Genomic DNA, 143,623 nt, shown 5'->3' with positions numbered 1-143,623 from the left:
ATCATGAGTTATCTGTTTTCAATGGAGAGATTTGCTGGCTGTAATGACTAGCATGTATATCAACATTTGCACAGATAATGAAGCTCTGCATTTACAGGCCATTTCCCTCTACCCCCCGCCCACACCTCTATTTGCCAGACCCATTACCACTTCAGCCTTTGCCCACAATTTCAACTTTAAATAGTCATTTTGCTTGAAGGCAAATCAAAGTAATTTTCCCATCAAAAAAGCCTCTCCTCTGCGAGAGCTTTGGTGAAGGTAATCCAGAACGTAATTGTGAAAATAAGAACCTCCTTCAGGTTCATTTTTAAAGCTTTTTCATGGTAATGATTTCCAGAGCAGACCCAGAAGGACAATACTCAAAAACTGGACATGCTTATGGTATGGCCATTTTTATACTTCATTATTGTAATGTGAGCAAAAGGACAGCCGATGATACACTCGCACAGACCTTACTCGTTTGAAAAAATAATGTGTGTGTGTGTGCCCAAAGCACGATTATCTACATATAAAGGAATGGAAAGAATGAGTGGGAGAGTGTGACTTAGGGTAAGGATGTGAGTGAACATGAGTTAAGAATGTGTCACAGTTTGATTGTGTGTGTGTGTGTGAGAGTGTGTGTGGTAAGGAGTGAGTATGACAGGGAGGGAGTACGTGCAAGTGAGAGTCACAGTCTCACAGTGTGAGTGTGCAAGAAAGAGTGATTGTGTGTATTTGTGAGGGAGGGAGAGACAATGAGGTTCAGTGAGAATGTTACTACACGGGTGTGAGCGTGAGGATGTGTGTGTGTGCCCACCTCAGAGAACAAAAAGGTAATCCAATTGTCCAACCCACCTGTCTCCCCCTTCAGGACCTTCTCCAGGGCCACCCCCTTCTCCTCTAGAGCTCGCTGTTTCTCCTCTGCCTCCTCCAACTGCCTCTGGATTGTCTGATCACACACACACACACACACACACACACACACACACACACACACACATAAACAATAACTTGGAGGCCACTGCAACACAGAATACTCATTGTCTGAATAGGCTGTCTCCCAAGGGCATGTACCTGTGCTCTGTGGAGTCTTTTGAGTTGCTCTCGTCTGGCCTGCTCTTGGACGATCCTCTTCTCCTTTCTCCTTTGCCTCTCAGTCAAGTTCCTCTTGCGCTGAACAAGGGGGAAAAAAAAAAGAAAATCATCCTTCCGACAACCACAGCAAAAGAGGAGCCTTCAAGCTCCACAGGTCCACATAATTAATCTGCCTGCCATGAATGTGTCTATTGGTTCTAGTCGCACCACAATACCTGAAAATGTCTTACTAGACCCTAAAAACTAAACACTTTGCATTGTGAAGAATTTTTCATGGCTTCACAGGGCATCAGCTTCCATGGTGTGTTTAATGGACAGATTCATCCTTCCTTTCCAAGGGAGAACAACTAAACAGTCTCAATTGCCAATTTGGAGTATTTCAAGTATCACTATACTTTATTTAATTTTCCTCTGGCTCAAAATAGTCTCTGCACTGTAACTATTATTAGGGGAGTAAATCTAATGTGAAATAAGTCTGTGTGTACAGGCATGCCTCTCGGATCTATGAAAGGGACATTGGGTAGCATTGAGATTTCCACTCTGCATGTAAACTGATAGGAGAAGGTCATTAGAAACGTATCCAACTGTTTATGTGAGCTCTGAGAATCCGAGGGAGGATTATCAGCTCCCGTCCATAGATGTCTGACCACTGTCTGTCCATCCACATCCACAGGGTGGTCATCAGTGGACAGAACAAGCGGGACCTTACCCTTGGTTTGTCAAGCAGCTGATCCTCTCCTTCATCAGAGGAGCTGGCTTCCTCCGCCTTCTCCTCCTCGTCCTCCTCCTCCTCCGGATGGCTAGAAGCTGAACAGCGATCATGCAGTGACAAATCATTTCGGGGTCAGCTCATTTGTTTTCATTCTAAATAGTTACAATCAACTTCCCTGATAAATACACTGTGATGCAGTGAGCACTTGTTTGTGCGACTCTTGTTTTTAACTGTCTCAATCTCAATAGAATATGTTTTAACCAAATACACAATAACAAACAGGTCCCATACAATTTAAGGGTATGCAACCTCTGTTTTTAAATTGTGATCCTCATGATAAAGGCTCTATGTAGCTATTTACATTTTGTGACAATTGCAACAGCATGAAATAAATCAGTTCAACTGAATATATGTTGTCACCTTTGGTCCTGAAGTTGGAGAGGATGGTCCAGATGTCCTTATCCTGGTTATCCTCTCGTCCTCCTCGTCCTCGTTCCTTCTCCACCTCCTCTCTTTTCCTGACCCTGAGTGAGGAGAAAAAGTTGAGCTTGCGACGTGGCAGGAAGGCCATGTCGTCTTTGGAGCCGGTGGCGGTGGGCTTGGAGCTCAGGGCCACCTGCTGCAGGAGCTTCGTCAGCTCGCTCCCCCTCCTGTGATCAGCGTGCCCGTTCTGCGCAGCTGTGGAGGCCGAGGTCAAGAAGTTCTCCTGCTCTCCCTCTCCAGGAGGGGCCTGCTGGTTCTGGGACGTGGGCCCGAACACAGCGCCAAAGCGTAAGGACCCCTCAGACAGGGGCCTGGCTTTGGGCATGCGGTTTCTTCTGACCACGTTAGCGCTGGAAGCCTCCTTGTTGCTGGAGGCTCCTGCAATGCTCCTCCTGAGGGAGCTGGCCCACATTTGGAAGGCGGACTGAGGCTGAGGCGTGCTGCTTTGGGGCTGCGCAGGTGTTGATTCTGGCCCCCCCACCGCTGGCGCTGTCTCAGGCGCAGACTCAGGCTTTCCATCAGTCGGCTGTGGCGGGGGTACACGCGAACCCTTCCTGAGGTCCGAAGGCGTTGAGGTGTCTTCTGAAGGGTCCACGTCCCAGTTGAGCAGCTTCTTCTTCTCGGTCAACGAGAGGACGAGCTTCTTCTTGGGACTGAGCGAAGAAGAGTTGGGCTGCTGCTGCTGCTCCTGCTGCCCATCTTCATGGCTCCCTTGGCTGACAGCCTGCAGCTGGGAAGTGGATGCTGAGGAGGAGGAGGAGGCGGAGGAGGAGGTGAGGCTGGGGTCAGGTCTCTCTGGAAGGCCCTGGCTGTTGTTGGTGAGAGTGGGCTCTTCAGTCTGCGCCAGGCACGTTTCCGGCGCAGACAGAGAGCCAGCAGGTTTTTCAGATGTAGATGAGGATGCCTGCGCCAAACAAACACAACTCTCATCAATCACCACATCAAACAACATGACCAGCATAAGCAACACCTGCTCCTTTTAAATCATTGGCTACTAGTTCTTAAAAGCTAAGATCTACACAAATAAGATTAACAAACACCATTTCCACAAAGACGATATTTCATAGTACAATATATATATATATAAAATACATAGGCTACTTATGTTTTAAACAGTATCTTCAGATACTAAACGTGTAAATACACCACCAATATACATCACACACTGATAATCTAATGCGGGACATTTATAAAGAAACCAAAGACGGTGCTAAAGGTGCTTCGCAAAATAACAAACCTGCTTATCAGGCTCTTGAATCTCTTCAAAGTCAGACCCCCCATCTTCTGAAGGTCCCTCTTGCTTGTCAGCAGCTCTCCCACGGGCAAACGTCCTCACCAGGATCAGAGGCAGTGCTGAGAGAGCGAGAGAGAGAGAGAGAGAACGAGAACGAGAGCGAGAGCGAGAGCGAGAGAGAGAGAGAGAGAGAGAGAGAGAGAGAGAGAGACGAATGACCCGCTTGCATTGAGCACGTAGGAAACCTAGGAAGCTCTGGCATTGTAACAATGCGTGCACAGCACAATTGATGCATGCAAACAGTATTGCGGTGCGGTGCAGTCCGGTAACCATCAGTGTGTGAGAACAGGAGTGCAATGTTTGGAGAAGTTATTACTTCATGCTGCGCATTCATAATGCATGAGAATGCTATGAGTGCAATTGTTGTGGATTTTTTTAATTCATCTCGAGACAACAAATAGCTCACTATTCCCATAAGGTTCCTGAGAGCCTGCAAATAATGCTGCAGCACCTTCAGTCCCACTGCAGAGGTGACTAGCGCCCTCTAGTGTAGACAGATGCTGTTATGTTTTTAATACATAATCATTCATGAGTCAATGGGAGAATGACTATTGTTCAGTGGAAACTCTATGTAAATTAGCACATCCTTCAAGAGCCCACATTTCTTCTGTAACTTCATACTAAAACCTTTGTGGTAAGCTTTTCTCTTGCAACTATATACAACAAGCTTTGTTCCCATGCCCACCCACCAGGCCAGTCACTATTGATGGAAGACGTGGCATGCACCAGTGGCCCCAGTACTTTAGACACAAGTGTCCTAGAGTATGGGATTAATCTTATTAATAGCTCTGTGAAAGTGGACATGTGAGTGAATTGTACTAATCCAGAGGGTGTGCTCCAGAGCACGGTCACTGCCCTCACAGGGTGCACAGTGACAGTACCGTACACTAGGGGGCGTATTGGAGCCACTGCACTGCTGTTACTCACTGGCCCTAATTTTTCTTCTCCAGTAGTTGCTCTTGTTGGCTCCTTTAGAAGCAGGACGTTGCCCTAGAGGAGAGAGGGGGAGAGAGAGAGATGGTTGGTTGGATATGTTTGAAATCAGAACTCGGGCTTGGAAACATTTCATAAAAAAGGCTGCAATGTGATCTAGTTGTGGGATGACATGAGTTCAACAACAACTAAAAAGTACTGCAGGTTTAGAAAAGGTCTGATGGCAAGAGAGAGCAAGCACTGATGCAAACAAAGCTTTCTCAGCTATGATGGTCATAAAGCAGTCATGCACCACTACACTGAACAGAGTCACTATGAAAACAGTTCACACTATTAAATTAACACAACTAACTATCATTGTGTGACACTCGTGACATTAATCAGGGTGAATAACATTATCCACACACACACACACACGCACACACACACGCACACGCACACACAAGGATGCAGCCGGCAGCTGCTGAGTATTTCTCCTAGTTCTGAACAGAATGTTCAGCTCAGCTCAGAGCAGAAGAGAACAGGAGTGGCTCCAGTGGCCAAGACAAATACACAGCTAATGTGAAGGAATGGCTGTGGCAGCCACTCCCTTTTCTAAGGGCTAATAAGCAGACAGTGGGAGGAGACGGTTAGGGTTAGGGTAACCCTGGGCTCTTCTGCACTAAACACACTAGCTGAAGGGCTGGATGGAGATTGGGCAGCAGAGGCAGCGTAACCTCATCTAGGTCTGAGAAAAATCTATGGCTGTTACTGTTGAGAGTCAGGTATGACTATGACTAAGTCAACAGCCGACCAAGTGTTTCTGTGATTGTGGAGGTTTTTTTCAGGGACTGTAAAGACTTACCTTTACCCTCCTCTGATGGCGCGCTATAGCTCATAGATCCAGAATCAGATGTCAGAGGTGAAAAGGGCTCGGACGTCTGAAGCCTAACAAAGCAGAGGCAGACACGCACATATATAGAATGAGCACATTTCAAATGCCTACAAGGGAGCCATTACATCACTTGAAGACAGAGACACAGGGAAAGGAGAGCACAGAGGAATTGGAGAAGAATTCAGTAAAAATGCTTCTCCTTTCATGAGTCTCACAACATTTCCAGCCCAAGGACATTAAAAGCTATAATAGCAAAACAGTGTAGACCTTGAGTTTTTTTTCTCTAAATGCAAGCACAGTACTGTGGCAAAGCTCTGTTTATGGGCTCGGCCATTTGAAAAGTTAAACCAAAGCTTTAGATACAAGTTTAAATAAGAATGTGTAGACATACAGTAGAGTCTCTGTCTCAGGTTAGGCCCAAGATCCTTTCTGTGTGTAACTGTGGTAGTAAGTTCTAAGGAGACAACCATCCTGCTGCTAACTTACTCCATGCTGGAGTCAGGCTGGTCCACTTCTAGCAGAGGGTCCTCTGGTAACTCAACCACCATGGTCGGGTCCAGCCAGCCCCTCTGTGGCCCTCTGCTCTGGCCTTCGGGAACTGTATACTCATGTGGGACTCCTGGGAAGTTATGGGACACACACAAATGTCACCAAACATTCAAGCTGTGGCGTCATCTGAAGCAGCTACCAAAGAAACACCAGCTTGGCACAACCACAACACCTTTGGTACAACCACAAAAAAAGGGACTCAGATCTACAAACAACATGGTCACAATATTCTAAAGTTAAAAAGGACATGGGAGATAAATGATCACATAGGAGCAATGTCCAGAGAACAAATGAACCTAGCACTCTACTGCAGACCTTTTCTATATTTTAACTGACTAACAGCACACATAATTACAATTTGTGGATAAGACCTGTTTGATGATGATAAGAGAAAACAGAACAGAAAACACAAAAATGGAGAGAAATATTTAGCACAGTCCCGTTAGATACATATTAATATGAATAAAAAAAATACATTAGAAAATGAACAGCTAAAGAAATCAATGAATCAATTCAAGTATATAAATAATATAGATATATTAAATACTATACAATAGTTAAGTCTAGTTAAACAAATATATATAACTTTCAATCATTTGTAAACTGTCAAATGTAAAGAGCAAAGATCGAGGTCAACTTAACACTTTAGCAGTACTTCGAAGGACAAATGCAGACCCTCCAGTTTTTCTATATTTGCAAATGCAAAATCAGCAATTTATCTAATCTCTTGACAAAACTGTATTTTCTTATTTACCACTTAGACAAACATTGCCCATATATAGCAGAAAATAAGCTTTGCACTTTGAATTTATATTTCCGCTTCTTCTTTGCTCCTGATGGAGGATATGTCCGTCTCCACCACTGCCACTGGTTACTTTAGGCTCCCACTCATTTGGTCTCAAAAACATTTTATATACATCATCTTCATTTATTTTCATTTGCCATGAGTATGGATGTAAAGGTTCTAAGAAATGTGTGATGACACACCTAAAATTACAAACAAAGACATAAAACATGCACAAACTAAAAATTATTATAAAACTCACAGATAATTTGTCTGTGGTTTTTATCTCAGTACCCTATTTTATTTTATATGTCAAAATCTGTCATTTCGATGTAAAAAAAAAAAAAGGCAAAATGCTGAAGTTGTTGCGTGGTTTCAGAGTCATGGAGATAAAGACAGTCTTGGCTATGCACAGCTTACAGCTTATTTTCAGACCCTGCAGAATGTCATGTCTAGCCTGCAGTGACGTGAAGGGTGACTACGCTGAAGATGCATTCGTGGAGTGATACACATGGCATAGCAGTGCTACAATGCTTTAGTATATTTTCAATACACTGCCTTGGAGCTTGAAGGCCTTGATAGCATCACCTTGGGATCCATCGCATGATTTTGAAACCCTTGTTGCCCGACCTGTGACACCAAATACATGAATACCCTTGTGTGTGTTATACACAACAGAGGTCTTTTCTTTGTGAGTGTCAGCATATATGGACATTGGTGGTTCACTGTAGATGGAGAGATACAGCAGATTCATTTTATGTGAACTTGTGACCTGCTTATGTACAATGCTCTGAGTAAAACTTTAGCATTTACGGAAGACACGGCCTTCATACAAGCTGAGGAATTGGTCATCTAGGAAAACGTTCTACCTTACACAGAATCTGAGGTATTCAACCAGCTGGACTGGAGATGTTAAAGGTGTCCACTGAAAACCTTTCTTAGCACAGATGTTGGTTCTTGTGAAGTCAGTCAAACGCAATCAAGTGAACACTGCACACCATTTGAGCATGCTGAACTGATCAACGCGTGAGTGATTGGGACAAAGAAAACAAAAAAGGTGACAGATGGAAAAGACCCCAGAAACAGCCCAATGTGAGAGTGAGAAAAGGAGGCTGAGGCTAGTTGTAACTGTAGGAACCGAGCCACGGTCGCACTGGGTCTGATGTATGGGGGATAAAAATCACAGCACCCAATTTTGGGCATCTAAGGACATTAAATCTCCGCAAAACAAGGAGTTGACTGAGGTTACATAGGAGCGCCTGATCTTAACTATGCTACACTCAATTTTAAAAAGGCTACTGCATAGGTTTGATCACATCAATTAAGCAGCTATTTTTTAAGCAGCTAAGCCATTTATACCAGTAATGCCATAGCAAATGGATGAGTCATGTGCTTACACAGGCATGAACATGAGACTCTTTAAAAAGTGTGGGCCTGATGAAATGCAGACAGCTCGAATTTGAATAAAGAGGAGGAAACAAGAGTTATGTAATAAAAGGATTTATTCTTTTTTTTTTTTTTTTTTTTTAACTTACAGGCTTTAAATATGATAAATTAAGCATTTGCCTACGAAATGTACAGGGTGGCAGCTGAAGTCTTATAAATATAGCAAAAAGAGAACATTTTTTAGATCAAAATCCAAGGATTTTGTCGTTTTAATTTACAAAAAAAAGTGCAAAAACTAGAATCCTCATACAGGTACCAAGCTCAGTTGGTCTCTAAGAGGACGAGCAAGAGAACTCTCCGCTGTGGGACTGTGTGGAGAGATAAGCGTCTTCTAGAGTGGAACATTCAACAGGGGACAAACAAAAACAGAAAAACATGAAATATGTTATTTCAATGAAAAAGAAATGGGACTAAAGAATTTTGCTACGAAAAAAAAAAACAGGCTCCACTTGCAAAGCGCATGCTGAGATTAATGTTGGCATAGCGTTTCAGTTAGTAGCATTACCGTGGATGCAGTGAGGGCACACTAAAATTGGCCTACATTTTGTGAGATCGACATCAAGACTTCCATACACAAGACCCATGCTGCGTTCTCGACAAACTGATTAGAAAGAGTGGAGTAGTAAGGGCTGCGAGGAAAGCCACTGGTGAAGCCACACAAAGGATCATGTGACCCCCATTCACCTTCCTGCTGCCTCAATTCAGCCAATCAGAGATTAAAGTATTGGAAACTTGCAACAGACTATACATGAGATAGGACAGAGTGGAAGGATGGGGGAAAAAAAGGATGGAGAAAATAACAACGAACATAGAAACGGGACGTTGCAGAAAATAAGGACAAAATATTGCAAGGACATTGCAAGACCCTACGAGCCTTATTGTAGCCACAATCCAGCAGTGTTTTATGGTGCACTCCAAATGGAACCCTGGCACAAATACAACATGCTGGGACAAGAGACAGGAGCTCCCCACACAGCAGATGGACACGCATACAGAACTAAAGTGAACACAGGCACTCAGGGCAGTGCCTGAAATACTGCATTGTCTGGTTTGGTCACAGTCATGTCTGGATTTGACACAATAGAAAAAAAAGGTTCCTTGGTTACCAAAAAAACTACACAAAAAAAAACCGCTAATACTGTTTGGCATTTCCACATCATTGTAAGAAAATGACGATCATTGTACCATTATATGCAGTCAGTACCTTTCTAAACCAAAACAAGTTTCCATACTAAAACACTCAAAGGCAAGTAGTACAGGTCTGCGCTGTGCTTCCAGGTAAAGTGCTTTCAGTGCTTCCTTTGGTTTCCCAAGTTCTGTTTTTTCTTAAAAACAAAAAACACTGATTGGTAGGCTGGAACCACAGGACAGGCAGGTTACGAAAAACCATTTAACACTGTTGGCCGTTACATGGAAACATCTTTTTTTTATCATCGGGTTTCCTTATTTGGTTAGATTTTAAAAACAAGCAAACAACCAAACACCACCACTGTGTTAGAGCTCTATGTGCACTGGAGCCCAGAGCTGGGCTGCCGGGGGCTGCTGGGGGTGTGTGCCTACTCCAGCCTTAGGGCCGGGGGGGTTAGAGGCGGCTCCTCCATGCGGAACATCTGGGCCAGCACGTCATGCAGGCTGGCCAGTAGGGGCATTCCCAGGCTCAGCAGCATGTACATGAAGCCATAGTCATCCTGCCGCTCCAGCACGTGCTGGCGGGTCACCCGCACCGCCCCAGAGGCCCAGCGGCCCAGGCAGCATGGCGAGCCCAGGAGCAGCCCCACCAGCCACTGCGGCCAGGACACGGCTGCCCTAAACAAGGAACTCAGGGTACCTGAAGGTTGGCCCTGTAGGCTGACCGCTGCCGAGTACAGTGCACCACCGTCCACTGAAGACATCTGGTTCTCCTCTGCCTGCAAACATTATAATGATCATTTTTCTTAAACAGAAAATGGCTATGACTTTATATGGATAAATTGTAATTGGTAATGAGGTAAATGCTCACTAAAGATGAGCCATATAAAACTGCATACAACAACAAAAACGCAAATGCTTCTGGTACACTTTGAAATTGTGGTGAAGCTGATACCAGATGTTATTTATGTGTGCAACAAGGAGTAAATGAAGAGTTCATTACCACTCGTTCACGGTTCTTGGTGTCGGCTAAATACTGAGAGTAGTGCAACTTGCAGTAGAACTTGCCTGCAATACAAAAATCATAAAGAGGATTACAATGAAACAGCATGCAGCATTTCATTTCCCCAATTTGAAAACTGGGGTTCAGAAACTGTCCCTTGGTCTCAAGAAGCATGTTTTCACTGCCTCATGGTAGCAGATAAATGGGGGGGGGGAGAGAGACTGCGTTTAGCTGTGGACGTACCGTGGCCGGCATTGAAGGCATGACCTCCCAGGCGGAGCGTGCACAGGCAGGATTCGCAGCGGAAGCACTCGCGGTGGAAGAAGAAGCCCTCGGCACTGAGGCGCTCCATCACGTAGACGCGCTTCTTGCAGGAGTGGCACACATCGCTCCCGCCCACGCCCATCGGGAACTCCTTCCGGGCGGTACCCTGTCGGGGGTGACAAGACACGCAGATGCTTAAGACACAGATAACAAGGATGCTCTGGCCAAGGTTGCGTCCAAGTTAGTTAAACTTTCCCCGCACAGACTGTGCTGTGTGAATGGGAGCTGTAGAGTAGCGAGCTCTACATTATTAGTACCATCAAGCTACTGTATGCATTGTTAAAAAAGCCAGTTTTATTGAAAAAAACATAGCATAGAGCTGAGTGATTAGATCCCCCACATAAGGGGGGAAAAGCACTGTAGCTGACGCTTCTACCACAGAGCTGCCAGCATCAGTATTTTGTCAAAGCATGGGTACTAAATGTTCAAGCTACATTTTCCCCAAAGGGTCAATGTAGTTGATTAGCGCTGCACCCTTGCCCTACTTAAGTGAACCAGAAGCGCGTTCGGCTGGGTTTACCCCTGTTGACTGTGGGCACCTCCCTTGGAGCATCACCTGTAGACAGTATCGCATGACCACAATGAGCACTCATTGTTCGGTCTCTGCTGACTCCTCAGAGAAGACATGCAAAACAGCACGATGAGAGTCTCATGAACAGTACTCACTTCCCCCAGAGCCACACTTTCACATAGTCACAAAACAAAACAGATCACAACAGAACAGAACAGCACAGCAGAGCCCAGTCCGCCTGATCACACTGTGACTGGGCTCAGCCACATGATGAAGCACGTAACCTGGAGGCCATTTCGGATACAGTTCCCTTTTCACTTCCACCATCACAGGTTATTTAAAAAAAGAAAACACTCCAAACTATGGACAAAGCGGGTCAAAGCGTTTATGCAAATGTGACTTCAGTTGTGCCAGGACAAGACAGACATTGCCTGCCTCGAGTACAGCTCAAAGCAAGACCATTGGTACATTACAGTGGAAGAAATCACAACTTCACTATCCAAAGAAACGTCCACCACGTCTTGTTATACCATTTTCAGTGTGACTTGTCATGCGTTCATGTCCGTCGCCTTACCGGTGAGAGTGCCGAGTCAGCAGCTTTGGGCCTATGGTCAGTCTCATAGAGGATGGCCAGGGTCTCAGCTTTAGCCCCTATCACAGAGGACACCTTCCCCACTGTCCTCTAACACCAGACAAAACCACAGGGAGAAGGGGGAGAAGAAGAGAAAAGGAAGACACACACACATACACATCAGGAGAGAAGACCCAGAGGGAAGAACAAACAAACATGGACACGATGGGACTAGCAGTAAAAAGAACAGAAAGAGGTGATGGATAGACAACACAGGCAGGAGGACAGGGAAGGAAAATGGAAAATCCATGCATTCCACACGTGGACATGCTTCAGTGCTGTGAGTCTGCAGTGAATTTCAACAAATATAAAACCATTCATCTTAGATTGGCTCAAGATACCAGGTTAGTTTGGATCTTAAAGTAAACAGGTACCACTCTGACCACACACCTTCCTTATAAGGTATACTCTGATTCTTCTTTAGCATCTAGTTCCTCTTCAGCAAAACACCCCAAATTGGTGTGAAATGTGTCTACAAATTAGCACAGGGGTACTGGTGTATACACGGCCATGCAGTTATCAATTATTTACGACATCTAGCGCCTGCACCATATATCTTATACATTTGGGATCATCAAACGTGCCGTCCGTGCAGTGGTTCTACCTGTTTGTGGGAACTTGAGGTTTCTGCGTCACCGTTTTCAGATAAATGTATCTGACTAAGACCAAGCTCACATGATAAGGCAGTCCCATTGCACTATAACCAATGAAAAAGCATAATCAACACTTTAGTTTAAAATCTATGAAACTAGCTCTGTATTAATGTCCTTGCATGGAAAAAACAGAAGTGTTGACCTTCACCCTTAGCATAAAAGAGCAGAGAAGCGAGGACTCATGCTTATAGCATTCATACCCTCATACTGTTCCAGTTAAGTACAGGAGTGTGTCTACCTCTCTACAGCAATAATTCAGACGTGGAAAAAAGGTGAAAGTAATTACATCAGTGCTGATTCATTAGAGAGCTACTGAACAAAAGGCCTCATCATAGAACCTTCAGTCATCCTAAACAATCTCTCTACCCGCAGTACAACACTAAAGTGGCTCAGAGCTTCAGTTAAAAGTGAACTAATCGAAATTAAAAGTAATAACTAAGTAAGAGATAAAGGCTCCCGAGGCATCCCATTATATGAATTGTATTGGATGAGGATAAGATGCAAAGAACTCCACAGAGAGTTCCTGTATTTCCAATAGTCCTTTATTTCCAAACGGAACACCTTGAGGATTGTTATCCAGCTTATTCCCTGACAAACGTTTTTGGGCATGAATTTATTACCCACAAAAAAAAAAATCTGTTTAAAAAGAAGCCAAACTGTTTAGTTTGTAGTAGGCCTCTACTTTCTTTATATTACAGACAAAGATAACGTTGGGTCGTTTACTTGTTTACAAATGACTTCATTGTTGCTAAGCCCAAATCCTTTAGCTTGCTTCCCAGAAAGAAGGCATATAATCAGTTCATATAATGAATGTTGGATACACTGGTGGTATGCCACTTCTGGTCATCATCGATCATCCATGTTATTTTCCTTAATATCCACAACCTGGAATTTCTATAGCATATCCTTGACATAATCCATTTAAAATATCAGCCACTAAACAGAAGTTCATAGCCTACTAGAAGGCCCCTCAGGTCTTTAATTCAAGTCATTTTTCACCTTATGTTACGCACTGGTAACATCTATACTGGTAACATCTATAAAAAAGATAAGGGTTGGTGAAAATGACAAGTATAAATGAGTAACTCCTGTTTTGCAAAGGGAGTGGCAAATCTCCGTAACTCACTAGTGGACCACCAGAAAACCGTAAAGCAAAAAGCCAACGGACTGATAGTGGTCCAGTGGGCTTCTTCTGTCAGGGTAGCGGTTTCTGAATGTATGCTTGCTACCATTCCAGATAACATGTTATTTAAGCATGGAATTCATTGCGTGTACACCACTTGGCATAATGAGACAATACATTTATTTTGGCCATTCATTATCTAGTCTGACTACTCACTTACTGTAGTAGCCTCTATCTATGATGAACAACATTTCAATTAAGCAATATAGCACGAGTGGGAGTGGGGTAGGTAAGGGATAATCCCAGGGGGGTTCGGCCGTAGCCACCGAGGCCAGAGGACAAGTGGCGTAGGCAACAACACAAGTAGATTTATCCCTTACCTACCCCTCTCCCACGAGTGCTATATTGCTTTTATAAAACAATTCTATAGGTCAACCAATTAACATTAACACGAAGTTATTGATTAAAAAAATGTGAATTTCGCCATTGTTTCTCCACAACAAAAAATATTTCCATTGTCAACGTCTTGGATTTTGAAATAACGGTTATCATCAATGCGCTATAGAATGTTTCATTGCGGAGTGATTTATAATTAGCTGTAAAAAGTCCCCGTTGGGTTGTTCTGGGATAATCCATGGGATGGAACGTCTCTCGTCCACTCAGAAACAGCTAAATAACGCAATAGAACCCAATTGTTTTATAATCAACAATAATTTACTAAATTTGTTATATAGTTACCATTCAATGTTTGCAGAGCATAGATATAGAATGGTGAACTTTTTTTACCCAATATGTTTCATATGCATCCCCAACAGAAATAACGAGACACCTGCCAGCCAATCAGAAAAGAGTATTTCTCTTCACCAGTGGATGAAGTTCAGATAGCTGACGTGTCAGTGTTTTTTACCTGCTTTAGAGGCTCAGGTGGTGCTGGAGCAAGAGGAAGACAGGACAGGGCAGAAGAGACATGGACAAAGTTCGTGGATGGGGCCTTAGGATGAGGAGGAGGAGGGTTTGAAGCAGGGGCAGGTGAAGGGGAAGGCTTAAATACCTGATTGTATTTTCAGAAGAGAGGAAAAAAGGTAAAGAGGTAAAAAAGTAGACCGGCTATGAAAGCAGGTTGTACAGTACGTGCCAAACTCACGGGGGTGGTGGGAGGTCATGAATATGAGTTAACACCACAACAACAGAGCCATTGATCAGCACACACAGTTCCCCTTACCGCCCCCGCCTTGGGAGGGACAATCACCGATTCAGATCTTTATGTTATGGCATGAGAGCACCGAGTATGGAGAGAGAGAGAGAATAAAAAGACAGAGAGGGAGGGAGGGAGGGGCAGAGAGAGAAAGAGAGGGACAGAGGGAAGAAGAAAGAGCAAAAGAAATACAAAAAAAAGTGAGAGAGGGTGGTGAGCAAAGAACACAAGGACAGAGGAAGTGAGGAAACTATTCAGTGGAATCAAGCTGTGACATGGCCAGTTAATGGAGTCCTAATTAGTTCCGTCTGAAAGGAGCAGAGTCCAAACAAACAAACAGTTCGGCCTCTGCTTCATTCAAGGACTTCTAATTGGATAAGTAGAGAGCACCGCCACTCAATGCAGCAGCACAGTGAAAAACAGTTGGAAACATAAAGATAAAGCCTGACTGGAAAAAGCGAGCAAGCAGTGTGACCGAGAGTGAGAGTGAGTGAGAGGTGCTCATGCAACACTTCAATTTCATGTATGAATTGGGCATAGATGCATGCCGACACAGGAACATTTACTGCCAGCACAAACACAAGGTGCATCATTAGGTGCATCACCAACAAAACCAAACTGATTGGCTGAATCAGTATTAAGTAAGAGTTTCCAGCAGGTCACATGCCAAGACCAGGACCTAAAAGGTGAGTGTCAGGCAGGCCAAGGCCCTCAGTCACAGGTGGTTGGGGATGCTAGGAGAGGAAACCACAGGCAGGCAGGCAGGTGATCCATGCACCATCACCTTATGGCGAGGGACTCCGCCCGGGAACATGGAGCACAGGTGCAGAGCTCTGTCCTTTATGCTCTTACTATTGAACTCCCTAGTGCTTAGGGTCTTTGCTTTTCTCTGCAGAGCAGCCAGGAGGGGAAAAGAAGGGAGGAACAGGAAAGAGGGAAGCACACGTGAGGAGAGGAACAGAAAGATTAAAAACAAACCACTGCTTTCAGCTGAGCCAGAACAGGAGATTACAACAGGCAGAGCCGATAAGTTTAAACACTGTTGCCATTAAGCAATGCTTTAGAAAGGTTTTTTAGAATTAATTTCCCCTCTCAATCACCTCAGATTAAAAAACAATGCTCATTTGTTTGTCGATTTGTTGTCGTTTTTTCTACTCAGAGTTGCCTTTGCTCTCTACATCAGTGGATCAGTGCTGGGAGATTGTGTTGTTGCCAAAATGCGCAGGGGGAAAAGACACAGTTTACATAACCTGCTTCTCTCAGGCAACCTTTACTCTTCCACATTTGCTGATGGAAGAGAATGCTCGTCATACAGAAGACGGGCTCTAGTCACAGTGGTGCCCACACACCCTATGCTCATCACCTGTTCAATTTGGTGCTCCAGATGCTGCTGTCGCTGCAGCATGTCACACAGAGCTGCAGTGGAGACGGAGGAGGAAGGCTGGTCTGGGGAATCCGCCTCGCCCGACTCCTCCTCTGGGGTGGCCAGGGGGATTACCCGTGGAGCCTTGAGAGGAATGTATGGAGGCTGAGGACTGGGGCTCCGGCCAGGACTGGGGATGGAGCTGGAGATGGGACTGAGGGGAGATGTGGGGCTCGGACTGTCTTTGGGAGTCTGGGGCGAGGAGCCTGCTGACAGGAGCCTTAGGTAGATAGACGGCTGCGGGTAGGGGACACAACATGGACCAACGAGTGACCAAATGGCTTCACAAAGCTACCAGCAGAGGGCATCATTCAGTGTACATCACACCAAGGCAGTTGGTATTAGTAGACCTAGGCATAGAGGGGGTTGGGGCACCTGATAAGGGGTTTTTGATCTGATAGTGTTAGTTCACCTCAGTTAGCCCTTGATAAAGCTGCAGTAATCCAACTGGGAGCTTACTGGGATGGGTCTGTTGCTGTCTGCACCTCAGACAGGCTGTGTGGGGTGGAGGAGTTACCTGCCACTTGGGCTTGGGAGGAGGCGGGGGAGGGGGTTGGTCCTTGGGCTTGGCGTAGCGCGGGTTGTCGGTCAGGTCCAATGAGGAAGGCCGGGGAGGGCAGGACTCGAAGGAAGAGTCAGAATCGGACTCCGACTCGGACTGACACACACAGAACATTGGACAGAGCAGGAAATGAGGAAATAAAACGAGGACAGGACAGATACACAGAGCAGAACGGAAATGCGGGAGAAGACGACACAAATATCATTGGATACTTTAGAGTTGATCTCTAAATGTGGTTCAGTATGGCGACATTCTCTGAATACCCCCTGTGAACCCGTAGATCGTAGTAACCTTTTGACCACAACCTCAACTTTAAAAACGCCGTCTCCATTCAGCTTAAGGGTCATGTGTGCATCGGAGTACTCATGCATGACCTATATCCTGTGTAATCCTGTAATTAGAGGTTAGACACCTCCTGCTGTCACAGTGTGTGTCCTGCGTGTGCTGGAACAAACAGGGCGTAAAACACTCTTATTAGTGTGCTGTAATGGACTTACACAACAACAACAACACAGCCGAAAGCAATAGCTCAAGAAGCAAAACAATCAAATGAATAGTGAAGGGAACTAAATGGTCACAGAAAAAACAAAACTGAACCCTTTTACTTGAACCCAACAAACTTTCCCCCCCAATGTGTGCACAGTTAAGCACTCTCCTTCAACTCAACCACCCAACTTCTTTCTACCTCCTTAACATAACATCATAACCATCTCATCCAAGTTCCTCTGTTAGTTCAGTTCTCAAACTCCATATACAGTAGTTCAACAGACAATGGCTGAATGGCACTTTAGAACAGTAAACTGAATGACCAGCCAGACCACAGCTGAATTGGTTTTACTTTGTGTTAACCAAACTAAACATCCCACATCCTGGCTGAGAGTGAATATGAGGTGCGAAAGTGCACCGCGGTTGGAAAAGGGTGCGTTGGATTTACACAACAAGACAAAACAAGAGCATCATTGCAAACTGAAAGTAGCTCAAAGATCGTCTACTTTCAAATATGAAGTTCACGATCATTGGAATGCCAAAATCATAACTGAAAATAAAATTCAATTAATAGCCCAGCCCCAAGCACAGGGCAAAGCCTCCCACCCTGTACCCGCTTCCTAATGTACTCCAGGGGGCCACAGTCCATAGGCTGCAAGCCAGGAGGGGAGTACCAGGGGAGCGGGCGCGACATATCCTTACCACACAAAGGGAGGCATTCACAGGGATTATGCTCACAGGGAAGTTTCAGAATTGGATTGGGGAGAATTTGTCCAAGCCTTCACTCAAATCCCCCTACCCTCTAGTACAAGGAATCTAAGCTTCCAGCCACACTGCATCACACTGCACAACCATAGGCAATGTTTTCCCACTGCTGTGACATAAGCAGAAAATACAAAATCACAGACATTGCAATGCATTGAGAAGCAAATGAATGAAGCTGAGAGGTTGGGAAAGTCAGCTTACCAGTTTGCGTGGAACCCCACTGGAAGTGTTCTCCTCAAACTTTGCCAGTAGATGCGCCATGGAGCGAATCGCACCCTCACCAGAGGGGTCAGCCTGACCAACTGATGGCTTTTCAAAGAAAGAAAGACACACATACATACACACACACACACACACACACACACACACACACACACACACACACACACAGAAATGTCAGTTGACATGGATGATGGGTATCTGTGTGTTCTATGCATTTGCGTTATAGCAATAATAAATAATATGAGAGCGCACACACACCTCATCCAAATAGCTGCATGGCCGTCTCCGTTTTACATTCTGGGAGTCGTTGTCTTCCAGCTTCTTATCCTTTACAGAAAAAAAAACATGAACTTTTTCTCTTCGTTTTTGAAGCTGGCCACCATGCAAAAGCTTCAGACTTGCTTATCCTAGGCTGGTCTTACCTTTGGAATCCTCTTTCGTGCCTGAGTGAGGTTAATTAGGTTGTTGTGCTTTGATGAATATTCCTCATTCTTTTCATCCTTTTCTCTGGCAGCACCTGTAAAGAAGTACGTCAGTGTCTTGCCATCCGACTTTTTGATATGTGATGGTCTAATTATCAATGAAAGAAGACCTCAAGCTTGGGTCTCCCCAAATCTGAAGACTCAAACAAATATTAATACTGAGAAAAAAACATTCAATTAATAACTTCAACTTTAAATCATAAAAATATCAAAAGCATTCCCCTGGAATTTATACTTCAACAAAACAAACTTAAACTTCAGCTTTAATCTTTGAAGCATGCTATCTTGGCATGAAAAACATACAATTTAACTGACACACACACACACACACTTTATATCTGGGCAGTTCACAAAAGTACTTACTGTACCAACACATTATTCTTGCAGGCAAATGGCAAAGGCACTCTATACAAGCCTAGTCATCTTGCTGTGTAAGGTGACCCACGCTGGGGCCAGCTTGCATACTTCAGATACCAGACTTTCATAACGCATACCACTAGACTTGCGCAACAAGCAATTCTATCTTGTCTACTGGGTTAAAAAGGCATATGCATGGCGCCAAAACTAATTTTACATACCATGCCGTAATGTTCCATCTATAATGGCATTATGCATGGATGCTTACTAAAACACTGACGGTGTGATGACACTGCAAATGCTTCTCCTCGTATTAACACCTATGTACACCCTAGCAGTAACAAAACAGAGGGCAACATGGTCAATGCACTCAGGAAATATAGGGGGTAGTCTATACTAAGGGGCTCAAAAGGTGGTAGACTAAGAGGAAAGAGAAAAAAGGATAAAAAGAGAATAGAGAGAGAAGAGAGTGAAAAAGAGAAAGAGAAGCAGAGGAAGGAAGAGAGAGAGAGACCGAGTTGAGATGGTGGAGCAAGGAGCCATACCAAAGGCCAGAATGGAGGCACTGTAGAACTTCTCGTAGAACTTTGAGAGGTAGAGCACCATGGTGAGCTTGTCGGGCTCCTGCTCCGCGGCCATCTCCTTGCCCGTGGTAACAGGCTGGATGCCCAGCTCCCGCTCGGCCACGTCGAACGCAAGCTGGTTGTTGGTCTCCGAATCAGCCTCGTTCAGGGAGTCGAAGTCACTGAGGGCACGAGGACAAGCCGAGTCAAATTAGGACTTTTGTAATGCCGCCTTGTTGTATTTTCAGGGTGAGGTTTGTGAGGGCAAACAAAATGGCTTTTGAATGGAAGAGTAGTGTGAATGTCATGGTACCCATGGTTACTAATGGTGTTATTTATCCCAACTGTCATGCGACCATAACTCATTGAAATTATTTCTGTTTGATCACATCTAGCTGTGACGAGGCTGGGTGCCTGTGTATGAGAGAGAGAGAGCCTGAAGGAGCGCAAGAGCAGGAGACAGAAAGAGTGAGTGATCACAAAGAGATCTGATTGGACAAAATGACATAACCATACTCAGAGGCCTGGCATGAGGTCATCACAAGCATAGTCTCAGCACACACTGATATTCATTTCCACACAAAGGTGAGATAAGGGGGCAGGGCTCAGCAGCAAGCCAGTCAGTCACACACAGACTTCAAACCTCTACATTGACCTCAGTCAGGTGTGACACAAAGCAAGTTCATAAGCTAGAATTCTGAATCCTATAGTCCAAATGTCATGAACCTGTGTCATGTTGTGAACATGTCTAATGTGTAGAGTGCGACTCGAATATTCTATTATACACACTGCTTTCCTTCCAAAAAAAAAAAAAAAAGAAAAAAAAACCGTTTTCTTTCTGACCCACTTCCCTATTTGAATATCCCTACATTGACAAGATTTACCTCCCTGGGAAAAAGTCTGACACTGTTCACTTAGAATACAGTCTGTCGGCCTGTGCTGTTTTTGTTTAGTGGGTGTGTGTGTGCATGCGTGCGTGTGTGTCTGTGTGTGTGTGTGTGTGTGTAAGGGGTGGGTGGGATTTCAGTATTATAATTGTCTACATTAAAAGTCACGCTACCGCATGAATTTTGCAATACTGTCAATACCAGATCATTTTTAAAATAAAGCATACAAATTTCTGGTATCCGGTAGTCTGCTTAAATCTCTTGCCTACAATTACCAATTGTGTTTCCATGTACTAGGACATCCCTCAAGCTGGGAAATGTCAACAGGCTGGTGTTCCTGGCAAAGAACTTTGAGGGCTAATAGCTAATTGATGACTTTTCATTAAAGTTTTAGTTTCCGGGTTTTTTGTTTTTTTAGTCATACCAAGTAAATTGTGCTAGATGTAAGAGGCCTTTTCATAATTATGGTTTTATGATAAACTGTTCATTAAGAGAAAGTTCCAAGCGATGTTTCATGTTTATAATGGTCATAAAAAAACTTTCTTGATCTTCCTCTTTGAAATGCTTTGTTTTCTTTTAATAAACACTTTTGAAATGATCATTTTGGTGCTTTTGCTCCTGGAAAGATAAAATAGGATTAAGTGTACGAACATAAGATGATGAATACCATGGTATAATACCGGTACTATCCATTCAGTTGAAAATCCTGTGATAATAATTTGAGTCCATATGGCCATATGGTGTGTATTTGATTTCTTACATGAGCTCCGGTCTGAAGTGGTGAATGAGGGCACATAGGGCCAGGCCACTCTTCCAGGAGGAGCTGAGGTCGGTGACCTCCACAGCCCGGTAGCCTTGGGTCTGTTTTTGGCACCACGACAGCAGCCGACTGGGCCTGATCTCCGATTCTGTGAAGGACCACAATGAAAATACGCCCAGAATATAACAACATACATAAGCCAAGCAAACCTCCCCATTTACTTCTGGTTTTCACAACAGAGCTGCAAACCAATGCTCAATCCAGTTTAATAATTTAGTCTATCCGAATCAGCTTTTCTTTTCTTCAGTTTATCTGTAGCCCTGAGCTATATTTTCTTTGTTTTTCTTAAATGTTAAAGTATTTTCAAATGTTTCAAAAATGTTTTCAATTTGTATGCTTTAATGTTTTTCGGTTTTTGGAAAGCCTGTATTTTATTTTCATTTGAATATTTCATTCTTGTAATGTAATTGGTTGTGTGAGAAGTTGACCCTTGAACTGAGGCTGTGGTAACGGAAGCTGGGGGGGACACGAGGAGAACGAGAGAGAGCAGCAAAGATAGCAGCCAGCTAGTTTTGAGCTCTAGATTTGGAAGATTGACACTGTACAATAACGTACACTTTACACACTGGTAACGTCTACACCTAGGCTATAGGGTGGGACGAATGGTGAATAAGTTCCTCGGCCAGACGACACACCGGGTTTCCACACCGGGTTTTCCACACTGAGAGTTCCACACCGGACTTTCCATCGTCCTTCAACCACGTTTTCCCAACGCCTTGAGGGAAAGGTTAAATCATCTGCTAGCACCTTTTTGTTTGCTCCTAAGCGAAGCGGCCGTTCGTTTGTGGTCCCACCGCTCACAAGCTACAGTCAGATCTGCAACGTTTGGAGGGTAATGAAAAGGTTATGCCGGCATAGCATAGGACTGTATATATAGGATTGTGTGCTGTTTTTGTTTGATGTGATTAGAAGTGACTGTTGCTACTAAAGTATATATGTGTGACGTGCGTTTACAATATTTTATCGTGCCATTGGTACTAGTGTATATAGTTGTGTATACAACGTTGGGCTAACGGTAGCCGCATTGTAACCTTAGCTTTTATAGTTCAAAGCTACCTAGCTTTGGAATAGCGTGACCTACGGTTAAGCGGAGTACGTTAAATAAGTAAACATTTCTGATTTTACTTACAAAGAGGATATTGTGTGTTTCATTATTGATTGCTATACCGAAGGATTAGTGTATTTAGGATTTGGAAATAATATGTATATTAATAGGGAAATTACGATTGCTTAATGGTGGTGAAAAGAGTTTATGCAAGGAACATTATAAGATTAAAACAAACACTGTAAGGGTTTATCACTCATATAGTGTACGTAATTGTTTTAGAGAACTTGGGGAGCGCCCACTGTAAAAGGTTAGTTTAATTACAAGGTCATGCCATAGTCAAGGGCATGAGGGGCGCTACATATCAAAATCAGCTGAGCTGAAGGGAAATCCCACCTTAACATTGCACATTCAAAAAACGAGAGAGCCTTGCGCACGTCTTCACACACAGGCGCAACTCAAAGCTTCTATTACGACAGGTCTCCCTGATTAAAGAGTTCCAGGTCTAAAACCGAGATCACGTTGCAGAGGTCAGCGGCACACTTTCTGATCGGGCTAGCCTGACCTGGCTTCACGTTACATTATAGCGGCCATCATTGTGCTGAGTGGGTGTGCCAGACTGGAACAGTGATAAGGCGTTGTTCTCTCAGAAGGGCTGTCCAGGTGAGACCAGCTGTCCCATAACCCCAGATCAGGTGGCCATTATGACATACCACTGTACGCAAACAAAGGAAAGCTATTCCCTTAACGACGGAGCCAACGACATGGAAACCGAGAGCACATTTAGCACTAGAGGAGCCATCTTCTGATGTTGTGTGTTTCTAATGAGCTACAGGGCAGAGACGAATAGTGCCGCCTGACCCCTCTGGCTCCTCAGGGAAATCTAAAACACACCCAAGGATGACGGAAGCATACCACAGCCTCCCCAGTCTGGGTCCCTGGAATGAACAGACAAAACAAAGTTGGTTCCCCGTGGGCTTCAGTCGTCACTCACCTCTACGTTTCACAGATCTGCGGACAGGTGCACCACGTTCCAGCAAGCTTGAGTCCTGCTCACCATTTATGTACAGATGCTTAACCTAAAGAAAGAAAGAAAGGAGGGAGCATTATGTTAACATTTCTATCTAACAAAACTCAATAAACAATTGTTCACTCTCAATGAGGCTCAATGAGCCCATTCAAGCCACACTCACCTGATGCGGACGCACACAACTGGAGTTGAGGTTAGGGTAGCGTGTTGAAGGGTCTAATGTGTACTGTTCAAAATTCTTTGAAATGTTCTCTGGTGTTGTTTGTGGGAGCAGTCTGTAGAGGCTTTCCCTATAACAAAGAGAATTAGCTTCAGGTCAGCAAAGTACTAGTGCTGCATGGTCACAACAAGCCATCCAGGTTTGTGGTCCACAACTAACACATGTGTGCTTTGACCGGTGAGGTCTTCATGCTGGTTGTGTCCCCTCACCTCTCTGCCAGGATCTCCAGAGGGGTTTTCCCTTGTGCCCAGCCACGCACCATCCAGGCCATGTCAAAGGCAGCCAGGAACCCTCGAGCACAGCCAGTTCCCATGGGCCAGAAGGGCTGCACAGAACAGACACATATCAGTGGGGTGTTTAAGCCTGACCGTCCATGAGCATTTACTCATGCATTGTACAAGAGGCTTCAGTGTGGTTGAATGTGTGGTTCTGCTTAGGTCTATGTGGTGACTATGCGTATCCTCATCACAGAGGAACATTTCTCTCTCCTGTTAAAAAGCAGCAGCTAGTATTGGTATTATGTGCCATTTTAACAGATGCGCAATGTTGGTTCTTACGAACAACAAAGGAGGGCATTGCGTAGAGCTATTTTGATTACTTGGGCACATTTATTGGGTAATTTCATAACATGCGCACAGACCTTAGCGCCCATGAGGTCACACCTGTCGTTGCCCAATCGTAGAAGTTACCCTATCGTAGTCCCACACATCGCGCATGCTCCAAACACAAACAGTTTACGGCAGAAGGCTCATTATCAACATATGGGGCTGGTTTTAACGCATAATACGGGTACATTTAATGTTATATTTAAATGTGTTGTAAACGGCATAAGGCTCAACGTCAACATATGGGGCTATTTTGTATTACTGTTACTAGTAATGAATGCACTGCTTAACTAATAATTCAATAAACATGAAGCATCATAAACCTTGGGGGATTACCTGGCTCGTTGTAAAAGTGTCACAAAATGAAGCAAGCGCGACTACGATCCAGTAACTACTACGCATGCGTGACTACGATCCGGTAACTACTACGATTGGGTATCGACAACACCGACACCTCATTTAGGCCTGTCTGATGAAAAAGGTACCCTGCGCTTCCTGGAAATTGGTTTGAGGAAGTCGTTCTGCCACTTCCGTCTATGAAACATAACCTGCAAATCTGACATCTTCGCAAATGTCTACATTTACATTTTGTCATTTTGCAGACGCTTTTATCCAAAGCCAGGTAGGCTATGAAACTACTCTCTACGCCGCACAGACTAGGTGTCATGACAGGGAAGGCAAAGCAGGCAATTGTCTGAGGACAGCAACGACAATTTCATGAGAACTGCCTACAGCCCTCATTCAATTAACTTGCTAATCTCTTTGTAATTAGGCTACAGAACAGCCACACCATGAAACACAACTACCTGTCATTAACATACTAGTGGAAACTGAATCGCAGGCGATGAAAAGATTAAGTAAAAAAAGTGGTTAGTGTGAAGCCTACGTTGACTGTATACTTTTAGACCAACCTTCTGTCAACAATGACTCAAAAAAGAGCTTAATTCTGCCTATATGTATGGTGACCTATTCGATTGAACTACAGACCTAGGCCTGGCCTTATTGCTTTGGTTGGGGATAGACAACCACACTAAGTTTTTAAAAGAAAGTTTTAAAATTCCCCCTTACCTCTAGCAGACTGTCCCCTACAAGGGCAACAAGAAGTTGATGTCCGGCCTTCTCACGGATGAGCGCCGCATTCTCTGATGCGTACATACAGGTGAAATCAAACATGGCCACGTCAGGCTTGCCATAGCTGTTGATGGCGTAGTCCAGAGAGGGGAGCTGGTAGTTGGTGCCAAAGTCTGCAGCCTCGCGGGCGTAGGAGAGTAGAGCCTCCTGGTTGACGTTGTCATTGCTCAGGAGCTTCTCCGTTTCAATGTAGTCCTGCAGTCCAGAGAAATATATACAATTAAACCTAGATGCTTCAAATTGCTGTTGGGTGAGAGGCTACTGTAAACAGTGGTGGTCAAATTAACAGCTTCAGGATCAATTTTACAAAAATTGCAAACACCACATTATTAATGAATCAGTTAAAGTGGTGTTAACACTCTGTATGAAGGATCATGATTGTTATCAAAAACTGCATGTTTAAATGTACACATGTTGAAGACATGAAAATAAAGATTTAACTGACATTGAGAATGATGGATAAACAAACAAGAACATTTATATCAATGCTTCTATTGTGTGTTGCTCTAATTACAGGGACCATTGAACTCAGAACTGCAGCTGTGCTTTAATCTTTGGATCCAAGGCTGGTGTTGCCAGCGTAGCCTTAAAGAAAGTTTAGCTAGCTGGGGTAGCCTTAAAGCAAGCTTAGGTGCAACAATATACACAGCCTTACCATGCATCAAATAGCAGACGCATCACACACACACACACACACACACACACACACACACACACACACACTCTTCAAATGAAGTGAGAATGAGTCTCTTGGGCCCACATAAAGCCCAGCTTAAGCAGTGGTACTCAGGGGGGCCTGATGATGACGGGAGATTGCGTGGAGAATGGAATAACTGGTCGGGTTTCACCTAATGATCATCTAAACTCACTCATCAGCCCATAATCCCCTCACAGCCCATAGCATCACAAACGCCTCATCCTTCACATGAGTCGTCAGGCACACTTAGGCCAGTGCCTGCTGTAGACACACACACACACACACACACAGGTTGCGTATTGGCAATAAGATACACATCACGATATAGGGGTTATGATTCAATATATTGCGATATATTGTGATACTGTAAGCAAGGCGATATACAAACCATCATAGTAAAGAGAACATACCACCATTTGCATAAAATCTGACTTTTTAAATAAGCATACTTTTTCATGCAATGAGAACAATGGGATCTGCATTTGTATTTATCACAGTCCCTGTAACATCCAACATCATAGCACTACTTTTGGTACAGTCTGAGCAAAGGAATTAATATTTCCTATAAACATTAATTAAACATCAATAGTGTTTTTGATACAGTATCACAGAACATAATATTGCAATAGTGTGCGTAAAAACTGTATCAACTTATTTTATTACACCCCCAAACACACATACACACCACCTGATTTAACGAGTGATGCCACCTCAGGGGCAATGCAATGCAGCCATTATATTGAGCACCATGAGACATCACCACAGGAACACACACATACACACACACACACACTCTGCCATGCTGGATATGCGGGATAGTCGACAGATTTAACTTCACACAGCCACAGTTTGGTGCCGCACCACTCCTGCTACATCTAGTCTGACAGGCCCCTTTGTCCACAACACCACCACCAGCCTCGCTTAGTATGCCAAGTCTAGGTAGACACACTCTCACACACACCAGAGAGTTAGGAGATAGCTATGGTAAAACCACTAGGGGAACATGGCTGGGAAAGGGTATATTTCAATACAGTTACAGTAGCATGGGGGCCGTGATAGAATAACTACTTACGTGCATTATGACTCCTTTGTCCAGGAGGCTCTGTTTCTTTGCAGTCATCACAAAGTAATGAGTGTCGTCCTTGTAGTAGACAATGTTCTCTAGATCAATACCTGAGGAAACAAGACACACACACGCACACACACCCACACACACATAAACACTGAGTCTACTCATGGGATGATGTCCATGTTAAGAAATCCCCGTGCTGTTGAGCTGTTTTAATGAACAGTTTACTGGCATAAACAGAGACGTTAAAAAGGTGAAGACAGATCACTGACAGGAAATTGAATGGGGGAAAAAGGAGGCACTACGCAACACTAAACATGGTGAATTTGTCACTGGAAGTCATCCCCTGTAAATAAAGAACCAATCACATTGTTGGAAATGGCATAACAGATGTTTTGCCTTCCCAGCATGTTCTGTTTATTTCTACTGTTACCATAGAAATAGCTATTCCACAAAATAAGGGTCATGCGCAGCAAGCAAGTCAACATGAAGAATAAGCCTTTTTTAGTCAAGCGATGTACTTCTAATGTCTGTTTGACCATCCAATGTGGATTTATAGACAGATCTCTACCTGTTGATTTAAATAGGAGCCTGATGTTGTTTGTATAAAATAGCTTCCCGGGGGCCCCGTCCAAGATGGCTGCTGAGGGGCAAGACTTGCCTGCAAAATCAGACTTATAAAAAGCGAGAGCACCCACCCGATGTCTAGCCTGTGAGGAAATCACCATACATGACTTTAGACAGGCTAGAACAACACTTCAGACACATCTCTAATCAAAAGCCCCTCAGACAACCTGTACCACCACTACTCATCTACTACAGAAAGAGATCAATGGTACAGTCTGTTCTTCACACCACCTTGGCATTCATTCTGTTTCTTTCCTGGTAGCAGTACAGCATGACAGATTCGAAGGCTTAGAAGATTACCGGTGTCTTCCCTGAGGTCCAGGAAAAACTTCTGATTAAAGATGAAGGCCACGCCACTGATCTCCTCCACCGAAGCCTCGGCCGTGGTTTTACGGTTGACGAAGTTGGCCGTGATGGCAATGGCCAGCTTCCCACGGAACTCTTTCCTCCGAAAGCCTGGCGAGGGAGAGAGCCAGGAGGTCAGCACACGTCTGGACAGTGATCAGACTTCAGGAAAAACTGTGGGACCCCTGCCAGCCCCGGTGAAAAAAATCTGAGGTTCCCCTTCCTGGATTAGGATGCCTTCAATGCAGTCATTTACAAACCTAAAATTACAAATTTAGAAAGCACTGAAGATTGCCAGGTCTCATGCAGCAACTCTCACACTCAATTGTATGTGATTCACCCAAGAATCCAAATGGAATACCACTGAGAGACCGAACAAGATCATAATGTCGACATAGGGTAGTGTCTATTACATTCAAGTGTTTTTTACTGCCACTCAAATACCATGCTGAATCCACAGTTTCTGAAAGTCATTCAACTAATGTCCAATCTATTATACCAGCAGACAGAGGATGAATTTGCTTCTCACTTCTCAAGGAACATAATCTCTGGCCTAGGAATTGTTCTGCTGTTGTGAAAGACAGCTTCAGTCTTTCCTTTCAAGGCAACAACTGCACACCACATGTGACCACAAAAACCTCTCCAGCAAAGCCACGATTCATGACTAGACAAGCTTTTAAAGTCTATAAGTTGCAATGCAATTCATTCTAGTATAGTTCAAAGGTAGTTTAAAAGTTAACATAGGTAATCTTGTGGAGGAAGGGCAACGGAAAACAATAATCTGTCTGAGACGTATGGGGATTTTATCTCAAATCAATCTGGTCTGAAACTGTACCCCACCTATCCATGCAAGCCTTTAAAAGGGCACTTTTCAGACATCTTAGAATGTGGGACAGGGGCATAGACTTAAACCGCAAACTACTGTAGCTGCCACCTCCCCATCAACCTGGGTCAAAACAGCACCCCAATAAGACCTGTAGGGTAAAAATGGTCAATTTACAACTAAATTTGTGGTCTTATTTAAAGCCTGTGAGGGAGCAACCCTAATGTCCATCTCCAAATAGCTGCATGAAGCCTTGTCATTTAGGCTGATTCAGTATTCCCAATACAACCCCATGATTCCTTTTGGTAAAACACTTCACAGCTTGACCAAAGCTCTTTATAGAGAGGGGGTCATTTTGCCAGTTATCAATAAAATGGCTGAAAATGGCTAACCAGCATGGCACCTTTTATTTCTATACATCATAAAAAGAATATTCAGGTCAGGCCTGTGGCCCACTACATCTGTACATTCAGCTTCCTATTTTGATCTGTGTAGACATTTCACGTGCGTGAGCATTCACATGGCATGACTGCATATGAAACACCTGCCCACATGCCAATACCAACGCCCAGCCACCCACTCACCATCAAGCGTGTTCCTGCGGCCATCTGCCCCCACCACTACATCAAAGTCATAGCTGGCCAATGGGTGATCAGCTGGTCGAATCTCTGCCCTCCAGCCAGGCCCTAGGTTGAAGAGAAGAGTGAGGTCTTAAAGCAAGGAGTAACAGCGTTGCCCTCCACAGTAATCTACCTAAGATTTCTCATTGCCAGGACTGCACTCCTGAGATGGTTTTATGGAAGGGTGAAAACACAAGTGTATGCTTAAAACCATTATGTGATACTTCCACATATAACACCCATTCACACGGATGCATGTACTAGTTAAAGTAACATTGTCAACTTACACACAATGAAAGCAAATCCTTGTGAAAACAGTTAAAAAACACTGATGGACATGCATAACAGAGGAGGTGTGGGTGCCCTCTGTGACACTGGCCCTATATATAGAGCAGGTCTGGAGGGTTTATCCTTCCTACAATGCCAGGGGCTGAGTGGCAATGACGTGCAAGAGAAACGGAAGCCCTCTCGATATCAGATTTACGCATGTGCAAATGCTGGGTTGGTAGCAGTACATGGAAAAGTGCATTTTTTCCCCCCCTAAGATAAACCATTTGCAGCATGTCATCGTGGTGGGAAGCTTGGGGACAAAATCGTCACATTGCTCAATTTAGACATGCCTCCTATTTTTAACAAGCCCCTGCCAACTCTGCAGCAATGGGCTACTTGTCACAGGGTCACCAGACTGAGCTGGAGAGTCAAATCTCGCTGGGCAGGCTTCCTTGGAGCTCAGCAAAGAACTGATTACAGAGTTTAATGGATATATAATGTGTCAGGCGAGTGATGTTGACAGACATCAGCTTAGCAGCATTCACAGCACTGAGATCCTATACTCCTATGAGTCCAAAATGGTTTAAAATTTAGATCTGACACCCATCACTGGTATGTGACTGGTATGTGAGGACATTCTTAGGCTACCATTTGAATAGTATTTCACAGAAAAGGCATTGAGCAACCTGGACATAGTTTGTGAGCCATGGAACTGGTTAGTTGCAGCGATGAAGTGAGAGTCTTGAAAAGGAGATGTCTTCAGTGCCTAGTTCAGTTGAAACTCTTTTATGCCGTTTGCCTTTCTGTGATAATGTGACCTAAGGGAAAGCAGCACCACCTTGACCCAGACTTGTTGAGTTACCTTATCTGGGGGCAGCACTGAGCTCAATGCAACCGTATGTCAAACAGCCTGATAAAAGGCGATAATATTGCTAATGATAAAGTCATAATTCAAACATATAATTACCATCATTGCCCTGATCGTCTGGGGGTTCCAGGAGCTTGACAAACTCAATGTTGACATGCACCTCCACACCCACGATGAGGGCAATCTTCAGTAGCATGAGCTGTAGCTGGCGAATACCTGGGAAACAAACAAAACAAGAACAAAATGGCAGCGGTGACCACAGGGCTGTACACACAGGCAAAAAAAAATGGAACGAGTAGTCAACCACTTTGAGTTTTTCCCTTGACTGATGCAAGAGAACTTGATATTTCTGACTAGATTAAAACCACTAGGGGAATATGTGGATTTAGAGGAAAGAAATAGAAAAAAAGAACACACAGGCAGTAACACCATGCATCTGCAGGGCAGGCATGGCTCATCCAACTTCAGTGTTTTACATGTGTTGCCAGGTGCATCTCTGGCACCATAAAGGAGAGTCTATCAGCTTTGCTCAGACATCCCTTACAGGCAGATTTGCTGGCAAAGCGATAGTGCCTACAGATAGCAGGATCTATTTTAACAGTCAAATTTAAGGGTACTGGCTGAGAGAATAACAAAGACAACACGGAGGGACACAGCCTGAAGTGAATCTGGAAAGAACTTTAAAGAGGCATGACAAAAACTCTTCAGTAGGCACAATATGGACATTTGGCACTCACTGATGTGGTCTATGGCTCCGGCACAGAACTTGCCGTAGAACTTCTTAGCACCGAGGTCCTTGAGGTCATATATGGTGTAGGGCCAGAGGTGCAGTACATTGTTCCTGGAGAAAGTGTCTCTCTTCTCGATCAGAACCACTTTGGCTCCCAGGAGGGCCAACTCAATGGCTGTGCGAAGGCCACAGGGGCCACCGCCAATGATCAGACACTAAGGAGGAAGGAAAAGACTACTTCACTTTGAGGTCTAGGGAATGACACAGAAATACAGTTCAAATTGTACACCTTACATTTACAGTTGAAACTTTTAGCTAGTACGCCGTAAATGAGACAAGACCACATTATACTTGTGACCACAGCACATCAGGAGCCGTAAATCTTGAATGATGGGATTACTAAAGGCTATTCTGAACAGGAGAGTTGGAATGACTACACAATGCACACCAAGGAATACACTAACGCCATAGAACAGCCTGAAATAAAATGGTCATGACTACCTTAATTCATCAGTTGTGCCTTATTACCCATTAACATGTGATTTTCCTTAGTTTGGCAAACTGATTGTAGAATTCAACCTCAAAGTTAAGGTCATTTAAGCAAAAAAAGAATGGACACCTGGGCGGAAGAAAAGTTCTGTGGACGTGGCTTGGTGTAAAACGCATGGGTGTCTCAAAAGTATACTCCATTTTCTGCTAATGTTGACATATTGCACAAGCTGAATCAGTGTTTGAAATAATATCTCTGCTGTAGATTAACACAACTTAAAGACTGTTATATTGGATGGGTCTATAGATTTCTCTGCTCCTTCATAACTATGTACTCCTATCTAAATAGCTATAGCTACCTAAAATTCCGTTGCTGGTAATCAACTATGATTCGCTGAAGCATGAAATAAACAAACGGCAAAATGTATCAGAGGTTCTAGTAGTTATATTAGGGAGTAAACCAACTAATGAAAATGTGCATTTGTCTGTGTATCTGTGTCTGCTAAATTGATAGATAGCGTATTTGAATTTATTTCTCTTGACTCTGAGCTCTGAGCTACACCACATCTTGGCAGCATTTGGAGATCTGAGTCATAGCTGGATGTACAAATTCACCATGGCAATGGAGGTTATTACAAAGGCATTTCAATGGGTTGTTGGTGGTGAAAGGCTGCAGGACAGGACCCGGCAAAGTGTGGGATTGGAGATTGCCGGCTAATGTCGGTAGACAACTTCAAGTTCCACAGTGGATTGTTGTGACAGCTAAATCAACCACAACACCTTTGTTGGATTTTAGTTTTTGAGGACAGGAACTCAAAGGAGCTTTAAAAGAGTTGTCTGAGGCTGCTAAAAATGTGAGCCAGTGGTTATGGCTGAGGCACTTGCAGACTACTTGGGGTCATGAGTTCACCTGAACTAAAACAGAGATGTGTAATCTTGTTGAGGTGTCTCTTGAGGTGTATCTGTTGTTGTCTCTGGTAGTGGCATGTGTTCTAACCCATCATGAGTGTGGAGGGGGGTGGGTCTAGGATGCTAGACAGCACTGTTGAGGGTCTAATTCAATGAAACACTGATGAAGGAAGGTGTCTGACTGAAAAGCCCAGTGAAATGCTGACAAAGGCAGCTTCGTTGATATTTTTGTATCCTGCTGTTCAGGGTTCATGGTTGGGTAGTCATATTGTTTGGTTAAGCACTTGTGGGCTACAGACAGCGCGTGTTGGACTGTGAAGGAGGGCCTTTACGGATCTCAGGTATAGCATGCGGCACGTGTTACTGCCGTCTCCGGCCAGATGTGCATTGTTGTTGTAGCCTGTTGCACAGGATCTATGGTTGGGCAGTTGTTATATTGGTTAGGTTGCTGCCTATGAGTACTTGCATGTGACAGTGAGAGGATTGGCTGCTGTGGGAAGTCCCCAATGAAAAGCAAAAGTTTTATTTGGTCAACTATAAAAACAACCCAGACCTTGTCATAAAAGGCTCCTCACAAGTCACAACACAGTCATGAAACGGAGATACTCCAGTCACTTTTACAACCATCTCATCTGATAAGGGCATGGCAACTATAAAAGGAGTCTTCAGGAAATCAAGAGCAATCTCACTGGACTCTGATCAAATAACACTGCGTATCTCGGACATTTTTTTCCATCTTAAAATTACCTCCATGTAGCTATAGCCACAGGCTCTAAAATATGTAAGCAATGGAAAAACAGAATGGAACTGAAACAGAACTCACAACAACCTTAACACCAACAGTGCACAAATAGTGTGGAGCTACCAGCAGTCTTAGCTCACGTAGCTCCCCCTCATTTTAAATGTCTATGCATTGCAGTAATGGGAGAGGGTTTCCTGTGAGCCTGGGCTTCCTGCCCTGTGGTTAGGCACATACCATCCAAAGGAAACCCTCCCATATCCAACATCAAAGTGCATTTTTATCCATTAAAGTGTGCATTCTGCAACACCCATTGGTGTACAGCACAATCCACTCCACCTTTTACCAATCACAGGGCTGTGGCATCAGGAAGGGGAACAGGGAAAGCAGAGAGGAGTGAAAATGCAAAATGTTCTGTAGAGATGATATTTGTGTAGACGTCATTTTTAGATGAGATGACTACTCTGATTAAAAAAAAGAATGCAAATCTGCTCGCTTGAAGCAGATTTATGGTAATTGCCATTTTATCAGATGTGTGGCCTACAGGAAGCCGCCTTCTCCAGCTGAAGGTTCGGCCATCATTTGTAAAGTACACAAATGCAAACGTTTGCAACGCGTGCAACGTTTTTTTCTTTTAGTTATACACAGGAAAAGAAAAGTAATTCCTTGTGCTATTGTTTGGGGACTTCCCACAGTGGCCAATCCTCTCACTGTCCCATGCAAATACTTTGCCAAAGCAAACGACCCATACAGCCAACAACCTAACCTAACCAACATAACAACTGCTTAACCCCTCCTTTACAGTAAAACATGCACGGTCTGTACCCCACAACTGCTAAACACAACATGACTGCATTCACCTTCCTTCATCAGTGTTTTGTTGAATGAGGCTCACACAGGCACATAACACTATGCAAACATTATGCAAAAATCTCCCAAAAAACGGAGCATGAAAAAAAAAAATCAACTTTCACCAAGACAGACAACTTCAAATGTAAAGGCAACATTGCTTGATTATGGTTCTCAACACACTTCAGTATTGACTTCACTTTGCTATGCCAGGACCTGCCTTCCTTCCTTCCCTTTAGCCCACATATCAGTTCCTTATCAGGGACTTGGATAACTATGAAGTCATTCAAGCACTCTGCACAACATGCCGAAGCATTTCTACTTAAATGGTCACGTCTCTGGTGGCCGTGCCCTGACTGGCCTGCAGAAACGGCTAATCTAGGTTGCAGGCATGTCGTCACTGCTCTGAGGAAGCCAACCTGTAGAGTACCTGTGGGATACCTGACACTTATTATTCAATGCGTCCAGTGTTCATGGCCAGGGAATTCCTGTGTGTTTGGGGCAATGACAAGAGACCTACAGGTCTCATATAGATGGAAAAAAACACCGCATTCATTGACTTAATTGGTTAACAGAATACAAGGCACTGGAATCAAAACAGAAATCTGGAAAGTCATATAATTCATGCTTCATTACAGCCACTATACTGTGGTCACAGTACACTTCAGACACGTCGCTGAAAGTTGCAGAAGTGATTTAACTACCAAATCAAATGAGTGCCATTTGAATAACTGTCAGGCTCTGCCAGCATTTAGACCATTTCTGAAGACACTTTCCTTTCTCTGCAAATGCAGATATATGTGCTGATATGTTTATGTGTTGATAAACTGATCTACAGAATATCACACTGTGACAAAGACAGGGACAAAAACTCATTCAAACTCATTTCAACAAGAGTGTCAGCCACAGCAACCTCCTCAAATCCTGCCTCCAGGCTCATTTAGGAGGAAATAAAACAGACAGGAAATAAATGAATCGCAACCTCAGGTATGCTAAAAAAATAGGTATTAGCTAGAGATGCACCGATTGCAAAATTCTTGGCCGATACCGATTTCCGGTTTTTAAGGAGGTCTGACCTGCCAAAACCGGTTTTTCCGATACCGATTTTCTAAGAAATAATTATAATCATATAATAGACACCATATTTGTTTGGCGTGAGTACCCTTCTCCCAGACAACATTTTGCTTATATAACTGCAATTAAAACCACAACTAGTGGTAGGCTATATGCTATCATAACTCCCCTTTTCAAGAACACTGACATTCAGTCCAGTTTACAGGTCAATAACTAGGATAAAACTAAAATAAATACAAACAAAAGATAGAGTGCACTATTATGTACTGAAAATAAACTGGTTCTCAAAGTAAATTGCACATTTCAGGCCTTTGACCTCTCTAAATAAAAAAGTGCATCATAATATGGGATAAAAAAAAAAACATCAATACAAACAGGTAGCTTTAGGTTGTGATGAAAGTACTCCATCCCACTCCCAATGCAATCACTTAACCATCAATGGCAGGTTCTTCTTCACAAACAGAAGCATCTCTGCCTTCTCACCAGAAAGCCTGTTTCTTTTCTCATCTATGACATTACTAGCCAAGCTAAAAAAGCGCTCGCTGTCGACGCTTGTACATGGAGCAGAGAGGTAGGCTTGGGCAAGTGCAGGGTAGTGTGTTTTGTTTTCATGCCAGCGTTTTTTACATCCTAACGTTAACGTTACTCGACTACTCTCAGTAGAGTGACAGACGACAGACGAATGACAGACGTTAATTTGTGAAAATAGCGATCTTTTTCTAACAAACATATTCTACTCAACTGTAAGGAATATTATTCTGCATAATGATCGGCTAAATATCCCGATGTGTTTCACATTTTTTAATAGTTATTTGCGAAGATATCCATATATTTGTAAACGTCTTTTTCTGCACTGGCAGCCACATGTGTAGCATTCCATAATGGGACTAGTGGCAACGGGATTTCTGTTAGGGGAGCTGCCATGGTAATGGGTTGACTTGTTGTGGTTATTCTGAGCACGAGTGAAATACGCTTTTATTAAACGGAGAGCTACTTATCCAAAGAGATATTTTCTCAGTGTGAGTTCTTGAGAGAGCCCTAACACGGACGCTACACATGTCTTATTTTTGACTTGCAAGCATTACAAACAGCGTGTTTTGGGTCGTCCTGGCACACAGTCAAATAAGTCCAAATCAGCTACATGTTTTCTTCCCGAGTCTTGCTAGTTTTTAGCTGTTTTGCTCTGGGCGCCTTGAGCTGCTACGTACCGCGCATGCGGGTCAGTTTGATCGGCCGAAAACCGGAAATTACGACAGTGACCGGCCGGTCACCGATTGTGGCCGGTTGGATATAAAACCGGCTTTTTTAATCGGCGGCCGATTGATCGGTGCATCTCTAGTATTAGCGGACATTCCTGTTGAGGTAAAGTGTTTATCTGATCTTACCCTGGTGTCTGTGCAGGCAGTGCCTTTCTTGTACTCTTTGTGGCTGGCTCTTTTGTCCAGCTTGTTCCACAGGGGTATGGCCTTCCATGAGGTGACGGCACTCTTGAGGTTGCGGTAGAAGGCACTGTAGTCAGATGGGTCTAGATTCAACTGCCGACATAATATAGTGAAGGCCTGGAGGGTGCCTTTGCACGTGGATGCCTGGATGAAGGACTCAAAGAGCTGTCCGGCCTGATCGTCAAGTTCACCCATCTTCCGTTATATTACCAACCACTCAAGTCTTCAAATCCAGGACGAGTGCTACACACATTCCCACTCAGAGCTGAAATCAAGAGCAACAATACACAATTCAATGATCAAGACATATTCACATTAAAAGGACTTTGAACAGCTGATAAGCTTTTAGGCCAGTCAGGAGTCACCAGTAATCGGCAACAGTTTCAGCTCACTTAGGATCATCTTAGACCTGGTTAAAACTCACCTGGAGCAACTATTCACCTTCACGCTAAGTCCTAAAACGGCTGACACAACCCATTTTTGAGGCATATTTGTAGTGATTTACAGGCATGAACTACTTGATGGGATTATGAAAGTGCTCGCCAGGTCAGACAGAACAAAGGTGTTTTTAACACAGGAATTAGGGTGGAATGTGCCTCTGGTGGCCAAGTCCCTTCAAAGTGTTTGCAAAAAAAGACGTCCAACACATAACTTCAATAACGTTTTTCACTTTGCTAAACCTACCCCCTACATGTAGAACAACTCCAGTAACGAATTAGTCATCTTGTTTTGTTTCCTATGCCATTTGTTTCATTTTCGGCACAGAGTTACATTAGGTTCTTTCTTCACAACACCAAGACCAATAATTGAATAAGTAATTCAATACGTTATTTCAAACTTCAACATTAAAGAATGTCAAAATAATACAAATAAGTAAGTGCTACTAGAGCATGCAAGGAATGTTTGGTTTCCTTGATATTTGAATCATACGAGTAGCCCCGTGTGCAGGCCAGCGCAACCCAGGCGAGGGAGCGGTCTGTCCCAGGGGCTGGCCGCCTACAGCAGCGTACCACCCCATCCCACTCCTTTAGTGGGCCTGAGGGAGGTTTCTGATCTCGGAGGCCTAATCGAGTTTGACAGCTAGCTACAACTTCCCCTCTGCCACTGTGGAGGCAATATCCAAAGACAGCTGCTCTGCTCAGCCTCTCCCGCTCAAAACATTCCCATCCCTCCCGTTCCATGCTTTAGATGCAGAGCCCCATGAGAATTCACTCCGGAGATCATGATTATGAAGCTTGACCCCCGACATGTCCAATCCTGGCCCTCATCCACTGAAATCTCCCAGGCCCCTTAGACACATAGACACCCATAAGCACAGCAAAAAGCAGTGTGGTCCAGGAAGTTCACTGGAAGGGTGCTGTCTATATTTGACTTTGTGCAGTTCAACTCACCATGGGAGTTTTGAAGGAAATACCAGACACCGTATCGCACTTGAAATCTCCCTCGATTTGGAGGTAATTGGGGCAAGTTGATTTAGAATAATAAGAACTGTAGCTGAGCGTAGACTAGAACTATAAGGCATTTTTCATTCCCAAAGCGAGCTTTACTTTAGCTGTAAGAAATGGAAATTCAGAGCACATTGTGTGCCAGAGTGCTATAAAGCTGAACAATCAGTAACTACAGGCTAAAGTTCCAGCAGAGGCTGTCGCTGTTCAGCAGGAGAGTAATTCACATGAGCAGTGGTGTGACAAAGCCAACATTCCAGACGTCCTAAGGTTAAATGCATGACCTCCGCTTGTCTAAGTATTTGAGAAAATGGATAGACCATCTTCAGTTTTACTACGCTCACTTTGCTATGGCTGGCTAACATGGCTTGCTGTACACAATATGCTGGGGAGGGGAGGGAGGGTTGCAAACCAATATAGGTAAGGAGAGAGCATTGTGCTCACTCAGGCTGGGATTGTGTTTGTGCCCAGCAAAGGACTTACATTACATCAACCCAGATTTTTAGCCAAATGACCTAAAAGTTACAGTAATGATACCCAGTTAAAAAACCCTGAAATAGTGAGAAAGAAACAATAAAAAGGATCCAGGATTGCCATTGATGAACAACTCTTTTGCTCTCATTATTCTCCTGGGGTTTACCGATTTTGTGGTTTTAGCCATAATCAGCTGTGTGCACAGAGGTGAGTTGGGTAAAAAATTAATAAATAAGTAAGTGCTTTTTCCATGCTTACACCAGGTGTTTCAGAGGGCAAGTGTCGTAGCCTTGTTCCAGACAGGTAATAGCCACACCATAAAGGGCAACAATAACCATTACCACACTGCTTTGCCTTGGGACAAGAAACTCGTCAGGCCTTCCCCATCCACTCACGCAATGCAATGTCTACCACGACTGGAATGGTGTAAAAAAAAAAAAAAAAAGCATGCAAATTTCAAAAATCAAGTGTATTGTAGTATTTGCGGAATTAACTAACGAGCTAAGCGACTGTTGGGAGTTAAGTAAAGGGTAATATAGTCATGCTGCCACCACACAGGCTGTAATGACCTCTCCAGATTACCATCATTTGGTGTGTAGATTTGGTCTGCTGACATCAAAAAACAGGAAACACGTAAGTAATACGTTAAATGAAACCAAAAAAAGATGGATCTTTCTTCTGCTCCAAGTGCTTATTTGCCATTCCCTTGGGGCATGGAGGAGACAGAAGTAAACACAATAACGGTAGAATTGATGTGAGGAGAAGCCCGCACCAACTGCCACGGAGGAAGAGGAAGTTTGACTTAAGAGGATAATAATTAAGAGGAAGATAAGATCGGGTTAGATCATTCATTAAGAAGAAGACAATTAATTAAGAAGAGCAGCCCACAATGGCGATGGCTACTACACAAAAACCACACAGGCACTTTCAGAGAGGTTTCCCCTTCCCCTACCACCAATGAGCCCTATCACTTTAGTGTACCCAGGAAGATCTTTTGCAGTAGCCTTGCGAATGTGTGTGTGGTGTGTGTGTGTGGTGCAGCTTTCACAAGGCATCTGCTCAGAATAGACAGGTTTCAAGTTTCGAGCTGAAGCCCAGTGGGCAACACACTTCTAATTCAAATCCCTCAACCTATAGAACCAAGTGTCAACTCTGACATAGACCTCATAACCTCCCATCTAGGAAATTATACTGTGCCTTTTCAGAAGCGAAGCACTATATGAAATTGAGCATAGCATTTACATCATTCAGGGATCTTGGTCAATTGTCTAACATGACATGACCACTGCTTCTGCAGCAAAATGATAAAAAGGTCTTATCATTGGTTCATGATCCTTAAGTCACCGTAAATAAGAAACTTGTTTTGGGTGGTTAAATTAAATAATCCTTGTGCAAATGATTCCCACTTGCTAAGCTGCCTTAGCCTGCTCATCCAGTTTGTGTTGACAGACGATATCCCACTGACTTAGGTCCTCAAGAGGGGGAAAACTTGTATGGTGGACTGACTAGTCATACATGCCCAAAGGCTATTCTGCCTCTGTGACAAACAGGACTGAGAGAGGTTGGATAGAAGAAATCACAAAGGAAGTGGAACTTTACAGATCAAGTCACAGTCCACTGATAACTGATGACAAGCGCATGAAAACAGAGCTTCCGTGAAGTGCCCACTGGGCTGTTGCTAGAGACACTGTTCATGGGAAAACTCTTCAGACACTTCTTTTTTTAAACAAGGTCATTAACTATCATAGCACACAAGGTCATGCCATCTCGAAGTTCATGAGACTTGTGGCCATTCAATTGGAAACTCTACCATAAAAAGGTAGGCAAGTCGAGTTAATAAGACTACAGAGTGTCCCAATACATCTTGTATCATAAAATAACTTTTAACTTTAACAAACACCATCCAAATTTCACTTTTCTTTGTTAAAATGGCAACTATTGCAGCATACACTCCAACAATAGCCACAAAACTTCTCACAAAAAAAGACATTTGTTTCTCAACAAACACAGAAGGGAAAAAAAACTCAATATGAATGCCTGGCCCAGTCAAGCAGCCTACTTATTGCCCTAATCCAAAACAAAAGGCTGATATCTAATGTAATCCCATGGAACAGAAGAAACCAGGGGAGGGTAGGCTATCCACCGACTCCTGCTATTGCAGATGTAAGACTGCAGTGGTTAGCCTCAGTGCTAAAAAGATCCATCCCAAAAACATCACTTCATGTTCTACCAAAAGAATACTCATATCATTTGAAAACAGTGAATGCAGTAACCTTTTCTTCACCATTTACTTGGGTAATCTCTGTTCGTGCTGTCTTCCCGATTCAGAAGAAACATACTTTCATACTGTAAACATTCAGATAAACAAACAAGCAGGTTACAAAAGTTGTACTACATTTCAGTGATGATCATGTAAATGTCAGGGTTTGGAAAAGCTCGATGAAATCTATGTGTGGTGGTCCAGCCTTTGTGTCTGATTAACAAACACAAATTGATATCTGCCAACTGCCATCAAAGAAAAGGGAATGTTTCCTACCCATTCTCACACTGACTTACTCCTCTCCATGCCTCCCTACTGCAGTGAGTTTGGCTGCACTCCTGACAGCTAGCCATATGGCACAGCAATGACAGTGACACCACCACTAGCACTTGGTGTATTTTTGTCGTTCCCTCTGTTGATAGGCTGAACAGCCCTTATAAGTCTGTACCAAGAACCAGGAAATGGACAGTTGTGTAACAGCTTGTTAGTGCTGCTCTGAGAGTGACATCTGATTATAAAAATCCATGAAAAAAGTAAAAAGGTTCCTTTATAGGCCATTTTTAAATATATGCTCGTCATACACCATGTGTGAGATTAGTTGAGGAGACGAGGGAACAAGATAATGTCAATCAATCTGAACTATATAACTACTTCAGAGATAAGCATTATTGATTATATTTAAATGAGAACAAGATAAACACTCCTTTAACAGCACAGTTATAGGCAGTATAAAAGCAGAGTAACCTTTGCTCTTGACAATAGAGCTAATGAACAGTCCTCTATGGCAATGTCGTAGAACTCCTGAGTCCGATAATCCTTCTCATGTACCCCATCACATTGACTACATTTTTTGTAAATTATTGTTAATATTTCACCAGAGTGAGTTGTATTCCGTCAGGAATAGAGAGAGTAGGCTACAATCCAAACAATGACCATCATCAGGCAATATTCAACACAATGAATGTTTGAGTGAACACTTTTGACCCCTCTGACATAAGTCAACTCTGGCCATCTCAGGATATTGCAGTTCCCACCAATCAACACCAACTGTCGAACTTGATGTTGGAAAATATATGTTCTGGCAACTGAATTCTAGAGACCAACGTGCACACTCTTCCCTCAACCTAACACCGGCATACTTCTGATTACACTAATTATAACTCATTATTTGGCAGGAACATGTTGCACAAGTGAGCGGTTAGGAAACTGTTTAGAACAAAAAGCTCACACTTCATTAGGATTTGCATTATCCATTTCTGATTAAAAAATGTTTGACGCACGTTGGCCTATTTATTGGTAATCTCCTTACTACACTGATCAGAACGGATGTGTCTGAACCCTAACCTAACCTCACACTGTAAGTGTATGCACTTGCAAGTCTACCAGTGTATCAAGTCATGTGGTTATGTGTCGCAAACTATTCAATAGTAGACTTGGCTTAGTCAATGTAGTTACTTTCCCGGTAGAACATTTGAAAATTAGACAATAAAATCCTTGTATGACCCACGATAAAATATTTACGAATTGAAACTTTAGTCAGAAAGTGTAACTGCATACCAGAAACACAACCCCAGGCCAGCACGCCCTTAATTGTGAATTAAAATTTAATAGACTTTTGTTTCATTGAAACTGATCGTAAGACTTTGTTGAAATGGATACCTACGTGTTCTCAAGAGAAAGCGGTCAAGATTATGTGGCACATAAAGGATACAGCAACTTCATAGCATTTCAAGATTGTCAATCAGGCGTGATTGACTGCACGCTTAAGTGAAGTGCAGTTTAGCAAGTGAACTTAGGCTACTTACCTCAGATGCCAGTTCAAACTTCAGTGACAGCGGTTTTGAGCAATTCCATGTCCGTCCGTACGGTCCGTGTTTCAATCTTTAACTCCTATTGCATTTACTAAACCTGCAAAGCTCGAAATGTGTTTTTTATTTCCCTCTAAACTTCCAAATGAAGCCTTATAGTTAGCGCGCGGAAGGTCTGGTGTCTCTCGTACTTGTTCACATCATCTTCAAGGCGGCGCTTTGGCGATATGACGTCCAATGGGAAGTTTGTCGATAAACTTGGAACGCAGACCTCTTGGCCAATCCCCGGATTAATTGTAAGCAACCTTTCCTTACGGGCTCAGGCTTCCCAACAAACAAACAATAACAGCAACATGGCATAGGAAACAGCCTAAGATCCGGCCCAGTTATTTTTTATTTCAGAATCAATCATTTATTCCAGTTAACCACGTATTTAAAATATGTAAAGGAAATAATAATACAAATAAGACAAGTCAATTGTCAAAGCGTCGTTTGTTTAATTTCAAGCATTATGTACGATCTATACGAGTGTTTGGTCTTCTCCCAAACTTCATCTAGTCACAAAGTTCCTTATTGGTATCTGGATATAGTCCAAGAGAGTGGCACCCAAGACAGGCACCCATTATGGGCTAGGGCTAGGCTAATACAGGAAGAATACTCATATATTCTCAAAACGGTATATGCAGTAGCTTTGTCTCCACCATTTATTTAGGTAATCTCTTTCATCTCCAATACTGTTTCTCAATCTTGTAAAAAATATAAAATAAATAAACAAAACGTTCCCCGTATTCTCAAATATCAAGCATCTCTATGATGCAACAGCACCATCTACTGGTGGTAGGATTCTAAAACTCAAACGTTGGGTCGTTCGAGGAAAGGACAGGCTATTCATCATCATCATCATCATCATCGTCGTCGTCATCGTCATCATTATCACCTCAACCATGATGATTGTCTTCTTCCACAGTAGTCTTTTCCAGTTCAGCAAAAGGCTGGTTACTGACAATTAATTTACTGTATTCCCTCATTCCCTCAAAGATTCAGTGAACTGAGTTCCAAAAAAAAACATCATTTGATGAAGATCATTAATGTAATCATTATGACAAAAAAATAAACTAGGCCTATATTAAGTTATTGGATATGTTTTGGAATAAATACATTAATAAGCCAATACAAATGTAATGTCATTGACTGAAGTTATAACAACTTGATTTTTTATTCATTTGTATGGAAAATACTTGAAAAGGCAGTTTTAATCAATTGCAAAGAGTTCTGAATGACAATGGGATCCTGCGATGCATAACACTGAGCCAGCTTATTATAAGGGCTGTTCAGTTTTGGTTATTATACTGTAGATCGGACTGCCACTTTCGACACAGTGGACCATGCAGTATTGCTTGAGCAGTTTGAGCATTGTATTGGGGTAAAAGGGAAAAGCCCTTCAGTGGTTTGCCTCTTATCTAATAGGATTTATGGTCAATACGGATGGCACAAGGTTCAATACCTAGGCCCCCTCTGTTGTCACTGCATTTCTTGCCTCTCAAATATATTTCCCTCTTAATTCTGGTCAAGACAATTTACAACCTCTTTTTGACTCTCAAAGATATTTAACTCTGGATGTTTAACAGCTTCCTGAAGCTTAATGAAAATGAGTTCTTAATACAATTATGTTCCAATACTATAATACAATTTTTGTTTCCCCTGACATGAGCAATGTACTTGATCCACTCACACCATATTAAAAGTCTGTAGTAAAGAATCCTGGGGTGTTTTTTTTTTTGTGGCTAGATTTAAAATATTAAAGGCAGATAAAAAGAAGCCTGAGTTTTAACTTTGTGCTTAGTCAGTCAAAGTTACTGTATGGTAGTGATGTTGTTAGTTGTTAGATCCAATCACTCTATAGCCTCAAATACTTTAAGCCTAGCCACATGTATTTTTGCCCTAAAAATGGTGATGTTTGTAACAAAACAACAGACAGACTGCGTTACATATTGGAACTCACTGTCAGAAGGAGGGGGGAGTAATAAAGTGCACTCTGGGGGTACACACAAGGTTGGAAGATGTTGACACCCAAATATAAAGCTCAGGCAAAAAAAAAAAAATCTAGCTAGCAATCTAGAAAAGTCATAGCCTGGATACCAGCCTGAACTCCGCCCACAACATTTTTGGTCTGGGAGATTCAGTCTGGACTTGAACTAGTTGGGAGAGGTTAAACGGTCCAGAAAAGTGATCTGACCAATCAAATTGTAAGGGCGGGCTTTATACGTTGATGGACAGATTTAGATAGAATATACATCGAACAAAGATGGCGCCGTCTCAGAAGCTTAGTGGGACATATTTTATATGATTTAAGCTATCTACACGACTTTTTTTATATCTACATTGACTCGGTTAGTTGTGTATACGCAAAACGAGTGTTGCCGAGGATTGTAGGTCTTAACTGAAGCACTCTAGACCATTATTGATAGGTTATGCTAACGCGTAGACAAAAAAAACATTGAAACAAATGGTAGCTTCTAGCCTTGAGTGCTAATTAAGTAACGTGAGCAGGCATATCTCAACAGATATTGACAGCGCATTCATTTTGAAAGAGGAACAGAGAAACGCGATCAAGGCATTTGTCGATTGAAAAGATGTTTTTGCCGTCCTTCCTACGGGATCAGGTAAAGGTTTAATCTATCAGATGGTAATGGTCCTTCAACCTCTCTCATGGTAATACTACGTTGCTCTGATTGGTTCTAGGTATCCAATTCAGCGAAGAGGAATTTTCTTTCCTGGTTCGTTGAAACACGCCCCATAATCACAGCCCAAGGGTTCGGTCTCAGACTCATATTCTGACTAGAATTATGAGTATGACATCGTCAGGCTAGAAAAGTCAAGGTAACTCATTGTAAATCAGCGTGGGTATGAACATTTGGTACTGCCTGGGTACATTTATTCACGTGACTATATAGCAACCGAAGCTTACACAGACCTTTCTCATTTTAATTAATGTAAAATGGATTTGCTTTATTGATACAACCATAACAAACAGTTTTGCCGAATCAAACTTTTTTATTTGTCTCAGCCATTTTCGTTTTACTTACATAAAGAATAGAAGTGGGATTTAGCACCACCCTGTGGAAGAGAAGAAGATGACAACGCCAGGAGACATCAAGGACCTAGTCACCCAGCTGCAGCAGGGGTGTGGCCAAAAGACAATATTGAAGAAGCAGCCAAAGGAGTCACCGCACCCCACCCTGGACGATGCGAGAGAAACTGGACGCCACTTCTGCTCTGGGGTCCAGGCATGCCATTGAGCCCGCAGTGGAAGAAGGACAGCTACAATAATGGTTTCTGGCTCAAAGATGGTAGTGCCCAGGAGTTGTAGAAGCCATTAAAATGCCGAAGTATGACAGCAAGTCAGACTGGTAGGCTTCCTGTGATGAATTTAAACTGCTAGGCCGGCGTACCCTTGGTTTAATGACTAGAAAGCCCTTCAACATGCTCTTTGTATGATGGGCGGTGCACTGTTTTGTTGCTCTTAGATCTTAATGAGAGGGCTGATTACAGCGCCTTAACCAGGGCACTAGGGCGGCACTTTGGACAATGTTTTCGATAAGAGCTGCTGTGGTCTGATCTCTATGGTTGAGCTGCTCTGGACCCTGGCCAATGGCATTGATAGTCTGACGAGACGGGCATATGCGCACATGTCCTCCACTGAAGATGTAACCGTCATCAAGGACATTACAGTGAGAGCAAACGAAAAACCCTGGTTCACCAGGAAGGTACGTGAGCTCCTGAGGGCACGCAACGTTGCTTTCAAGTCTGGGGACAAGGAGGCCCTCAAGTCTACCAGGGCCAGCTTGCACCGGGGCGTGAGAGCAGCCAAGCGTGCATATGGACAAAAAATAAACTCACACTTCACTGACACAAAGGACCCAAGACGCCTGTGGCAAGGCATCCAGTCAGTCACAGACTACAAACCATCCCCCCCACCGTGTGAGGACAACACAGACTTCCTCAACTCACTCAACACCTTCTTCAGCCGGTTTGAAGAAAATAACACCACAACACCCACAAAAAAACCTGTAAACCCTGACAGCACAACACTTCAACTGGACCCAGCGGACGTGAGGATGACCCTACTCAAGGTGAACCCCAGGAAAGCTGCAGGTCCAGACAACATACCCGGGCGTGTGCTCAGAGACTGTGCAGACTCACTCACCGACGTCCTCACAGACATCTACAACACCTCTCTGAACCAAGCCATCATACCAGCAAGCTTCAAAGCTACCACCATCGTACCACTACCCAAGAAGTCACCGGCATCATCACTGAACGACTACAGACCCATAGCACTCACTCCCATCATGATGAAGTGCTTTGAGAGACTGGTAAAGGCCCACCTAACATCCACCCTCCCCACTACTCTGGATCCATACCAATTTGCCTACCGCCCCAAGCGCTCCACTGATGACGCCATAGCAACAGCACTCCACCTCTGCCTGGCTCATCTGGAGAACAAAAACAGTCACGCGCGGATGCTGTTCATTGACTTCAGCTCTGCGTTCAACACCGTCATCCCCCAACATCTGGTGGACAAGCTGAGTAAAATAGGCATCAGCACTTCACTGTGCAACTGGCTGCTGGACTTTCTTACTAACAGACCGCAGACAGTCAGAGTCGGAAACAACTCCTCAGCGACCACCATCATAAACACGGGGGTGCCGCAAGGATGTGTGCTATCTCCCCTGCTGTTCACGCTGATGACCCACGACTGCTGTGCCAAATTTGAAACGAATCACTTCATCAAATTTGCAGATGACACAACAGTGGTGGGCCTCATCAAAGACAACAATGACTCAGCATACAGAGAGGAGGTACAGCTACTCATCAACTGGTGTGAGAAGAACAATCTGCTTCTCAACGTCAACAAAACTAAAGAAATCACTGTGGACTTCAGAAAGAAACAACCAACACACATCCCACTCATCATCAACGGCAGTGCAGTAGAGTCTGTGAAAAGCACAAAGTTCCTGGGAGTGCACATCACGAATGACCTCTCATGGACTACCAACACCACCGCACTGGTCAAGAAGGCGCAGACACGACTCCACTTCCTGAGAAGGATGAGAAGAGCTGATCTTCCCACTTCTGCCCTCACCATCTTCTTCAGAGGTGCTATTGAGAGCATCCTGACCAGCAACGTCTCTGTCTGGCACGGCAGCTGTCTAGCTGCAGACAAGAAGGCACTGCAGAGGGTGGTGAGGACAGCAGAAAAGATCATCAGGTCATCCCTACCACCCATTCAGGAACTGTACACTTCACACTGTTCCAAGCGGGCAATGAACATCATCAAAGACACAACTCATCCAGCACACAGTCTGTTCTCCCTTCTACCATCAGGGAAGCGGTACCGCAACCTGCGGGCCCGCACAAGCAGACTGAGTAACAGCTTCTTTCCACAAGCCATCAGACTCATCAACACACTGAAGAAAACCACATGAACATTCCATAGTCACTTCACCATGCCATTGGCACTTTACTTTACTGTTGCACCTTATGACCACTGATTGTACTTCTGCTGCTATGTGTGTGTGTGTGTGTATGTGTGTGTGAGTGAGAGTCTGTGTGAGAGAGAGATTATTGTCAATGTCTTATTTAAATGTTTGTGTGTGTGTGTGTGTGTGTGTGTGTGTGTGTGTGTGTGTGTGTGTGTGTGTGTGAGAGAGAGAGATTTTGTCAATGTCTTATTTAAATGTTTTAAACTGCACATTGGAGACTGGTCAAACGCAATTTCAAACTTCTGTGCTAACCCTGTTACATAGATTTTTGACAATAAAGTACACTTGACTTGACTTGACTTGACTTGTTTACTGTCCACTGTCTGCACCCAAAGAAATGTCATCTGTTCCAGAGACTGACAGTGTCCCTATGCCATGTGGTTGGCACGGCAGGGGTGTCTACAGATCCAGCCAAAGTGGTAGCAGTGAGAGACTGGTCATTCCTCATAACGTCAGAGAACTGTTGAGCTTCCTGGTGCTGGCATTATATCCCCCAGTGCTTTATCAGAGACTTTGCCACCATAGCCAGCCCGCAACTGTTCCAGTGGGGCGAAGATTGCACTGCTGCCTTCAATGCACTCCAAGCAGCATTCACAGAGGCTCCTGTGCTGGCATTCCCAGATCTGACTCGATTCATCCTTGACACCTATGCCAGTAACGTGGGGTTCGGTGCAGTGCAGAGGGGGAACATGGTGAACGGGTGATCCCCTACTTCAGCTGCTTACCCAGCCGAACAGAGGGAAACTACTGTGTTGTTACTCGTCGAGAACTGATGGATGTTATCCTGGGAGTTCGCTACTTCAGAGCCTACTTATTTGGAAGATGCACACTGATGTTGCTTCTCTCACTTAACTGCTCAACTTCAAAGAGCTGGAGGGGCAGCTGGCTCGGTGGGTTGAGACTCTACAAGACTTCGCCAACGATCTGTCTGCCTTCATGGCAATGCAGACACTCTTTTTTTTGTTTTAAGTCCTGCAGCTTCTGGTGCCTCTCCACCTGTGCTCCCGGGTTCTTCTGCTGATGGTTCAGTGGGGGCGTGCCACTTTTGGAATCTTCAAGCAGAACAACGAGTCCGTCCGTCTACGTCTATGCACGGCCAAAAAGGGACTAACTCAGCGCCCCACTGCAGCAGTATCAGGTGCTTGCACTGCTGCCTCACAGCAAGAAGGTCATGGGTTTGATTCCCACATGGGGCGCTGCTGGCTCTGGGGGGCACGTCCTCCCCAGAACTTCAGTGCTCAGGTGGGGTTTTCCACTGGTTTTGTCCGCGGGACCACCATTCTGACTAGAAAGTAACCCAGTAGCCCACTGATGTGCCTGAGCGCACGTGCGTGCGGGTTTGTAACCGCCGCCGCCACGCCACGCCACGCCCCCTCCTCCCACACAGATATTCTGCCTATAAAACTTAAACATGTGAAATTATCAGGGTAGATCACTAACCGCCGTCGCCATGCCCCCTCCCCCCGTGCACATATTCCGCCTGTAGCACTTGTTAGTGAAATTTCTTCGCTGAATATGGGTCAGTATTTTTACAGGCAATGTGACTTGGATATTCAGACTATTTAGATTGACATTTTTTCTTATTTTAGAAATATGTTGAAATATCAAAGCTAATTTATTAAAAAAAAATTAAAAAATCAATGGTGAACTGATCAACATAGGCTCATGTGGCCCCCGGTTGAAAACCCCTGCCATAGAGCATTACATAATTGTCGCAAGAGGTGTTGCGCCCTGTCCAAGTCAGATTGGTAGAGCGTACCATGGCATGCTGTGGCAGGGGCACAGGCGCTATTCTCTGTGTTACAAGTCAGTGTACCACCAAAATTATTTGAAGCTATTATTTGAAAGTTAAATTATAACATAATGTTGCTTTAATGTATAGGTTTATTGTCCTAAGTGCAAGAAGGTGAATCTCCTAAGTTTCCCGAAAAATTGAAAATAGTCTGGCTCACTCACAAGGGGACAGAGAGACTGAGAGTGTGCCGCCTACCCCCCTTCCTTCACCACGAACAACAGAGGGGCTCCACCATAGACATACGTAGAATACGTATTATATGTCTAGGCTCCACATCCAGACCAGTACAGCATTATTCCCTGAATGTTAATTGGCGACGTAACAATATCCGGCAAAGACGCCAAAACAAAGTCTGCTTCTTGATCGTAATTTTTTCCTCGTCAATCTGTCTTTTTTATCTAGGTTTTGATTAGATAATATGTTATTTGGTCTTCCACTTCCATTAATTGCTTTTGTATGCCCTACAGCCTATATTTTAGATACATTAAACGTTCTATGTTTTTAGTTTTTAATATGGTCTTTTTAATCTCTTATTCTATCATTTTAATCCGGTTTATTTTTTTTGTAAATGGATCCACCTCGAATCCACCTGGAAAGGACTTTGGTAGAACCCCTGTTGTTTAAAAATATGCTATACATGGGACTTGACTTAACTAGTAGAGAGACTGAAGAAAAGTCCAATTGTGTGGATGGTCATCGAATATAAAAAAGTATAGCCAACTTTCAGGCATCACACCGCTTTATTAATTCTTCTTCCGGATTTTTTTTTTCCATAGCCGGTTCGCATAGTTTCTAAATAGACGGTGAAGGAGGACCTCCGACGTAAACTTCCTCGTAGTCTAGATTTGTCGCTGCGATGCTCAAGTTTGTAACACTTTATGTATGGCTACATTTTTTCAATGGCATTGCAAGTCGTACGGCTCCTTACACTAAAAACGACATGAAGACCCTTGATGGGAATCTGGCTCGGGGACACATTACCTTGAACGACATGTTCAGAGAGGTGGAAAAACTGATGGAGGACACGCAGCATAAACTGGATGAAGCCGTGCAGCAGGTAACCGAGAGAGAACCGCTTCGGATGGCGAATTCGAAACACTTTCAAAGTGTTTCAATTAAGTCTAATCAAATGTATTATATTGGAAGGAGTAACATGAGCCTTGCATTTACTTTTTGGTGAAAGTAAATAATAATTAAGTAGCTAAAGTGTTTTTTAATCATGTCTTTATCTTTCGACATTTTAACTTCTTCATAAACTAGGCTCAAATGTATGAAACTGTTTCTTGCAGATGAAAAATGAAAGTGCTAAATCTCTATCTTATGCAAGTTCAGAGGACGTGCTGGAAGGTCAAGCCGTTCACATAATTGAACAGACCATTAAGGTATCCCAACGCTTTTCCACAGCTTTATTGTCTTGCTTTATAATATTGTTTAGTTTCATGTTTTCACTGACTGTTAATTTATCATCTTGGAAGGAAATACTGTTCATGCATTGAACCTCTCTATAGATTATTGGATACCCTGTTTGATGACCGTAAATTAAGTTTCAGTGAGGCTTTGACTATTTCTTTAAATGGTTCACAAAACAATCAGTTGGAACACTGACAAAACCTTTTGTTGTCCCTTTTAACAACAAATAGATATACTTTTTACACTATGAGCTTGTGTGATTTGTCAGTTAGATGTGAAGTACTTCACTTTATATGCTGTTGGTGTGTTTGATTCTAAAGCATCTGTGCTTCTGTCATCAGGAAACGGACAATACGACAGGAGAGATTCATCTGATCCAAAGCAGTGACAGGTGGAATGAAGTTGACCATGTGAGTGACTGTGGACTGGTGAAATTAATTTGACTAGTTAGGTTCAACTTTGGTATCTAAGTGAACTTGACCATCAATGTCCTATGAAGAGTGATTTCTTTAGTAAGAAAAGTGGGTCCCTAACCAGGGAGTTCATTGCATTGAGTTTGTGGTGCAGACAGGATGCACCTTGATGAGTCATATGGTCAGAAGTGGGTAATTATTCTTTGAGTTTTTTGGAACAGGACTCATCTTGTTTTACAATCTGAGATAAACAGGATGTAGGGAATACGTGCCAGTCACATATTTGGACTAAAGGAGATATCTCCTCTGGACCTATGTCTTTGGACCACTCATTTAGGAAATGTCCTATAATATACATACATTTGGGCTGAACATTTTCATTATGTGTATTCACAATTGCTCTGAGAATGTTTTACTTGGTTACGTAGATTGTTTCTACATTGGAAGCATTTAATTTGCTCAATCATTTTTGACAAACAGAAAAATGCGAAAAAAAACGTCCTTACCGCTTTTAAAGAATGTGCCTCGTCTTCTTAAGCCTTGCAACTCATTGCGTTTGTGTGCAGTGCACGTCTATTCTAACTGTAATTACCTACTCCATGTAAGGCATCTAACCCAAAGCTTTATTATGCTGTCAATACACACAAGGGCCCCAGTATTTTCCACAGACTGAACTGCCATTAGTTATTTTATAGCTGACTTGGGCGCTTTTCCCTCAGGAAACTCCACACGCTGTGCTTGTAACATTAGAAAGCCTGGAAAGAATGCATGGAAAGTGGTGTCTTGTGAATGTTACCGTAAATGGCTCGTAGAATCATTATTTGGTAGTTGTGTTAGTTGCATAGTTCACGTTGCTACTGTGCTGGAGGATTAACTAAAACTCCCAGTTGTTGTGTAGCAAAAAGTATGGTCTCATTTCAAAAACCAGCACTGTGTTCGGTGCCCAAGTTGCCCACATATGTTGAGCGTATGTTGCAAGTTTATGGTTTCAGCTCATTTAAAAAAAAATCTTTTTTATGGCAGCTGGGTTTCCCAAGACGCTGCAACTTCATTTTGATGTGAATTTGCCTTACAGACACAAAGACCTCTCCAGAGAACAACTGCTCGACCAGAATAACTTTCAGACAGAGGGAGGGGTTTCTGAAACGACAACATGTTTTGTTTAGAGGACAGGAAGCTGGCTGGCTTTGAGATGTGAGCGGGAAGAAGGGAAAACTTTTGCCCCAATGGAGTTGATCTGGGTGAGTCATTAAAGATGACTCAGCCACGTCAGTCTGGGCTGGGCTAGGCTGTGTGCAGGCAAGAGGGGCTCAAGCAGCTCTCTGATCTGGTCTCTACATAAAACATTGCTGCTTAAGTACTAATTCATTTAAAATAGGTGCACACACACACACACCTGCATACATACACACACATGTGATTAAGCTCTGTAATCAGGCCATGGTCTGAGGCACACTTAAGAACTAATGATATTAGCTATTGTAGATTGTCCTTGTCCCCCACATCACCATGGGCCAAAATAAGGGCTTTGGTTTTCACCCTTCCTTTCATCTGGTGTACTTTTTTGTCTGATCAAGAAGATAAGCACTGCACAAACTTTAAATTACATGTGATTACTAGCTTTAGGTAGTGCCAAAATAATTTTTAGTTTTTTTGTTTGACTATTGCTGGATTATTGTTTGTTTACTATCAATAAGGTGTTGAACTAATTGGATTATTTTGGACATATTTTCACTGATTCTTATGCTTTTGCTCAGTTTTTCTATTTTTCATCTGATATGTAGGTTACAAACAACCACTGGTAGAATAACACGCCTAGCTGATGGAATCTAGGGGAAAGCTTGTGTTCAGCAATGTTCTGACACACTTCTTTACCAGAAAGAAACATGGATCTAAAAAAGACCATTATGTTCTACTTGGTCACAAATTTGCCACAATCTGTCTTTCCAAGCATGCACTTATTTAAGCAAATTAAAATGTTGTATTGTGAAGTGCCTTGAAGATATTTTTCTTTTGTGATTTACAGTGTATATCACTCATAAGAAATGACATGGCAATTCATCATATTTTACGCTGGCATTGAATTTAATTGGATTTATATGGCATGGTACTCGACAATGTTTCAAACGACCAGCCATTATTAACCACAGGAGTGCTTGATCGATGAAGACTGTGCAGACGGCAGCTACTGCTTGTACCAGATACAGACCTCCAAATGCTTCCCCTGCAAGGCCCTCGATGCTGTGAGTGGACTTAACACAATGTACCCAACACGTATGAATAAGAACCCCAATGATTTGATGGAATATTAGGTGCCGTGGGTCAATGGCTTTTTGGCTTAATGTGAACTCATGCCTGACAGACCTGCGGAAAGGACGAGGAGTGCTGTGCAGGCCAACTGTGTGTGTGGGGAAGTTGCTCGGGGGACGGCATTAGAGGACAGTCAGGCAGCATCTGCCAGTACCAGAGTGACTGCAGCCCAGAGCACTGCTGTGCCGTTCAGAAGGGTAAGGCCTTGAAGACACATACTGACAATAATCTAAATAAAGGTTTTGTTTTTTTTTATTTTAAGGAAAGTAAGTTTAAAAGAAGTCAAAGAAAGTTTGTTGTCTCAGGAGTCAAAGAAAGTTTGGTGTGGTGCCAACTTGAAGTTACAGAAGGAATTATTTTGTGCACATTAACATTAAATTGGAACTAGGAAGGCCTCCTCGGGGACTACAAAATGAAGGCCTGATATTTATTTACTTATTCCCCACTGCATTCTCGCTCACCAAATTGAATATTTCATGTCTTGACATGCTGATGCGAATGCGGTCACATCAATTTTGCCCGTTAGCTGCAAAGACTAGTGCTTTCACAAAAGCCGCAACCAGCCATTACCAGTCTGGAAATTTTCCACCACCCTCCCCTCACCCCTCTCCTTTGGCTGCAGAGCTGCTCTTTCCAGTGTGCACCCCACGACCCCAGGAGCACCAGACCTGCTACAGCCACCCCAACCTCCTGATGGACATGCTGCTGTGGGATGTGGAAGGCCCAAGGGAACACTGCCCCTGTGCTGGGGGCCTCGAATGTCAGCCCCTCAGGTAAGCATGTTATCTAAATTAACAGTTAAGTCTGCAAATTTAATACACATGGTCTGAATTTTCCTCTAGCCGTCTGTGAGGTATGTCCCACCACAACCCTCAAAAAAACTCATACTGATGTTCGTACACAGTCATGGCTCTGTAATTGGGAAATGTAATGGCTTGGACTGAGCAATAAACAATTTCAGCCAATCAACATTGAGGAGCTTGGTGGTTGCTGCAGGAGCACAGAAGGAAGGATTGCAATTTGATTGGCTGTTAAGCTCAAGTATCAACAACCTTTTGCCAGATTCACAGACTCAATGTTTAACATTGTTAAAGCTTTTCTCCTTTCAGTACACCCACATTAACAGCACAATACTGAACCACCCCAAGCCTTCAGGTGCATGGTCACTGGGTTAGAGCATTTGTGTGTTTATGTGTCGTGGACAGACATGAAAACTGTTGTGAATTCACACTGGCTGTTCTGTTCTGTTCCAGACGTGGATCATTCTGTCAGGACGCCAGAGGCTCATCTGGTGAGGATAGCCCACAGCCAGACTTCATGTAAAACATAAGTGGCTTCCCCAAATTAAGTCTAAATTGACTTTTCTGGCTCTAAATGTGTCTTGACTCTACACTAAGTTTGCTCAGAGCACAAACAGATGGAGGACAACAGCACATTTACTTCCAATTTGAGCCTGGATGTATTCCATTTTTGTACCAAGTATTTCTGTTGTGATAAACATTTTGGCAATAACCATGGTTTCTCTGTTGAAACACAACTGTACTCATTATAATAAAATTAATTGACGAATATTGTATTCATGTGAGGCATTGTAAAGTATCATTAAAGTACAAGTAAAGTTTGTATATCAAAAACATACTATTTAAATCAAGCATATTTGTTTTCTTGCAAAGACGGCTAAATTAAAAACTATTAAAATTAAAGGTTCTTGACTGCTTGATGTGTTTGTCAGAAAAGTATTTAGATAGTCAAGGCAACAGCACAGAGTGAATACAAATAGTCTGGCTGCCTGCTGTGAAAGGCATTTAGATGTGAAAGAAGCGGTCATTGTCGCTCATATAATGAAATACTCAGTAGATGGCAGTATTCAACATTCTTTTCCCCATTCCTTTTTTTAAGCAGCACAAACGAATGGCTTTTCTATTTACAAATGTAAAAAGACCTTGTAAAACATTCTTTACCAACTTCAAGTTAAGGAGCTAATACAGAGGACAGATTATATAAACAAATCTATCAGAAAGTTAAAAAAAACATTGACAGACATTGTGTTTCATGATTTAACATGATTTTTTTTATTTATTTGGTTTACAAACAAAAGGCACCCATTGATTTTTAGATGACAGACTTGCAAGAAATTGTAAAGGAGCATGATCGGGAATGTAAACACCTCAATTGGATTTTTGGATTCGTGATGTGCAATTTCACTTCCTGGTATTGGGAGTTGGTTGTGGGGGACTAAAAAATAATTACAACACAAATGAGAAAATAGGTCCAATGACTGCAAGGGTTCTCCCAACTCGCAAAAAAAAAAAAAAAAAAATAACACGGTGATTAACAGAGTTGTGCAATGCTGTCTGAAATGGCAGACGTGATCCTATAACAAGCCTCCCTTGTTGCTCAAAGATGCCCTCATCACATTAAGAAGAGACGGAAAGAGAAAGAAATGTCCTGTACATGGCTGAGATAACCCTGAATACACCAGTCAGTGTTTAACATTTTTTTAACCACCATAATTCCGATTAAGCGACACTCATCCTAAAAACTAAACCAAACACAAGGGAATGATCGAAAAGTGAAGGCAAGCATCCCTTTCAAATGGTGGTCCTCGGGGAAAAAAAAGACAAGTCATCACAATTACCACAAGTCATTGGATCAGTGTGTCCCGACTCCACAAGCGCTCCGAATACACATTAGGCTCACACACTGGAGTGGATCCACAACTTCTAGTACACTGTGCAAAAAGTCAGGCTGGAGCAACTTACATTCAGACAATGTCAATACAGTAAGAGGAGAAACCATCAGAATAAACAGGTACGATACGAAACGATACGAGACATAACCAAAGGTGTGATGGCTTTGGTTTAAATGTGATCATCTTGTGACCAGATGAAGAAGACAAAACTAAAAGACAACCGTTCTGAGTTACAAATCCATCTGGGAATTTCCCTCCCAAAGACCCAAAAGGGGCCAATCTGTTTCCACACGCCCTTCTGTTTTGTCTTCCTTTCTCAAATGCTAATAACCACTCCATATGTATTACAGGCATAAAAAAAACTATGCAACGTTAGATTAATATTACAATGTCTATCTGGAAATGTACACAAATGGATTATAAAACACATTATCAGCTCTTTCACATTGTGTTAGTCAAAAAATATCAGGCACAGTTCACAAACCAGTCAACCAAGCAACTAACCCCTATTCATACACTCTCAGCTTGTGGAATCAGGTACCACAGCTCATTTTTCAGTGTGTTTAGATACATAATAAAATATAGTTCCTATATTTATAAATCTAAACTAAATCACTAACCCGATGGCTACTGTTCACCCCAAACTGTGTGTTGCCAATATAGGGAGGATGAGTGCTTGATCTTGTACACTCGCTGATCATGAGGAAGGTAACTGAAAATGGATTATGTTCCTTCATGTCTTCCCAGCCAGAGGAAAAATAATAAATGGACAGAAATGTAAAGCTTAACAATCTGTCTGTGGCTTGGGAAGGTCAGACCCTTCCCTGTTAAGTGCTAGTTTTTAGATTAACGTTAGGAAGTGTGTAGCCAAAGACAAGGAATGGGCAAGAGTCAAAAAAACAAAACAAAACAAAAGAAGTTGAGAACGTACTCAGCCCTCAAACAAAACGTTCCTAATCAGATTCCAGGAGGAAATGGTTATATGGCAAGACATGCAACAAAGGCATGCCAGCAGCTGGCTAAAAGACAGTTAGACAGGGTAGATGTCCTGAAACATGAACGGCATGTTCTACCTTCAACCACCCACTGATAAGCCTGGCCCTTTCCGCTGACAGAAAGGTAGTGTATAGTTGAGATAGTTTGGCAGAATTCAAAATGTGTGTGTGTGTGTGTGTGTGTGTGTGTGTGTGTGTGTATGGGGGGGGAGGGGGGTTGGCACTTAAAAGGGTATTCTAATGGGAGTGAGTGATGGACAGCTATGGTGGTGAGTCTTATGCAAGGTCGTCTGGAGGCTTAGGCATAGGCACATAGCTACTCCCTCACAGTTACTGCCATCAGCCAAGCAATGGTGGATGCCTACTACCAGGAATCAAGCAGCTGAATGTCAACTAATAATCAAAGCCACCCACCCACCCACACACCCACCTCTACCACTGTGCCTTCCTTGTTGGGCTTAAGTGCTTTAACCGGCAAGGGGATGTGATGCAGTAATTGAAAAGCCTCCCCGTCCTCATTGTGCTGAAGGACAGAATTTAACCCTGAAGAGACATGCTTGTTTTTACAATGTAGTCAGCAACCCTACAGATTGGAGGGGCGGGGGGGGGGGGCATGCTGCACAAAACCTAAATAACAGCGAGAATAGGAAAGAGATCGCTTGCTGCACTGTCTGTTCGACAGCAGGGCCCTGACCCAAAAGTGACATTCAAAATATGTCCAGAGCGAGTCTGCCAAGTTACGCTGAATGCATAGCTGTCTGAAATAAGAGGGGGGGGGGGGGGGGGGTCGGGGGTAGGGGGGGTTGCAGGGTATTACCAGAGGGTAGGAAGCTTGGTCACAATCCTCCGTGACCCATCACCCAACCGTCTCTCGTCTCTCTCTCTCTCTCTCTCTCTCTCTCAGTGTCTGAGGGTGCTGGACGCTCTGAAGTAGGACAGGAACTTGAAGCACAGGCTGACCACAAAGTACCAGATGTTACGCGCCATCTGCGACCTGGCGATGAACACTCGCCAGATGACCACCACCAGCAGCGTGTTGAACGTGTAGCGAATGTTTCGCAATCTGGAACAGAGGGTTGTTATTTATTTTCATGCTTTTTGAAATGGGCAAAAAATAAATGAATTGATCGCGCTGCACACTAAATACAAATAAAAATAGTAATTATAAAAGGGCTGAGGTCGTTTTTTAATCCACAGAGCCAATGTCAAGACGTGATTGCAGGGCAGTGGGGAGATTCATGAATGTGTGCTTGGGAAAACAGACCCAGCTGGAGGGCAATTTAATAGGACTGATATCTGACCAGGGATTTTTTCCTTTGTTTACGTGCCCTGCAAAAGATTACGCACAACAGGACAGCTGCATTTGAGATTGATCCTCTATGCAGACCTTTAGCAACCTTTAGCAAAGAGATGAAAATCAGTTCAATCCTTCGGTCATTCATGTCCACTGGAAATCACATACCCGGGATCGGATAAAGAAACCACCATGCAATTAATCTGACATGTGACGTGCACTGCACAGTGTGCACACACACTGCCCTGTAACCCACTCCCTCCCCTACTAATCTACAGTCCACCCTAAGAAGGTGGATCAGTGGTAAAAACACCCATTGAGCTGAGGACACACAGACAAACTTGCTAATGCCTGGGGACTTTCAGTCAATCAGTGTGGGCTTACTTGCTGAGGTGTTTCCTGGCTGCTGGTAGGCCCGACAGATCTTCGTTCAGCACATACTTTTTGGTGCCCATACAGTAGTTCTCCATGTACTCTGCCCAGTGCAGCTGCCGCACATCAAAGTTAAATACCTGCACCCAAGATAGAGACCATGTTAGAATCATACAAAAGGTATTGAAATAAAAATATGTGGGGGCTATATAGATGGAAAGCTACAGAGCAGACAGAAAGCGAGTCAAATGCTCATGCTGTAATACGTATGTATGTATGAGTGTAAAATGTGTGTGTGAGAGACTAAAGGCCGTATGAGTATGAATGAGTGGGAGGCTCTACGCACCTTCCTGTCCTCAGGGCTCATCTGGTTCATGAGCATGGTGATGTTGTCCGTGTTCCATACCCAGGAGTGGCTGGTGAAATACTCCAGCACCATCATGGCTTTGTGCAGCCGCTTGATGGTCTTCATCATCCTGTGTCACCATGGCAACCACAAGGGAAGGAAGAGGAGGAGGAGTAGTAGGCAGTGGAGAGAGACAGAGGGGATGTCAGGGCTTACACGAGGCAGCTGGCACGTTGTCTCTGTGCGTACTGTGTTTCTCTGAGCCACGTGGGCCCATTCAGCTTTAACAGCCTTAATAGCTACAAACCCACCCATGGCACACTGGCCTTAGAGGCACAGAGGGGAATCAAGGGCAGACACCGGGGCCTCGGAGAGGTCCGTTAGGCAGACCACACCAAGAGTAAAATGTTGGTTCACATGTGGTTGAGTGTCAAATGTATTCCTTGTGGCATCAGTATACAATGATTTTCCAGACACAACATGTCCAGTACATTACAGCAAGCACACTGAAAAAGGACAACAAATTATGCCACATTCTATTAAATGTCAATGACAGTTGGTGCCGAAATGATTCTTTTGTTCATAATGATAAGAAGTGTGCATGGGTGGTGAGAAACTGCATCTTAAAAACATTTCTAGCACAGAGCTCAGGACATTGAAATACTGCTACAATGACGCACTTTAAACCAGAGTGCTGTGGAGCCCTATTTGCTTGAGATGAGGAAAGGATAAGGGATTGTTAAGGCAAGATTCTTCCACACTTGAAGAGGAGTGGTACCTGAGCATTTGCAACAACTGCAATGACCTGATTTTGAAGGGTATTTGTAATGGTGTGCACAGCACTGAAACTAACAAATTAAACGTATTAGCAGAGACAAATATAAATATACAGTTCCCAATGTAGGGGTTTAGAGTAAATTCCAAGCCACTTTTAATTTAGCAGTTTAATGCTCAGTTATCCACCCTTCCCAAGAGACAGTCTGATCCAGACAAGGGAATATAAATCAACCATGCGCAGTTCAATGATTCAGAATCACAAGTTAATCACAAAATCAGAGATGGTTAGGGGGGGAAAATACCCACTCTTGATCAAATTCTCCCATGTTATTCTTTTTACATGTCATTAAACCACACACATTTCAGAGATCAAGGTCAATGTCTCACTATTCAAAGGCATGCAATTTAACACCATTGCTGAAATGTGTCTGGTTTAAGATACACTCTTTTAAGGCCAATTCCCTCTCATGTTAGATACCAAACACTTAAAAATAACAAATGTATTTGTATATGCCTTGCCTACATCAGAATCTATTTGTTTTCAGATACATGACTTCTTTACAAAGAAGTGTATGAAAACTCTCATACATGAATGGCCTCTGTGGCACATCTTTAAACCTTGGTGCTTGGTATCTGGTAGTGGCAAAAATTAGTTTCCCATATTTAAGTTTGTGCCGATGTCCACTAGATGAAAAGATGATTGAAAGGCCACTCTCAGGTCATTTGTTAGGACTTGATGGCATGGCTCACAAGAGGAGCATATATGAAGGGGTGGAGGTACATTTATAGGGGGGGAGAATGCGGGATATCAACTGCATCAAGGGAAAAGCCCACAAGCAGTACTAACAAATAGTCCATACAAAAAAAGTAAAATAAAACAATAATAATAACGACAAATTATAATAAAGGAATAATAAAAGACACAAAAAAAAACTAGAGATCAAAAACATGAAACTGGATAAGGCATGCTGGAACAGGAGCTCATGCTAGCCTGTCAGCTGCAGCAGTCGAGTCCAATGCCATGAAGTCGAGCAGGCGGTCGGGCAGTGCTTCGCCGTCATCAACCATCCATGCCACACGACCAGCACCCAGTGGTGGAGGGGGAGAGGGGAGAGGTAGGGTGGGGCAGGAGTGGTGGGAAGGGTGGGGGTGTTTGGTGCTGGAGGGTCGAGGGTTAACAGGAGTACAGAGGGGAGGAAGAGCGGGTGGGGGTGTGCTGTCGAGACCTTACCGGGGCTTCTGACCCGTCAACCTGAGAACCCCGTCATACAGCAGGGCGGGCAGAGTGTGACTCACTGTGGTCCAGTACTGATTGGTAAAGGGGTTGGACCGCAGGTTAACATTGGGCCGCCTGAAAGCCTGCTCTAAAGGGTTGGTCTTGAAGATTGTGTTTATACAGTACTCTGCAGAGAGAATACAGGTCACAAGGACCCCTTACAATTAACATGGAACAACACATTGCAATGCAAGCCAGGCTTAGACAAACACTCTCTCACACATACACACACACCTACCTACACACACATATACACACACACAGAGGGAATAAAAGAGTGCAGAACCCAGTAGGAGCTACTGGCTTGACGAGGCCTCCACTGAGTTATGCATCCTCAGCCCCTTCTGGACATTCAAGACAACAGCATGAGCAACAGCATCACATCACATAACAGTCGCATTGGGGGACTACGCCAGGACGAGACAGAAGGGGGAGGAGGTTACGGGCGTCGACCGAGGGCACATTTACCTGGGCTCTTTCCCCATCATCCTGAGGTAGAGATCATAAAGGAAAGCTGGTGCCATGTGGCTTACAGCGATCCAGTACTGATTGATTAGGTGGTTTGTGGTGAGATTAACATTGGGCCGTCTGAAGGCCTGCTCAAGGGGGTTCCTCTTGAAAGTGGATATTACATGGTACTCTACGAGACAAAAGGGCGTTTCAACAGAGTGAAAGTGGTCAGTGTGGACAGAGAGAGACAAGTCTACAGTCGGGTGCTCAGTGACAAGCGCACAGCAGACCCGAGGGGCGAAGAGTATTTATTTCCCTTCCAGAATGCTCTGCACTTGACCGAGCTTCATCAGAACAAGAGGAAAACTAGGACTGCAGATAGCACTGAAAAAGAGAGATGCCACTGGTCCTTGTATAACAAAATAGGCTCGGTGAAATGCTGCAAGGATGTGAAAGCAAATAAATACTATTCAGACCCAGGTCTGCTCCACACAGATACACACACACACACACACACACACACACCAAAAGAATGCACTCACGGTAAGCCAAGTGCTCTACTGCAATTGTCATTTTACAAGAAAAATTAACCACACGTTAACTTTGAAACCTGTATCTGTTACAGTTCCCCCAGAAGTTAAATTCATACTGAGGAACCGAAACTTGGGTGGCGCAATTATGCCGATTCTACAACAAACAGTGGCATTTCATGACCAGCCCCTGCATAAACACCAATGGTCCACATCCTATGAAGGTATGTGCAACAATACGGACAATAGCATTAAAGCAATTGGTCTAACAGGCGAGTAAACTTCCAACCCACAATCTAACAGGTTGTAATATCTAATATCTAAGAGTTTCCATGATGAACTTTCAAAGAAAATAAAACATATTTTTGGGCATTTCATCCTATCCTTACACTACAATATCTACTTGCAGGTCAGTACCTGTCATTTATAAAAATAATTTGTCATTCCGAGGCACACTACGGTGTGCATTTACACAGAACTAATTCATGTCATTTTCATGTCAATTAAAATGATCTAATTAACTTTACATGCTGAGAGATTAGCAGTGAGAAAATGTCTCCTATGATACTGAGCCAAAATGCATGTTCCACTTTTTGCTAAGCAACCTCCAATATACCACAAGCCTAAAAACAGCCAGTGTGGGTCACCACTGTAGCCACCTACGCATATGACAACAGGGAAAAGGCTTCCCTTGGGACGCGTTTCAAAAGACTAGATCCCTGTTAATTCAGGACGCCGGGCCCCGCTAGATTTAGACGGCACTGTTCAGCAGAGGCTTCCAGCACCTAGTGTGTGAGAGCAGGAGCTGCTGCCTGCGGAAAGTGGGATACTCGGCACCTGCTAGCACACGCACCTGCGTTAGGGAGCAAGTGTGGGAGGCACATTCTCACTCCTCTGCAGTCTTCACTCACTGTAAGGAGGCTTTCAACTGGAATGACAGACTAAAACTGTACTGTTATTGTGCTACCTGGTGCTAAAGCTCAAACCATCTTCATAATGATTCCTTCCACTTCTTCCTGGGCTTTCACAATATTTTATTCTATGTGACTATAATCTATTTAATTTTTTTCCCCTTTGAATGTACTACTTATTTTTAGCCACTGCTGTGTGTGGCCTAATTAAAAAAAAAAAGTGCCCTAGAATTTAAACGTATTATTATCGGTGTTGTTTAGTAAATGGGTCAGATGATTAGAAGAATGTTCCATACCAACTTCCCCCCAGTGGAATGGGTTGATGCCACCAGTTGTGCAGTTGTAAACCAACATGGATTTAGGTCTGCAAAAGTAAGCAGATGACAAGCAGGTTAAGAGCACCATCAAAAACACTGACATTTGATCTTGTTATGAGAATACAAAAGCATTTTCTTTACAACTATGGTGAAAGAGAAACATCCCTAGACTTGTGCAATAGCTTGGACCCGCCTAAAAAAACTTAAGTAATTTTCCACAAATTAGTGTTGCAATTCCCTCTGGCTTCCACCGCCTAGGGCAGTGCAGCAGAAGAAACTGACCTGTTGTGCCTTTGGGAGCCTGAGTACCAGGCAGCGGCCAGCGTCATGTTGATGACAACATCTACAGGCACCAGGTCAGCCACCGCGTTGTTGGAGGCCCTCATCGTGCGCAGAATGCCTTTCCCCGCCTAGGAATTGGGAGGCAAAAACAGGTTGAGATTGGGATTTCCCACACAGCCTTCACACAGGCGGAGTAGCGTAATGCATCTCAATCATCAAAATATTTGCACTTACAGCAATGAAAATTCCACTAGGTCCGTTGAAATTATCAATCCATCCCTGTAGGAGAAGCAGTGTTGGTTACAAACCACTGGGAATCTAAAAACATTTGAGACGGTCTGAAGTAATAAAGCTTTCTGTCCGATTACAGCTGTGAAATGAGCATGGCCCTTTGTGCTGCACTCACGGGGAAGGGTTCCATCCAACTGGCTCCAACAATGGAGGGCCTGACGATCGCCACGTTCAGGTTCCCACACTCCTGCTGGACCAGATACTCAGCCAAAGCCTTAGTGTAAGTGTATGTGTTTGGCCGGTTACCAATCAGCTTTGGCGTCATTACATCCACAAGCTTGTCATCCATCCACCTGTTAAAAAATAATATAGCATCATCATCATCATTTCTTTTTTTTTTAAATACAGTGAATATGTGAGTAACATTAAATTTAACATGAGTGACTCATTCAAGAGAAAAGCTAATAAACTATTAAAGTAAAATGTGAGCCAGTTCAACTCACTCTAAGGAGTCTATGAGCTTCTTGTAGTCTACCGGTGGGGGGTAGACCACCTCCTCAATGAGCTTGCGGTCACAGTTGGCATAGGCCGTGGACACGTGGATGAACACCTCCAGCTGCTTTATTGTGTGGGCCAGAGCCACCATCTTCTGCGTGGCCAGGACGTTCAGCTGCACCGCATCTCTGCAGGGGATGAAAAGCAACAGGGGAAATCACATCCAGTGCGTCTGAAGCACAATGTTCGCTGTGGAGAAGTAGCACAAAGGCCGATCCCAACTCCTCATTAAACTGACAACTCCGTCAGCCTCTGGCAAGATGTCACAGGGAGATGTGCTAAATAAAACGTGGGGCGTTCTTTTCTCCTGTGATGGATTATCACGGATTCATGGGTATAGGCATGCGTCACCAACCAAAAAAAAGGAGATAGAGGTGTGTTGCTTGGCATATAAAGAGCACATCTTACTTGAGAGGCTCGTTGAATCGGATCGTTGCTGCACAGTGGAAGACTATGTTGACATTGGCCGCCAGTGTTTCCTGGTCCTCTTTCGTCAGGTCCAGTTCAGGCAGAGTCAAGTCACTGTTTATGGCTACTATTTTCTCAGCAAAACCGGGTTGTTCATCTCTTAATCTGTCAAAGAGCTGTAAGCACAGAAATCCTGATCAACGATCACATTAGTGTCCCTAAAGTGATACGACGTGTCCCATTAACACAGATTACCCATATATCCAGATGTCCTCTGGTTGCATGCACTACTTAAGATATAGCTATAAATAATAATCCCGCACTCAAGTAATATGATCATATGTGATCGACGTATATGGACATGCAAGATAACATTTCCATTTCAACATAAATCTGCCTCTTTTTTATTGTAGTGTGAAGTAACAAAAGAGCTTTATCAATTCTCTTACAAATGATGTACAGTATGGTTTGGCAGTTGGCAGATCAAAATGCAAAACAGAGGGAGGATCTGGATCTGAAACATGATAATCGAACATCCGGCTCTGTTATTTGAAGACTATGTACCTTGGCCCAGCATGTCATTCTACTGAATTAAGTTCAGTTGATGAGAAAGAAGGTCCAGACTGTCCACATTTCTACTTAGTTTTTCCCATGTTTTCCATTAAGTTGGACCCTCTCTCCACCATGTTTCCCCTACCCACACATGGGCATAAAATACTACCAGACAATTCGACACTAGCTGATAAGGCTTTGAGGGGAACCACTGTCTGTTACCAGCGTACCCCGCCAAGGATTGATCTTCACTCACTTTGCAGTTGGCCATGTCCGCAATGCGCTTGTGGGGAGCCTGGCCTGCCTTGGACCGGACAAGCACATAGACAACCTTAACGCCTGGACAGGAACGCAAGAGTTTCTCCAGCAAAACCTTCCCCATGAAGCCTGTGGCTCCCGTGATGAGGACACTCTTCCCTTCATAGTACTCCGGGATGGTGACCATGGTGGCAGCCCTCCAGTCCTCCTATGCATACACAAAGTTAGTCAAGTCAAGACATTTTCTTGTATCTAGCACATTTAAAAACAACAGGAGTTGATCCAAAGTGCTTTCCAGTCGAGGTTAATAAATTGACAATAAAAATGTACACGCATAAAGTAATAACCGTTAAAAAGACTAAAACATAAAATGAAAAACATAAAAGGAATGCAAGACAAAATAACACACAAAACATGACAAACAAGCAGAAACTACAAGTAATATAATACATACAGACGTGGACAAAATTGTTGGTACCCTTCCACTGACAAAAGTAATAATAACTAAAAATGTAATGAAAATCAGACATTGCTTTTGAATTGTGGTTCAACAGAATAATTAAAAACAAAAATGAACAAAAATTGGACAAAAATGATGGTATATATTGGAGATAATTTGACCATAGGGACAAACTAAGGTGTGTCCTCTAAGTATCATTATAGGTGTCTTCAAACTTGTCATCAGTCAGTCTGCCTATTTAAAGGGTGAAAAGTAGTCACTGTGGTGTTTGGCATCAGGGTGTGTACCACATTGAACATGGACCACAGAAAGCTAAGGACAGAGTTGTCTCAGGAGATAAGAAAGAACATTATAGACAAGCATGTTAAAGGTAAAGGCTATAAGACCATCTCCAAGCAGCTTGATATTCCTGTTGACTACAAGAGGAAGATAGATGGTCACAAGCCATCAAACAAAGCCGAGCTGCATGAATTTTTGCGCCAGGAGTAGTATAAAGTCACCCAACGGCAAAGTTAAAGACTGGTGGAGAGCATGCCAAGACACATGAAAGCTGTGAATCAAGGTTATTCCACCAAATATCGATTTCTGAACTCTTCCTAAGTTAAAACAATGTTTATTGTGTTGTTTAGAAATGAATAAGAACTTGTTTTCTTTTGCATAATTCAAGATCTGAAAGCACTGCATCTTTTTTGCTATTTTGACCAATTGTCATTTTTCTGCAAATAAATGCTCTAAATGACGATATTTTTATTTGAAATTTGGTAGGAATGTTTTCAGTAATTTTTAGAATAAAACAAAAATGTTAATTTCCTTTAACACATTCCAATAGCCTAAATTGTAAAACCAGAGAAACTGATTACTTTAAAGTGGTCTCTTAATTTTGTTTGCGGCTGTGTGTATATATATATATATATATATATATATATATAGGCTATATTATTAAAAAATACAAGAATTGAAAAGGCAAAAAAATTTGTCACAATACTTAGGCCACAAGTTCATTCATAGCACACCTTTCACTGGCAGCTATACGCCCACTTACATGAGCAAACAGGGGAGTGCTCAGAAAATATTTAGCCATGTAGTTCAAATGGTAGAAACGTGCTGCAGTCTGTTTGATCAGCTCACAAAGCACACAATTGGCAAATGCGAGATCTGAATGTGGCTAAAGCAGTTTTGATAGTACATATTTGTACATCAGGGCCGTACGGATTTGACCTAGTCTTGTGTGGCATGGGCATTATGTTGGGTGCATTCCTGATTGTGCAAATGAAGCACTACCCAATAGCACTATAACATAGTGAATGAAAATTCCATGAAAACCAAAAAGCCCAAATTATTTTCCAGCTACAGTCACAACAGTTCTAAAATATCCAGATACCTCACAAGAAATGCACATGGCCAGAATCCTCAAAAACAGTGGTTATCAGAATCGCTCACTGGTTCTCATTGATCTGGTCTCTCACAACATGTAATATATTTCACATTGGAATGAAAAACTGAATGAAAGGGTATCAAAAGACTTTTTTTTGCCAGTGGGAATGGACTTTAATTTTGTTTATTTTCTGATTACCATAACATCAGAAGCACAACATGGGATTAAAGACATTTCTGCTTGGATTTAACAACTTTTATTCAATTGTTCATAGAGAAACTAGAAGATCGGTTAGAGCTGTAGAGCCAGGACTCTAGTTAATCATTATGGAAAAAGATAACCCCTGTCCATTTAAAGCAGATAACTCCAATCTGAATCACGCCTTATCTACACAAAGCTGAACTTGCACTTCACTTCAAGCAATTCAGTAGCACAATTAACACGGTCACAAAATCAAGTCACACTCTATAGGAAAAACTGCGAGACCAATAACGGACTTGATACAACTATGCTTAGTTTTCAAGCCCACACCGAGTCTTAAGAACCTGTTGGTGGGCATTAATTCCCCTTCATCATAAGCAGTTGCACCTGGAATTTTTTGCCACTACACAATAAGACTAAAAACACACACAAACACATATTTTATTATTTATTTATTTTCATTGCAACTGTATTGCCAGTCTTACCATAGTCCAAGTAATGGTTATGGATTTCAGTTTGTGGACGTTTTCTTTCTAGTTAAAAATGTATTTTAACTTCTCCCTTTCTTTTTTTATTCAAAACCTCCCACATATCCTTACAGGTCTGGAGACTGGGACTATTGGCAGCATCACTTTGCTCAATGCAGCAGATCTTTTTTTTTTACTGCATGGCACAGGTGCCAAGTTGCAACAGCTGTGCAGATCTTAAAAGAACAGCAGGGTTCCTAGCCAAGGTGCATTAAAGCCAGAAATGGTTGTTCAAAATTGATAGGTCTAATATGACTACATGGCACGTCGACTTTACAGTACAGGCAAATTGATTCATGATGCAACATCCGCAGGTTGAATAAATAATTCACATGCACTTAGCCAAATGACTGGCTATTAAGCCTTAATTCCCACATCCTTTCATTTGTGGTGTAAAGTCAGGTGTGGCTGGAAATAAAAGAAAGAAAAACGGTGTGTTATCCAACTATGGGTTTTGGGTTGGGAAGGATGCAAAATATAATGACAAGCCGCGCATTCCTCGGCTGAAACAACTGGAGCAAACTTTGGAGGATGTCGAATACTGCAACAGGCTAAATAAATTGGTCATGGGACAGTGGTCAAACAATCTTGTGACCTGTGTTAACAGGAGAAATGCACCCTTACGTATGCATAGACTACAACTGATATTTTAGCATTGAACACATTGATAAACCAACTCAGAGAAAACAGCTGTTACCATGCCACACTTAAAAGTATAACAATGTAACAGCAACGATGTCGTCTGTTAATCCAATGAAGTTTGGCCTATTGAAAGACCAAAACCTCTTGTGTTCTTCCCGATATTGAACTAAGCTACTAAAGTGAATCCGTTCATATACACCATTTAGCCTTGTCTACAATGTTTATATGACCATTACTGTCCTGGTTCATAACAGTAGTTAACTTGATTTCAACACACTGTAACAGCAGGCCCAGCAACTTCAAATTAGCCGCAAAACTTCGAAAAGTGACCGCTTTTGGCTTGAGCAAGTTAGTCTCATTGTCTTCAAACAGGTGATGGCTGTTCTTATGGCACACCTTATCGAAAGATATGGATAACTTAACATAGAGTACCAACAGGACCCAAAATAAAGTCTCTTTTACAAAACCAGGGTCCTATCATGTGGAGCAGGTTTGCTGAGCTAACCCAGCTAAAGTTAGCTAGCTCATTATCTACACGTTACTAATAACTTGGCCAACACCAGCGTGACAGAAAAACAAGGCAAACACAACAGATGCGAATGGCACTTTGGAAAACCAACATGACTGGTGGGAGAGACAGTAGATCAAGTATTTTGGCGGCACTGTTCAGTTACAAATAATGTATCCATCTATGTGACATTACTTCCTGAAAACATAATGTAACTAGCGTGCTAACGACCCCTCCCCTCTACGCATTTCTTCCGTAGTAGAAGAAGCTACTCCATTGAACCGCCTGCATACGGCAGCTAGCAATCGTTAGCCCGAAGAAGACATTCTACGTGATTGCTGTCATCAAAAGGCACTTTTTACTCCCAAATAAAAACTACGTGTGTGTCCATCCCCAGGACGATTAAAACACAGAGGAAACACATTACCAATTGTAAATCCAGGCAGTGTCGTTAATTCCGAGTTGCCAGCAGTGAAGCAGTGGTGCGAGATGCTGTAGGAGCAACCGTGAGCAGGAAGCGCAGTGAGCAGGGATTGCCAGATGAATTCATAGACGGCAAACGTGACGTCAACAGTCGCTTAAACTCACTGCTGCGTGCTCAGAATCGCTCAATGAATTAAATCACACGGCTTCCAATTATTTTGTCTCACGTTCAAGTTGCTACTGGGGAATTTAACTTCCAAAAAATTCAACCACAGTTACACAGTCATAATTACTATCGTATTAGTCCATGGATGTTTCCCAGCAACATGACCCTCGAGATTCCACCTGGATATCAGTGCACAAAATAGGGAGGTTTTAAATTACCTTCAAAGCACTGACAGCTACATAGGAAAGCAAATTGAGGGTAGGAGTATAAGCATTTATTCACCCATTTATTCTTAAAATTATCTTAATCCCCAAAAAAATTGTAACCATCTTTGACGTCATTCACGTCTGTGTGTCACAGTCATTGTTCTTTTGTTAAAGGATAAAGTAGAAGAGATCCAGTGACATTTCCTCCGATTGCTGTGAGCATAGACATGTATAGGCTATACATGTCTATGGCTGTGAGGATAACTGTTGGCTATTCAGGCAGGAAGACTGTGCAGCCTTGGCGCGATGAAGTCAGCTTCGTATCATCACAGTGTTGCCTTTTGTGAGGACTAACAACCCCCACTGTTTATAGCTATTGCCGCTTGTATAAATGTTCTACCACAGTGAAACATTTATTATTAGTAAAAAGAATAGAAGCCCTTGTTGCCCACAGCCTGTGAATACATTTACACATTTCTTTTTACCCTCCACTATGAAATGAAGATTGTATGTCAACATGTTATTATTTTATCATTGTCTGTGTGTTCTATCATTTTTTTGGCATTACAAATACCAAAGGTGTATAAAAGCAGGGATACAGTGTTAGCTAGGTATACAGTGTTAGGTGGTTTAAAAACGTCAGGAAGTCAGACATCAATCCCTTGAGATATTTTGCAGGATGCCCACTTGAGAGTAGAATAATTTTTCTCTCTCTCTCCCTCCCTCTCTCACCCTCTCTCTCTATTTCCCTCCCTCTCTCACCCTCTCTCACTCTCTGGGAATCATGAGACACATAGGCCTATTAGCTTGAAAAAAAAAGGTCTACCAGGAACATCTGCCGGCTGTTCCCTGGCAACAGGATGCCCGGTGCTCTGAGCTGAGTCACTGATCATGCCCATGGGGGAGCCAGTTCCACAAGCTCCATGGTTTATTGGACAACAGTGACATTATTTGTTTTTAAAACATCCCATTTTATTTGTGATAGTCACAAGCTAATGTATATGAGCAAGAACTTGTGCTAGCCTGGCTTGTATTTTAAGTCTCTGGCCAAACAAGTTTGCTATGCCATCAAATGTTATCTCTGTAAAGAGGAAATACTAAATCTTTTCTGCAATGTTACAAGTAGTCTGTTTGGGTAATGACATTTTGGTGCCACAGTTGTAGGAATTGATAAATGTTTCTTTTCTTCGTGACTGGTCATTCAGTGCCCACACATGTATAGAGCAGGACAAACTGTATTTGTATTTGCACAGTGGCGCTACACAGCTGGTAAGGAACACAGCTACTTTTAAATGTAACCGTTCACGGTTCAGACAGTCCTCATCACATCTTGGTAAGTCCATTTAACATTTTGGTAAGGGATGTTAGGTTGTGCTTTTCATCTATCATTTCAGAGGGATGTTTGATCTTTGGTCTTTGAGATTTACACCATCAACAACAACAGGTGATATTTGTGGTGCAAAGTTACTTGTCTTTAGTAAGAGAATATGAATGGTGGTAGCAAATTGCCAAGACATAATATATTTTAAAGTAAACACTGCAATATAGTTGAATCACTTTACAGAACTTGATGGATGTTACTGGAAAATTTAGTTTACAGATTATTATCTAGAGCTTTAGAAGAGTCAAATTACCATCACAGGAAATGCACATTATTTTTCCACCAATTTTCCATGCTGTGACTGAAGAGTTCTTTGTTCTTGGGTGATGAAGTTTAAGGGCAGATTTTCAGTGTGGCACAATGCTTGTTCCCACCAGCATGTTTTAAACATTTAATTGAAAGGTCAAGTTGGTTACCGAATGGGCATGTCTTTGTAGAAAGCCGGACTGTCTTTTGTAAACAGCTGAATTACTGTTCTGCAGTAAAACCTCAGTGGCACCACTTCCTCTCTCCTTTTTTTATCACCGACATACTGTCTGAGAACCTCTGACTGTTCTTGAGATAACATGCTCCTCATCTTGAATGCCAATACATGAAGTTTCACTCGACTCAGGACTCCGGAGATGTAGATCAGTATATGTATTCAATAACAATTGCAATCAGGCTCACTCACAGCAAAAGGATGAAAGTGAAGCAATTTCATTTAGATTATAGCGACAGACAGAAAGATACAATAGCCAAGAACTGGAATATCACATCAACCGTCAATGGAACTTCAGCATGAGTGCAATGTTAAATGATATTTGTTTTTCTGTGACGTGCATCATGTGACATCAAGCTGGCGTTGTTATTTTGAGTTTGTGGGCTTCTCTCCCTCCTGCTACTTCTGTGCCTGGACCCCTTTAACACCCTCAGCTTTGGTTAATGAGTAACAGCCTGTGTCTATAACCCCCCCATCCCTCTATAAATGCAAGACTCAGCCTGAGGCCCCCCAGTCTGGACTCCGGATGGCCACCCCAGGGATGAAGTTCATTGCTGCTCTCTTCTGTGTGTCCTCATGTTTACACCTTGGCATCACTGCTCTTCTGCAAGGTAACGCAAACAGTGGCGTGTGAGAGTATGATACCATTATGGTAATGTGGTAGAAGGAAGATAGTTAACCATTTTGGTGGTGTCTCTTCTGCAGGTCCTAAATGTGGTTTTCCTCAGGTACAGAGCCTTCTCGACCGCTCCTTGAGAATCGTTGGGGGAACAGAGGCTTTGTATGGATCCCATCCTTGGCTGGCATGTAATCTTTAAACTGTCATAAGTATAGCACCAGACACCCTTATTACCAGCTCCAAAGGTGCATTTACCAGACACTCGTGGCTTCTAATTGCAGGCATATTGTGGCAAAGTTATTACAGAGGCTAATACAAATAGTGGCATGTTTTATATATATTTTGGTGGTGTATTTGTCCTCATGTGTTTAGTTTTTTGTTGTTGTTGTTGTAGGTTGTATTTTCTTTGATTCATGTTCATAAGTGTAGATTTATTTTAAAAAAAGTAGCCGACCCCTTGCTCTGAGGATTTATAGATTTGATCTGTGTGTGTGTCATGATGTGCATTGTGTGCTGGCTTTTAGGTATCTTTGAGGTCTGGAGGCTTGCATTTCTGTGGAGCTTCCATCATCACGGAACGCTGGTTATTAACAGCTGCCCACTGCTTCTATAGTATGTCAAAGTAGGTTGGAAACATGAACATACTCACGCTCATCTCTCACACTTACCTGCTGTGGTTTAACACATCGCTTACAGGGTGTAGTAGGTGCTAATCACACAGACACGCACATCCTGTTCTAGAATAGCCAACTGTTAGCGGTAGCAGTCTTTTTTTATGTAATGGGTGTATTATGAACATGCTGCAATCAACAACTGCCTTGTGAATTGTGTATTCTAATAACTTAATTATTCCGATTTCAGGGAGTTTCTGCCAAATGTTAGTGCCATCATTGGGGATCATGATCAGAGAGTGGCAGATAAAGGGGAGCAGAGGTTCAGGCTGAAGACAGTCAGAATCCATGAAAAGTACCAGACCTTCTCTCCGATAAACTATGACATTGCCCTTTTGGAACTTGATGGCTTAATTCAGTTTGGTACGTTTACCATTTACTAATGTGGTCATAATGATATGCTATTGTTGTAGTATTTACATTTCCTTTTAATGGTTTGCAGGTGAACATGTTCAGCCATTGTGCTTACCTCTGCCCAGTGAGAAGTTCCCGCCCAGGACCAGCTGCATTGTTGGTGGATGGGGCCGTGTAAGAGAACGTATGTATATGTACACGGAAGAATAAACACTGGAAGAATGATGAAAATCATTCTGATTTTTTGACATATCATTACTCTATGCCTGTTCCTAAAACAACCTGGATTGTAGGTGGTCGTCTTCCAGCTGTTCTCCGTGAGGTTATGCTTGACCTTGTGGAGCCAGCCAGATGCAAGCATGCCCTCCAAACACTAAGGCCCAGGCAACTGCCACTCACTGTGGTGTGTGCAGGACCAGAGAGAGGAGGCCAAGATGCTTGCCAGGTACATTAGATCTTTACTGGTCTCAGATTAAAGCAAAGATGAGCTGGGCTCTGTAAGGTGCCTTGAGATTACATTATTTTGTTATTGTTTGAATGGTTTCACATAAATTAAATTGTATTTAAAATTGAATGATAGATCTCTCTATTCTGGGAAAGAGGAGGGAGCTCCCTATGTTACAGCAAGTCAGAAGAGGAATACTGTGAATAGAAAATTCCTCAGTATGACATTCAGGATTTTTTGCTAAAATGGTCACTCTGCTATGTTCAGGGAGACTCAGGGGGTCCCTTATTCTGCCCCAGGGACGATGGGCACTGGACAGTAGTCGGGATTACCTCATGGGGTAAAGGATGTGGACGCAGCTGGATCGACAACTTGTTCAAGGTACCAAACAGGAGAGGATCACCTGGGTTGTTCACAGACGTCAAAGTGCTCTTGCCGTGGATTAAGAGAACCCTCAAAGGTTTATGTAACTGCCTTCAAAACTAATTTTTATTTCAAACATACTTTTCAATATGTCTGATGTAACAGCTTTCATTCATGTCTTTTTTTTCTAGAAGCAGACCTCAAACCCTATGTGAACCCTCCAAGTAAGTGGTTAGCAATCAGCAGGTTAAAAATCAGCCTACAGAATTGAGTTTTTTTCATAAATGAAAGGTCAATAAATATATCTCTGTGCTTGCATGTTTTGCATCCAACAGGACTTTGTCATGTGCTTGATGGAGCTTTGACTGAAAGACAAGGTGTAATTAGCAATCCGGATAAGCCTGCCGACTACTATGCAAACAATGAGTAAGTGACTTGCAGCTTTTGTTTTGGTTTTCATCCTGAAGTCCGATTATAGCGTAAACATTTCCCAAAGGTTAATTTCACGTTCACCCACTTCTTCCATTCTTAGAATATGTTCATGGTCCATCAACACTTCAGCTGGAAATCACATTCTGCTTGAGTTCCTGAAGTTTGACTTAGAGAATGACACTCTCTGTCACAGTGATCAGCTCACAGTGTTGGGAGACTCTGACAGGGTCATTGGTGAGGAACTGAAAAAGATGCATAAACACACATCACTTCCTCTTGCACAATTAGTGGCCCATGCACCATAGAGACATCAACTGTTTCCTGGAGTGGTTTTAAAGCCTCTCTGGAACCACTAACATCCTTGTTGTGCTTTTCTTCTCCAGGCAAGTTCTGTGGGAGCCAGCTCCCCGAGCCTGTGCTTATCACCTCCAGCAGTGCCACCATAGAGTTTGTGTCTGATGCCAGTGGCACAAGAGCTGGGTTTTCCATCCAGTACAAAGCTGTGGCTGCAGATTTCCAGCTTGGTGAGTTGCAGTGCGACTCCCTTACTCCAAGAAAGATTGACACAGAACAAATATATTCTATATTCCTAAACCGTTCTCTACCAGTGTTTGTTTCTAAACTGGTTTGCTGAGTAATACAAACCTGTTGAGGGACACTGTGGATTGATAAGGTGCAGGGAAAAAAAACAACGGATTCGAAATATGACCCTTCATATGAGTCTCTGTAGAGATGATATCTTATTCCTTAAAAAAGAGCAATGCCTAAATTAAGAGAGGTAAGCAACAAGCCTTTTTTTTTACTTTTATGGGGAAAATTCAGCATGGTTTTCTTGGGAAGGCAAAAGAGGTATTCATGTTAGGCACATGGTGGGGGAAATACTATTGATAACTTCTATGGGCTGTCATTGCATCATGCTGCTGACAGGTTGTGTTTAATCTTCCAACAAAAGAGGAGGACTCTGTCCTCCCTCTTCAAATCCTTGCCATGCTCAGCACACCCACCTGTGGTGCTGTCGTCAGGCAGGGCCCAGACACAGATGCCCTCAGGGGGCACAGATGCCATAGATACGGGGTGAGCAGCACACCATGGGGAAGCAGACTACACAAAGAGGCCCTGTGCTAAAGTAATGAGAATCAGGAGGGTGAGGATTGAAGCATGCCGTCCTTCAGGTGACCCTGGTCAGCCCGTGACCGAAACCAGAGACGGAGCAGCTTCACCTCAGAGACCTGCGGGTGCTGTGGTGTTGAGGACCAGGCGCTGCCGTGGGAAGACAAGGCGTGTCACGTGGCACCACCATCAGGAGTCACTCAACACGCTCATGCTTATCCTTTGTTGTTTTGTTCCTGCGCAGGGCAAGGATGTGGCACGGTGGCTCTGTTCCAAGCACAGGGGGCCATCCAAAGTCCCCACTACCCAGAGGCCTACGGCAACAACGCAGACTGCCGCTGGGTCATCCATGCACCCAAGGGACACGTTGTCAAGGTGAGCCGGGTGGCATCTCCCTCTCTCTCCTAATAGAATCATTAATACATTCATGGCTCCTTGAATATGCAGTGAGAGTTCACTCTCGGCTTTGACTCCAGATCGGTTTACTCTACTAGAAGGGAAAGTGACTCTCAGCCTTTCACAACAACACCCACCACACCATGACTTAAACACTATAATCACGAAAAGTGATATTTATGGGAAATAATTATCATAATTTTGCACAGTGTGTGCCATGAGCTCAGTATACTTGGCCTGATGGGAAAACATTGTGAATTGCTCTCTAAACTGAACTCTGTTATTCATTATTGCAGCTTGACTTCCATGATTTTGACTTGGAGCACTCAGAGTATTGCCAATACGATTCCCTTAAAATATTGGGAGATCTTGATGGGAAACAAGAAATCGGTAAGACAAAGCCCTCAATTGGACTGACTGATTAACATATTTTATTTAACATTACCATTTTAAAATAGTAAAGAATTACCCACGCACATGACAAACCTGCTAAACGTTCCATGTCGGTGCTACATAGGCATCCTCCTCATACACTGGACACCTCCTGAGGGCACAGTGAAAAGCTGATGTTGAGGACCTTTTATGAAAGTCTTTTAAAACTAGGTTATTCTTGTATTATTTTATTAGAATCATTATTTATAGTATACTTTTACATTAATTCATTAAGCAGACACTTTCATACACAGCAGCTGACTCATACACTCACTGTGTGCTCCATGAGTTTTGAATCCATTATATTTGCTATCATTACCGCTTTGCCCTACCAAAGTACACTATATGAACACTGTACATTTGATTTCTCTCCAAATGTCACATCTGCTGTTTCTCTTCCTGCATGTATTCAAAGATAGACATCTGGTTAGATCTCCAATCACTCAGTGAATGGCCTTGTCCTGCTCCATACTGATGACCTCTCATATGCTCTGCCTGTATCAATTGTCCTGTCTTCTCCTCTCCAAAGTGGTGCTTTGTGGGGGGACTGTGCCTCCCCCAGTCCTGAGCTATGACAGTGTGATGGTCGTCCAGTTCACCTCGGACAGCAGCGTAACGGCCCGTGGATTCAATGCTACACCGACATTCATCAACAGATCAGGTCTGAATATACAGAATCAAACAATGCTGTCACCATCCATCCTCATATAACAGCCTTCATTAATATGGTACTATCCCATACATTTTATGTTACCGATTGTGGACTATGCAGTGTAGCTGGTCGCAGATTCATAGAAACCTTCAGACCACTGCATGCCCATCACAATGTGATGTGTCTGTGAACTTTCAAGGGGTGACTGTTTACCCATCATAGACTGTCCCCTTTTGCCAACAGACCTCCAGGAAGCTGACTCAACAGAACTGGACGAATCAGACGGCACCACAGTCCACTCTCGCCAAGTGCAGACAGGTTGGTCCAGTGATTCTTGCTTTGGCATTATTTAGCTTATTTGTATTGCAAACAAGTAATTTCACCCGGAATGAACTTTTGCCTGAAAATGTGGTATTAGCAGATGTGTTCCAAAGATCCTCAGCCTCTAATCCTCAGGCAATGATCTTGGCTGGCATGGCCTTAAGAACCATTAAACAAAGGAATGGTGACTACTCTATGCTTCTCAAACCCTGTTTTTTGCAATGTAGTTTCCTGTGGCTTCTGTTAAAGCATACTACTCAGAGGGTGAGCCTATTTCTCTTTGTCTTCTTATGGGTTGGCAGGCCTATGTGGAATGCCACACTCTCCTGCTGGTTCAGAGCTGGGAGGGCCTGAAGGGGGAGAGGGCGCGTCACTGCAGCCCTGGCCCTGGGATGTCAGACTCCAACTGGACACTGAGGTCATCTGTTTGGGTGCCATCATCCAGCCAGACTGGATCCTAACAGCGGCCCACTGTGTCCATGGCCTGTGAGTGGCTATAGATATTGTATTCACACATATTATTTTGTATACAGGGAAATGTTCATCTTGTTTGTGTTTACTTTTTGGTTGTAAGAGACCTTTATTTGATTTTTCACCTCAGAGCCGAGAAAATACTTGCTGCATTGACTGTTGAAACTGGGGACCCAGACAGCCAAGTAAGACATAGAAAAAACAGCAACAAACAAACAACAACAAAACAAACAAAATATACATACATACAGTTTATTAGGATGTGAATCTTCATGCTGTGTATTTAAGTTGTTTGCTCTCATGCATGTAGATACATAAAATAACTTTCCTCATGAATGACTTATCCTTCATTCTTCATCTCTTGGTGTAGAGTCGGAGGGTGAGGAAAGTACTTCTGCACCCCCAATATGAGCCTTCCACTCTGGACTCTGATGTAGCCCTCCTGCAGCTGGACTCTGAGCTTGCGCTCACTGACCACACACAGCTGATATGCCTGCCGAGCATCCTACAGGAGGACTCACTAGCTCTGGACTGCAAAGTTACCCTTGGGAGCATACATGGTGGTAAGCGTCAATACATGAGCACTGCTGTTTATGAAGTCAATGATCTGAAGGCAGAGGACGTACATCCTAAATGAGCATTTGCACTGGCATTTACTGAGTAGGAATAGTTTACCTTGTATGCACATTTGTACATTCGTATGTTATGATTTGGAGTTTGCATTTCTTTGTACAGGACTGTGGCTGGTGTACAACATCACAGTCAATTTGCATATGCCAATGTCCTGTCGGTAAAAGGACAGTCTCTGATATCTTGCTTGTGTGGTCATTTCAGAGGTACTAAACAGAGCCTTACAGTCTGTTCCATTGTTTTCTGATGCAGCTAACACCCACACATGTATGTGGGGGGCTTTAATTGGCAGGTACCAATGCATCACAGTCAGTAGAGAAGTCTCTGGTGGAATATGCAGATTGTGAACGCTACTATCCTGGCAGGCTGACCGACACAATGCTATGCTCTGAACATAAAGAGCTAAAAGATTATAGCTCCTGTATGGTAAGGAAATCCTAATAATCAACTATGAAGTGCAGCGCCAGTATGGCAAAACACCACACACTGATCATAAGTACGGAGCCTTACGCTGGTAGATATGTCACACAGTTCCCCCTAGTGGGGGGAAAATGACCTGGAATTCTAACCACACATTCCAAGGAGAAATACCTGACCTGCTATGCAAATAGTAAGGCACATCACTGGGTAAAACTGACACGTTTTCATTGGTCCTTATAGTGAATAACCACAAATGAACTGAAAAATAACTAATTATGCATTGCGTTTCTCTCTGATTCTTTACCTAGGGTCATGCTGGAGCCCCTTTGGTATGCCGGCCAAACAACTCCGATTTCTTTGTCCTAGGGGTGGCCAGTTGGAGTGAGGGATGTGGAAAGTTTCCAAGGCCGGCGGTTTATTCCTCAGTGCCTCTTGTCGTGGACTGGATTCTGCAGCAGTTTGATGGTGAGTTACACCTGGAGGTCTAAAGGGGGCAGGTGAGATACAGTTTTCTTCCACACTGATCACACCCCTTCCAAGAAAAGGTTTTTTATGTACATCTTAAATATGTTTTAAATATGTCTACTGCGAATGGAATCCAGAGGTAAAGTTTATCACTAAGATGTTCTGCATAAAGGCCATTTATTTGCCCAACAGCTACAATTTCTCATCTATATATAAGTGGAAGTTTTGTATTTTCAGTTGAGGATACCAACTATTGTGGAGTTCTGATATAAACCTACAGCTAATGCTACATATAAGTTATACGCTATAGGCAACAGGACTTTTTTTGCAATAACAGATCACATGTGAGTGATTGTCTTTCCCTGTGTAATGTGCAACTTTTCCTACCTCTTCATGTTAATACCTGTCGTATGTGCATTAGCATGCTGCTAAGGTAACTCTAATGGTATCATCTTCTGTACAGTGACTGTGGATTCAGAGCTTGAAGAGGACCCAGATGAAAAAGATTTTAGGACTGAATCATCTGTAGGCTTTTAAGCTGTACCATCATATCTGCATTTGAATAAAGCCAGCCACAACTTGCGCTCTGAATACATGATCAGTATTTATATTACAGTGACGTTCATTATTATGTATTTTGTATTATTTATTTTGGTATGATAATTAGAGCAATGTTACTGCATGTTTGATGAAGGACAATGTTTTTGTATTATTAATGTTTTCTCTCACGTGTATTTTCATAGCCAATTTATTTATATAATGATTAGGACACATTTTCGAAATAAAGTTTGTATGACTTGTTAATGGTGGTGCAATGTTATAAATTAAACCATGGGTATCCACTCTCACCAACAAAAGATAGTCATAATAATTTCGCGCACAGTTAAATAATATAAAGAAAAATAGTTGAACAGATAATCTGTACATTCAAAATCTTGTAGCTAAGACAGTGATCCACAGACAAACCGTTGCCGCATGCGTTCAGGACATTTCCGCGCCACTGTATCGCCCAGTGTTCTGATAATGGGGTGATTTCAGACCATTCCTCCATACACATGTGCAGCCACACGCACGGTCATGTCATGTTGTTATGGAAACTGCGCAACTCCAATTGGTTTATTTATACAATCCCGCCTCTCCTCGGTCAGATGCTCCTCCTCTAGGACGGCCCTCGAGCAAAGGTGCATGCTTCGTCTCGATGTATGACCTATGCTCACATCAACCGAAGTCTATTAAGGGTACTCGGGGACAGTGAGACTGAGACTGAACAGCCATTATGGAGGACTATCTGGTAATTACTTTTGTACATATGATTTAAAAAAACATGGATGTTTACTCTCGTATGTTGTAGTAATACATTTCTGAGCGAGAAAAGCAACAGTAGCAGTAAGAGACTGAAGTTTTTTACTGAAGTTTCTACTGCAGATTTAAAATCATATTCATAAAATCTACACCTTTCCTGAGGAACGACACAGCGATATCGTAGTTGCGTCGGTCGGTAAAGGTATCTGACGAGTTGTTTAATTGATAGCATCTTATAGAGATCTAGAGTTGCTGATTCTGCCAAACAGACATATGCATATCTTGCAAAATCTGAACAGCTGATACATAATGTTGCTGTTCTTTGCTTAATAGTTTGGTTCTGGACTTATTGCTTACAATCTACCTCTTGATTGAAATCAATCCACCTATTTTATAAATCCCAGGGCACTGATTTTAATGTGCTGTGTCTTTATTTGTTCTTTTATATCTTTAAACACATGCAACACCTATCTTAATTGTTGAACCTGGTTCTGTGCAGACAGTGTCTGTACTGGTTGCAGTGTCTGCGGTGGCTCTTACCCTATACTTCCTCATGCAAAAAAATGGTGGAGAGAAATCCTCACAGGCTCCCAAAACTCTGCTGGACCCCATGGTCAAATACTCCCTGCCTCTCACAGAGAAGGAGGTTTGTCCTCATTATCCAATCCTCTGTCTTTGACGACATGCCAAAAATATCACCTTTTCACCTTGAACAATAAAAACATGGATGACTAATGGTGATTTATTTGTTTGCCTTCTCTACAGGATATCAGCCATGATACCAAGCGCTTTCGCTTTGGCCTTCCCTCTCCCTCACACGTCCTTGGCCTCCCAGTGGGTACGGCGCAATCATTGTAGTATTTATCAGGGCTCATCTAAGCTTCTTTGTTTCATAATCCTATCTCTTGGGCATTCATAACCATATGTAACAAAGAATCGCTCCATTGTGAGACAAATGTCTAATAAGCTGTCCTTGGTCAATTTCAGGGCAGCATGTTTATCTCTCTGCAAAAGTCAATGGCAGCCTTGTGGTCCGTGCTTATACCCCAGTTTCAAGTGATGAGGACAAGGGCTTTGTTGATCTGGTTGTGAAGGTAGTGTTCCTGCCAAACATGACAAGTTTAACAAAAAGTCTTTATTGAAATGGTAAAAAGTAAAAACCTGTTGTAGGTCCAGTACCTACAATGAGGATGGATAAAATAAAGTTACTTGTGTACTAGATAAACAGTGCCTTTGTGGAGCACCTTCTTAGCAGTGTCATTTTATTGCATAATGGTTCTTTTCAGGTGTATCACAAAAATACTCATCCAAACTACCCTGAGGGGGGTAAGTTGACTCAGTACCTCAATAACAAAGGCATTGGAGACACTATTGAATTCAGAGGGCCTAATGGACTGCTTGTCTACAAGGGAAATGGTAAGAACATGTTTGTATACTGTAAAAAGAATGTTGTTTTCTTTAGATTTCTGTTTTTAAAATGTTTAACATTAAGGGGATGGAGTACATAGTTAGATTAAGTTATGTTACATTATATCCACTAGATGTCAGCATTGTACAACATGACAAAGCCTGTAATGGTCTTTTGGATAAAAGGTGTTGGTGTTCAGAATACAAACTATTGTTTGCCTGATTTTGTATTATGAAATTGTTTAAGGTAAATTTGCAATCCGCCCTGACAAAAAATCCGAGGCCAAAGTCAGGAAGTTCAAACATCTGGGAATGATTGCTGGTGGAACAGGTGAGAACAGTTATCTCAGTTTATTTCATCACCAGTATACTACACAACTACAGTATACTAACAGATGACTCCATGGACAACTAACATACTGAATTGAACTGAATCAGTACTTCAAGACCAACATTGTTCCCTTAGTACTTATTTTTTTTTCAGGTACAGTCCCTGATTCTAATGCCATACACTTAAATTCACTATATTGCTCCTCACAGTAATCTAGCTGTCTGTGTAGTGCGTGTGTTCGTACACAGTCCAGGCGCTTTGGGAAACAAACATGTTGGCTCTCACTGAGCCATGAACTATCCTTACCAATCAACACAGTGTCTCAGGACTCAAGAGAAAGGAAGGGAGGGGTGTAATTATATTGGTTGTGTAGTTCAAATATTTACAACCTCTCCTGAAACGGAAACCAAATTGATGACTGCATCCTAAATGTTGCTTCTTCTTATTTATTTCCTGTATTTCTTAACAGTAGTAGTGGTGGTGGCGGTATCAGAAGTGATTTCAGTTGAAACTGATATCCTTACATTTATCATCACATTTACTTCTGTCAATAAAGATTATTCTTCTCATCCTTTTCTTCTTCTTCTTAGCAGTAGAAGTCCAGGTGGTAGTAGTAGTAGCAGTGCTAGTGGTAGTAGTAGAAGTAGTATTTGTTGCTAAAAAATTTCAAACAAGCTGTGTGCCCTTCCAGGTGTTACTCCAATGCTCCAGCTGATTAGATGCATCACATCAGACCCTACAGACAACACCAAGTGCTCCCTCATATTTGCCAACCAGGTAACCTCTCACTGCATAGAAAAGGAACTCTCTAATTGATCATTACGAGCTGACACATGCCGTTCAACACACATCTCACTCTCTACTTGGCTTCAGACAGAGAAAGACATCTTGTTGAAAGAGGAGTTGGAGGAGGTGCGAGAGACTCACGCAGAGCAGTTCAGTCTGTGGTACACGCTGGATAAGCCTCCACAGGGTAAGGTGCTCCCATAACCAGCCTTTTTTTTAACATCTGCACCTCCGAAGCCTGATAATTCATCCTTATTGTGTCTTTATGTTTGGCACACAATGCCTTCCAAAAGGCGTCTACTTCCTGGAGACATATTAAGGATACATACGATGTAATTACAGAGTATAATTGGATACTGTTCGTGTCTGCAATACCTCATGTTGAATTTGTGTCATTTTAGAAAAGCTCTAGAAGCTAACAGTTACCATAGACAGATCAGGTCATTAGCCCGTACTTGTGATGCTAGTGAAAGGAGACGTTGAGGCTCATTTAGGGTGATTCACTCCTCGGCAGGATGGGCGTACAGCTCAGGATTCGTGGACGCTGACATGATTAAAGAACACCTCCCTGCACCAGCAGAGGATGTGCTTATTGTGATGTGCGGTCCACCTCCAATGATCCAGTACGCGTGCCTTCCGAACCTCTCCAAACTGGGCCACAAGACAGAAAACACCTTTGCGTACTAACAGCAATGAACAGGGTGACGCAGGTGTAGACCACAAAGGTGACATGACGTCTGAGATTTGATACCATTTTAGTGAATAAATTCATTTTTTTTAATTTGTTATATTGGCTATGTTTTATGACCTTCATTACATTCTCGTGAAGTTTAACAGGTGATATCCAGTCTCTGTGCTGCTTAGCTTTTCTCATGAACATGCACACACACTCAAACATACCGGTAAAAAGAAAAAAAACACCCCGGCAAACAGGTCATGTGTATAATTCATGTGTCTTCTTATAAACTGATATCCTCGGTCAACATTTACCACATAAAAGTCAGGAACCATCTCTCTCTCAATGTTTTTTTCACAAGTGTAATGAAAACAAGTTTAAATGAGGCTTTTCATTTGTGCTGAATTAACGGTTAGATTTATCAAACTCTGGACAAGGTGAAATAGGCCACTGTTGAAAATAGATGCGTATGATTAGTCTTGTGAAAAGCTTCACTCTTCAGCTGGCATCATTTATTCACGGGGCTCACATGGTTTACAAATAATAGAACATCATTAGCTGCAGGGAATGTTTCAGCAGGGGTGATTGGTGTTGTGAGGAGGCGTCCGTGGCCACTGTGAATTTACACGCCTTATGGCTGTCACCTTATGCCTGGTACTCAAGTGAGAAGTGAACTGACAGGACAATTCCACATGAGTGCAGCTGGACGACAGCAAGTTCTTCTGACACACCATTAGAATACCCATTGTTGACCGCAATCTTTAAGATAGAGAGGCCAGTCTGTGAACCTTTAAGGACAGAAGTAAACTTTATGGAGACGGTGTGTTCCATGAACCCTTAAGAACAGCCAGGTAAACATAATGGAATACAACATGGCTGTGGGTAGCTCCAAGCACCTCATGAATTTGGAGGAATTCTCAATCAGCACCTTGTCAATGCAGGTGACGTACAGTTAACATACCTCTGCATGGAGGTTTTGGCATAGAACAATGGAATGTCTGGTGCTTGGCTTTACAAACAAATCAGGTGGAATGGACCGAACTGAAAGAAATACACGTCTGTGCTGCTGTCTTCGTGCAACATTGTCCACAGACTCCATTTTAGGTCCTTTATGTTAGGGAACTCATGCTCTCTGCCTCCTCGTGAGTCAGGTCTACCTCAGGGGCTGAGGAACTCCCCTTCAGACTCATGGACAAACAGGCACTCCTGGAAAGCTCAGAGATAAGGTGCACCCTTTTGGGCAGATATGGGCCCATAAGACTTGAGCATGCAGGCATTTCTCCTCAGGTTACCATCCCCCCTGTGGACCAGCCCAGTTTAGATGGTGGTCTCTCTTATATACTGAAAAACAAAAGATCCATTTGGTTTTAGTACATATGCAAAAGTAAATGTACCCATACATTTGACACTCATAACAGTACATTGGAGTGTTGAACAAAGTCAACAGATAGTGGCTCAATCACCCTCAAAGTCATCCCCCATTTTCTGGTTCACAAAATATACTTTTGCTGAAGTGTTTTTCTGGCTAAATAATGTATTTGTCTACTAAAAATGTATTAATGAAAAACAAAAATATACTCCATGCATAGTATATTATATAAACCCCTATAGGTTAAAACTTGGTAGGCTACAGAACCCTTTTGCTGCAATAATAGCCTAAAGTCTTCTGAAGTGAGACAGTACTAGCTTTGCATACTGTTCTACTCTGTTCCTTCCCATTCTTTTTGGTAGAATGGACAATTTTCCTTACTGAACCATTACAATCCCTGTGTCTGTTTAGTCTTCATTCCCTGATATGTCACAAGTCACAACCTGGTTGATGACTCTTAATTCATTCGTTTTTTGAAAGATAGCAGACAAATAACTTATTTTGCCTTGGAACACATACTTAACTATAAATATTAACAATAAACATACTGATTGGGAAATACTGTGTATCCATTGTAATTGTGAAAATGATTTTCAGGGGGATTGAATACTTTTGCCAGCCACTGTAAATAAATGTATATGTACCTTGGCATTGATGGGAGTATAGCTTTATTCCTATGGCTGAAGGATGTACACAGGTGTATAACTCACCAGTATAAATCTGCCCTGGGTGCTGACTGCAGGGGAACCTCCACCGGCCCCACTCCGCTCTTGAAAATCCTGCTGAGATATGCGTGTTATTGTGAGGCTGGAGAATACAACCTGCTTTATGCTGGTTCAAGGAATGTTTTTATTTAACTTGGTTGCTTTTAATGTAATGAGAGCCACCCCTTCCACCAGAAGATCAGGTTTCCTTCAGGAGATCTTACACTTACATGAAGATGAGTTCATACTGTGGAGAAACCTTGCTCTCAGCACAAATGCAACAATGCTGTCATTTGTTTCCACGTACAGTAAGGGACTGTGCCAGTCACGACCCAAATGCAGAAAAGACTACAGATTACCTTCCCATGACGTATGACATAACAAAAACAATAATAACCTGAACATATGATACAGTGTCTGTTTTTATTGACATGACTTCTCTTTGTTTATATTACAGTACAAATAGAAAATATGCTCTGCAACTGAATGGTCAATATAAAATACTAAATACTAACAGTGCAGAAAGTAACAAAAAACATTTGGGAGGAGGGCTGTATTGATTGATGCCTTGTTGGCTGCGTTCAGTCTGGGTAAGAGGGGGTGGAAGACGTTCAGGTGTGTTAGGGCACTGGAGGGGTTGAGGAGCAACGGCTGTAAACAGCTGGTAAAGGCCTCTTGGGGTTAGGCTGAGGTATGAGGCTTCCCTGGATGGGATGTTGGTGTTCATTAGCCGCGGTCGTTAGCGTCCTGCTCACACTATAGCTGTCTGGCTCCGCCGCATCCCACGCAGTAGCTCATCGCGGCTTAACAAGTACTGAAAGCAAGAGGGGGGAGAGGACCATGGGTGGGCTGGGTTAGCTGCAAGCAATGAGGCCACTGTAAGTGCACACACACACACACACACACACACACACACACACACAGACATACATGCACATACACACTCACGCACGCAAACTTTTGCACAGCACAAACAAATGCAGAATGACAAAACAACCTGTCCTCTGCTGCTGAGTCAGGCTCTCCGACGGTCAGTCACATTAGAAAAATACATCTGACACAAATCACACAAACACCATCAAGGGGTGGGCAGCCTTCTCTTGTAAGTGCCAGGGAACACGCTGGCATTTTCTCCAGCTCTATGAGCTCCAGGCACAAACACGGCGACAGCTTAAGGTGGGTCATTTAAAAAAAAGAGCTGGCAAGTCACCTCTTGAGCAGAGTAATGTGAAATTTACAGCACCTCCAGAGAAACCAAAAGGAGAATTTATCACACGCACAGAGAAGTTATCTGATTAGTTTATTAAAAAGAATTAATGATTGTAATGTGAATCAAGCTCAACAGTATGAGCAGTGTTATGCATGAGGTATAAGATACTCACTGTCAGGTTGTTTATTCCCTCTGACAGAGCTTCTATCTGCAAAATGCTTCCCCTGGTGGCCAGCGCCTGCAAGGTGAGGTCACTGGTCAAAGAGTATACTCGAGATAGGTACAAAAAGCACTTCATCCATTCAGTACTACAGGACACCAGATACATTTGCACTGTCCACATCAGGGAAGCACAAAACTGCAGAAAAGCAACAAAGGCAGCGTTTAAAGTTGACTTATACCTGAGATGAGCCTCGCCTCTCAGGGTGCATGATGGGAGATTCCTGCCGCAGCATGCACTTCTTCATCTCACAAAATATGGGGAAGAGGCAGCATTGATGAGCGCAGGTTAGTGAATGATGGCGATTACTCATGCACACTGCCACTCAGGCGGTCACTGAGTGCATGTATGAAGCAAGACGAGCTTTATTACGTGACCTTAAATGAGGACAAGAATAAGGACATGGAATGGCAGGTCTAGACTCCTTTATAGGACACTTGGGCATGCTTGGCAAAAACAAACATTGCAAGTCTGCGCAGAGAAGAAAACACCATTGCACAGTGAATCACATTGTTTATTAACTTTGGGATAACACCTTTGACATTTACAAGGCAATCAAGTGCTCCTTGCACTGAAGTATCACATCTATACCTATAAAAATATGGTATACCACATTATCTGGTATGAAAATAACTGGGTGTACTCAGCTGCAAACCCAAGTCGGTGCACTGCCTGTGTACTTAAACGTCACCCATATAAATATTAAATATCCCTATATATGCAAATATTGCACAAGTATTTATTACACAGGTGTGTTTAAAATTGTTAGGAAAATGAAAAAAAAAAAAAAAAAACTGTGTAAATACTGTTAGTTGAATTTCAGATATATTTGAAAAATAAATGTTACATTGTTTAAACTGGTTCCATAATCCTTATGCCTTGTGAAGACATCACAGCTGCAATACCCAGGTATGGTAGTCAGGTTCGGGCCTCAGGGCAGGCCCAAGCATACCCACTGACGTCCATGTGAAAACTGCCCCCAGTACAGTGCAGTTGCCCATGACTAGATGGAGGGAGGGGGCAGGGTGATGGGTGTTATGCGATGGCACTCAAGGGATGGCTGGGTTGAATGGGGACGTGTGGACACTGGGAAGGGGAGGTGTGCGTGGAGGGATGTTATTGGCTGCAAGCTCAGTGGTTTGATGAGGTGGGGTAGGACGGCTGCATCAGCATCAGCATCAGCTCTTAGACCCCACCTGCACCCTCTCGGGGTCCCTGTCGAGTATGGGGCTGAGGCCCCTGAAGCCGCTGTAGGGCCGGTGGGCCCCGTTAACCAGGGCCTGGGTCTGGGCTGCCTCCAGGGGGCAGATGTAGTCCGTGGTCTCGTCCGCCTTCTTCCTCCTCAGCTGACTGAAGTTGGAAAAGGGAAGCTTTCTTGGCTGAAAGAGAGCATTTGAGTGGTCACTTCCACAGATTACACACACACACACACACACACACACACACACACACTCACACACACACACACACACACACACACACACACACACACACACACACACCCATGCACGCACGTGGACACATCCCAATCTCTTTGCCCTTCCTTTATCAGTACAGTTTCATCAGTCTGTGGCTCTGTGGGTTGTTTTGAATGTGTTCAGTAAGCCAGTGTGTGCTGAGGGTAAATTATTTTATCGTTCCAGATGCTCAGCACAGCACATTTCTTTTCCTCCGCAGCCTTTGAGGAAAGCCAAGAATCTCTGTGTGCCTCGCCGCTGCATCGCTAAGCAGGCTCCGAAAACAAAGTGCACTGGGTGGCCCACGCTGGGTTAATGCTTAGGCAGGTCTGAGATGTCAGGCAAAGAGGGATTAAGGTTTTTCCCTCTATTGGAGAGAAACACAGAAGGGAGAGAGAGAGATGGAGGGAGACAGTTAGAGAGAGAGACAGAGAGAGAGAGAGAGAGAGAGAGGGAAACAGACAGAGAAAGCGAGAGGGAGAGAGTCGGAGAGAGAGAGACAGAGGGGAAGGGAGAGAGACAGAGAGAAAGAGACAGAGACAGAGAAAAAGAAGAAAATGCACTGAAGGTAATTGAATGCAGTACGATAGAGGAGGAACTAGAAAATGCATTTCCTGAAGGAAATACCAGTGCATGAAATGCAAAAGTTAAGAAAGGAAGAATAAAAGAAGGAAGAGTGAAAGAAGGAAAGAAGAAAGGAAAGGAGAGTAAAAGAAGGAAAGAAGAGTGGAAGAAGGAAAGAAGAGTGAAGAAAGGAAAGAAGAGTGGAAGAAGTAAAGAAGAAAAGAAAGAAGAGTAAAAGAAGGAAAGAAGGGTGGAAGAAGGAAAGACGAGTGGAAGAAGGGAAGAAGAAAGACAAGAAGAGTGAAAGAACGAAAGAAGAGTGGAAGAAGGAAAGGAGAGTGGAAAAAGAAAAGAAAGAAGAGTGAAAGAAGGAAATAAGAAAGGAAAGAAAAGTTGAAGAAGGAAAGAAGAATAGAAAGAAGAGTGAAAGAAGAAAAGAAAGAAGAGTGAAAGAAGAAAAGAAGAGTGGAAGAAGGAAAGAAGAAAGGAAAGAAGAGTGAACAAGAGTGGCTCTGGATAAAGCCAGTAAATAGAGAGTGAAGAGGAAAAATATTGAAAGGAGAGAAAAAAGAGTGAAGCAGAGAGATGGAGTGTGAGAGAAAGTAGAGTGAGAGGGATAGAGAGGAAGAAGGAGAGAAAAAAAAGTAGAGTATGGAAGGTGTCTCTTAATAGTCCTAGTTATACAGTTGAATGGAGAGGGACAGAGAGAAGAGGAGCCTTGGAACCTTGGCGTGGGTGTCAGTGAAGCACAGGTGCAAGCAGCAAGTTTAATGACCCTATTATGATGTCATAATGGCCCAATGTAAGTCAATGGAAAAAATTATATTAGTTTTTCTTTAATATCTTAAATAGTTTAAATAGTTTCTAAGTTAAGCGGTTCGAGCTGAATTAATCGCAGAAAAAGATAAAAAGAATAAGAAGAAGAAGCCTAGGAATAACAATACAGGGCATTTCATGCACTGTAATAAAGAATAGTGGGCTTCCTCTGTGTCTCCTGTGTCTAATGGAAGCCCTAATGGAAACAGCCCTAGTGATTTAAACCTCCTACCCGGACTTTGGCTGTGGTGGTGAGGGGGGTGTAGTTGGGCGACTCCATGAACTCCCTCTTCTCCTGCTGGGCCTGCCCCCCGACCAGGGAGCCGAAGTTGGTGGCCAGGTGCCGACGCAACAGTGTCTTCTGTGGAGGGATGTTGAGGAGCATGGCTAATGTCTCAGAGTTGAAGCGAGGCTCCAGGATCTGGAAAGCACACATGGACCAGTCAAGCAAACGCACAGTACACAGCTAATTATACAACGCCATAAAGGTCACTAGCTATTCCGTTACAGGATAGAACTCAAAGCACCATCATGCTCATTTGTATGGGTTGTAATAACCGTGATACAAATCATGCATTTTGATAATGATTATTTCTTCCAATTGTTCTCTGTCTTTTGTAACTCTCCTTCTATCCATCAGTATTTTCAGTTTCAACAGTTGAGACTAGTACGACACATTGCAAAAATGTGATCTCTGTTCCACTTGACCTTAAATCCTTGTGAAATGCCTTGTGCAGTATCCTTATAGCCATGGGCACTGCTATAATGGGTAGTGTAACTAGTAAAGTATCCTTATGGCCAGGGCCACCGCTATAACGTGTACATTGACTGTGGTATAGTATCCCTATGGTACGAGGCTGTTGCTATAACATGAGGCGTGACTGTGGTATAGTATCCCTATGGTAGGAGACGGTTGCTTTAACATGTGACTGTGGTTTAGTATCTTTATGGTAAGAGGCTGTTTCTATAACATGTGGCGTGGCTGTGGTTTAGTAACAATACGGTAAGAGGCTGTAAGAATTGGCGTGACTGTAGTACTCACTATAAGGCCTCCATGGACTCCACTGCCCCTCAGGTTGGGCGCGTACTCAGCCAGATCCACTGAGCGGAGCCACTCCATTACACGGTGGTTGGACCACTGCACCACTTCAGAGGGCGTTACGTTATGCTGCCAAACACACACACAAACACAAAGTTATACGACACACACAACCTTCTCTGTCTCGGACGCACACGGTCTGGTGAGCTTGAGCTCTCACCTCATCTCCAGGCCTGCGCTTCAGGCAGTTGGGGTTGAACTTGTTGACGTGAAGCACATGGATGGCACACTTGATGCTGAGGTGATGGAGTTGACTGGTCACTTTCAGGAACAGCAGATCATTCTGGAATAAATCACACACACGACACAATGAGAGCATGATTTAACACAAATTCTAAATTTCATTCATAATTTGACACACTCAAAAAAATTGTGATTAGGAAGTTTTCATACCACTGTCAAATATTGCAGCATTTGGCCGTCTACCCTTGAGTCATTGAACTGGTCTTTGTACTGAGGTAATCCAATATCATCCAGCCATCCTATTGGCAGAAACAAATCAAACATCACAAACATCCCCTTATGAATCTTGATGGAAAAACATCTCTTCATTCATGATATATAAATGACCCAAAAACCAAGTCACTGGCTGTAAGGTGAAATATTAGGATGTGGCGCTGACGAGACTACGGCGTGGCGGTTGGAAACTCACGCGTGACCCAGATGTGATCCAGCTCAGCAGACTTCTCTGTGTGCTTGTTGCTGAAGGTGCGCAGGGCCAACTGGAGCTTCTTCCTGTGCAGCGGATGCTTAATCCCCGTCTCCTGTGGCAGGGACGACATTAATGCTCTTAGTAGAGTGCATTAGACACTCCGCACAATCCCCTGGGAAACAGACTAACACTCCACTGGGTTTACGAGCAGCAGCACACATTACTGGCACTTGAAGAGAAGAAGACAGGGACAGAGAGAGAGAGAGTGGGAGGGAGAGAGAAATGGAGAGAATGAAAGACAGAGAAAGAAGGAGAAGCAAAGAGAATGAGAGAGAGAGAGAGCTACAGATCATCAGCCAATAGGTGTGGCTAATCAGCCATTAGGAGAGTGGACAGGAGCCCTGCTGGGGGTGAGGCTGGTGAGGAAAGCTGGGCGGACAGGTAGAACTGCCTGTAATCAATGAGGAGCGCTGTGATTGAGAGCCTGGGCAGGGAAGCTGATCTGAGGGTGGGATGGAAAATGAAGCTTGAGAGGTGGAACCAGGAGAAGGGTGTGTGTGAGATCGGGGGGTGGGTGGATGATCTGAGACGCTGCACCAGATGCTGGCTTAAAATAAATCACATAAATATCAGGTGGTCATGTTTTGAAGTCGTTACTGCTGTTATTCCCTGATCACCCCCCCCCCCCACCTCACACCCCAACCTACCCCATCTCTCTGCCTGTCTGTCTCAGTCAGTTTCCCTGAGGATATGCCATACCTTCTCAATGTCCTGTGTGCTGGCAGAAAGGAGGGTCTGCCCGCTGTTGATAGACTGTCTAGTCTGGCTGCTGTACTGTCCCAGACCAAAGTCCTCCAGCCAACTGCACACCTGTTCCGGGCTCCACTTGGAAAAGGGCATGTTCATGTCACTGTGGGAGACAGACAAGCTGACTTGAGCACATCAGTGATCATCATGAAGTCGCTCCTAATGCTGTTGCCAGTACAGGATGAACTGTTGACTGCAGTGTCCAGTTTCAACTGTACTGACTGCTCATTTCAGTGGGTCACAGACTCAGTATTACAATAAACACGAATGACAAGAAATGATTGCCTTTCACAACAGGCTTAATGAAATTGATGTGTCGGGTGTATTGAAGTAACTCTGGCATTGTCTGCTGTAGCACTGATTTTCAGGAGGAGTACTGAACAGCCCTGGTTGTAGGGTTTTAGTGTTTCTGCTAACCGTGTCGCGAGTCCTGTGGTGGCCAGTCGAGGGCCTGCAGTAGCTCTCATGCCTCCTCTCCGGAACTCGCCCGAATCCGACTCGCCTGCGGGCAGGCTTCCTGACTGAGACCGCCGTATCCTATGGAAGATGCGAGGGGTGAGTGCTGGGAAGGCTGCTCTCTATTCGTCTCAGAAATGACAGTACTGGTTTATAACCTTCCGTGCCATAAGGCCCTACCTCCGCCAGAGCAGTAGTTATAAAAAGGCATGGGTTTTAAATACATTTGAGCTGATTAAGGCTTGCTTGGATAAAGCACCATGAAGGTGCAAGCCCGTGACATGGCATTAGCCCCAAGACACATTAATTCAGAAAAAGTTACTGCAGAGCTGCACTTTAAATCCATAGCTCTTCTTCAAGGTTTAAGTGCGGCTGAAGTTAAACAGACCAGATACTAGAGCAGGGCTTTAACCGTCCACAACATTAACATTACCAACATTACTTGTCAAGCTTTTCCCACAGGTATGACATGACATTAAACTTCCAACTTATAAATGCAACCATGGTACATCTTGGTGGGACAGACGAGAAGAGGCAGTTCTCTGGCCCTACAGTCCACTTACTTCCCCCACAGCTTCTTGATGCCCCTCTGTGTTTTCCTGTGCTCCGGAGAGACAGGCGACTGCTGGCCTGAGTCCCTTCCAGACGACAGAGGAGAGAGGTCAGACAGCGTCGATTCATCCGCCCTCTCTGTCTTTCCTGAGATAGGGCAAGACACACAGGGAAAACAAACAAAAACAAAAAAACCTTATGTGAGTTAAATGGTCATCTGAGGAAAAAAAGATTGGTTGCCTTAATTTGGCCTGACGTGAAGGACCCACAGAAATACGCACCGGCTCCGAAAAGATCAAGTCTTCCCCTTGAGCCTGAGCCAAATGTTAGCAAGGAAGTAAGATGAAAAAAACACTTCAGTGTTTCAGAAAAATATCATGATAGGTATCAACACAAGTCATGAGACAAACGCAAGGCACAAGGGCCCACATTCTATTAAATTATGAGCAAAGACCAACCAAGGCAGATAAGATGTTACAATGCAGGGGGGATTTGGGAAAAACTCAGGCTCTCATCTCCATTTTGTTGTACAGCTGTTGAGATTTAGCTCCAGCTGGGACTATCCATGTGGACGTGATTCTGCAGCCTCACATGACACCAGTTAGGAATTCAAAGCACTCGTGCTTGAACAAATTCACGTCTAATTTTGGGCTTAGGGCTGGGGTGGAGATAGGAGGGTGTAAAGTATAAGCGATGCGTGGGAGACATGCTTAATCTCAGCCTGCTCTGTGAGCTTTACAGTTTTTAAACCTCCAGCTCCACTTCCTCTCCCTCAGGGAAACGAGGAGAAAAAAAAAGAGAGAGCAGGAGAAAGAAGTGGATGAAGAAAAGGAAAGAAAGACAGAGAGTGTGGGTGTGTGAGAGAGAGAGAGAGAGAGAGGAGGGAAGAAAAGAGTGGATAGAGGACAGGAGAGCCTGATTAATCCCATGATGACAAACAGAGGATGCTGGGTATTTGCCTTTTTTATCCCCCTGAGAGAGTACGATACCTAAAGCTGGAGCACTGGCACTTCGGCAGCGGTCTTCAGCCCCAGAGAACAAGCAGAGGAAGGCAGGGCAGAGATCAGCCAGAGCACAGGGGGACAGCAGCAGCAGCAACAGCAGCAATATCAGCCACAGCAAGATGAGGGTTAGTGCAGAAGTGAGCGAGGAAAGAAAAGTTAGCCCATGCAATCAACCCGACAGCATGACAGTGAGGGAGAGAGAGTGTCAACAGCACTGTACAGGTCAGAGGAATTAAAAAACTGCCATGTTAACAGTGTTACAGATTAGAAAACATCTGTTTCTAGTTTAAGATTTAGTATCAGTGAAGAAGAAGGGACCTCAGACCACTTATTTTGTTCACTCCACTCAACAAAGAGACCGACTCAGCTGTAACAGCATCAGGCCACAATATAATAATAGGAAAATGCTGCCCATCAGGGTCGTGCACATGAGGGGGCTAAGGTTGCTCGGGCAACTGCCCGTTTGCCCTCCTCGACTGAAGTTCCGAAGGAAATACATATATTTTTGAAATAGTATTATGGCTGCAGTACTTCATGTATGCCTAGATAAAATCATTGCAGAATACGCGTCCAGGGGACGGGGGTGTGGCAGTGGCGGTTAGGGAGAGTTTAAAATTATATTGGCAAAATATGTGTTCAGGGGACGGGGTGTGGCAGCGGCGGTTAGTGAGAGTTTAAAATGATATGGGCAAAATATTGCCATGGGACGGGTGCGTGGCAGCTGCGGTGACAAAAATGAACGTGTTGCCCCTTTTTTCCACGTGTTGCCAGAGCAACTGCCCTTCAAAATTCATGTGCATGTCCCTGCTGCCCATAGATAATCTTTTCATCCAGTGGGTTACAAAGAGCTGAAAACAGTCTATGTGAAGCATGAGGCATTCAGTATCTGTCCTTTTTTATTTTTTTTTTAGATATTACAAGCGGCCTTGACCCCGGTCATCTTCATGTGTTTCTGCACATGCAGCCATGTTTTTCTTGCAGTGGAGGGTGGAAATTACTATGAGTGACCAAACAGACTGGAAAGCCAAGCTTTGAAAAAAAAAAGAAGGTAGGGGTGATGCATTTGACCCCCTATGATTGTCAGAGGGGGTCATCAGACAGAGCACTCACTGAGGTTGAACTGGCTGTCCTCGCTGTCGGCTGGGGACAGCTGCCGTGGCGGGGAGTACTTCTCTCTCTCCCCATTCTGTTGCAGCCGGGACAGCTTGCCTGGCAGGGTCCTGTATTTATTACTGTCTACATGATGGTTCTGTGTGCGGGGGGAAAAGCAGGAGTGTGAGATTGGAATCATATTCTTTATGTACAAGACAAGGTTATGAACTACCTTCACGCACACACTCTTATCAATGTGTTTTGTTAACATGTTAACAAACGTAGACCCTTGAGTTTGGTTACTTGGTGTAAGTTATAAAATACAACATGCATGTTTACATTAAATGTTTAGTTATATTATTTTAAAAAGTTTAGTCTTTTTTTTATAATAGTGGACAAATGCTGTGATGTCAGTAATGTTATTCATCATTGGTTAAGTATTAGGGGTTAGGCTAGAAAAAGTACCTGCAGAACAGGCTGTACTGGCTGACCCAAAACATGCTTGCAGTAGTAAAAGAAAGCACATGAAAGAAAGAGAACATGTACACTATGTTAGCCTACTGAGTGACACATTTCCTACATAGTTTCTACAAACAAAGTAGCCATTCACCCCCCCAAGAGTTAGGCATGTTAATCAAATGGAGCGTTTCTGACAGAGTGAGAGGCATACAAAATGGAATGCTTCGCAAAGTTGTCTATGGCAGCACCTTAGCCAAGAATGGTAAGAGACTGCACAAGTTTAGAAGTGGCTCCCAGTAATAAAAACCATATGTTTGTCCCTGGTAAACAAAAATGCCAAACAAGACCAAACAGCAAACCCAGCAAAATGTTTCCAACCTGGTGTACAGATTGGCTCTGCAGCTCCTCCAGACTGGTGGACAGGAGCCGTGGTTGTACCCTGGCAAAAGAGAACCAGAAACAGTGCTTTGCATGGAGTGGATGGCTTTTCCCTGACTAAGCAGCAGCAGTAGCAGCAGGCTGAGTTGAATACATGGGGTGGTCCCTACCTAGCAGCTGAGGCAACAGTGTAATGTGATGTGACAGGCTTAGCTCAACAGGAAATGTTTCTGGGGGTGCTACGAGGCAGGGACATTGGATTGACAGGGTCATCCTCATTTTGTTAGGTGGGCGCTTTGCTTAATTAGACACACCACTCAAGCCCTCTACCTTTAATAAATGATATTCAATAAAACTTTGATAAGTGACCACCACTTACCGATCTACTTGCCACTGTCCATTGTGGTAGCTCATGCTGCTAGGGGTTATTGTGGACTCCATAGCTAGCTGGAAGCTGCGGCAGCTGTGGCAAACAAAGGGAAGAGAGACAGAAAGACAACAAAATCATGAATGAGTACATATTGATGTGAGAGAGAGAATAAGAAGAAGAACTATTGAATGGTGAAAGTGCTGGATGTTAAACTGTGAGATTATTAATCCTCTTAATGGGACAATTTTTTTTTTTTAACATTTTGGGTGATTAATGTGTATATGCATGTCGTATAGGGTCGGATCAATGCACGTTTTTGCATGCATACATCCTGTAGGTCCTCAGTCTCCCTGTGGAATCCACCTCAACTAAACCCTAGCTGCCCTCAATTCTCCAAAGCCTCTGGGATAATGTTGTCTCTAACTTCCCAGTCTGTCCGCATTTGTAGCCAGACGTTTGGAACAGATGACATTTCTGATTTGCCTTTTACCTGGAGTCCATGTCCTTCTGGAGGCACAGGGGAGAGACCAACAGGGGAGAGGAGCCTCTGGAGGACATCTGTCGGGACAGAGAGAGAGTGAGAGAGAGAGTGAGAGAGAGAAAGAGAGTGAGAGAGAGAGAGAGAGAGAGAGAGAGAGAGAGAGAGCAGGTGTGGCAGAAAGCCACCTGAGACTCCAGCCATGTGTTCCTCACACAACAAACAACAGAAGGGATATGTGCTCTCTCACTCTTCTTTTAAAATGCCCACAGGTTAAACAAAACAGAGTTTGATTTGTGACCACCCTAATTCTACCCACTCCAGCCTCTATACATACAATATGTTCATTCACACAGAATTTTAAGATAAAGTTCTAAGAAATGACAAAAGAACATTCTGTAAGTCATTAGACCAGTAAACACAGAGTGTTAATCTGTGTTTAATGTCACTGCTGCTCAATGTGGTGATGAGGGAAAGGACAACCCTGTGGTTGTGCCAGGTGCTCTAACACTAAGAGGGGCTGACAGCGGAGGAAGGCCGCCTGGCCTCGTCTGCCTCACCTCCGATCTCATGATGTCCGAGTGAGCTTTGTGCGTCAGGGCTCTCATCTTCAGACTCCCACTCAGCTCCTCCTCGCTGCTCCCACACAGGAGCTTCTCATTGGTCACTGAGGCCGGGGAGGAAGACAAAAAAGAAAAAAGGCCAGCGTTAGCGCTCGTTCCTAGTTAGTCATGACCATCATCAAGACAGACATTTGTGTGTCATGCTGAGGAGCAATGGACACTTCATGGTCACAGAACTTCAAAGGCTCACTGGTGGCAAAGAGAAACCACACACAATGCTTTATCATTTGTTTGAGTAGGTCATGACCGGGGCGTCGTATAGTTCTGCTGGTGGGTCATTAATACAACCCCACGCTTGCACAGACTTCAGAATTTACATGACAAAACCACTGAGTACTCACGAACAACCATTAAGTGGACATGCAGCTGTGTCTCTTAACCCACTAGCACAGCATGTTTTTAGCATAGCTGAGTTATCTGATTTAGATCATTCAGACCAGCTAATGTAGTTGGAACTCAAGCAAGGCTTTTTTTGCTTCATGGTGGTGGAAAGAGCTACGCTTGCATGTTCCCCTTCATCATTCTTTCCTCTGCTTTGAGCATGTATTACTAGACAGACTGTAAGGTAGTCAAAGGCAGGGCCATTTAGTGACCACGCAGTGTTAGAGGTACCCCGTGAGACCATTTAAGAACGTCAGGACAGGACATGTCTACCTTGAGAGAGAGCCATCACATCCTTCATCTTGTGGTACCGGCCCAAGAGAGCAGTGAGCTCATCGATGTGGCGGTCCTGTGGAGGATGATGGGAAGGAAAAGAGGGTGGGAGAAAACGTAGTCAGTGCCACTACGATCAGACATCAAAATCAACCTTCCAGCAGTGCGTTCCTTGTTTTGAGCCCAATGGAAACAACCGACAACAGAAATAAAATGGAGATATTCTCACCTTCTCATCGTTGGCAGCTAACAAGGACTCCATTCCCATTTTCAGGTGTTGGAGCTCATGATCTGCGGAAAGGTGGAACAGAAAATGTCAGGGCCGGTTGGAAACTTCCGGATGTAAAGTAAGCTGAGTGCATGTGAATGAGGTTAGAGGCAGGCAGTTTGGGAAAGTGTCTCTCCTGTACAGAGCAGCCATGCATGTGATGCCCAGTCCCCTGTGTCTAAATGCCAAAAGTTCATACGCTCTGATGGACAAGGAGAGATGGATGGTTGGTTGGATAGATAGATGGATGAGAAAAGAAAAAGAGGGTGAGGGAGAGAGAAAAGGAGGTAGAGAGGGAGAGTGTTATTCTTTTCTTCTCCACTGTTTCCGCTGTTTCGTCAGGATGTCAAATCTTTTTCAACTTAAGCTTTCCCTTAAGTCTGAGGATTTTAAAGGTCATCCCTTTCTGAGTAGTGGGTCTTTTTTTTCTAAATCGATGACCAAAACTTCATCCAACATCTCCTCAAACGTGGACGAGCATCATTAGTATGGTAATGATGAATCGCTTGCTGATGAGGGTAAATCGGTCTCCAGTGGCTAGGGGATTAAACGTGTGATTATGCTCATGCGAGAAGAAGAAGGAGGATGGGGAATAGAACAGGGGAACTGAGGGCCCATGGGTGGGTGAGACATGCTCTCTCTCTCTCCCTCTCTCCCTCTCTCTTTCTCTCCCTCTCTTTCTCTTTCTCTCTGGAGCTCAAAGGGAGGTTTATGTTCATAGATTACAGCAAGGCAGGGCAGGACTGAGTATACTGCGCTCCAAGGGGGGAAACTGAGGGGACTCTGCTGCTGCAGGGTGCTGGGTGACCATGTGGATCTGTCAGTTTGTGCCCACGCATACACTGTCTCTCTCTAAGACACACAAACACACACACACACACACACACACACACACACACACACACACACACACACACACATGCACGCACACACGTGCCACACACATACACAGCCACCACATGCATGAAAAGACTTTCTCAGAAGCATATACAAACACACATTGGTAAAACACATATACACACACACACACACAACAACATACATAAACATTCATGCACACACACACGCACTCTCTCTCTCACACACACACACAGACACACATGCTTGGGCCTGCAGCTGCTGGTGATGAAATGGGTGTGACAGACATGACAGAGCGCCAGTGTGGATTAGGCTGCGTGACGGGGAGGTAGTGACAACACCAGGAAGGGGAGAGGAGTTGTGTGTGTGTGTGTGTGTGGAGGGGGGCACTGCAGGGAGCTCTGGAAGGCTTACATTTGTCTTTTAGCTTTTTCCTGCACACTTCCTCTGTATTTGGGGGGCATAGGGCCCAGAGAGGGTGGAGGACAGAAAGTGGGGAAAGAGAAAGAGAGAGAGAGAGAGAGAGAGAGAGAGAGAGAGAGAGAGAGAGAGAGAGAGAGAGTTAGAAGCACATAGTGTTAAGTTTTCTCCACACCTCAAACACATGCTAAGTGCCCATGCAGTGTGCATGTGAGATCCCTTTTAGAGACCTGTGTTTAGTTGGGTTATGCCAGCAGCACCCAGGCCTAAGTGCGTTTGGGGTTAGAGGGGCTACCTCTCTCAGTGAAGTCGTTGCTCAGCGCTCCGCGGGACATCAGCTGGCTCTGCAGGCACTCGATCTCAGAGTCCTTAGAGGCTAGGAGCCGCTTCAGCTCTGCAATCTCTGTCTGTGTGAAGAAAAAGACAGCAGCCTCACACCAGGACTAATGACAACCTACTGCCCTCTTAAGGGCTCCAGGCAAACCTCTTTTTTCAATACTTTTTTCAGCACCATGAATATATATATATATATATATATATATACAGTATTATATTTGTAAAATTATAAATTGAAGCATGTTCATACAAACATAATCTTTCTTTCCATGGAATATATTTAACGTTATTTTTTACTATAGAAGTGTCACAGCTGGGTCTGCTCTAATAAGCATTTTTGTGGGACTGGTGTGAGGAGTGTGTTTGAGTGACAGGGTTTGGAAAGGAGAGGAACGCTTCTGACAGCCACAAGATGGGGTCAGCCGAAGGCGCTACTGATGGGAGGTGGTATGGAAGGAGGTAAAGTCATGCAGTTGTGCCATGTGCCGAGGATGATGAATGATGGTGCCTTAGAGTCATACTAGACACACACACACACACACACACGTTCAAAACACATAGCCTTCAGCTAATAAACATCAGGCTACGAACAGCAGTAGGGATTTTTTTAGCCAGTGGACACATGATGAAGGAGGCTGCGAGAGACCCGAATGACAGAGGCAGCACATGGAAGACCAGGGAACAGCACTCAACTAAGGCTGCCTCAAGCAATTCCTGCTTTCTTGTATGTATGTGTGTCTGTGCGTGCATATCTATGTTTGTGGTTGTGTGTGTATATTGATGTTTTACTGCATGAGAGTACTGCACATAGATTAATATCATATATTAGACATACAAAGATATTTTCTTTCGATAAGAAAGATAAATTAGTTCCTTGGATTGCTGTTGTCAGTTCACATTCACACACATTTACACTCAGAAACAAACACGTGCTAACACACGCTCACACACTCCAACTCCTCATTCCTTCCATTCGCTGGTGCAGAAATCATCATTCCTTGAATAACCCAAAGGCAGCGAAGCGTGTTAGGTCCCTGTATCGTTAACTCTGGAAGCATTGAAGAGTTATAGAGCGCTGTCCCTCTAAGTCAATCTCAATCTCAAATAGTGGGACTCTCTCTTTCTCTCTCATTCCATTACCCACTCTTTATAGCCTCTGTATTTGCAGACATATGGAGATCTTGATGATAATGAAGCTCCCCTGTTTTTATGAACTTCAACTTCACAGAAGAGCCCTTTTCTGAGTTTACAAACATCGCTGCACTGACCGTATTCAAGACCAGTGGATGAAATACAGTCTCTTCAGAAAGAAACGACGACACAGGAAGAATGGAGGAAGAGCAAATGATACTCCACAAGTATGGCGTAAAGGGCACAAAAGGGGAAAGTGCAGTGCATTATGGGAACAGATGGACGTGTAAAAGGACGTGCTGAAGACGAGGACGGAGCACATGGATGGAAGAGGAAGAGGAGAATGAGGAAGAGAAGGAGGAGGAGGGGGAAGAAGAGGCACCTGAGCCGTCCGACAGCGCTCCTCCCAGTGCTGTCTCTCGGCCTGAGTCTGCTCGACCGTGAGCTTCAGGCTCGAGAGCTTGGTCATGAGCGACTGGTAACACACATGGAGAGAGTAAGAGATAGACAGCTACAGAAGAGAGAGAGAGAGAGAGAGAGAGAGATAGAGAGAGAGAAAGAGAGAAAGGACACACAAGAAACACAGACAGAAGGAAAAAGAGTGAATGGTAAAGAAGGAGAGAGACAGAGCGAGAAAGCCAAACGAATGCTGAGAAAAGGAGGGTTGTGATCGCCCACCATAACGTGGATCCTGCGCTGGCAAAAGGAGAACCAGGGTTAATATGATCTGGTCAAAGCATTTTAAATGCAGATATTAATAGGCACGACATAAGCATGCTGGACTTAGTATAAGCGGAAAAGACATGTCATAATGTCAAGCTGAGCGGAAATGAAATAGTCAATCTAATCAGATGACTGGTAGAAGTGTGTGAATTGGAGGTGATGGCCGCCGGTGTACCTTTGTGGCCTTCAGCTTCCTCTCATACTGGCTCTTCTCCCCTTCCAGCTCGTCCACCTTATATTTCAGCAGACGCAGCTCCTGCATCAAGGCCTGTCAAAGGCAGAGACACAACACTTCAGACACACCACCACTGACTGCAGTGCATGCCCCAGCAATATCATACCATCTTAGATTTGTCTCTGTCTAGGGATATTATTTCAGGTATAAGTATATTTCAAAAGTATTTAACTTACACCCACTAGAAAAAATGTGATGCTATAGAATCTTTTAGGTTTTATACAAAAATGAGAACAACTGCTGGAAAAACTGGTTATTAGAGACAGGCTGGACAACATCATAAAAGCCCTCCACTCCCAGAAATAGCATCATTCTATAAGATGTAAAAGTAATAGCACCAAAAGAGGGAGTTGTTCTACAGCTGTTTCTAAGGCAGCCCAACACTGTGCAGTTAAACATGGAAAGCTGAAAATGTGAAAGATCTGTGGAGACATTCGGTCAGTGTCCAACACATCAAGGCCAGACCTAGCACAGCCTCCTCACCACAAACCACAAAAAGTGCCCAGTCAGTCAGTCAGTCAGTGAGGGGTCAACCATCACATTACACACAGGCATGCTCACTCATCCAGCAGAACATTACTAGTCTAACAAGACACTACGGCTCCAAGGAAATGCACCGGAAGTCATCACCAGATAAACAAATAGTTCCAAAACCACAACCACCCCCCCACCTCCCACAAAGAAAAGAGTTAGTGTCAGAATTCATGCAGAAAAGACCTCGTCCCTGTGAGTTAAAGCTGTTAAACGACACACAAAGCCTGAGTTAGCAGGACAAACAGCTAAGATCACGCGGCCAGGCGATTTGCCACTCCAACGCAGTCAGGAAGACACCACCAGCACAGCTGCAAGGAGAAAAGCTGTTAAAGTGTTAAAGTGACCCTTCAGAGGGGAGGAAAGGAGCGAGAGAGTGTGGCTCTTGGTCGAGAGGAGTTTCAAAAGCAAAAAGAACCAGTTAGATGTGTGTAAGGCATGTGCGTGTGTGTCCGTACAGCGCTGTGGCTTGTGGGGTCTCCTCTACAGCAACAGTAGTCCTCGGCATCAGGGCCACCCAGGCCTGTGTTGGGGCTCTGGCTGAGGGCCTCGTGGGCCTGGCCCTCTAGAGCCCGCTTCTCCTGGATTCGAGTACTGATCTCCTCCTGAAACTTACACATCTGCTCCTGAAGCTCGCTAATCAGATTTACTACAGACTGAGGAGGAGAAGGAAGGAGAGAGAGGGAGCGAAACGTAAGAAAGGGGAGAACAAAGAGTCAAGCAGGTGAAAAAACAAATAGGATGAAACTATGTAAAAGAATATAGCAGAATGCAGAAATGTGTTGAAAATGACAAAATGGGTTATTACTTAGATGTGGGTTATTGTGTTGGCACTAAACACATAAGTCTTTCGTACAGATCATGACTAAGACGCTTAGCCTTAGTGTAAACACATGTACACAATGTCTCACACTGAAAACATATTTATAACCTTTTTAAAACTTTAATAGATACTTTGAGTTGCTTTTACCATGTTGTTGTTGTTGCGTTAACACTGCCCAGGGACAACTACAGTGAGGGGCCAACCTACTTTGCAAGTCCACTAAGTGCCAATGTGAAAAGTAGTTTGTCTGTGAGCCCGGATCCTGCCCCCTTCTAACAAGGGTTAATTGGAGACCACTGGAGATTTAGGACAGAGCACAGCCGATGGGCATCGAATGTGACAGTGAGACCCTGAAAATTCAGGCCAATGAATCCTCCCTACTGTGAAGAGGGAAGCGTCACAAAGCACTTCACTTCAGCATGTGTTGTTTATTCAAGGATATCCCAAATAAATCTCTGGGACTTATTCTACATGGAGTGACACAAATGCTGGGACTGTGAAGCATTTGTACTTTAGGAAGCCTCATGCCTCATACCCTGTTGACGTTATGTGTGATGATAGGACACATGTCTGACCCCCCCCCCCCCCCCCCCCCCCCACCACGCACACACACACACACACACACACACACACACACACACACACACACACACACACATATAGACACCCACCCCCACCTAAATATAGCAGGCCCCCTCAAGTCTTGTGGGCGAGGGGAGATGTGGGTGGTGAAAGTGCCTTGCGCCTGTGGTATGTTCAAAGCGAGTGCCTGCCATTCCGTGGCGGGAGCGGAGCCGCACAGCTGTCACTGCCGGGGACAGTGTTTGTTGATGAAACAAATGCAACCGGGGCTCGGTTACCACGATGCCCACGTCTGCGGAGCCTCTCTCCGGATGGGGGGAGAGGGAGGGGGGGATTTATGGGACAGAGGTGAAGGAGGGTGACCCGGCAGTGTGTACACCACCACGATCTAACTGAAGACTTCCCGTCTGATACATGCAGCTGGATTCACTGCTGCCAGCAATGCAGACCTTGTATAAATATTTACAACTTTTCACTGCATTACGAAATAACATGATCCAGGCCTTTGGCAGTTTTTTCCCCGGTGGCATGACTTGAATCATTTTTATTTCTGAACTATATATTCCTGCAGACATGACATGTAATATATATTATTATTATTATATTATTATGCATAATATTGGATAAGAAAGATAGAGATCTTGTTAGGATTTCTATGTTTAGCTGTTTTTTATTCGTCAGTAAATAATTGGGGGATTGCATGTTACGCATTACACATCTACCCAGTTGAGTGTCAAAACCACTCATGCACTATATGACTTGGCCATACTTTTGTGTCTCTTGCAATTTCCCATGCTGATTGCCTCCCCTGTCAGCCCCTTTCCCTCTCTCTCTCTCTCTCTCTCTCTCTCTCTCTCTCCCTCTCTTTCTGCATTTCTTTCCCACCCCCTCTGTCTCCTCTGCCCTTTGGGCTAAAGGCTGCGTGTGAGTCTGTGTGACGTGGACGTCCCTGTGTTTCCACAACACTAACTCATGTTCCTCTAAACAGAGCCAGGATACTCTCTGGCTCTGCACCACAGCGGCTGGCTGGCCCTGTGTTTGTACGGAAACAGAGAAAGAAAGAAATCGTTGTTGATTTCAGTGAATCAGCTTGTTGGGGAAAAAACGTTACTCACTCTGGTTCTGATGCTCACCACACCCACACATGTAGATAGAATCAGATAAGCGTGGGTGAGTTGTGTCCTCCTCTGTTTTGGCCAGTAAGGAGTTGGAGGGGACCTTCCACACATAGCCTAGGGTATTGAACTCTCGTATATATATATATATAGAATGATAAACTGGACGTAGACACAGCACATCAGTATGTGGTCTCGTGATGACAGGCTGTTGAGACACTATGGAAAACACTGAGCAGGGGCGTAATGTTGACTGACAGGACACTGGTCAGATGTGTCTTGTATGGAACATTTTTATTGGTGTCTACAGCCCTCTGGGTCCCTCTGCCTGTGAGGACCCCCTGCCAGCCTCCATGGAGGGCGCTGAAGTTTACAACAGCTTTAACAGCTCCACACTCCCACACACAGCTCAATGTCACCCTGAACTTCCAGCATGTCCCCTGTCACAACCAATAGCCAGTAATTGATTTATAACCACGCTACGTTCTGGAGGTGAACTGCTTTGTTTGACAGGTGGATGAATCACTGTGTTTGCTAAATCTGGGCTAGGCTGATTGCCTGAGAAGCTATAAAGCAACCCCAGTTTGATGGCACATAATCTCCTACGTAATAATAACCGGTTGCAATCGAACAGTCTCACATCATGTGTGGCATTGGCTGGGCTTCAGAGAAGACAGGTGCAACATAAGGGCACCAGCACTGCAGCCAGACCATCAGGAAAACATTTTAAGATGATTATTTATGACAAACGCTGTTTGACCGTCTTTCTTTGAGAGTTCTCTAATACAACATGAATTGATAGTGCATTAAGAAGGGGGGTTTCCATGCAAAAATAGGCAAAGAGGGCAGTGTTGTTGTAACACTGTTTCGGTCCAATTCAAAAGAAAAAAACAGAAGTGAAGCACAACTTCGTAAACTTGGTCAAAGAAATGTAGCGGTTTCAGAGAAGTCATTTTACCATGGCGATACACAACATATGCCAATAAAAATGTTGTTTCAACTTATGCTGGTCTATTGTGGTTGGACAGATGGATCGCTTATGAATTGCAAAGTCCTATCATAGCAGATTCTTTGGTAGAAACAAATGTTGGATTGACACTGTATTGTATTGTTTGAAACATGTCACACCCATTCCCTTACAACACAGCACATCACCATGCCCATAATACAGTCCCAAAGACTGGCAGAAGTCACTGAAAGTAAAAGACTACAAAGTTTTAGTGAGAAGTTATGGGAATCTTAACTAGTGTCTAAACTAATGCAGCTGCTGAAACAAAGGATGGGACAAAACAACCCACCCTTTAAAGCAGAAAGAAAGACCCCTTTAAAGTCTGCAGATTCTGCAGATTGAGTCCCCCTTACAGCACCCCTCAGCTCCACCCTCCCCCTCCCCCGGCCCAGACTCGCACTGCTGCTGCGGCTGCTGCGGCTGTGTTACCTCAGCTTTCTGCTGCCTGTCGTCGCTGTTGGCTGGGCTCTGCGGCTCCTCCTCCATGCCCACCATCTTCAGTTTCAGATAGGAAACCTCATCCATCAGATCCAGTTTCTGCGTCTCCAAGGAAGTCCGGCTCAGCAACTCCTGGGCCACACACACGCACACACACAAGTACACGTACACGCAGACACACACAGACACATGTGTGAGCACACACCCACATGGAAGCGAGCGGTGGAGTGTTACGGCATACAGTCTGTGAGAGGCCGCCGCTGCTGCTGCTCCACTGGGCACACACAGACTTTCTCCCCGCGCAAACAGCTCTGTTTGAGCCAAGCAACGCTAAATACATACACACACTATGTGCTCTATTTTTACTTCCTCTGTCTCCTCAACATGCAAGGGGCGAGGAAGGGGGTGGGGGGTGAGAGAGTGGGAGAGAAAATGAGAGGGATCTGGAGAGAGAAAGGGGATTCTACATTCCTTTGGATTCTTCGGGGTCTTAACAACTTTATGCAGGATTCTGAGACCAGGTAGAAGTTCTGGGAAAAGAGGTGTGTGTGTGTGTGTGTGTGTGTGTGTGTGTGTGTGTGTGTGTGTGTGTGTGTGTGTGTGTGTGTGTGTGTGTGTGTGTGTGTGTGTGTGTGTATGTGTGCAGGGGTGCAACTGCCCAGTGTCAGGGGGGTATGCAGCAACAATTTTGGCGCCCCCCCCCCCCACACGTTTTTTTTTTCTCTTTTCTTAAACAAATAAATAAGCGTGCCAGACATCATCATGTATGGGCTTTAAATAATAAAGGTTTATTTTAAAGTATATCAGCCACTGCATACACTGCATACACACACACACACACAAAAAAATATATATATATTAGTAACAATGTTAACAAATAATAAACAGTTGCAAACATTTACATTATAATGTTAACCATTGCAACATAATGCCTTAAAACGCAAAAGTAAGCCTACAAATAGAGATCTTTTAAGGTGAGGATGTGTAACAATGCTGCTACCAAAATATTCTACAGTGCTCTTTAGTTGCTACTAAATAATAACACGCCGTGCCTTTGCACTTGCCCATTTATCTAGTATTGCATCATGCCAACAGATAGCCTGAATGTTTGACAGCACAGCTAACATGAACAGTTAATGGTAACCAGAGTTACGTTTCCAGCTTCTTGTTAATTACTGTGAATGTTACCAGAGCCCGTCTGCCACCTTATATTTACCAGTTGTTATTTTGCCTTAATAAAATTGAGATGTGTCATACATGGGATTACAGTAGGGTTTACCCAAATCTAAATGTAGCTATCATCAGCCTAATTGATGAGGCTTAAGCTAGCCATAAACCCCCATTTGGCTGCTACATTTCTATGTTTGCAAACGCTAGCTAGCCTGCTAGCTAGTCTGTTAACATTATTTACAAGCCTACAAGCACAAACGTAAAGTCACCTTAAAACCTACCTGTTGCCTTTCACCTTCCACTTATTTAATTGCTGTTGCATCCCCTGACATGGCTTCTCCTTTTCCCTCTTTCTTTTTCTGTTTTCAGCTCCCGACAGCTTTTTTGCTTTATCCATCTTCCATCCAACCAACTCACTACTCCTAGCCTAGTTCTAATTGCCTGTGTGTTCAGCGGTCACGGCGCTCACGCTCCCTCTTCTATGTCAAAATTCTATTATGGAATCTTAAGAGATGAGGCGCCTACTCTAGACTGTTTAGTCCTCTTAAATGTTATATAACATTAAGGAAATGCAGAAATGATTTAGAAACGCACAACAGCAGCTACATATAGAAAATTCTCCAAACATTTTTTTTTTTTTTTTTTTACCATCGCTTTGGCGCCTCCATGGTGCGGCGCCCCTATGCGCCGCATACAGCGCATACCCACTTTTTGCGCCACTGTATAATGTGTGTCTGTGTGTAACTGAGGGGTTGTATATATTTCATATGAATAAGGGGCTGTACAAGTGTGCACAAAACTGTGTGCATATGTGCGTGAGTTACGATCAGAGGACTGGTTGTCATAGTAAATATAGTAAATATGGAGCACAAACATGCTCACACCCTTCTCTGTTTCCCAGTGTCATTACTTTCAGTTCCTGTCGTTCATCAGAAAAAATCTCCTGGCTTCTGTTTAATAATGCCTTATATGAGCTAAAGCTAATGGCTATATATAGCTGTTTACTTGACAAATCAAACCAAATGGTGAACATGACGGTGGCAACAGAAAATGCAAGGTAATCTAATAATCCAAATTTAACTGGTGTGATTCTATTCCTGCGAAGGGAAAGGATAACGTCCATGAGAGCTCTCCAGATTAAAAAAGTTATGAAGACAAATGCAGCTCTTTAAAAAAAGAAAATCCATTAGGCTACTAATGACACTGGGCAACATTTGCAACCTGATCTTGCCATTGCCTCGACGGTCCTCAACAATTTAAAAGCAATCACGGTGCCGCAGTGCACAACCACAAAGTTTAAACCCGCTAAAGCCCTCCCTTCATAACTTGTTATGAGGTAAATCGGATGATGGCTTATCAGTTTATCCAATCTGGATCTCCGGCCTGTGGCCTGAAACTGGATCTAGCTGTGTTTTGACTGTACAGCACTGTCTTGCTCACTCACAAACACATGCATGGGACGCTCTCAGTGACTCGTCTTAATTCAGCTCCATGCCTTGGGAGCAGGGAGGCTACAGAGACGTGTGACTCTGGCACACTGAGTTGCCTTGTCCCTCGGGTCCCAGCAGGCAGAGACAGGGGACACGTGGAGGCTCTATCTCACCCTGTGCCCTCCTTAAACTGCTGACATTCCTTCTGGATATGATTGTTGCCATGGAAGCAGGGATAGGGGAGAGGGTGGGGGCAGGACAGGATAGACACACAAAAAGTCCCAGAGAAACAATCTTCCTTTTAAGGAGCTCAGTATTTCCCCCACTGTGGTTTGTGGCAACGTGGGATGTCGTATGAGCTGGGACAGATATTTGGAGCTCAGCTAGTCTAATGGGGCACAGATTTAATAAACGGACGGGGAGACTTGTCGACCCACACATGGTGACAGGGGAGGTCTGTGTCGGGGAGCTCAAGGCGAGGGCCAAAAAATATATGTGAGGTGTGGATGAGGGAATTAACAGGGAGCCGCCGGCCTGTGAAATGCATTCTGAGCGTGGTGTCGAGGAGAGAATAGATGGATGGATGGATGAAAGAGAGAAAAGAAGAGAAACCAACTCATCTGCTCCCCATGAGAGAAATCTCTGGGATGTTCATCTTAGCCATAGTTTCCATGCAAAACACAATACTGAAATATCATCTGAGGCAAGTAACAAAAAAATTGTGGGCGGAGGCCAATAACTGGCACTCCTAACAATTGATTGTTGTTTGAAATGTACTGTTTCAAAAGAGAGGTCAAGTCCAAAGCATATATATCACTAGTAGAAACAAGAGCCATAAAAGAGGACTATACAGAATGCTAAAGTTCCAGTGACTGGAATGGTGTGATCTTTTCTTCCCTTCCTCTCTCTCTCTCTTTCCCTCCTTCTTTCTCTTTGTCCCTCTTGTGGAGAGCTTATAGTTTGATCTCTGTAAACAGCAAAATTGGAAATGTAATTACATTGAAGGCCTAGCATCCACTACAAACTATCTTAACTGTGCAGCAGAGATGGCAAAGACAGCACAACATATGCACTCTCCCCTGACACTTATCAGAGGACTTTTGATGTCAACTCAGTGAAGCTGTTTGTTCTACTGCCACACACACACACACACACACACACACACACACACACACACACAGAGCCTTAGGTGCTATGCACACGAAGTCTAGGGCCTCCGAATCGGATTTACTTTTCACACCAATCGAATCTTTTAATTTCGTAAATACGGAGGCTGGCAACGAGAGATTTGCGTAAACACGGAAGCAGCAGATTGTGGTGAACCGACTGGAGTACATACCTCACGCCTGTGGGTGGCGCTTTAGCGCTTTATTTACACAACTGAAAAAACGTGAAAAACCTAGAAGAAGGTACTTCACAGCACGAGGATAAACACATAACACAAGACATTCAAGCTCCAATTAACAACATTACATTATGATAGTTAATATCAGTGGTCAGACTAAAGGATATGCGAAAATGAATTATTTTTTCTATTGATAATAAAGAGTTTGGAACAGTAACATGACATGTCTGTCTACCCATTTCCCATGATGCATTGCTCCGAGCATTTTACATACATTTATGAATAAAAAAGCAAATTAAATCGCTGGCCAATTTATATTTGTGGTCATGAAAGTTATGTTACGTCTGAATAAGAAGAATTAGATCAAGATAGGGGGCTAATCAAAAATCAGAAGACTGGGTTAATGTTAGTGAATTCGAGGCCCACCACCAGTGAGATTTTGAGGGAGAACAAGTGATATATATATTGGTTGGAGATGGCGAAAAGATCACGTGGGGCAGTGACGTCATCAGGTTGCGTGAAACCGTGCAGACGAACACCAGCCCCCGTACCGATTCAAATCTACTCACTTTCTACCCCGGACTGCGATCGTTATGGAAACAAGGTGCGGATAGAGAGTGTTCGTATGTATGATAGGGCTATCTGTATTAGCTATCCGTATCAGATTGACAAACTAGGCTCCATGTAAACGACCTCTTAGTGGCAAACTTCAGCAGAGACACTGATCTCCACATAGTACTTCAGCCAAGTTGAAATTGCAACACCCCCCCCCCTGCCCACAACACAACAAATACAACTAAAACCTCACATGGAAAAGCTTGTTGAATGTAGCCATGGGTCCAAGAGAATGATATATTTAATTTGGCTTCAATTACTGAGCAGAGCTCTGGTTTCTCCTTCTGCAGTTGTGGCAGAATGGAATAAGACACACAACCCACAGACACAAATCCATTTGAAGGCCTCACATACTGTACCAAGTCAGCAGATCAAGATTACAGCACAAAAATAACTTTGCTTTACATTTTAGTCCTACTTGTGTATACTTAACTAAGATGTATTTAATGCTTGCTCTGAAAATAAATGTCGAGGATGGCACCTTAAATCAGATTTTATATTGAACAAAGATTACTAATTCATTACAGGCTAACAGACTGACGTTAAACTTCCTCATTAGTCAATTAGTACAGTAGACAATTTATTTATTTACTCTTTGTTTTGATTAAGGTTTTATTTGAATGACTCACTTCCTGAACTCAAGAGTAAAGCAGTTTTACTAGGTGCAGCATAATTAGCACGTCACCAACGTTTGCCACACTGAACAGTGACAAGTGAGCCGCCTTTCACTGATTTGCAAAGTCCACAGAGTGCTTGGAATATTTAAAGCCACAGCCCTGTGTCCTGCGGGTAATGTTTAAATCAGCAAGTCACCACAGGGTTGGGAAATAACACTTGAAAGTGAATCTAAAGGGCAGACTTAGCCTAAAGGCTAGATCTCCAGTCAACATATTTTGGCTACCTCTCAGGTGTAAGGGTTGATGAATTCTGTATCTGGTGTTAGTGAGTTGTGATGACTTACCTGCTGTAGTATTTCCTCAGTCGAGACGAGCTTGTGGTGGTGCTCATCAAGTGAGCTCTCCAAGTCCCGTATCTTCTCCCCCTGAGCCTCCACCTGGTCTGTCAGAACACTCACCTGCGCAGAGAGCACGAGACACTTTCAGTTCAGGTACGCTGTACGTCTCCGCCCTCCCCCCTCCCCCCTCTCTCTCTGCCTATGTCACCTACAGTCATTCACACTACCTTTCTCCAAGTTCTCAAGCCTGTTGCAACACACACTTAACTTCTCCCATGGTTTCAGCTCCACCGAAACTACTGTGGTGCAACTGTCACGTAGCTGGCAAGAGCAGTGTGTCAACACGCTTTAGGGAAACCGTGAGAGCAGGAAGGTTGTCCTTCTACTTGAGCGAGGAGCACAAATCAGAAGGGCAGTTCCGTCTGAGAGGCTGGATGTCTGTTTTTTTTTTGCTCCTTTATTATGTTTTAAGGGCAAACTGCAGGTATGTGCAAAGCAAAAGCACCTTGGGTTGGGGGGGGCAGCCAATCATTTCCCTTGTTTGTTTCCAGCACGGGGCCATCTTCCAATCAGGAAGGTCTCTCGGGGACACCAAAGGAATGTGCAGGACTTGTTAAAAAAAAAACAGTCGACCTCAACATAAAACTGCCAAACAAGTTTGATTCTGAACAGGCAGTTGGTCAGACGAGCCAGAACAGTTTCAGGAAATGGGAGATGATTACTATCTTCATCCCACCTGCACACGACCATGGATATATTATAAATAACAGAGGTCCTCCGCTGAGGTTAATAAATCACTTGGCACATTAAAGAAAACACCTAGAGCATGTGCCTGGTGTTTCTGCACATGTTCCCAACCGGAGTGTTGTGGCTTGTTTTCCGCTCTATAATAGAGGGACTTTGCACATTGCTGTCACTATGACAGGGTCTTCGTAATGCCCTAACACCAATCTGCGACCCTCTCTCTCTCTTCCACACCTCTGTTTCTCTGTCCCTCACTCTCTCCACATATTCTCCCACAGCTCAATGCTACGGGGCCGCTGCCCTATTGTTGGCAGCCAGTGGGTAAAGCCAGGCGAGTGTAACAGAGGTGTCACATGTCTCTAGTCCCTGGAGTCGCTCGCACTCACGCTTTCCTGGCATGACCCTGTCCCTGTTACTGCCCATGCTTCCTGAAAGCCAGCATACTAACCATGGCAGGCCTCCGTGCTCTGAAACGAAACCATTGTATTGCTGTGGTGTGGGAAAGGTAGTGATTGTGGTGGGGGTGTGTAAATGTGGTTAGGAGGCCAGTCTTACCTGAAGAACCAAAGACTGTTTATCACCCTCTAAGCGTTCCAGCCGATCCTGACAGCTCTCATTGTTGGGGGGTGAATGGAGGTTAATCTGAAGACACAGAAAGAGAGAGAGTGTGAGACAGGTATAGAAAATAGAAAGGTGGATAGAGAGGGGGGCAGGGGAGGTGTGTTAACATTAGTGTATGACCTCAACAGGTCCAACCACTTCTGTGGGGAAATCAATGACTCATTGGCTTTGGCTAAATAAACTTTAACAAAAGAGACTTCGTAAGGCTCCTAACGGCTCTGGGAAGTAAACATGAGAAGACACAGTGAGACAAAACAACTTTGTTGGCACCAAAACAGTATCAGTCTTCAAACAAACACATGCTAATTACTTTACAAACAATACATTGTATGTGCATAGGGCAAAGTGATGTTGCTGTAACATGACTAATGAAGTAAAGAAGGCCTCTGAAAAAACAAAAAAGCCTGTATCAGTCGGTGCACATTTAACACAGAATCAGGTTTTTGATCTTTATGATTTAACGATTGCAGTGAGGACACGACACTCACTGACTTAAGGAATAGCGCCTCTCTGGTATGAGGCTTACTCGAGGCACTGGTCAAATCCCCTTGTTAAAACTGCAGCATACAAAAGTGCTCAAAGTGATGACAAGAGTGCTTAAAGCAAACTAAAGCAAACCCTTTTGGGAAAATAACCTTGGCTGCGCAACACCTTATCTCCAAAAGTGTACAAAACTGCTCCTGCTTTCAGCAGGCCTTCTGGAGGGCGTATAAGCAAAAGAAAACACCAAACAAAACAAAATAATTCTGTCAGAGGGATTGTTACGGCTCTCTCTAATGGCAAGTGTCACTTGTCACTTTGCTGAGCTGGTGTGCGTGTGTGTGTGAGTGTGGGGGGAGTGGGTGGGCGGTGGCAAAGAGTAGGTGAAGGGAGGTTTATCCCGCTCTAAGGCCAGACAAAACCTGCTGGCCCCTTCTTCCTCTTCTTCTTAAATCTCTGCTATGCTGAGGGTCATCACCTCCCTTGTGCCCATGACAGTAAAGCTGTCCACCGGAGTCTTTACCAGAACCAGGGCCACTCAGCAGGGCTTATACAGCTGCCCTGCAGGGCTGGTTCCTCATCAAAGCCAGGGGTATTTACTAGCTTAGTGCTGGCTGTGGATGGGTGGGTGATTTGAACTCAGTGTAGTGGTGAGTGTCAGTATGAGTTGAGGGATAATTGAGAGATCAGACAGGACAGGTGAAGTAAATTCAGTTCTCCCTCAGAGGTGGTTATTGGCTGAGGCTGTTATCAGTCATTGACAATGAACGGGTTTTCAAGGTCATGAATAAAATTGGCCCAGAAGACAAAGTTAGACGTACGCAGACAAATGAAAATGGTTTTCATTCCAAGGCATTAATCGAAGGACCAGACTCCCAGACAAGGATTAGACCTCATCACCCACCACATTCTGCTTTCGGTACAGAACCTCAAAATATTTTTAATTCAGAGTCTGAGAATTTAGCTTAAAGGCATATCTGTAATTCCTCTTGCATGGTTAGACATGGATCTTATGCATTGCTATCAACTTGTATCAACATCATGTATCTGAATCCTAGCCAGTGAACCTTGACTTCACACACAGCGGTCTCAGTTATGTAAGCACATTATGTTTCAGCCTAGGGGTTGAAGCGACGAGACTGGAGTAAATTCACTCAAATTCTACATCCAGACTTTTAAGATGGGAAGCAAACCATGTATGGCCAGTGCGTTCATTAAGGACTGTAAACAAAACTTAAAGGAAACCCGGAATCCATCACTGCTCTATGTCAGGCAATCAAAACAACTGAAACGAGCACATCCTGCTGTCTCAGTAGGTACTAAACAGGGACCAGACACGGGAACAACAGGGCCTGCTGCACACCACTCATTGTCGTGTGCAGAGAGAGCTCACTAACACAATTTATTAGAGACACCCATGATAGAGGCCCCCTTTCAGTGAAGACAACCAAATGCTGGAATTCCCCTCTTTTTTTCCATGAGCCAAGAGCATGTTGCAGGCCCTTAAAGGCGTAGGCTCTGAATGGAAGCAGTGACATGATTCTTATTTCATTGTCTGAGAATGTCTCATAGCCAATGGAAAGGACCAATAGCAGCAACTCCCAGGCCAATGAAGTGATCATATGACGTAGAATGCAGAATGAAGAATGAAGAAATGCATTAAGTTAGTGTGATGCCCTAATGAACGGTGCTCTGTGAGTGCTTTTCGCTGAGTCAACTTGTGCTTTTGTTTTGAAGGCTCTTCAATGTAGGTGTCGTGGTGTGCCTGTGTAACATGCTTCACATACCTAACCAACGTCCTGGTGGGTTTACTCAATGAAACACAAAAAAAGCTTATAAATCACAGCAACCGTGAAAGGGCTTCTACACAGCTGTTACCCACACTGGGCACTGGGACTCTTTAAGCAGCCTTTTGCCAAAAAGTTCTTAGTCTATAGAAAGAGCACACAGAGGAGTTTTATCTTACAGACAAAAGTTGTAGACACTCTCTGTTAAGCCCCAAAACAGCTGTTTCCCCTTTGACAGAGCCAGATAAAACAGCCTTTTGTTCTGCTGTGATCACAAGATCGCATAAAAGCACACCTTCAACACCGCAGCGCTATAATTAGCATCTTGCTGTGCTCACAATCAGTCAACAAGTTTACAAAGCACATTTCGGAATCACTCAAAACCATCAACATGACATGCAATAACACGCACAACTTTCCACTGAAAGATATGTTTTGCGGAGAAAACGTCTAGCTTGTTGCCAACAAAAGCAGTGAATTATTTTCTCCATTTTGATAAAATGAATGGGAGGAATCCCTGCCCATAACAAATGCTGCAATGGAAAGAATTCACAACCAAAAGAGAGGATACGTTAGCAGGAGGCTTGGCTTACCTTCTTCAGCCAAGTGAAATGCTTATAAAAATCAATCTCGCCCTCCATGCCGAAGGCCCATCGCTGCCTGAGCTGTCCCCAGAGTTTGAGCAGCTTCCCTGGGGATAGGGGGTTGAGCGGCTGCCTCTTGCACACTGCTGCTCACTTACTTTCCTGTGGCTTTAAATCTGTGCTCATTTGGCCTGCTCTTGCTCTCGCTCTCTCTCTCTCTGTCTCTCCCCCTGCCTTCCCCTCTCCCTCTCTCTCTCACTCTTCCCCTGTGCTTCTGACGTGAAGAGGCAACTGTGCAAGCCCAGCCACTGAGACTGAGGCCAGCCGCCTTGATCAGCTTGTCCAACCAAACCCCCTTCACCACCTCCTCCTCCTCCTGCTGCCCCAAAAGCATCTGCTGCCCCCCCGCCCCCAGTCCACAGCACAAAGCCTCCGCAACAGGCTCCTCTCAAGTCAGACGCAATACAAAACCATGCCAGCCGTGTCCAGTCTGCTGTAACTCACTCTTTCTCTCTCTCTCTCTCTCTCTCTCTCTCCTCCCTCCTCACTCTGAGGAGTTGCTCTAATTACAGCAAGTTCAAGTCACAATGCAAGTCTGAACTGAAACACTCATCTTTTTGTTGTGGAGGGGATACAAGGGCCAAGACTTTTGAAACAACTCACGTACACACTATCTTTCCCTTTTCTCTGTCTTACTCCATCTCAGTGTAGACACTCCTGTCTCCTTTCCAGTCTGCCTAGAGAGACTCATTAGGTGAAGACCTCACTTCCTGCAGATAGGCCAGTTCCTCAGCCCCATAACTAACTCCAAGGGGAGCCAGCTCCTGGCCAGACTCCTCCTTCTGTCTGCTTAGTGTAAAAGTGGCCCAGGCCTGAGACATAAACCCAGAGACCGGCAGGCGCAGTGGACAGAGGGAGCGTGCTGTAACTAGCCCGAACAGAGCAACCTCCACACGACCACTGTGTTAATGGACTTCCTTTAGGATAGATGTGTGAAAGGGTCCATCACTGGAGCTGCGCGTTAACGCCTTTACAGGAGACACTGGTGTGTGAAGTGAGGGGGTGGGGTGGGGGGGGCAGTGGGGGGCAGTGGGATGGTCAGTTTCATCAGCAGCAGAGGAAAAAAAAAAAAAAAAAGCCTGAAGGATATTCTTGTCCCAACACCCCCGGATAGCACCACTCCTTTCTCACGTCTCGGGCTTTGGGCATTTCCTGTTTGGGTCACCCGGGATGCCGTGTGGTGCACGGCTGTGGGTGGAATTCTGTGGAGTCGGGACCCCTCAAATCACCACGTATGTCCTTTTATGGAGACAAGGGGGACACACACATTCCTCTCTATAGTTTAACGACTTGTTGACCTAGCCGTGGAGACTAAATTGCTAAAATGATGCGAAACTGTAATAAATCAAAGTAAATAAAAATAAATCAAAGTTGTGTTTCGTGTCAGTGTTACAGTATTAGTGTCGATCCTGGCAGTGGCTTTAGAGGGACCGAGGCCCCTCTGATTCAGACGTGCACCTGGCTAGTCCTCTGATCCTAACAGCTGCTAGACTGAACATGCACCAGGAGACCTCCTTCAAAAAACACACACACGCACATGCATCTTTCTTTGTCTCTCTCTCACACAGTCAATCTCTCTCACACACACACACACACACACACACACACACATACACACACAAGCACACCATAAAACTTTCTTTCTCTCTCTTCTCCTCTCTCACTCTATCACACACACTAAAGTGAATACCACACCATCCACTTTCTAAATACAGCTTTGAAAAGGACAGCCCACTGGTACACTGAAAGAGCTCCTTTGCTGCTTTGAAAACAGCCTTGCTAATCTGATCAGTGTGTCCAGCGATCTTATCCCTGCTCCACCACCTCCATCATGCACAGGGTCTGCCTGCAGTCTGCTCAGATCACAAGACATGACTGCAGTGGCAAAATAAACATCAGGCAATGGGCAATGCTCTCAGAAAAACATAGAGAGAGAGAGGGGGGGGGGGGGGGGGGGTGATGGTGCCAGGTTCGCTTTCCTCCTGGCCCTATCTGTGAGCTGGCTTCCATTTCCTTTGGGCTGGGTGCAGCACTCTCTGTGGATCAGTAATTCAGGAGAGCGTGTGTTTGATCTTCTGCTGGGCTGAGTGTGTGTGCGTGTGTGAGTGTGTGTGTGTATGTATGTGTGTGTGTGTTTGTGTGTAAGGGTGTGTGGAGGTGGGTGGGCAGAGGGGCTATTTCTGAGGGATAGAGAGGGCGGCAGAGGAAAAGAGAGGGAGAAAGGGGGAGAGAGAGAGGGAGACAGGGAGTGAGAAAGAGAGAAAGCAACAGAACACACAGTGCAGTGAGACCTCTGCTGTACAATGTGAGTGTCAGCTCTTTGAAACGGACGGGTGCAGGACCTTCGCGAGCTGCTGTCTGCGACCACACCGTGGTGATCAGGTTTGTTTACATCCATGGCCGAACCCTCCTCTGTGTCTCTCTTACAAACAAACTAGCTACAAGCAAACGAGTATGCTGAAGTGGAGTCATGTGCGGACATTTTACTTCAAAACAAACCAAGAAAAAAAGAAAAACAAGAAAAGACACAGCAATTACACAAAAAGCCAAATCCAATTCTGTGTTTCATTTGAAGTAAAATTAACAGCATGAAATCGGTAGTAAGCAAACAAGCGTAACATTCATCCGGAGAAAATAAATAAAATCAATTACAAAAAAAAGAAAACTGATTCATCTCCAGGTGTCACGTACAGGCTAACTGGAGTTGAACTTGCAGATCTGAACTCACGAAGCCAACAACCATGTGAGCTGAGACTTACCCTCGAGACCTGGCGTTGATCTCCACAGAAGTTGAGCAGAGATCAAGGTGAGGACAGGAGGGAAAAGAGAGTGAAAGAGAGAGAAGGAGAGAGAGAGAGATGACCAGAGGAAAAGAATGAGAGATGTTGAGAGGAGGAACAGGAAAGAAAGAATGTTGGTTCTTCATAGCCAAGAGAGAAAGAGCAGAGAGGAAGAGAGAGAGAGAGAGAGAGAGAGAGTGAGGCAGGACATTCTGCTCAAACCTGTCAGAGTCTCAAAGGAACCCACTGACTGCAGCTAAACAGTCTAGCAGGAGACAGAGGGAGAGAGAGAGAGTGAGAGCGCCAGAGAAAGAGAGAGAGAGGGGGAGAGCCAAAAATAAGAAGGGCCATTGAACTAGCTGATCTGCGTGCTCCACAAATAGTTGGATGCCTGCTGAAAGAGGCCTGCACAGCTGGCTAATGAGTCTTCTGAGTTATGAAATCCAGGCATACAGCAAACAAGCCAAAGAGGTTCTTCCTACAAGGCTTCCTGTGGTTTAAAGATCGGCTTCAAAAATGAATAGTGAAGTCTTCATTTTCTCTACCTGTCGAGGACATGCCAAAGTGTTTTAACAAACTACCAGACGGGAAATCTGAGGAAGTCATAAAAATATATTCATGCATGAAGGAGAGAGAGAAAAAAGAAAGAGAGAAATAATGGAAGAGAGAAAACCATGACAAAGGCTTGCAGCAAAACAGACAGATAAACGTCAGACAAACCAGAGAAGCACTGCCAGCCTATAGTGCTAGTGCTGTGCCATGTGCTAGTGCTGTGCCATGTACTAGTGCTGTGTCATGTGCTAGTGCTGTGCCATGTGCTAGTGCTGTGCCATGTGCTAGTGCTGTGCCATGTGCTAGTGCTGTGTCATGTGCTAGTGCTGTGTCATGTGCTAGTGCTGTGCCATGTGCTAGTGCTGTGCCATGTGCTAGTGCTGTGCCATGTGCTAGTGCTGTGCCATGTGCTACTCACTGAGCCCTTCTGCAGCCAGTCGATGAGGAGGTGAGCGGTGGCGCAGGGCAGCTGCGAGCGGAGCGTCTCCCTCTCCCCGTCACAGGCCTGCAGCTCCAGGGCCAGCCTCAGGTCCTCGGCCAGCTGCAGCACCTGCAGGGGCGCCGAGCTGACTGGAGAGCCCAGGTCATACAGGCCGTTAGTCAGCTCCGCAACGGCCTTAGAGCCTTGGAATGGGGAATAAGCAGAGATAGAGGTGAAATTGGCATTTTATCCCTAAAATCATCATCATCATCATCACTGCCATCATCATCATCAACATTATTGACCAGGACAACCTTGAAGAAGAGATACTGTATCTAAATGTAACTTTCCTGGATACAGAAATTAATAAATAAACAAATAAAGAAGTCATCTTCTGTAGAAGCACAAGTAGTGACATTTGTATCAAGCGTGATCAGCACCAGGCATGTAAGACATCTAGAATACTGAAGTTGTTGGGGAACCATACACAACAAAACCCCCCTTGCATGAGAGTGAAGATTATAAGACAATAATATTCATAATGTATGGCAACAGAGCCTAAGGCAATCAACCTCTGCACATGTGTCACTGGCTACAAAGTAGAACACTCCAGGAAATCTGCTCCAATAACTCCATCTGGATCCTGAGGAGACTTTAGGATTCAAAGGCATCTGCAGGCAATTAAGAGGCCATCACATGGCGTAGAATGCATATGATGACATGATTCCAACGGCCGCGTCCAACATCAATACAAGCGGAGGAGGGGGCCTGTCAGCCATCATCATTGTGATAAGGCCCTCCATATGGTTTTGGTTCTGATTTAAGGTCAGTGATTATCGCTAGCATATTGTGCAAAACTGCTTATTCATCCTAATGTCTGAACCTTATGCTAATTGGTTTGAACTTCAAGAGAGAATGCAAGACAGCATCAAACATATGGCACAAAGCACATTTGGATACGAATGGATCATAACTTACAGTGCTGTCGCCTCAAGGCATTGGAACTAGAACTAGATACACTATGAATATTCAAATTGCAGTAACATGGCCAAATAAAACAAGCTAGAGGAGTACAAGGAAGAGGCAAGAGTGAAACTGAACAGTTGAACCTCCAACAGAGAGGAGGGACGTTAATGACACACAAGATGCTAACCTTTGGGCATTCCTAGAGACGGCATAAGCGGGGGAAAGGGTATAGCTGAAGAGGCCATACTTAGAGCCACCTAAGTCTATGGGGTTTTTAGATTTTTTCTAGAAATTTCTATCGAGTATATAGAGTATATTCAGTACCTAAGATAAATAGGTTAACATATAGAATAGCCAGTTCACCATCAGTATTACTATGTATACATTTAGCTCGAGCGCATTGAAGACAGAGCTGGGAAATACTGTATCATGTTGGACGTTCCAAATTCCGAGTCGTCTTGAACACGCCATAATATGTGTCGGAATTAAACTAGCCTACCTGTTCATTTCAACAACAATGCCAGGTAATCTTAGTATCTGCAAGCTCTTGTAAACCATGCACATCTATAGCAAGGTTGAGACTTAAGCAAAGTTGGTGTGCATCTTGTATAACATCTTAATGCTTCTCATATGGGATTTGTGTGTTCTGACAACACAGTAGTCTTGTTTACATTTTGGGTAGCTGCTAGGCTGCATCACACGCCTATCCCGCCATGCCAGCTCTCCCTTTATACAGACGTTGATTCAGCTGTGTGACTACCTCCACTGCTGGCTCAGATGCGCAACAACAATGACCCCCCCCCCCCCCCCCATTCCGTATTCGTACTGTTTACACAAAATGGCTAGGCGGACTGATGGTGCAACATTCCCACCTTGATCAGGGTGTACCAAAAGCCCAAGTGAGAGGTTTGGCCGCTGTGGGAAGTCCCCAACCAATATTTGTATTCGCACTGCTTTCTCGGAACTCAGTAGGGCATCCAGGGAACCGAGCGGCCTACGAGTCGACAGGTCGACAGCACAGTGGGGTGCTTCACCTTCTCTCTGTGCTGCCCATAACCCTGGAGAAGGCGCTGTCACAGGCCATAACTTCACCCGAAGGGCTGCACGCAAACTTCCCACAAACACCTCAGGTCTCTGAGCACCGTGTGAGCATTGTAGCGCTCACCGTGAGGAGAGCCTGTGCCATACAAGACGAGCACAAGGCTGTTGGAGTTCTAAACACAACATGTTGTGGCAGACCGTGATGCGAGAGGGTTGGCTGAGGGCATACGGCATGTTCACAGACACCCGATGTGTAGCAGACTTTGACAGGCTAAGGCTAAATCCTTGGCATGACACTAATTTGTTGTGCCTTTTGTTCTGCTAGGAAATTCTTCATTTCCTTTACACATGATCCAAAAGCAGAGGGCCCTCTGAGGCGAGTCTCATGAATGCCCAACAACAGCCATGTCTAAGCTGATTCTGACTGGTGGTTTTTAAAGGGTGAAAAATCTGCTGTGTCTGACATTCTATTTGCTGAATCTAAAGTCACTGTGGCTCTCAAGTGTTCAGTGATCCTTCAACATGCACGTCATTCCACAGGTAAAAGTTAATGAGTCAGGCTTGAATCACAACATTATAAGACATTGCAAAACGTCAGGGCAAAGGTCAGGTTGGCGTTGTGCTGATTACTGTTACAGGCTGCATGAATAGCCATTTTCTTGTTATCTGAATTTTGTCATGGTTTGCCTCTCTTAAATAAGATTGCCGATCAGTAGGTGGCGCACTTTCAGAATCCTCAGGATGATTATAGGTATCTTGCATTTCAGCCAGTAATTATTTTGAGACTCTGAGGGAAGCGCTGCATTCCTGTGATCACCTTAAACATTCCTAACACTTTCTTTAAACACAGACTTTCTTCACAGCTGAACGTCCCTAAACATAAACTGCTCATGAAGAAAATGCAACAGCTGTGTCTCGGATGTTTGAAGACAAACAAACTGCATAACAGGTCTATGCCACTGTGTGTCAGGCAATCCTAACAATCTACCCCTATTCCTGTTCTGCCTTATTGTTCACATGTTTAATGGCTACAATAGTCAGTTTACCATGAATAATTGGTAAGGTATGAGAATATGTGCTGACCCGTTTTGTCCTATCTCATGGTAAATAAATGGTAAATAATACAGGCACTGACTGTGAAGAGGATTCGCTAAACTCATGGAAATGTTATTGTCAGTTATTTTAGGTCAGTGAACATGTATGTGGTATGCAACTGTTTTATAGCGCTATCTTGAACAAAACAATCCAGGGATTGTATCCTTCATAGCATATGCAGATAACCTGAGGGATAACATACTGTTCTTAAAAGGATATTCTTTCTTACATAACAATAAGCCATGATAGCTTCAATAGCTATTATTCTTTTATACAATTCCCATCTAATGTCTTGACATGCACTGTGAACATTTACATTGAACTCTAAGAACACTCAACACAGTGTGCTAAATTTGTGGTCTAAAAAATTACCATGACTTTCACTTGCTCAGTACAGTAGCTGATGGCAATGTGCAGCTATTCATCCAGGACGCAAAATGACATCTCCCACTCCATCCCCCAAGCCTTCATTTGTTGACTGTCTTCATTAAACATTTATCCTCTATTAGTTAAATCAGCCTGGCAATCGCTAAGCTGGCTGTAGGGCAGATGAAGAACCCCTCCTGCCCTCCCTCCCCCCTTCACCCCCAACACAATCAGAGGATTCCTTCCCAAAATAGCAACTTCTGCCTCTGCATGAATGTGACTTCAAAATATGTCCTCTCGACTTTGTAAACGCACAATCCATTCAACAAGGTCCACACGTGTAGGGACCATTACAGCCAAAAAGAAAATCTCTATTTTAATGTTCACGTTGTATTGATCTGTTCATGTACAGTCCTCCTTTGACCAGGTACATAAAACAGTTTTCATCTGAAATTGCTGCTCACTATTTTAGACATTTTTTTGTTAAATCATTTTCTCATCCTTCTATTTCTTTAACCACAAATTGCATTTTTTTTAAAGATCATTGAACATTTTGTAACAAAAAGTAAGAAATGAAAATGTTCTCATCATAAGTATAATCGCTCACCTGCGATAATGTCATCCATCTGCTCCAGAGCAGCCTCGAGCATGTGGCTTGCATCGGACGCCATGACAACACAACTCTACAGCATCCACAGCAAGGCAGCACTGTATCCTGTAAAATAAAAACAAAATAAAGTCAGGACAAGGAAAACAAACAGAATTGAGTTCTACCCTCATCGTATTACCAAAATAATTATGATGGACTGCACGCTGTTCTGATTTCTGCCCAGTGATAATAGTTGTAAAACAATGTTCTTGGCAGCAATAGAGGCAGAGTGCATTGCATTGCATTATGAGTCAGCTCTTGACTGTCTTTCCAGCTGTTACTTTAGTGTACAGCAAGGACCATGATGCTGTCACAAGCCATGCATGAACTTCTGAATATATCTGCTAAGCATGCATTATATAGTCAAAAAAGAACATCTTTCAAGACTCGTCATAATGTTTTTTCAGGATTAAGTTACCAAACACTCATGTGCAGTCTATTCATATTTGCATTCTTTGTTTTGTATTAGTTTGCTTGTTAAAGGGCCACAGGATGTGTACAAATCCCATAAAAGGCTCTGAAGCGAGAACACATGCAACGCACAGGGATATTGTTTAATGGCTGTACCCATAATGACACCGTTGATGTCATTTTCAAATTATTTTGGAAAACGTACACTGCAAGTTGTGTTGTCCAAGATGCTTTAAGTGAATTCATGAGACATTTAACACAGGTAAATTTCATGTATGTATATGTATATGTATATGTATATGCATATGTATATGTATAATATGTATATGTATATGTATATGTATATGTATATGTATATGTATATGTATATGTATATGTATATGTATATGTATATGTATATGTATATGTATATGTATATGTGTATGTATATGTACTGTATATGTATATATGAAATATTGTCACTATGCTCATCGCTCTCCTGTTCCTTTATGTCAGCCTGATGAGCAGACCCCCCGATGTTCAAAGATACCACAGACTGCGTTATTAATTAGGCTGTCCCCAGCGCTGAGCTTGCAGAGGGACCACACCATCATCACCATTCCCCAAGCACAGTACATGGAGCTCCAGTGGGGAAGCCCCAGGCGGCTGAGTAAGCCTAGTTGGTATTTTCCCAAGATTGACCCCAATGAGAGGAGGAATGACATAGCGTAGCGTAAAGCAGGCGATCTCTCTCTCCATCTCTCTTCCTCTCTCTCTAGGCCATGAATGGCAGAGGAGTCTGAGATTAATTAGACCTCAGAGCTAGTGTTTCATGCCTTTGTCATCCTGCCTAGTGGCACACACGACCAACACATAAAAATAGCATGAGCTGTCTGCATACTGTGTTACGGCAAGGCTAACCGGATCAGTGTTTGACAGACAGACAGAACGCAGCGATGGTAACAGGAGCACACATTTTCCCTGCTAAAATCTTATGTCATGACAAGAGGTTAAGCCTTTTTGTGTGTGTGTGTGGGGTGGTTACTGGACTGCAATGGAATGGTGTATCTGACATATCTGGTATCTGTTTCATGTTACATGACATCTTCGAAAACCTCTGCATTCCCTGTGAACAGAGCAAAACTATAGCCTAACCATATCTGCCAGTAATGGTCTGTCAGTAACACGTCCTTCTGATACAAGCTATGATATAATCAGTTTAAATAACACTGAAATAAAACAGTCTTCATGCTGCAGTATATCTGCTTGACTGTAAATAGACAACATGACCATTAACACTTCCTGATGAAAAGGACAGCACACAAGACGGGATCTGGGACACAAAAGGCAACTGTACAGGCAAGGCACTGAAAGGGTGCAAGGGACCTCAATGCTGTTAATTATCCGGCTACATTTAGCTTGAGACAGCATAGCCTGTCGCCTCCATTCATTGCTATTGAGAGTTGCTGTCTTCAACATGGATTGGAAGGAGCTGGACAAAAGCTACAGCAGCCTTATAGTCAGGAGTCTGATAATAGAACGTGAATGAAGGCCTTCAATTGTGTGAACACGGACTCGGACATCGGCAGTCCCTGGCACAAGTCATTGACAGACTGTGCTGTTTTAATACGAGCCAGACTGGCTAGTTAAGTGTAAGAGTTGTAGTGTCTACAGTCTTACACCACCCGTCTACAACACACTGAAACTGGAAATGCTGATTCATAACATAGCATAAATGAGTTCAGCATACAAATTACTTTGTAATAAAGCTCCACTATTTCCCTACATTTTGCTGTAAGCAGGTTTTACCTCGTTTGGTATTTCTGGTGGAGCACAAATACATTCATGTCCCATTCAAGGTTTATCCGACTATCTGTCACAAGCCTTGCTAAATTGTCACACCAGAACCGACAAGGCCTCGTTATGTTTGCAGTCACACCCAGTAACACTACCCAGCATGTAATAATACTGGATTAGAGACAAATATGCACACACGGAAGTCCAAATCAAAAACAGAACTTCAGTGCCCACTATGCCCACCCAGTTTATCTTGCTTTGAGCAGTTTGGAAAGTGCACTCGGCACTAGGAGATTAACATGCCACAGAACCGCTGATGTCCAAGTAGTCCATCGGTTTTCTCTCACTTAAATGACAATGCAAATACAGATGTCAGTCCTTTTTTGACATAATGAGAGAGAGAAAATGTCCCCCACAGATTATGCTCATGTTTCCCGCCAGCGCGGCATTCCCCATTGGCATTCAGCACCTGCATACACTCCCCCCTGGATAAGCCGTTGACACACAGGGCTGAAATCCAGCGGACTGCGGCCAAAGCACATTTTCCTCCAAAACGCAACATTTCAGTTGAGTCCAGCTCTCATGGGTGAATGAGACTGCAGCTTTGCAACAAACCAGAAAGGCTGTCTGTCCGTGACCTGAACAAAAGACCTTTAAAAAGTTTCTTTCAAAGACCACATCAAAAAGCCACATGCTCTCTCATTTGCCCTTTTAGCCCACACTGGTCAAACATCAGATGCAGGTACATTTATGTCGTAGACATGAACCAACAACTCAGACAATACACTCAACAACTTAGTTAGTAAAGTATAACTTGTACAAGCAGAGTCCTTCCAGCATTGAGCAGCTTTTGACCTGATTTAAATGCTGTAAATTCCACTCACACAATCTGTTTTAAAAGCTTGGATTTATCTACTGGATAAAGGCAATCCTCTAAAGCATAGTCACACCAACCAAATACCTATCTTACATACGCTTCAGCGATGCCTCCCTCATAGAAAAGGATGTCTCCAAACATAGAATCTTATAGTTAATCTCTTCACCAATATTTGTTCCACAATCGCTCTACCCACCTTTGAGTCTGTTCACCCAGTCAAAACTGCATGTATTCCATCCGGTCATCCCCTCAAACACCCCCACACCCTTCTTCAGCTCCTCGAGTGTGTCTCTCTCCGCCACCCGGCTCTAGAGAGTGACCAGGCCGCCAAGTGCCTCCACCGCTACCTCTAAAATGATTAGTGACATCATGGACGTCACATGCCGGCCACTGTTCTAAGCACATTAGCGAGAGCCCCGGCTCCTGGTGGATCTGGTTCCTGCATATCATCAAACTCTGATAAGCCTCTATGACAAGAGGGGGTGGAGGGAGCCTCAGTGTGGCCCTTTAAGACCCCATTCTTAAAACAGAGCCTGGGCAAGACACACAGACACACACACATTCACACACACACACACACACACACACACACACACACACACACACACACACACAAAGAATAATCTGCCGCAGGGCTGGAGAATCTCCATTACTCGGCTCTTTTCACTGCATTCCAGATTATTTTACAAGCTTTCACTTTCCGCCACAGATATTAATGTGGCACAATAGGTGAGATGGATGTGTTAAACATAGCAAACAAAGCAAAAATAGCAAACAGACCCCCATGCAGTCGCAAGGCCTTCTCATGCAATGCTGTGTTCATGAAAAGTGTTGTGTTGTGTTCCTACTCTTGGTACAGATGTTTTGTATTTCTATCTGTCTGTTTAAGAGAGTGAGACTGTACTAATAACAAAACACTCTTTTTGTAAAATTTACTTTAATAGCAAACTCTTATGCCTGAAACTATTATTATTTCCTATTTTAGTGGTTAAGTCCTCTAAATACCATTCAAGACAAAAAAAATGTAAGTTCCTTACAAGACTGATATGATTTCTAATTAAAACAATGACAAACAAGACAATGATGAAGAGTGACTTCATCTCTGTAAGGGTGCCCTACATGTTCTCCCCATAGGGCCAAACAGCACAGCGTGGCAATACAGCTGGCAATAAGAGCTCTTCCCATCAAAGTATATACAGTAGACCCATGGCCAAAAGCTGCCATCTAGGGTTACAGCTATCAACACGGTCTAATTCTTTAACAGAGGGAGGACAAGTCGAGCAATTGAGAAGAGCGAACAATAGAAGGCTTTCTGCAGTGTAAGCGCTGTGGCACCCTGTGTCTTCAAAGACACAGTTCCGCCAGTGCAGTGGCAGCTTATGCAAGTTTCAGGTCGCGATGCACCTGTATCGTATACTTATTTGTACAAACCTTCATAGTTGCAACAATCCCCAAAATACAAATGATACAAATTAATTTACCATATATTACTTTTTACTTTTAAATTTAACACACCCAATATGCTTTGACATTTCATTAAAAAACTCACTCTCATTCAGCGTAAGTAGACTTGTATTTATATTAACTTTTTCTCTGGTTATGTTTGTACAAGTTTTGTAGTGTCACCATCTTCGTCAGTGTGTCACATATCTCAAAGGACCAACAAAGGCCATACAAATATCTACCACAAACGACAGGAATCTAGCAATAGGGACACTGTGTTTCCTTTGTTACTAGGCAGTGAGCAGGAATCTTCATTTCAGTCAAGTGGGCTCAACACACATTAGGGTGCCAGTGTGGCGTATGCCCTCATTTTCTCCAGGATGTTTGCACTAGCTGAAACGGGTCACTGGAATGAGAGAGACCACTCCAGGCCTGTGAGAATACAAACCAGTGTAGCAGGAAAAGCCACTGAAACACTAACCGAAACAAACAGAGCTGCTGGCATTTAACACGCCTTGGCTTTCCCATCCTTCCTACCGTTTACACATACAGATCCACTTTCATCATTAACTTCAACACTGAGTCGACCTCAACGGTTATACAGCACTGTTGGCTGTTGGCTGTTGACAGTTAATGATCAATTAACAGTGTTAATGATCGATAGTCATGTTGGACATTCAGTGGAATGTTGGACCTTGGGAAATATCTGTGGCACATAGCTATGCTATGAACCTCTGTGTCTGATAGATTACCTATATTGGGAGCTATCCAGATAGCTAGATACCTATTACACCACAAATCAACACTGATCCCAACCTATAACTTCATATGTTTTTGTTGCATGCATGGCCATTCAGTAACCTTGAATCAAATATTTTCTGTGGGAAATATTTCATGGGCCTTTGCCTCATTGGCAAGGCATCAATCACTCTCCAAAATGTCAACATCAGCCAAGCCTGGTCTAATCGCTGAGGCAGTAGCTGTTACGTGGCTCTGACACGCTCACTGCCACAATCACACACAGCCACTACCAAGGCAATACATACAAAAAAATGCAAGCATGCAATTACATGAATATTACCCAGGGTCTTTCACACCGAAGTCAGTTGTAATTTATCACAAATGTAAGAGGGTGTCTATACTGAACCTATCCGCTGTTCTTTATTTGGACATGGAACTACTATTAGGTCTAACATTAAACATTTGGCTGAAGACTAAAGGTGCCTATTAGCTTTTTTTGTTTATGAGACAGACATATTTAGGAAAAATGCACCACATTTTTATGTGTGCACGTTTAATGTGAGTTACGCCTACAGCGTTACACAAGCCGGGAAGAAAAGCGGAGTAAGCATTAGGTGGCAGACCAATAAAGCCAGCGTGTCAACCCAGCTTAATATGTTAACATCAAAGGGAGAGACAGCCAGCCACATCAAATCAGGCCTTCCTTCCAGAAACATTCTGTTGTGCAGACATGTGAATGTTGTAGTTGACATGGTGCTACAGAAGTTTGTACTACCTGTTGTAGAACAGAGCTTCTCTCTTCATAGGTTTAAAATGAAAAGGTTCCTGCATGAAAAAGACAGGTGAACTGGAGTGTAGCCTTTTGTAGCTTAGAAGCCATGAGCAGCCAAGCAGCACAAGGTTCTTGAGCAGCCAAGCAGCACAAGGTTCAGGCTAGAAAGATGAAGTGATGGTGATGGAGAGGGAACTGGTACCACTGCACTCTGAACATCACACCCAGACGACATGAAGGCCAAGAGACAACAGGCATTTTCAAGTGACTGTCAACTGACTGTGTCTTTGTGCGTGCTGCGGAGAGATATGTTTTCATTGTGGTATCAAAATTGTAACCTACAAGCCTGCTCTCCCGAAGCGGGCCCGGCTCAAATGACAGGGGGATAGTGTTACAGTCGTAGAATGCAAACTGTGCCTCATGGCTTCGCCAGTGACATGACTTCAGATCACTTCACTGACGAGCCAGGTGGAATCGACTGCCAGAAACCTGCATGACTGCGCGGCTTCCACCCACCACAGCGAGATGAATACATACGACTGAGCCAAGGCTAAAAAGCATTTAGATTACCAAATGGATGTTAGTGTACATGTTGCACATGTTGTACATGTTGTCATGGTATACATTCATATCTAAATGATCAACACAGATCGATAGTATGGTATTTCTGTCATCATGAACTGAGTTTGAATGAGTTGAGGACTAGTGCACTAGAGCCCCCCCCCCCCTCATTTGAAAGCTCACCGGTCCAACGTGATCGATTGGGCAGCCATGATGCCAGAGCCACAGCAGAAAATGTCCCTTGGGGGCAGGTATGCCCACGTGTGTCACCCGCGCCAAAGGAAATGTCAGGAGGTCAGTCAAGGAGCAGGAAGACCAACATTTCCCTTTCAGTGGCTCCCATGGCCAGCAGGGGCTGACAGCATCTCAGTTATTATCATAATGCAGCTCTCATGCCAATGGTTTGCATATTGTGCCATGAGGCATTCGATTCACGTGGCTAGCTGCACACTGAGCTTTTAGAACTACGTGTGAGAGACAGCATCCATGCAGCACATCTGACTATATTTACTTTTCCAATATTTGCATGCTGCTGACAATGATAGGACTTTGTGTGCACACAGAAAACACACAGGTTTAAAGAAAGACATCTACACAGATCTTTTACTGTGGCTTTTGTGTTTTGCTTCCAAAACATTGATGTTTTTGTAGCTATCCATTGTCACATTATAATAAAAATAATGAGTCTTATTATGGTTAGGTGCTTATTAGCTATAGCTATCAGATAGATGACTGGGGTTTGTGTAAAGTGAACATCTGGGCTAGTTTCAGATTGTGGTCAGTGGTAGCTGATACATTATTTTACAAGCAGCCTAATTGACAGTTAGTGCTGGATGAGAGGTACTTGATGATTGAGAGTTGAATCTAAAATTGTCTGCTACAATGCTTCTGTACTTTCTTACTCCTCTCGCAAGATTTCCATTTATAAATCACATGATAATAGCAACACCAGGTAAAGGGTTAGTTTTCACATGGAGAATGAAGCATGATCATCAAGCAATTTTCTTCAATCCAACCCGTCAATACAGCTAGTGTGTGTGCTTTTTCAGGTGTTACAAAGCTCTATCAAAGAAGGTCATACACACTCCCCTCCCTACACACACACACAATTTTTTTTCTAGCCTGGTGAAATAAAGTTCAAGGATCTACAAATGTGTCAATTTAGTCTGTGACATTTAATTACATAAAATGCTGAGTGTTATTTCCTTGAGTTAGGTGTCACTGAAAGTTTGAGTTTCCAAACCGAAAAAACGAGCTCACCGTCCCTGCCCGACTGGTCGATCGAGTTGTCTCAGCTCACCTTCATGGAAACCTCCCTTCAAAAGAGAAAGGCCCCCAGGCAGGCCCTGAACAATAAACGGCTGAGTAAACTCCACTCCTGTTGCTTATTTTCTCAGAGCAGCCTGCTTGTTTGTGCCCACGCCCTTCATGCATCTGAGGGGCCTGGGCTTGATTAGCCCTGACAGGGAATGCTCAAGTTACTGCAGCACATTAAAACAATGTTCACTTCGTCCTTTCCATTTAGTTTCTAGCTGAGTGACCTGACAAAATAACAAAAAACATTTAAGTTGGTTTTATTGGTCCGAGGGTTGCGGGAAAAAATAAACGATGGTGATGTGGGAGATCAGTTTACAGAGCTTAGAATTTATGGCTTACCATTTCAGTGGATATTTAAAGATTTTGGTTTGTGAATGTGATACTATATAATAAGAACACAGTTGCAATCAGTTTCGAAATTGTATAACGGTGCACTGCAATATCAATATTACAGCTCAGAAGAAGTAAATAAATGCCCCCAAATGTCCTGAACACAGGAGCAGGTTTAAGTTTGACTTTAAATCCAACTTGTGCTGACATTGGCAAACAATCACAAGATCTGTTCATCATGTTGGCTTGACTCCTGGGCTGGGATGTCATCTCAAAGCCTATACAATTGCACACTGTTTACCAAGAGTCCGGCGAGCAGCAGGGAGAACAGAGCAGCGCTGGGCACAAATAAAAGGCTTTATCCATTCGTTGAAGCACATGATCTTCAGAGCAGAGCCTGTCAGGCCTGACAGTCATTACCAAGTAAAATTTCCTCTGGTGAGCCATAGCGCCTATGTGTTGGTTTCATCCCACCCCTCCCACTCCTCGTCTCCCGGAGATAGAAGAGACACGCTGATGGAAATGTAACACATTGTCCCGAATGACAAGCAGGGAGAGATGCTATTCATATCGGCTGAAATGATTTCAAAATATGCTGTGCAAGGGCAGGTCTGATTGGAATGCTCAGGTCACAACTGCTTATCTAAGGGTGATTCTGTGAGAGCTCACAATAAGGCAACAGTTATTGGATGGAAGCAAAGTTGTAAATAATATTTGGGGATTAGGGATCACGGTGGCCTTATCAAGGATAAATCCAGCTCATCACATCTGAATGAGGATTATCTCCAGAATGAGAGGCAGAGGAGAACCCATCTGTGTGCAGCATTTGACAGGGTAATTAACCACGTGCTCGCTTGTGCACACACACACACACACACACACACATGCTTAATGATCTTTCCCATTAATGTCAAAAAATCCACTTTGATCATTTGGGATATAATCCCTAAATCTGTCAGGCTCAATTCATAATCCAAGATCACTTCACACCCCAAACGAGCACTCACAAGTGGCAGCATCAAGGACTGGATGCAGTAGCAACGCCGTACTTTCGTTTCACATGTTGATTGTATTCACCATTAAAACAATAGCTTTCATAAACAGCTGTGACCAAGAAAGTCTGGATAAGCAAGCTCCAGGTTATACACTACTATCAACCTACAATCCTACAATCCTATTCCCCCTGCGGGAACAACCAATGTATGCTACCTGATGTGTCCAAGTTGCCAAAAGAGACGAATTTGTACACTTATTTGACAGATGATCCACCTGTTTGCCACGCAAATCCAAAGCAAATATGCAAAATGCAACTGACAACAAATCGACAAAGTCACCTTGTCAGCTGCTGTCTCTGATATAGCCTAAGCGCTGACTAATGTGCAAGTCCTTCTTGGCACTATCTAACCAGTAAGTCATTGAACTTTGCATAAGTCATCTTAGCACAACTGTAGTTAGTTCGCTTGCGGAGAGCGAAAATAAGCAGAAACAGCTGCTGTCCAAGACTTCAACGACCAGATTACTTTTATCAAACACCAATAGTGCTGTTGATAGTTATAGAAAACAAGTCTTGTAACTTACCTGAGCGCGAAAATAAATACCAATCCTTCAAGTTAGGCTTCTGACTTTATATAAACGTGTCAATAAATTAATGTAGATTTTGCCACATTGCCACTCGTTTCATTTCACGCGGTGCATCACCTTCCCCGTGTAACCGTTGTCGGGTGAAAGCGCCGTAAATTCATCCTAGTGTCCTCCTCCATCCTATCACCTGTCATGTGATTTTAGGGGCGGGCCACGACCAGTACGGCTCTAGTGAAGTTGTCTGCTTGTTCCTCCGTATGCTACCCAGTTTGAACTTCCTCATTTACCGGAGATAAAAGATTGACCTTAACATCATTCTGTAGCAACTTCAACTGCAGTGCTCTGTGTATCATTAAAAAGTAGATATAAATATTAACAAACCTCTTCTGTGTCATGTAGCCTTGGGAATATTTGACTGGGGGTGTCTATGAGGAAGCAAGACATTTGTATTTAATATACATATAAAAGTCTTTTAGTATATTCCTATTTTGATTTTTTTTTAAATGTATTTTCGCATTTAGTGTTCGTTCTTACAATAACTATCTAACACTGAACCCATAGTCTATAATGGGCAAGTAGAAAGGGCGATGGTGGCATCTAGTGGTAAGACAAAATGGGATCAAGTAGAGCATCTTGTGGTGGGAGTTTTCGCGTGGCTATCACAATGGCACAGAGTGCTTTTTGATAAGCGATATTTGTGCCTTCACAACCGAGAGGATTTAAAGAGTAGGCTAGAACTATGCAAAATGTAAACATTCTGTATGCTCTTTGTATGAGTAATGCTTCGACTTTTTATTGACCAATAGATGTCAGTCTATTGGTCAATGAGTGTTAAACATGGACATTTGGTAATGAGGTAATGAGTGTTAAACATTTTTAGAACCTGTCCATCATACTTCCTTTGAAAGGAATGCTTTAATATCCATACAGCTGAACAAAAGAGCAATATTTGAAATAAAATATTCCACATTCAAGGCATGCATTGGGTTTATAATATCATTCGTCTACTACACTGGTTATTTTAATTATCCTGGGTTCTACTGTCTATTAATACACAACATGCAATTCTAAATGTCAGCTTTATTATTCAACTAACCACCTCAATTTGATGTGGCCACATTTCTTTTCTTGACATCTAACTTGTAGATGGTTTGGTAGCCATCATCCCAGCTGTAGAGCTCCTTGCTTTTGGGGTAATACTGCATGCTGGCATGGTTGGTGTACCCCTTGGGAAAGAACAGCACAGGGGTCTCTCCATTGAGGATGATGTCATGGATGGCATACAGACAGCGTACGCTGGAGCGCCCCCCATGACGGGAGTTGTAGACCACATACATAGTTCCGCAGATCAGAAATGCCGCCTCAGCATCCCGACTGTTACAGGAAGTGTCCCAGAAGTGCTCCACGTGCATGGTGCCGGGGTCAAGCTTTGTGAGAACCAAGTTTCCTCCGAGATCAGGGTCAGCATGAATGATCCAGAGCCCCATCTCATCGACTACCAGGTGTACAAACGTATGCGGGGAGAGAGCATATACTGGAAGATGGCGCACCCCTGGCAGTATAATGCTATCACTAACTGTGCGGTTGAGGAGATGGACCTTAAGAATCCTGTTAGTCGTGTCTGCTTGGTGGTAGTACACAAAGCCGTTGTAGACCACATGGCCAGTCCCCTGCCAGGGGAAAGGCAGCTGGATAGTGTTTGATTTCTGGAGGAAATTGCTCTCATGGAAGATCTTCAAAGACGGAAACTCAATCAAGGTGTCATTTTTTATGCCGTCAAAGTAGTAGACTTTTGCTGAACCTTTAGTTGGGTCCCTCAACCAGGCACCATATATATCACCAGCTTTCTTCACAATCTTCATGGACTCAACACCAGTTAGAACTGTGCCACAATCTGCAATGACATATTAGAGGCCAACACAAGAACCAGTTAGTCACATGTACTGAAAGATGGCAAAACAGTAGAAAAAATCTAACAAGGTAAATATTTTTTCTCTTTCTCTGTCACATTTTTACTACTTGTATGCACCTCATCACACCTGTTAGTCTATCTAGTCTCTCTCTCTCTCTCTCTCTCTCTCTCTCTCTCTCTCTCTCTCTGTCTTCATTACTGGGAGATGAAATAGGTGAAGGTACCTGTCCCAAAGTCAGTTTTAGCTTTCTTCTTTAGTGTCCGGGCTTCTTTCACCTGTTGATCCAGCAGAGCCTCCTCCATGTGCACATTAGGCTGGTCTGGGATGTTGTTCTGGACGTACTCCATGTCCCTCTCCAGGCGGCCTACCCTCAAGGCCACACTCTCTACCTGGGTCTTCACCTCAGCTTTATGTGCGCCTATCCTGTTCATCTGGCCGTGGATCTCATTGGACAAGTAGTATATCTTCTGACTATGCAGCTGTGTGTTGTGTTCACATTTGATCAGGCGTTCCTGGCCAAACATTGACAGAAAAATGAATACAGTAAACAACAGAGACATATTGTGTTTTTCCGTGGTCCCATGTTAGTTTCTGCATCACACTGAATAAATTATGGCAAAGAGATGTTTCTGAGGTCAGCGTTTTGTTCTGTGCAGTAGATGAAATGTGGTAAGGAGGATGGAAAGAGAACTTTTGAGACTTGAGAGTGAAGACACTTACCTCCAGCTGGATAAGCCTTCTCTGGAAGTACTGCATCATGGCTAAATCCGGGGTTATCCTCTGAGCATGGCTTGTGTCTGCAGCCAGGAGTAGCAGAGTTGCCAGGTGAAGCAGTCCGACATACATTACTGACAGAAGAAGCTTATAAATCAGCTTAAAAATGGAGTCCTCTTACTGGAAGTTACTGAAGAGCATCAAAGTAAGTGCTGCAAATAACAAGACCGGTGGGGCTCCAGAGCAGTCTGGCTTGTTTGTTATTCCGTGAGATACTATTTTTGGCTCTGCGACTGTCTTGAGTATTGAGCGAGCCTTCTATGTTGCCAGCAGCTTTGAGTTCCTGCTGTAATAACCCCCAGATGTTCGGACACGTCTTCAGTTTGGGAAGAAACTGGATGACCTCAAATTATTAAATGTGGTAGGCTATGACCAGGTGATAATGATCAGCCCACTTTGTACATATATTTTAAGAGAATATTTTTAGATGATACAGACACTCTGAAGTGGCCGTGCAATCTGGAGGGAATTTCCTTCAGTTTAGAATATCCCTACAGTCTTTCTTCTGTCTATTTTCAGGATATCTGCAAGATTACAGTGTGATGGTCTAAAAATAAGGAATAGGAGGGAAACAAAGCCATTTTACTTACACTGTGCATTATGTGTTCTCACATGACTCTAGAATAAGGTACACCATCTGTTGTTGTGGGTGGAGATTGTGTTACTTAAATATTTTATATTACATTCTGGCTAACCTGAACAGCTCTCTCTCTCTCTCTCTCTGCCAAGACTTTGGACTAATGTAGATGTTTTCATACCCTGTTAGCTCAGGTCATGTCACAGTAGATTAAAAAAGTTAGAGAAGGGTAATTGCAAATATGTCCACCAGAGGGTGCTACGTGTTTATAACAGCAGTTTACAATCTGCCTGGTAGAAATATGGTTTGCAGTGTACCTCAGACTACCCCATCATCAGTTATATTTTCAGACATTTCAGTATGGGTTTGGGAACAGATCACCAGGTGAATGCACAACTCCTCCATCACAACACATTTGCAGTGGATAATGCAGTGGTATACATGCATCATGACTACAATGCACAATAGCATTTAACTCCTTGTATTATTTATATATGCCTATGCATAATGCAATGTACTGGAGATGGTTTTTGTCTTAAATAGTAATAACCAAACATGATTTCTGCATTAACTAGAATATTAAGTGGAATCGCTCTGCTGTTTCAGTTTCATTCCAGTATTCCTTTTGTCAGTTAGACAACACACCCGTGTTGCATTTCTTTCCCTAGGGAGAGCCAAACCCTCATTGCCAGATGTGCTGTATGGTGTTATATAATCCTACCCTGACTTTTGAGTCTCCTATTTTTCAATGTATCCTCTGCATGCCTTTAATTAGTTATGGTGAAATAACAGAGGTGTATTCTACCTCTTGAATGAAGGCAGAGTTGGGAGTCACAGTTGTGTCAATGTAACCTTTATAAAAATCCCATGAATGTCAGATAAGAAGAGACCGTCCATGAAGGCTATTTGTCAGTCTCCCATTTTCATGTCTGTGACCCTGAGCTTCGTGGCAAACCTGAAGCAGTGCTTTGTGCTGCTCTGCAACTGAAGGACCGTCCTCTCTGCTTCTTGGCTCTGGATTCTCTGAATGGCCTTCCTTTTGGTTGGAGAAGATTCAATAGCAGGCTGTGTTCTCTCCTTCCGCAGGTGCACTTCTGCTCCGAGGGAGCCCCATAATGGTCCTGTTGTCCAGGGGGATCCCATGATGCCTGCTCTGCCTCCCAATAGCACAGTCCTCCGTGCCTCGTGCCTGGCATGCCATGATGGATGTGGATGCAGTGTTAAAAATGTGTTGAGACAAAACTCAATCTGAGTACTTCTACTGAGGACTGAGTGAGCAATCTGCACACTTATTAAGTGTATGTGGAAGTATATAGTAGGATGATTATTTGTATCTGTAATTCTTGTTGACAGGTAAAAAAATATTTGTAATGGTGTCCTGGCAGTGAAGGATCCCTAGGTGTCCTGAATATACACAGAATTTTGAACACCAGGTCCATAGAAAATTGCAATAAAATGTTTTGATAGTGTGATTCGCTTTAATTTGGTACATAATATCATGTTTGGCACTTCATTCCCAAATGACCAACCATCAAGTACAGAATGATTGTTATATTCTACGCTTAAAGCTTTTTTGCTAAAAAGAATATACTATTCTGATGTGACCTTTTTGTACCACCAACAATTAATTAGTTACTGTAATGTAATATAAAAACAGTAATTCATTGCATTTACATTTATTTTGTAATTTCATCACAAAACTCCATTACATGTAGCTAGTTAATTTCCAACCCTGTCTGAAGGCCATGTTACATTTACTAGTTAGGCACAAACGTTTAGCTGGAGGGAATGTCAAATTAAATAACTGGGCTTATTTGAAATTAGATGAACCTAAAATTGCTATGACTATGGCAGGAGAGACATGCTGATACAAAATGAAACTTCACTTTCCAAAGACTACATATGCATATGTTAACTCAAATCACCATATTTTAAACTGAGTGCTGCTATAGTCACAAATCCCTACCCCAATAACCATTTCACCAAAAATCTGAGATTTCTTATAATATTGGGACAGGGTAATGGGTGATTAATTTAGCAGGCAGATAGTCAGGCCAAGTTACTGAGGCCATCCGGGATGGTTATGGGCACACACAATGTACCAACTCCCACTAGCTCACTGGCATTACATATATGAAAGGTATGATGGGTATTGGTGCTGATGTTAGTAACTGCGACTATAGCACAAGCCACTTTCTATTATCATCTAACCTATTTCTCTGGGCAGTTCAAGAGTACCAAACAACAACAACAACAAAGTGTTGAGTGTTCAGTTGCCCATATAACATATACACACTGCTTTGGGCAACTTTAACAAATATAGATGTCCATATAAAATGTATCGATATTATATATTTCCATGCCCCATACTTCTGAATTCAGTGAGGTATGGACATCTTTTAAAGCGATTCAAACACTGTTTGTATATATCTGTATAAATAATCATACATATTATACATATATACTGTATATATAAGAATAGGAGCATCAGTGTGAATGAAACAGACTCAACACCCATAATACTAAATGAGCTAAAATATCAGTAGATCATTAGATCTGCAGTGGACATTTATTGAAGTAAAGCATAGCTGAAGTCAGCCATCCAGTCAGGTATTATGCAACCGCAGGCAATGGCAGGAGACACAACCTTCACTTGCTTGTAAGGAGGAGCCATTAGCCGTTCCCTGGCAAAGTCCTCTGAACCCTGCTAGTCCTCCCGTCACATTTCCATAACTTCCTCACATCTTTGTTTTCTGGCCATCCCTAACTATCCGCCGGATATCGGCATGGATCAGCATGAGTAAAATGACTTTGTCAGGAGACTTCAAAGGACGTTATCTGAAATCCCCAGCGGGAAGCCACCCCCGTGGTGCTGCATAATATCAGGGAGGTTTTCATGGCCGGGCGAGGCCAACCTGTTGGTTTGAGTGAGATTGTGGAAGTATGCTCAGCATGTTTGTATATGCCACATATTTTGAGTCCTTTGCCCAACTTTTTCAACTGACCACTGGTTAATATTTCACTGTAGATGTTTTTGTTGCATAAATACGTGGTTTCAGAACAGACTTTCATTAGTGTGAAGCTAGGAGGCTGTTTGTCATATGACATTCACTGACATATGAGTTCACTATATGAAACCAAGTGGATGTTGCTAAAGGCATATGTAGTTTGTTTTGAGCTCCTTCTATTGGTTTTCAGTTATAGGCTTAAACTATTGATCAAATTGAAGTTCACTTTACCATTGCAGTATTATTAAAACATATGCAATTCAAATTTTGCTTTACGTTAATGATCCTAAGAATAATCCTATGCCATTTATCATGACATTATCAGACATAACTACTGATTAATACTAATTAAATGGCTCATAATGTGAAACACTACCCTATTTTCTTTTCCTAATGTTGTGTCAGCTTTCCTAGCTTGTCCACCTTTTTTTCCTTTGGTTGTTTCTACTCCTGTCGTATCAGGCTTGGCTCTGTTATTTTCTGCTGATTGCACTGTGGTAATTAATTCACAGGCAGACCTTAGAGCCCAGCGGATTTCTTGGGTGATTGCACAGAAGACCTGGTGTCGAAAAATAATCAAACCAGCAGCCGAGATGTGCAGTCCTCAGAGGTCCAGGCATGAGATGCTGTTATTCTCCCTCCCACAGCACAGCTTTCCTCACACAATTTATTTACATACAATCTATATATAGTCTATGACTCAGTAGCACAAGACACAAATGTAAAAGGGCAACAACAAGCATATGTTACCAAACAGACTGTTCCTCAACTGTTCCTTGTGGTCATTAACCTTTAGCTGCTTGGCCCATCCATCAGTGCTTTCCTCATAATCATCAGTGATTAGAAAGCCCCCATCCCCTCTATCTGAGTTCCTCTCCACTCTTGCAAGATGATGGTAAATGGCAAACAAGTGACCGGATCCTGGCTAGACAGGAAATGGAGCCAGCAGAGATCTCTTCTCAGCTGGAGGGTGTGTGTGTCAAGTTCGTTAGATACAGTGGACCACAGAGTGTGACCAGAGCAGCTGGAGCGTTGCGTCGGTGAAAAGGAAATTGCATTTCAGTGATTTGCCTCCTATTAATCTAATTGTACCTTTGTGGTCAATACTGATGGCATCTCTTCAAATGTTGGCCCCCTCTCGTGCGGAGTGCCACATTCTAGGTCCCCTTCTGTTCTCAGTCTTCACTGTTCTTGCCCCTTGGTCAAATATTCAGAAAGCATG

General features: G+C 43.5%; 7 protein-coding genes across 13 annotated transcripts in view; 3 read left to right on the top strand and 4 right to left on the bottom strand.

Annotated features, from left to right (window-relative positions):
• The window catches only part of mical2b (microtubule associated monooxygenase, calponin and LIM domain containing 2b), a 46,854-nt gene extending 3,851 nt beyond the window's left edge, over positions 1–43,003 (bottom strand). The window contains exons 1-27 of one of the 6 annotated variants that reach the window (XM_080842176.1): positions 42,851–43,003; positions 36,810–37,131; positions 31,372–31,579; positions 30,734–30,850; positions 29,461–29,562; positions 28,009–28,164; positions 27,085–27,185; positions 25,253–25,510; positions 23,789–23,904; positions 23,523–23,649; positions 23,324–23,408; positions 21,225–21,372; positions 19,560–19,759; positions 18,598–18,692; positions 18,434–18,502; positions 18,155–18,262; positions 10,524–10,710; positions 10,281–10,345; positions 9,978–10,056; positions 5,857–5,989; positions 5,341–5,423; positions 4,491–4,553; positions 3,507–3,622; positions 2,207–3,173; positions 1,784–1,881; positions 1,054–1,152; positions 835–928 (exon numbers count right to left, since the gene is read on the bottom strand). In XM_080842176.1, coding sequence (XP_080698302.1) covers positions 835–928; positions 1,054–1,152; positions 1,784–1,881; positions 2,207–3,173; positions 3,507–3,622; positions 4,491–4,553; positions 5,341–5,423; positions 5,857–5,989; positions 9,978–10,056; positions 10,281–10,345; positions 10,524–10,710; positions 18,155–18,262; positions 18,434–18,502; positions 18,598–18,692; positions 19,560–19,759; positions 21,225–21,372; positions 23,324–23,408; positions 23,523–23,649; positions 23,789–23,904; positions 25,253–25,510; positions 27,085–27,185; positions 28,009–28,164; positions 29,461–29,562; positions 30,734–30,850; positions 31,372–31,579; positions 36,810–37,061 — 4,126 coding nt within the window. In that variant the 5' untranslated portion in view covers positions 37,062–37,131; positions 42,851–43,003. Of the gene's footprint in view, positions 1–834; positions 929–1,053; positions 1,153–1,783; positions 1,882–2,206; positions 3,174–3,506; positions 3,623–4,490; positions 4,554–5,340; positions 5,424–5,856; positions 5,990–8,228; positions 8,481–9,699; positions 10,057–10,280; positions 10,346–10,523; positions 10,711–11,689; positions 11,798–12,350; positions 12,444–14,429; positions 14,574–15,501; positions 15,607–16,080; positions 16,378–16,599; positions 16,799–18,154; positions 18,263–18,433; positions 18,503–18,597; positions 18,693–19,559; positions 19,760–21,224; positions 21,373–23,323; positions 23,409–23,522; positions 23,650–23,788; positions 23,905–25,252; positions 25,511–27,084; positions 27,186–28,008; positions 28,165–29,460; positions 29,563–30,733; positions 30,851–31,371; positions 31,580–36,809; positions 37,132–41,321; positions 41,360–42,850 lie in introns of those variants that run through there. The other 5 variants (XM_080842178.1, XM_080842179.1, XM_080842177.1 and 2 more) reach the window with 5 other exon arrangements.
• A 7,989-nt stretch (positions 43,004–50,992) lies between these two features.
• On the top strand, positions 50,993–55,956 carry dkk3b (dickkopf WNT signaling pathway inhibitor 3b). Its single transcript, XM_080842730.1, has 7 exons — positions 50,993–51,251; positions 51,484–51,576; positions 51,946–52,014; positions 54,168–54,260; positions 54,380–54,524; positions 54,950–55,100; positions 55,581–55,956. Exons 1-7 carry the CDS (start codon positions 51,051–51,053, stop codon positions 55,648–55,650), a joined length of 822 nt encoding a protein of 273 aa, XP_080698856.1. The 5' UTR covers positions 50,993–51,050; the 3' UTR covers positions 55,651–55,956.
• A 2,951-nt stretch (positions 55,957–58,907) lies between these two features.
• far1 (fatty acyl CoA reductase 1) lies at positions 58,908–70,757 on the bottom strand. The gene is made up of 12 exons (XM_080841860.1): positions 70,714–70,757; positions 66,572–66,781; positions 65,764–65,939; positions 65,304–65,483; positions 64,976–65,153; positions 64,804–64,848; positions 64,570–64,697; positions 64,267–64,334; positions 62,548–62,719; positions 60,027–60,156; positions 59,693–59,820; positions 58,908–59,077 (listed from the first exon to the last, which is right to left on the bottom strand). The coding sequence occupies exons 2-12, from the start codon at positions 66,758–66,760 to the stop codon at positions 58,915–58,917; spliced, it is 1,557 nt and encodes a 518-aa protein (XP_080697986.1). The 5' UTR covers positions 66,761–66,781; positions 70,714–70,757; the 3' UTR covers positions 58,908–58,914.
• LOC308367783 (ovochymase-2) lies at positions 67,331–81,261 on the top strand (the record flags this gene model as incomplete). The annotated part of the gene is made up of 23 exons (XM_080841773.1): positions 67,331–67,469; positions 72,395–72,414; positions 73,437–73,554; positions 73,649–73,746; positions 74,087–74,184; positions 74,424–74,596; positions 74,676–74,771; positions 74,881–75,032; positions 75,300–75,492; positions 75,587–75,619; positions 75,731–75,821; positions 75,928–76,061; positions 76,211–76,351; positions 77,182–77,312; positions 77,630–77,723; positions 78,295–78,426; positions 78,661–78,735; positions 79,041–79,224; positions 79,340–79,394; positions 79,580–79,772; positions 80,132–80,265; positions 80,568–80,724; positions 81,188–81,261. The coding sequence occupies 23 exons, from the start codon at positions 67,331–67,333 to the stop codon at positions 81,259–81,261; spliced, it is 2,715 nt and encodes a 904-aa protein (XP_080697899.1).
• A 739-nt stretch (positions 81,262–82,000) lies between these two features.
• Positions 82,001–85,237, top strand: cyb5r2 (cytochrome b5 reductase 2; the record flags this gene model as incomplete). The annotated part of the gene is made up of 9 exons (XM_080841770.1): positions 82,001–82,015; positions 82,526–82,672; positions 82,792–82,864; positions 83,014–83,120; positions 83,313–83,442; positions 83,681–83,764; positions 84,456–84,541; positions 84,638–84,737; positions 85,065–85,237. 9 exons carry the CDS (start codon positions 82,001–82,003, stop codon positions 85,235–85,237), a joined length of 915 nt encoding a protein of 304 aa, XP_080697896.1.
• A 2,654-nt stretch (positions 85,238–87,891) lies between these two features.
• On the bottom strand, positions 87,892–136,199 carry ppfibp2b (PPFIA binding protein 2b). Of its 2 annotated transcripts, XM_080842041.1 has the most exons (27): positions 136,127–136,199; positions 126,279–126,386; positions 122,201–122,406; positions 115,474–115,560; positions 114,181–114,294; positions 108,651–108,791; positions 105,151–105,348; positions 104,102–104,194; positions 102,032–102,143; positions 100,420–100,481; positions 100,191–100,266; positions 99,474–99,580; positions 98,926–98,993; positions 98,445–98,528; positions 98,066–98,126; positions 97,247–97,385; positions 95,144–95,279; positions 94,542–94,661; positions 94,077–94,227; positions 93,318–93,429; positions 93,059–93,147; positions 92,826–92,948; positions 92,609–92,734; positions 91,799–91,987; positions 89,926–90,108; positions 88,682–88,747; positions 87,892–88,113 (listed from the first exon to the last, which is right to left on the bottom strand). In XM_080842041.1, exons 2-27 carry the CDS (start codon positions 126,340–126,342, stop codon positions 88,051–88,053), a joined length of 2,970 nt encoding a protein of 989 aa, XP_080698167.1. In that variant the 5' UTR covers positions 126,343–126,386; positions 136,127–136,199; the 3' UTR covers positions 87,892–88,050. The 2 variants fall into 2 exon arrangements, with proteins under 2 accessions (XP_080698167.1, XP_080698166.1); XM_080842040.1 differs by lacking the exons at positions 105,151–105,348; positions 122,201–122,406; positions 126,279–126,386; positions 136,127–136,199 and adding an exon at positions 118,400–118,483.
• A 1,030-nt stretch (positions 136,200–137,229) lies between these two features.
• olfml1 (olfactomedin-like 1) lies at positions 137,230–138,973 on the bottom strand (the record flags this gene model as incomplete). The annotated part of the gene is made up of 3 exons (XM_080841531.1): positions 138,763–138,973; positions 138,266–138,554; positions 137,230–138,023 (listed from the first exon to the last, which is right to left on the bottom strand). The coding sequence occupies exons 1-3, from the start codon at positions 138,886–138,888 to the stop codon at positions 137,230–137,232; spliced, it is 1,209 nt and encodes a 402-aa protein (XP_080697657.1). The 5' UTR covers positions 138,889–138,973.
• Between the last annotated feature and the right edge of the window lie 4,650 nt (positions 138,974–143,623).

This window comes from Sprattus sprattus (assembly GCF_963457725.1).
Source record: "Sprattus sprattus genome assembly, chromosome: 7".
NCBI lineage: Eukaryota > Metazoa > Chordata > Actinopteri > Clupeiformes > Clupeidae > Sprattus > Sprattus sprattus.
This window is presented reverse-complemented; position numbering and strand designations above follow the sequence as displayed.

Coding starts and splice junctions, on each gene's coding strand:
- dkk3b (XM_080842730.1), top strand. CDS start 51,051: ATGCTCAAGTTTGTAACACTTTATGTATGGCTACATTTTTTCAATGGC. Junction 54,261..54,379: donor CCTGCAAGGCCCTCGATGCT/GTGAGTGGACTT, acceptor CATGCCTGACAG/ACCTGCGGAAAGGACGAGGA. Junction 55,101..55,580: donor CTCGAATGTCAGCCCCTCAG/GTAAGCATGTTA, acceptor GTTCTGTTCCAG/ACGTGGATCATTCTGTCAGG.
- far1 (XM_080841860.1), bottom strand. CDS start 66,760: ATGGTCACCATCCCGGAGTACTATGAAGGGAAGAGTGTCCTCATCACG. Junction 64,849..64,975: donor GTTGGATGGAACCCTTCCCC/GTGAGTGCAGCA, acceptor CTTCTCCTACAG/GGATGGATTGATAATTTCAA. Junction 64,335..64,569: donor GGCTCCCAAAGGCACAACAG/GTCAGTTTCTTC, acceptor TTACTTTTGCAG/ACCTAAATCCATGTTGGTTT.
- ppfibp2b (XM_080842041.1), bottom strand. CDS start 126,342: ATGGCGTCCGATGCAAGCCACATGCTCGAGGCTGCTCTGGAGCAGATG. Junction 105,349..108,650: donor ACAGGCAGCAGAAAGCTGAG/GTAACACAGCCG, acceptor TCTCCTCCTCAG/TCTGTAGTAAATCTGATTAG. Junction 88,748..89,925: donor GGGACCCCGAGAGGGTGCAG/GTGGGGTCTAAG, acceptor CTCACCTTGCAG/GCGCTGGCCACCAGGGGAAG.